We start from the raw sequence: 122,231 nt of genomic DNA, 5'->3' as shown, positions 1-122,231 counted from the left end.
CTATCAGTTTAAAATATTGATATTACGGTTTATATTTTATAAAATATATTTGTTCAAATAAGATGTGATAAGTATCTTCCCCATGTAATTTTTATCATAGTCCGGGGCCTGCACTAACTTTTCACCAAACCTGATGCATACCTATAACTTAACTAGATACTCGAATTATAAATTATCAAATAAATGTATTTACATATAAACTTACATAATAAATAAATTTTATATTTATTTAAATTTAAACAAATAAGAAAAAAAAATGTTTTTAGCTTTTCCCTCCAGTACACCATAAAAATAGATGGACTAAAATGAAAAACATGTTCTCCCCATCTTCATACAAGAAGAAGGACCGGATATAAGCATATACACAGACTCATTTTTTATTTAAATAAATATAGACATAATATATAGCTATATTAATTATTTTATGTTTAATAATACATCCGAAACATTATGTTGTTTCACTATCGCTTCATTGCACTTCATTAAAAATTATTCTTAATAATCCTAGATTTTCATAACTATCTGATAACTGGTTTAAGTCTGTATAAAAACTCTCTAATTAAAAAAAAATGTGAAATATGTGTAACTTTACAATTACTAATAAAGATATGGATATTAAGCACGATGCCAGGAGTTTTTTTCTCAGTTTTTTGTCTTTTTGAGACTTTCGTCTACCATAAAGATTTTATCCTTGATGATAGATGATTCAGTGCAATTTTATATGTTGTACATTTATTGTAATTAACCATAATCATCATCATAAAAACTCACCAGGAACTCGCTATGTCTCTACGTACACTAGTTCTTCAACTGAAGATTGGAGATCAGCTTTTCAGGTAGTGCGTATGACCAACAAGAATCTTCATGACACATAATAGCAGTTTTAAGAGAGCGGTGCCAACGTTCAACAAGACCGTTTGATTGTAGGTGATAACTAGTTTATCACTTTTTTCGGTTAAAAGATCAAATAACGAAATAAACAATATATTTTATAAAAGAAATGATTTTAAAATAAAAGGTAAATTACAACATTCAATTTCAAAATTTGTTTATATGTTATATTTTTGAAAAATTTAAATTATAATAAAATATTAATTGATATAGTTAATAAAAAATAATTAAAATAATAAATAATTTCGAAAGTTAAATAATTTTGTTTTGTCATAAATAAACCTGTGACAGCTAATGCTATTGGGTGTCTACAGTGTTAAGACTTATGGTTTTTTTAAATTTTTTATTTAACCAAAATGCACTTAAAATAATTCGGTATATTAAAATGATGATTATATTTCGTCATTAAAAAACAATTTTGTGAAATTTTCAATTAAATTAGTCCTTCTTGCCTTTTAAAGTAAAGTAACGTAAACCACATGATCTAAGGTAATACCAAAATTGGGAATTGCCAGCTTCAATGTGGAGGCGCGCTTTTTTTGTGTCTGTACACAACTTTTTTAATACTGGACTAATTCTTTCGAGTAGCAACTCTATAAATCACAAATGTTATCTTGTTGGTACGTTTTGGAGGTAGAAGTTTGGAAAAACAAAAAAAAACATACGAATTTTAAAGTTTTAACCTTTATTGGCTTTTATTCCAAAGAAAGGGGTCGCATCGAGTTGAAATTTTTAAAGAATATTTATTTAGTGTGTTTCAAATGTCTCCACTTTAAATGTTTCAAATTTAAACTATAGTAATTTTCCACCCCCAGGGGGTGTGCAAGTCTTTTTGGTTTTTTAGCCGTAAGTTTAGGACCTTCAATTTGAAAATTTGTCAGGAGTCAGAACACTTATGTATCCATAACATGTAAGAAACGAAAAAATGATTATTTTTTCTTGTTGGATTTATCGTCCACCTGAACGCCACGTGAAATTGATACAATTGGTGGTTTTTATATAGTAGTTTTTATCCTGGTTGTATTACAGAGTAAAATCATTGATTATACATACTATAGAAAATAAGCTGCACGACCTTTTACGGTCGGTAAATTTCGGTATCAGAATAAAAATTAATTAAAATGTGTTCTACTATTACTTTATTTTTATCTTTCCACAACGTCATCGACGAGCGATAACTGAAAGCAACAGGAGTTGTGTGAAATAAACCGGGTTTCTGTCAAAATTTAAAGGAAGCAATATTTAGCTGATAATGAATAACGAATGATCAACTTTCAATTTTCCTCGGACATTTAAAAACAAATAGTAGACTAAAAAAGGTATTATACAATTGATAATATTTCAAATGTTTAATACACTTTTATATTATGAATGTTTATGACTTTTTACCAATAAAAAAGTCAGTACAGTGGGGTTGGGGTACAGAATTTTGGTTAATACAAGCATAATCCGTGTAGGTACAATGATTTTAATATATTTTCTTACAATAGCTGATGATAAAACTACGGTAGATTACGGTTTTCAAAATATATTCTACAAGATTACAAGTGTGATATATTTGTACATTATTTAATCTCGCCCTATGTATCTCTAATCATTGGTTTCTGTACACTTTATACTCATATGTATGTTTTCAAACAATCGCCTATGGTGTACCAGATAGGAAAAACAAAAAGCCAGTGTCAGTTAGGACCTTTGTCCTATTGTCAATGAACCATATTACAATATCGTGTTTTATTATTTATCATTTATTTACATAGCTACAGTCCTTGTGAAAAACAGCTTGTACTCAATAATAATCCATATTAAAGCTATACTAAATGTTTTTGTAAAATATGGTGGGTTTTATAACATTATTATATTATGATATTCACAACAACATATATGTACAGCTGGGATCTCGTACAGCATTTTCGTAGTAAGATGGTTAGGTTTGGTACAACAAATATTGTTGTCTGGTTTTACTTCATAGGTACACGTTATTTCATTTTAGTCCACTTTTAAATTGAAGTTAAAGTCATTAAACACTATTTTTAGGTTGAAATCATTTTTAACACTTTTTCAAAACTTTTGAATAATTTAAAAATGTTTATTTTGCATGCAAAACAATTTTTTGCGTTATGTTCAATAATTTGTTTTTTAAAACAAACATTTTCTACACTCACAGATTATGAACTGGTAATCAATTTTAAAGTTATTTTTTTTTTAAATATAATATAGAAATGCATATTAAATACAGTAAACGCAATTACACAATTACTGCATTTTAATTGAAAACATTTGTAATTAGAAAAAAATGTACATGTTAAAAGTTAAAATGGATTTTAAACAAGTTTTAATTTTATGTTTTATACTTTGTTTTAAAGACACTGATTCAAGAAATATTATTGGAAGAGGTAATTACAATTTAATATTTTATCTTAAACGCATGTAAAAGTAGCGCTTATTTGGGTTTAGGAATTAAAAATGTTGTATAAGGACTATTATATGAGTACTTAATAATTATATTACAAAATTTAAAACAAAATCAATCACTTTTTTTTAAAAATAAATTATGAATATGAAAACAGAGGTTCTAATATCAAAATAATTTCACAAATTGTGAAAATATGAAGCAATATCCTATTCTACTGAAGTGTTTATTTTTTAGAAACATGTATCTTTTTGTTGTTTTACCAAAAACATTGTCTTTAGCGTCATACTTTTATACAACTGTTTCTACATGGCCAAAATAACACTTGCTAAAAAACGTACATTGTACGTTATCGGTTATTTTTGCTTTAGTCATAAGTTTTAATATAAGATAATATAAAAAATAATTCTTTAGTAAACTGTGTACATTGTGATTGATTTTTTCGAATAAAAAAATTATTCGAATAAAATTATCTATACTGTCACGAAAATATTTGTCCTCGTACACATCAAATAACTTTTTAACAAACATTTTTTATATTCTAACCTAATAAATATTTTTTTTATAATTTACTCGATTATATTGAATACATTTGTTTTGCCAAATTCCTAGATAGTAATTTTAATTTCAATACGTACTCTCGTATAATATTAAAATAAACGCTTCTATGCGAATCAGTAGTTAGTATGTTCATACCAGTACAGTCCAAACCATGCTAAGTATAAACCAGCATACTAAAAAGTTTTAAAGTGAGATGTAGTGTTTATAAATTAGCATCAAAGCGTTTATTTGAAAATGATAATATTACTTTTATTTATAATAATTTCTGTAAACCTGTGACTTCTTCGTCCCCCCTATGCTTCAATTTCATTAATTTATTCATAAACTCTGCGCCACACATTAATACTTTCTTACTGTGCGGAACTTACACTATGCTTGGTTTAGACTGTACTTGTTTGAACATACTAACTTCTGGTTCATACTAACTACATTTTTAAAAAAACAATTTTCTACATACTAATGGAATTAAAAACATGTTCCAATTTAAAAAAAAAGATCCATATTATACTACATTAAAGGAACGAAAGTAAAATTGTTCAACGTATTGAAAAATATAGTGAATTATGTACCTATTAATATAGGGAAAAATTGTTTTTCAATAAATTCTTAATTTCTGAGAAAATGAGTATCTTACATCAGATGGATCACCCTGCATACTACGTTTTAGTTAAAATGACCAAACCATTATCATCCGAGTTAGAATAGACCTCACACATTCATTGCTATTAAACAGGGAACTCGTCTGCCAAACTTGTAATGTCAACCTGAGAATTAATCATATAATAATCATCTGTCAGAAATCAACATGATATCCCAAATACAATAAAATATGCTCTTTAAGAAATTAATGTACATTAAATAATAAAATTGTTGTTCCATTTCCACAGTGTATCTTACACATAGGCTAATAAACTATATGTTGAAGCCTGATTAATACAAGTTCAATAAAAAAAAATAAATAGTTTATTAAGTTAAAAATTAAAATGGATTTTTAAAAATTGTTAATTTTGTATTTAATGCTATGATTTAAGGGAGATGCTGTGGCGAACCAGGTTAACCAGGTTAGATTCATAACTATTTACACTAGTTGACCTTTAAGTTATTAACAAGTATTATTATGTAAATGTGTATACGTTTTGAAACATAAAAATATACTAATAAGAAAAATTATTTTATTTAAACATTTTAGTATAATATTTTAGGGAGAGATTCTATTGCGAATTCTCAATCGCGAAGTAGCTAACGGACAAGAGACTGACGTCAATGGTAATTTATAAGTTGCGTTTAAAAATAAAAATAAAACAGTTTATTATACCATATTTGTAGTGATTTGTGGTACCTAATACAATTGAAACTATCGAAATGATACCACACTTGTACGCTTATCGAATGGTGCACGATTTTGTTGTATTAATTGTATTTCGGAACTAATTAAAAATTTTTACTGATCGCTTGATTGTCTCAATTACCGCAAAAGATAATCCGAAGCAAATTGCCGAGGATAAAGCGTACCTGAACAAGGTAATTTATGTTTAGTAGTTTATCCTTAACTGATGTAAAAGTAGAGCAATAAAGTAATGTTTTAAACCAGGAATGCAAATCGATGCACATTTTTGGCTTTTAGTTATGGTTCTTGAAATAGATTTTGAAATTTTTACTGTTAAATTAATCAATTTTAAAGACCTTTTATTTATTTAAGGCGGACAATAATAGTTCTTAAAGCCAGTTTCCCATTAAAAAAAAATTGTAACACTTAAACTTTTCACTAAACCTCTAACATAACTAACATTTGGATGCCCTAATTATTGCTAAAAATAGCAATTTACTTAAACTGATATAATAAATACAACTTTATGTTAGTATAAAATATATTTAAAAAAATGTTTTTAGCTCGTTGCCGCAAGGAAAAAAAAACTAAATGAACTAAAGAAACAACCAAAACATCAAGTCTTTCCGTTATACTGACATTGATCACACAAGTGATCAGATACAAGCATACACAAACTTATCTTTTCAATTAAATAAAATGTATACATATATAGATTTATTATTTTTTATAATCTGTAATAGCTGCATAAAAAAACTCCTTGATTAAAATAAAAAATGTATACTGTTTTAACTTTTTTAATTACCAATAAAGATATGGTTATTAAACGATTAATTAATTGTCTTAAAATAGAAATAAAAGTTACCCGTTTGTGTTAAGCAATATTTTGGATTGTATTTTATTAAATTGTATTTGCTTTATATTATTGTTATTATATAATAACTTAAATATTATTTCTTGATTTCGGGACATAAATTAGTCTGTCATTAGGATGTCCGGGTGGACACTATCTTGAGAAATACAAAGTGAAGGACAAAAATGATTGACACCTGGAAAGTAAAAGTCCTTAGTACGTTTGGAAAAATTCGAAAATCTAATACTGGAAATTAAAGGACAGAGTATTGACATTCTTAGTGAGTGAAATAAGATGGTATAAATGCGGTGATTTTTATAGCGACGAATATAGATTTGTTCAAACAGGTTATAGATACACAGGAGTAGGCTTCCTAATTAACAAATAATATAGTACACATCTTATGAGCTACTGATCCCATGCACGGACATAATCATAACGATAAACTTAAATTCCTACCCAATAGGCTCAATGACTATTCAAGTAAATATATAGTAGGAAATTAGGGACTATGAAAAATAAATGAAAAAGTGAGAGACTCATACAATTTTTTTCAAAACTATTTATTTTACTGTACTGGTTTTGAACATAGGTTCACATCGAAACTTTTAAATTCTCTTTTAGGTTGCACCCAAATTTGGTAATTTATTACTATGTTGGAGGATACTTGGTATTATTTAGACTACATTTGGTTTTTTTGTATATTTATTTCTATATGCATATGTGTGTGTGTGTTTAACGGTTCGTGCACCAAAGTGCGTACACGACGATTTGTTTTTTATTATGTACAGCGCATATGTTCACGTAAGATATTATAGGTATATATCTATATGGTATACAAATAACAAAGTCATATAAACCAGGTTACAAAAACATAATTTAAAATCGTACGCACTTTTTGTGTAAACAACGATGGTATTTGTATGAAAATAAATCGAGTCGCACTAGTACGTTGGAAATCACATCTACAAGTTCGAGTAAGTAAAATCTACGCATTGGTCTTTTAACGATGATAGTCAAAATGTTTAATACTAATGCCTTTAATTATTTCACAGATTAAGCTACTGTAAGAAGCGACAAAATGGTAGTATTGAAATCGTGGTACGTAACGTTGTTATTTTTTATAACGCAATTTCTCTATCAGTCGTACGGTGACATAACAAAAAAATACCTTCAACGCTCTGCATCGAATCTAAAAGTCGATTATATAGGCAAATTATTATGCTTGAAGTCTTTGACTACCGGTTACATTCACAAACCTAACAACCCCGAGCGTCAAAAACTGGGAAAGGAGTCGCCCTCTAAACTGTATAGAAGAATAAACCACTTATTTGACGAACTGGAGTGCGGTTATTTTTACAACGCTCAGTCTCATTTTAAAATGACGGGCGATGCAATTTTCGGCAACGACAAGAACGTTCTCACATCGGAGACAGTTGAGGATTTTTCGTTCGTAAAAGAAGCGAACATTATGGTCAATTCGTTGTTGGTACCGCGAGAAAATTGGATAGATGATATATGGTTACTATACATACGCGCTCGTCAAATAAGTAATTTCTTTGGGCAGATTGTCAATGGCGGTAAGTCAAAGTCCGAAATTTTAAAAGAAATTAAATTGTTGCACGATTACGTGCTGTCCGTAATACAGGGACACCTCAAACGGTGTGAATCGAAGAACTGTTTCAATATGAAATCCAATGAACACTGGTCAATTGCAGACGACCCACATAAAACGTCCCTTTTTATTTCATGGAATAAATGCTCAAACTTTTGGTGGAAACATTGACGGCGTGACGAATGCAATAAGAAGGAACAAACAATTACTGTATGAAAACTTCAATGCAAACCGGGATCAGAAACAATTGGAGTTCTCGATGAAAGAATTTATTTCGTACGAGTTGTTGCTATTTGAAAACGAAAAATCTTGCAAATTGTTTTTTGACGAGTTTTTGATGGCCGATTCCGAACCTGTCGACTTTTGGTTTTCAAACGAATTGACGGGAATCAGATTACTTGGAGAGTACCAGAATAGGGTAATCAGCACATTGAAAATAATAATGTTGCATATTATATTTCCATATACCGTTTTGATTACCGATGTACAATACTCTAAACTCAATATATTCAAAAATTAAATATTAGCTAAATTTTTAGACTCTATAGACAAGTTCAAAGACTTATTGGCGTTGAATAACAACTGGGAATTTACAGACAACTTTAGAAACCCTAAGAGTTATGAAGCAAAAAGTTTTTTTGAACCTTCCTTAGAACACATAAATTGGTTAATTCTGAAAATCTCATTAAAAAATAAATTACCCAAAATTAAATCGACAGTGACCAAAAGCGACCAATCTGAACCCTTAAAACACATTCTTGAAGTAGGCACAAGATTTGTAGAGAAAATTGAAAAGGAGATTGGAAAACGTTCAATCAGGTTGGTGCAATCATTTTTACAAATGATTGACCAAAAATTTCCACCACAGCCCGATGTTTTATATTAAAGATAATACATGTCTATGATAAGATGTACATTATATGACTTTGATTGTCCCTTATATTCTATATTATATAATCATAAAAACAATTGTTCGTATTGCAATTAAGGCACATTTTATTTATAATGCACCTAAAGGTATTTTTTTATTTGGTCGTAGGAATATAAAAATAAATACAAATAAATATCTATTCAATAATATATAGCGTACTATTTAATATACCCATATCCGACAGGGAAACTTGTAGGTTAAGCGTCACAAAATAAAACATTTGTTACTCTCAATATTTTTTTTGCCAAATAACTAACAAATAAGATAACACAAAAATAATTTCGCGATTTATCGATTATTTATACATTACGAGGTATAATTTTTTCCGCCAAAAAAAACCAAATGCGTTATTATGATTCCCATTTGGAATGTAAAAAACCCAGTACAATGGGGTCGGGAAATAGTGGGGGCATCGTAATTTATCAATACAAGGAGTTTACCGATCCATTCCAGTATGACCAATACCACCAATAGAGCCTGCTTTAACATACTACCCCATTATACCCACATTTCCCATGCACTTTACCTGTATATACTAACGCTACTTGTTAGTTTGAAAAATAACAAATGTAAGATTATTTAATGTGGTCATCATCTGTCATTGATTAACTTTTATTATACAGGGTTTGTACATAGGTTCGCATCGAAACATTTAATATCTCTTTTAGGTCGTACACTACTTTGGTAATTAATTACTGTGTTGGATGATACTGGGTATTGTTTGGACTGTGCTTCGATTTGTTGTATATTTTATTTCTATACAGGGTGATTCACTTATCGTGAACCATACAATATCTCATAGGGTTTAATAAGAAATTACAGTTGTTTTTGTCATACTGTTGTTTTACAACGTGATCTCAATGTTTCACGGTTTTTTTTTTGTTTTTACCCCTCTTCCAACTTATACAATTAAATAGTAACGTACATAATTCATTAGCTTTTTAAATTGAGAATAATTTACTTAAAATGTTGACTGGTTGATAACTAGTTTTAGATAACTATTTTTGAAGTTATTAAACGTTCATGAAATATATTCAACAGGGTGGCTAACTGACTATTTGTAACAGTCTTAGTCGATAATCCCCGTTCTTTTCTACCACTACGGGTTACGAAAAATATTTCAAGTGGTCTCAAAGCCTACGCTGAACGAGACATAAAAATGTATCCCGTGGTGTTGCGGACTCGCACGCAAGCTGTTATAATATAATATGTAATACCTATGTGAAAATCTTTATTAGAGCCTTATTTTTGTGTTATCTTATTTGTTAGTTGTTTTGGCAAGAAAACTTTTAAGAGCAACGGGTGTTTTTTTCGTGACGCTTAACCTACAAAATTCCCTTGTGGAGTTTTGTTAAATAGTACGCTTTATTTTATTTCTATATAATATATGTATGTATGTTTTCCTTGTTTATATCGTTATTATATTGTGGTTTTCGATAGCAAAACTTTGGAGATAAAAAATAATAATATCAATAAATTGTGAGCAATCATATGGCCTATTGTTTAAAAAAGAGCATTGGGTAAGCAACGAAGGTATTTTGATAGAAGATATAGATATATCGATTTATACGATTTACAAATAACAAAGTCATGCAAACCAAACACCTTGTAAATACCAGGTTCCAAAAACATCATTTGTAACTGTACGCGAGACTTTTTGTGTAAACAACAACGGCATTTGTATGGAAAAAAATCGATACGTTGCACAAGTATGTTGGAAGTCATATCTACAAGTTCGAGTAAGTAAAATCTACGCAATTGACTTTTATCGACGATAGAAAATATTTAATACTATTGTCTTTTATTATTTCACAAACTAAGCTACTGTAAGAGCCGACAAAATGACAGCATTAAAATCACGGTACGTAATTTTGTTATTTTTTATAACGCAATTTCTCTACCAGTCGTACGGTGAAACGACGGATAAAATCCGTTATTTAGACAAACTATTAAGCTTGCAGTCTTTGGCTACCGGTTACATTCAAAACCCTAACCATTACGAGCGTCAAAAATTAGAAAAGGAGTGGTCCTCAGAATTGTATAAAAAAATAGTCCACTTATACGACGAACTGGAGTGCGGTTATTTTTACAACGCTCAGTTTCATTTTAGATTGACGGGCGATGCAATTTTCGGCAACGACGAAAACGTTCTCACGTCGGAGACAATTGAGGATTTTTCGTTCGTTAAAGAAGCGAACATAATGATCAACTCGTTGTTGGATCTGCGAGAAAATTGGATGGACGATCTATGGTTACTATACATATGCGCTCGTCAAATACGTGATTTCTTCGGGCAGATTGTCAATGGCGGTAAGTCAAAGTCCGAAATTTTAAAAGAAATAAAATTGTTGCGCGATTACGTGCTGTCCGTAATAAAGGGACACCTCAAACGGTGTAATTCGAAGAACTGTTTCAATATGAAATCCAATGAACACTGGTCGATGGCAGACGACCCACATAAAAAAAAAAGTCTCTCTTTATTTCATGGAATAAATGCTCAAACTTTCGGTGAAAACAGTGACGGCGTGATGAGTGCAATTAAAAGAAATAAACAATTACTGTATGAAAACTTCAATGCAAACCGTAATAAGAAACTATTGGAGTTCTCGATGACAGAATTGATTTCGAACGAGTTGGTGCTATTTGAAAACGAAAAATCTTGCAATTTGTTTTTTGACGAATTTCTGGCCGCCAATTCCGAACCTGTCAATTTTCAGTTTCCAAGCAAGTTGACTGGAATCAGATCACTAGGAGAGTACCAGAATAGGGTAATCGGCACACTGAAAATAATAATGTTGCAAATACTGTTGTCATATACCGTTTTGATTAGGGATCTAGAAGACGCTAATCCCAAATTGATATACTTTATAGACAAGTTCATTGACTTAATGGCGTTGAACACTGACTGGACATTTATATCTAACTTTAGAAACCCTAAGAGTTATGAAGCAAAGTATGCTCTTAATCCTTTATATAAAAGTTGGTCACCTATTGAAAAATACATTAAATGGCTAATCAGGCAAATCTCAATAAAACATAATTTACCCGAAATTAAGTCGATAGTGACCGAAAGTGACCAGTCTGAACCCTTAAAACACATTCTTGAAGTAGGCACAATATTTGTCGAGAAAATTGAAAAGCAGATTGGAAAACGTTCAATCAGGTTGGTGCAATCGTTTTTGAAAATGATCAACAAAACATTTCTACCACAGCCCAAAGATGATTATTTTAATGATGAATTGTATTAAAGATGATACATGTTATTATATGACTGTGATTGTCTCTTATAATATATATTGTATAATCATAAAAACAATAATTGTTCGTATTCTAATTAAGGCACATTTTATTATGGTGTTGGAAATATAAAAATTATTACATAAAAATGTATATTCAATAAAATATTGCAAACTATTAAATAAAACTCTGACATTTGTAGTAGTTCACAGAATCTCAGAGTGGCAAAAGAATTACAGCTACCATGCCATATAGTTGTTGATTAGTCAAAAATGGTGCAAATTGTAATTAGTTAATGGTTGATTTTCCGATTTTGAATTCAAATTATTTACATGAAACCAGTCTTACGGTTTAAATGCAAATAACTGAGTACAGTCGTTGCCAGATAAGTTGGCACAGCGGTGGCGGCGTTTATCAGCAAGTGTATTACTATTATTACTATTATTATTATTATTATACATTTTTTTCGACAAGGCATAATAGACAAAAAAAAATAACATTCAATACAGAGAATCCAAGGCAGCCAGTGTATAACTATTATTATTATTATATATTTTATACAAATAAACTTGCATTTTCGCGCTGCCGCAGTTGTGCCAATATTAGTTAAAAGCGGTGCAAATGAATATCAGTTTATGGTTGTTTTTCTGAATTTGAATTCATATTGTTTGCATGAAACGTGTCTAACAGTTTAAATGTAAATATCTGTGTAATATCTCTGCTTTGATGGTTCACTATTTATTTGTTATAAAAAACATCGCCAAACACGATATCATCATCAACGTTAACACATAAAATAAAATATTGCATGTTATATAGAACTTGGCATATGGTTCTTAAACCGGCTAAAATGTATAGTACTAGTTTTGCTCATGATAAATAAATATATATTTAACAACAAAATGTTTACCAAAACATATTATTAACGGTAAAAAAACAAATTTTGTAGTTTTGACTTAGGTTTTTAGTATCATTATCCTTTTACTTATTTTGCGTGGGGGGATGGTCAGTTAATTACTTTATAAGTTCAAAACATAACTAATCAAAATACCGTATTAACTTAAACCCGCACCTATTAAGAGTTAAAATTAAAATTGGATTCAACATTTGTGCATAAAACAATGTAAAACTTTATTGCCGCTCTACAGTTTGAGTTGAACCTTTGATGTATTTATTATATCTTTAAGTCTGTTGCACACATACACTTGCATCCAATTCACTCCCCTGAAATTCCACTCACTGACTCCGAAGACATTGGTTTCGATATCTAATAATCTAACATTAATCAAATTAATCGAATTAATCATAATTAGAAAAAAATTACGTTAGGTTCTATCATTGAATGATACCTTCCTCCTCTGTATATCACGATTTTATTTTTTCTGTATACATATCAATGTAACCATCGTATGACTTGTAATCTAGTTTATAATTTTATATTATTGTGTTTATATATGCTATTTTTTTTTAATATTATTAACAACCAAATGGAATGCAATACTAAGACGTAATAACTGTTTACATTAGGACAATTTTATAGAATGATGTCCCGACCCGGCGTTACCCGTGTATTAGAATAGACACACAATCGGCTGATCGGATCACTGTATCTCAGTGGTATGGAAAACCATAGAGATGTATTGATAACTATTGATACTATTGATAATCATAATTAATCATATTTTATTAATTAAAAATTAAAAACTTGTTCTTAGGGGTATGAAAAATAGTTTACGTCCTATTCTCAGACCTACTGAATATACACACAAAATTTTATAAGAATCGGTCAAGCCGTTTCGGAGGAGTTTTGTTACAAACACTGTGACACGAGAATTTTATATATATATATATATATATATATATAGAGAGAGATATTATATTTAAACGTAAAAAACAATTGTTCGCTTTAATTTTTGGAGCATCAGGATTTACGGCTATGCAAGAAAATATTTCCTATATTAGAATAGATACTTAAATATAAACAACAAAACAAAGTACGGTAAAACAACAACGGTTTTTGATAAACAAGAAACCGTAAAATATTATATTATATTGTTTGAACATTTTCCTAGGACGCACCATGTAAGTTTTAATCACAAATAATGCAAAAACATATATTATGGCGCGAGATTCTGGATATTGTTAAAATTAACCGTAATAGTATATCTATACAAAATAAAAATAGACTATATATTTTTATATTTTAAATGGAATATTTATTTCAAAATCTTGCATCTTTAAAGATACGTTGCCAAGTAAGTGGTTCAATTTCAATACTGCTAAATAAATAATAAAAATATATTTTACATTGATTTAGTAATGTAAAAGAGTTGTATATATTGTGAATTTTTCCTATTAAATAGATTGTAAAATAGTTTGCGTTAAAACGCATCGCATATGCGATGAACCACAATAATCTAAACACCTTATATCTTATTGTGTAACCAACGATAATTACATTTGTATAAATTATTAATTATTATACAAAATAAGAGGGCAGTGCATTAAGCACCTACAAGCCGATAGTGGGGAAATAACATTATTGGAATCGATACAATGCTGAATTTCCACCGTATACTATAGATATATAATCCTAATATTGTGTAGGGTATTATAGGATGTAATGATGAGTTGCTCTAATGAGGGAGAAATACAAATTAAATATTATGTTAAGTAAAAAATCACAATGAAACGCTCAGGGTGATTGCTTGTTTATTTATGGATAAATAGTTATGCATGAAGATTATAAAATAAAGCGCTAGACATAATGATCATGAAGGGGTAGTTGGGTAAATAATGGTTTTTAAAGATTTCATTATGTTATTCATAGGTTTTAGTAAATTTTAAAAAAATTGTTGTAATAGTGTAGATATTTGAAATATACACGCAAACTAGGAAAACTTTTTAGAACAACATCTAAGTACAACTGTGACCATATTTGATTAAACTTCTTGACGCATTTACGTAGCAAAACTGTTAAGTTTCGTAAAACACATTTTGTTTATTTAGGTTTCCTTCACTTGTTTTATACACGTTAATTCTTCTCAACGCATAAACGTGCATTGAGAGTAAAAAAAAATATATACTATATTTGAATTAAAACATTTTGAAGACTCTTTAAAAACTATTGAATAATTAAAAAATAACAATTATGCATACAAAACAAGTTTTTGCGTTGTCTTTAATAATTTGTTTTTCAAAACTAACAGTTTCTACACTCACAAGGGAGATGATGGTAAGCGATATTGGAGTTATTTTTTTAAAACTTGTATTAAAACACTGTTATCGCAATTACAATTTTATACATAAAAATGTTGCATAACCTAAAAAGGATTTAACTCACATGTTAATTTTATGTTTAATACTTTGTTTTTAAGGTAGCATTAGAAGATGTGTTCACGGATGAGGTAATTCATTTTATCTTAAACAGATGTAAAAGTATCGCTATTTTGGGTTTAGGTAATTAAAGTGTTTTATGAGAACTATCATGTAAATACTAAAAACCTAAATATAATTAAAGACACAATACATCTTTTCTTTTTTAAAAAATCTGATTAAGACAACAAAAGCTCTAATATAGAAATAAAATCACAATAAATTGTACTAATATGAAAATAACATCCAATTTACAAAACATTTTGAAAAACATGTATAGTTTTGTTTTTTTACAAATAACATTGTCTTTTGCGTCATACTTAGTAAACACTAATCATGTTGTTGGATATTTCTGAATAAAAACATTATTTGAATAAAATGAACTACAGGTGATTTTTTTTTATCGTAGCCCCCGCAATATCTCACTTGGTTTAATAAATAATTTCATTTTAATTTAAGGGTAACCGCATACCGGGTGATTGGTTAACTATGGACCACTCAATATCTTAGAAGATATTAGACTTTTTTAATTATTTTTTTTTTGTACTATTATAGTTATTAGGTGGGACAAATTTAATGTATTTTTCAAAATTTTAACACCATCCCTTATGCGTTAAAACCATATCAACTTTAGATTTTTAAATGGTAACCCCCAATTTTTTTTTGATGATCGTGTTTATTTTTTTTAAATTTAATTTTAGGCGTAAAAACTAGCTAAATCAGACAAGTACTTTTAAAGTTATAGCTTAGTACTACAATATTATAATATTAGCTTATATGAGATGCTTTTATAAGTTTTACAGCTAAAGAAAAAAATCGTTTATCGCCGGATCTCACGTTTCACAAAATAAGATTGATTAACGATACGGTTGTAGATTAAAGTTAATAGTTGACGGTCGTCGGTCACAATGCAAACGAACTAATAATCAATCTATAACAATATTATATGGGTAATGTCTTCTTATCTGTTTTTTCTGTAGTGTTCCTAGCGGTGCGGTGTACCTGTACGTATTGAATATTAGGCATTAGCTGCTGTTAACAAACAATATTATGAGCCCTAGTAAATAGTTTTTTTTTCAATTTCAACCATAGGTTACCGTGGTCTAATCACGGTCTTATATAGAGTATATACCGTGGTTCTACCAAAACGATTCGTTACTAGTGTAGATTAATATCAACACAGAACAAATTATTATAAAAATACGACTACTTGAAAACTAATAAAAAAGTTCATTATTCTAATTTTTCAATTATTATGGTTATTTAGCGTCTTGGTTTTTACTTTAAATATTTAGCGTCTTGGTCTTAATAAGTGTTACTTGTACTGGTGTCTTAACTAGTCAAATTATTAATTCTGTTAGTGAAAATATTTTTAAAAAAACTTTAATAAATAACATTCAATTTTTTGTTTTTTTTAGTATTATGTTGTATTACATACAGTTAATAGATAATATGTACAGAATATATACAGAAATAAACAAAAACTAAACTTAATATGTACAGAATATATACAGAAATAAACAAAAACTAAACTTAATATGTACAGAAACTATTTTAGCATTTGTCTGAACTGGTTATGATAGGTACTTAAGATGTCAAACAACATCTTTATAAGGCATCTAGTGTGTTTCTTAAAATGTTTAGATAACAAAGGATTCCATAAGAAATACGTTCATCCAATACTTGTGCACTAAAATAAATTTTCATTTTTATAATTTAAAGTTGTAACGCGTCAATTTTAACTATTTCTAGTTCAGTATTTTTAATTATTAAAAGCTGTATTTATTTATTAACTCTTTATTATATTACACTACTATACTATACTAGTATATTATACTGTATATATTTCATAGTATTGACTATTCTTACTTATTTTAATGTGTTCATAATATGAACAGTAAAAGTATGTTTTTTATTTAATAAATGATTGTTTTTTTCGTTGTACGAGGTATAAACAAAAATAAAGAGTGACAATGAAAAAGTACAATTTTTTTTGTTTTTGTATGGCTTTTTTAACAGTCATAAGCTTAAAATTCAATAATAATATTACTAACAAACATTTAAATACTATATTATGCTATGTTTATTATGATAATAGTAAAATAAAAAAACAAGTAACAAGATAAATAATACGCTTATAAGATACGAATAAACATTGTTATTTGCTAAATCATATTGAAAAACTAAGACTAAATAAAATTAACATATCTATAATTAACTTGTAAATAATAGAGGTACAACATATTGCTGTATATAGTGATGTATTTATAGGAAGTTACCTTGGACGGTAAAGTTTGTTTGATGATTTCCCACTAGAAGAAATCCATCTCCATTTACATATTCAAGTTAAAAAATATTTATAAGTATATTCATTCAATTTACTTTTTTACACTTAATCCAATAGTTGACATTTTTTTTTTTTTTATTTTGTGTTTTATAATTTTATTTACTTTATTACTTATAAAAACTTAATCGTAAACCACTAGAAAATTGTCAATAAATTCTGTAATAGCTAATGCCAAAACTATGCCATCATGAAAATAATTTCAAGATTTGGATTAAGACAATAACATATTTTAGAAATATTAACATTCTCAGCAGCATTTTAGATTAAATTAATATTAAATAAAGAATTCATCATTAATAATTAATAAATAATGTATAATAATTATAGATATGTTAAGTATATGTGTGTTTAAATACTTAGAGTTTAAAAACTTTATGTCACTTTTAAAATGATAAAGTACTTTTAAATTATTTTATTGAATTACATTTTTAGCTGAATAATTAAATATATATAGTTGTCTAATATTTGATTTGAACTTGTGAATCCATCTTATTCTTCTTACTGACTTAATGGAAAACCGTTATCTGCAATAGTGTGCCACAGTAACTAAAAAATAATAATAATAAAAATAAATTGTTAGAGATGAATTCACAGAAATTAACTAAATTATTGCAAACTGATGATCTTATATATTTTACCTTAAAATAAAACACCTATAAATTTACTGAAAATTGAATACCACAACATTCGACAATGTATTGATGGAATTAGATTAGACTGATTGACTACAATAATATAATACACCAAATTTGACGTTGGTAGTAGTGTAGTTGTAGACAATAACAAATATCAATTTAAGTTGAGATAGTCCATATTAATATTGAACATACTGAAACATATAATTAAAAAAATTAAATAAGTTCCTTAGATACTTAAATAATTATATGGTTAAGCAACAAATATCAGTATACACATATATTTTTTATAATTATATAAGTATGATAATTTTTAAGTTAAACGTTAATTTTTAAGTAACGCTATTTAATTAAACATATTAAGTATGATAAACATAAGTAATCCAAAAAAACTTATTATGTAAAAACATTTTATATGTTCATGAATAATAAAAAACGATTAATTATATTTTTCTAATAAAAAAATGTACTTATACAATACACCTATATTAATAAATACATTATCTTACCTATTATTGATTCAGTAAATGATGATTGAAGATTCAATTTTTTCATAAAAAATTTTATATTTTTTCTTTGAATTCAGATACCAATATGTTAAAACACAAAACTACACATTTATAAGTTTCTCAGAACAAAGACATAATACTGTAAGAATAAAAGTTTTAATTAAAATATCATCAAGCATAATTCAAATTACTCTATTTATTTTAAATAACATATTATTATTATAAGTACCTTTAATTTTGATATTTGATGTGCATACATTTTATAAGTAAGGTTATAGGTTTTATAGACTTGTCACTTGAGCAAAACTCCATCTTGGTATTCACATTGATTATGGATATTTAATATCAATGTTATTATTTAAAACACAATAAATGTTGACAAGTTCATAGATCTAGTAAGTTATGATACTATATTATTATAATATACTATGAAATTAAGACGTACAAATCGCATGACTAATCAAAATGTGTCAAATTAACCAAAACATATAATTGCTAAATGCTGGAAAAATATACACAGGGTATTGATAACAAATTAAACATACTTACTATTTTATAAAATAAATGTAGAAGTGTGTAGTGGTGGTATATTTGTCAGTCGATATAGCGGTTATCATTATTATTTACTATCGGTGAATTATTTACCTAAAGTAAATAGTGTTTGGTACGGTTATGATTTTTAAACGCTACTATAGCTATTGTCAAAGTTAATTGTCAATAAATAATAACAGAGAGCAGTCACCTTAATATGTTAGCGTCTCCAAGATATTTAATTTATTTTTTACACTCCCTTTAATTTTAAAACTGTGTAGCTCGTTAACTACTCAATCGATTTACCTAGTTTTTACGCCTAAAATTAAATTTAAAAAAAATAAACACGATCATCAAAAAAAAATTGGGGGTTACCATTTAAAAATCCAAAGTTGATATGGTTTTAACGCATAAGGGATGGTGTTAAAATTTTGAAAAATACATTAAATTTGTCCCACCTAATAACTATAATAATACAAAAAAAAAATTATTAAAAAAGTCTAATATCTTCTAAGATATTGAGTGGTCCATAGTTAACCAATCACCCGGTACATTGCATAAACTTTTAATTTGAGAATAATGTACTAAACATTTGACTGGTCAATAACCAGTTTTGGATAACCGATTTTGAAGTTATTTTTAAGTTTCAAGTTCAGGACAGGAGAAAAGGGGGAGTGTAGTATTATTTTTTACACATTTTAATAACTTTTGAATAATTTATAAATAATTATGCACACAAAACCAGTTATTGTTTAATGTATAATAGATTATTTTTTTAAAAAAAACACTTTCTATACTAACAGAGAAGCACGAGGTAATGGATACTTAAGTTAATTTTGAAAATGAACTATACAAACCCATATGAAAAAAGTAATCGCAACTACATGCCTACTACTTTTTAGTTGAAAACATTTTTAATAATTTAAAAAAAAAGGATTTGTTAAAAGTTATTATAAATTTAAAGAAGTGTTAAATACTTTTTTTTTAAGACGGAGGACATTCTGCGACTGCATAAGGTAATCTATACTAATATTCTTATTTTAAACAGATGAAAAAATGACGCAAATAAAAAAAACTACATTTTATTTGAAAATACTTTTTTAAATTAAAAAATAAAGTATATGTTTTAAGTATAAATTGTTTAAAACAAATTTTAATTTTGTGTTTAATATATTTTTTTTTTTTTTTAAGGAAAATAATGATGCGTCCCGCCAAATGGTAATCCAAATTTAGTATTTAATCTTAAACGGGTTGCTTACATGTTATAAACTGGTATTATTATATAAAAGTGTATAATTCTTGAAACTTAAAACTATACTAAAATAAGTATTACAATTTTTCAAAAAAAACATCATGTTAATATCATTTTAGGTAAAGGAAATATTGAACAGGAAATTTCGAATCTACAAAATAGTATCAGGTGAAGAACCAACGACTGATTACGACGGTAAGGATAAAGTTTTATCATTAATTAAAAAAAATATATATACATTCCATTATTATTTTGATATTGAAAAAATCCAAATGAAAATCCGCACTTATACTCAAAGAATTGTACTCGACATTATTGTAATCATCAAATTTTAACTGTACTTCGGAACTAATTCAAAGCTTTATTTAGGTGTTCCGATTGTCCCAGTCTCACCAGAAGAGCATGCGAGGATAATTAACGAAGATAATGCGTACCTGAATGACGTAAATAATATATTTTAGTACTTAATATTAAACACATGTAAAAGTATCGCAACTCACATAATAAAGTTTTGATTTAACCCAGGACTACATATAAATGCACATTTTTGGCTTTTGGTATATACAATTACGGATGATAGTAATGTGTTATATAAGCCGGTTACCTACAACAACAAATTCTAACACTAACCTTTCACCAAAACTATAACCTAACTAATATTTGGACACTCAAATTATTAATAAAAATAACAATTAACTTAAATTTAAACTGATAATCGATTTTTAAAAAAGGGGCATTAATATTTTAAATTTTGAAAAAAAATATTTAGTAAAGTCAAGAAACCTAAGGTTATTTTGAGCAATAGAATTTGAGTTTTAATAAAATTATTTTTTGAAATTGAAAATACATACTTTGCAATTTTAAAGTTTCTACAAATTTGTATAAATTAAAAATATATTTAATGCGCTTAGTCAATGTATTTAGCCTCGATTTTTAGTAGATTAATAACACTATTGGTTGACTTTTATGTTATTAACTAGCATTATTAGATTATAGTTTATAATTCTTGAAATATAAAATCAACTAGTAATAAAAGATGTCATAGGAAAAATGTTTTTATTTAAACAATTCTAAATATTTTAATATAATTTCAGATAGCGGAAAAGGCCAATGTGCTATGGCGTACCCGCTATCCCCAATTAGTAAATAATTTCCTAGGTAAGTTACGTTTAAAGACAAATTTCGAACAAACGTTTTTTTTTACTTTATTTCTTTTTATTTGTGGTATCTTACACAATTTAAAGTATCATAATGACAAATGTATCAAATGGTAGACGATTTTGTTGAATTTATTAAAACTGTTTTAACTGTATTTCGAAACTAATTCAAAACTTTTTACAGAAGGTCCGATTTACCTAGTCTCACCATTGCCGCAGATGATGGAAATTGAATAAGGTAATCGATATTTGGTATTTTATCTTAAAAACATGTATATTAGCGAAACCATACATAATAATGTATGGTTTTAACCCAGGCATGTAACTCGATGCACAACTTTGGCTTTTGGTTATGGTTTTTTAAATAAATTTTGAAATATTTTCTGTTTTATTAAACAATTTTAAACACCTTATATTAACTTAGGGTTGACTGTAACTATTGTTATTTAAGTCGGTTTCTTACAAACAAAATGGTATCACTAACTTTTAACCAAACCTTAGCTGACCCGTAAACTAACTAATATTTAGATGCTCGATTTATTGTTAAAAATAAAAATGGACTTTAAACTGATATAATAAATTCAATTTTATATTTATTTAAGGTTCGGTGACACAAGGATGACTACATTACTACAGAAAAAAATACATCACTATGAAATCGAATATATAACTTTTTCTTTTAAGCAATGCTTTGGATTGTAACATATATTTCGTTTGCTTAATACTATTGTTATTATATAAATATTAAAATATTATATTTCTTGATCCTTTACACATTTGTCTTTCATGTTTACACTGGTTTTCAATAGTTAGATTATGCATGTTTACTATTATTGCCTGTTTATTATTGTTGTAGTTCTTTATAATTTTTCATTAGAAACTCTCGCCTATCAATATAAAGATTTTGTCCTTAGTGATACACGATGTAGTGTAAAATTATAAGTTTTAATATTGTTGTAATTAATCATACACTAGACACAAATAAAAAAATGACACGAAAATTTGAAAACATATTTTTTTTTTCACTAATAGAATTAATTTTTTTAAATGAACAGTTTCATAATTAGAGCTTGTATCTTTAAAGATACACTGATACGTGACTTTAATTTGATATTTGTAAATGAAAAGATACACTACAACAATTTAGCTAATTTGCAGTTTGTATATTTAAAGATGCAATTCTTAATAGACCTATTAAACCTAGAAACGGCAGAAGCGGCTCTTTTCAATGCGCGCCTTTTGCCAGCATGTTCTTGCGACTACCAGGGAGGTGTCAGCCAGTTGCGCACCTATGTCGGTATTGAGGCGGTCTTAGCTGCCCTGAACAGTATGCCGTCGAGGCATTTAGACTTCACGTTTAGTTGTCCATACGAGAGGATCTGCTCGGACTCTGTAAGTAAATTGACCAAGTTGACCATAAAGCGCTCCCAATTCACTTCAGTGGAGTAGATCCTGTCTGGGTTTGCGACCGTGGCCACCAAATCTGCGCCCAGTACAAAACATATAACTCTATGATCACTTGAGGTCTTACAGACCAATTGCTGCCTATGCCTTGCAGGTTGTTGGAAACAATAGTGGCATCGACGTTAGAGGCACCAGTGGGGCCAGAGTACGTGGTGTAGTTTGACAGGTGGTTAGCCAATATAAGTCCGTTCTGCACAATAAATAATACTTCAATTACTTCACCTATATCTTCAGTTTGGCGCCTAAGCCACCGACGCGAGTAGGCGTTGAAGTCCGCGGCGATGAGATAGTCCCCTTCAATATTATCGAGTAGCTGTTGTAGGGCGTGTATGTGTACAATAGTAGGTATTTGGTATCTCCTTGAGACGCCATAATTCTGGTTACTGCTATGTTGATGTACTAATTGTCACTATTTGAAACATTATTTAAAATTGTATACAGTGTTATAAAAGGGCGGCTCAAATGTGTTGCCTCGGCGCGTGAATTGTCTAAATACAGCACTGCAGGAAGTTATGATTAAGCCATGAAAATTGGAGGGCCTCTAGATGTCGTCTAAACAAAGGCGCGTGGCGAGTTTGACGGGCCTGGGTCCAAAATTGTGGCCAGGACCCTTAAGTCCCTGAAAAGGGATTTTAGGTCCCCGGAGTGTGGCGGGTCTCGTAGACTATGTTAAAACAAAATATTCAACGCTTACACGGTCCCGATCGGACGCGTTGCCACGTAGTTATTGACTCTCAAAAATTCAAAAAAGGAGGGGGGGTGGGTGTAATTTATAATATGTAATGGGCCTTGGCGGGTCAAGGCAGGAACCGTTGACCCGGGGTTCGAAAAACAATTGGTTCGTCCGTAATGGCGGTTTGAAGTTAGCGGGGGGTGGGGTAAAATTAAAAAAATTGAATTTTAGGTACCCGGGCGTCCCGGTACACTCTGTACATTAGCACTGGTGTCACTCAGTATTCGAATTTAAAAAAAATTGTAAATGTTTGCAATGAACTTTAGGGACACCCTGTATACAGAAGGGTGTCACCTTGTATAAGATTTAAATAATATAAAAATGGCCGCGGCGGCCGAGAGAAAAAACGGCAAACGCCGTTTGCCGTTTAGTACAACAAGAATAGTATAGAAAAAAACACGTTTTCTAACCTCAAATAGTGAGTACAGAAATTCGAAATATTGCCGTAGGTCGTAGAGTTTTAATGGGATCGATTCAATAACGACACCTTTTCTCCGTCTGTAAATAAATAAATATCTATAATAGTTATAATAGTGTAGATATTTGAAGTATAACACAACACACGTACACATTTTAGAACAACAGCTAAGTACAACTGTGACCTCATTTGATATACCTACTCGTCGCATTTACAAAGCAAAACTGTTAGGTTTGTCTTAAGTATATTTTGTAGACTCTGGTTTTACTTCATATTATATACACGTTTTTTCTTCTCAAAAGTTTAACAAATTAGTCTTTATATACTACACTATAGTATTGTAGTAATTATTTTTAAGAATTTTGAAAAACTACTGCAATAATAATTATGCATGCAAAACAAGTTGTTGCGTTATGTTTGTTAATTTGTTTTTTAAAACAAACATATTCAGTCACACCGAAGGAAATGGTAAGCGTTATTAGAGTTAATTTTAAAAATATATTATTAAAAAAGTAACCGTAATTGCAATTTTAATCATAGAAATTATGTATATGTTAAAAACCTAAATGTATTTAACAGAAGGATTAATTTTATGTTTAAAACTGGTTTTAAAGAATGCAGTAAATGCTGTGCTCAGGGAAGAGGTAATTCATATTTAATATTTTATCTTATGCAAATGTAAAAATATGGCTATGTTTGGTTCAGGTAATTAAAATGTTGTATAAGGACTATTATATAAGTACTATATTATACCTATACAAAATTAAAAACATAATAATTATTTTCTTTTTTTATAAATTATGGTTATGACAACAAAAGCTGTAATATTGAAATAAAATCACAATGAATTTTAAGAATATGAAATTAAGTTTCACTTTACATGAGTGTTTTATTTTTAAAAACATGTATCGTTTGTTATTTTACAAATATCATTGTGTTTTGAGTCATATTTTAAAAACTTTATTTTCATAGTCTAAAGAACACTTGCTAAAAAACGTACATTGTACGTTTAGTATCATCTGTAATACTTCCCAACCGCACTTCACCTCCCGTCTAAACATGTAAACTCTTATAATATTAAAAATAGTGGTTCAAAATTGGCTATAAGCTAGTTAACATTTTTAGTAAAATATTCTTAATTTAAAAATTTAGTAAAATATATATGTTACCATTTAAGTTTCAAAGGTAACTTTCAAAAAAATGTATTTGGGGGGGGGGAAGCAGTAGGAAAATACAAATTTTTGGCTGATTCAGCAATTTTAGACTGTGCTGGTTTTGTTAATGCTTGGTTTAGACTTCTTCCTCTGGCACTTAATACTCTCTAAGAGTTTTGACCGCCACCACAATATCCCTCCACTTCTCTTGATCCTGAACTAATTTTCTCCATTCCTGTACTCCCAATTTTTCAAGGTCTTCTTCCACAACATCCAGCCATCTTTTCCTGGGCCTCTTTCGAGGTCTTTTTCCCATTTGTTTCCAATTTAGGACTGCTCTACTTATATCATCATCGCTTCTCTGTATCACGTGTCCTAGCCATTGAATCCTTTGCCCTCTTATGAAGCTGATGACTGATGCAATTCTCAATTCGTTTTGCGGTTCTTCATTAAATTTTCTTCTCCAAGCTGCATTTTCGTTATCATTAATTGGTCCACAAATTGTCCTCCAAATTATGTTTTCAAAAGTCCTAAACCTTCTTTCAGTTGTACTGGTGGTAGTCCATGCTTCGCAGCCATAGGTGAGCGTAGGCCTTATTATTGCCGTATATAGTCTAACTTTGGTTTGCTTTGAGAACAATTTTGATTTTAAGAACTTACTTAAGGCGAATGACGCTCTTTCAGCCTTTGTTATCCTGACTCCTATTTCCCTTGATCAATCATATTTAGTACTCAATACCGAAATTCATAAACTTTTTCGAAAGTTAGGGACCCCGTATCAGGGTTGTCTCCGTTACCTAGCAACTCCATTATTTTGGTTTTTTCGGCATAGATTTTCAACCCTATCTTGCTGGCTGCTTGCTCGAGGGCTTGGGCTGCTTTTTCCGTATCCTCCATGGAGTTTCCTAATATATTTAAGTCATCTGCAAAACCCAGTACTTGTATATGTTGTTGACCGATCGCTACTCCAGTGGTTTCTATTTGCATTTTCCTTATAGCTCTCTTATAGCTTTTTCCAATGCTATATTAAATAAAGTAGGGGATAATGAATCTCTCTGCTTTAAGTATGTTCGACCCTTATTTGATACTGTGTGTCTTCCATGAACATTTTTGTCAAGGCCACTAATTTTTGTGGGATTCCGAACTCTACCATTATATTGTATAGGCTTTGTCGATGTATGCTATCATAGGCCTTTTAAAAATCAGCAAATAGCTGCCAGATGTTTTGGCGGAATTCATATTTTTTTTCTGTTATTCGCCCTATTCTATTGTTGATAGAGCTGTTCTATTGTTGATCTCACTTTTCGAAATCCACACTGGTATTCGCCTAAATTTTCTTCTATGAATGGTGTTCGCCGTTTTAATAGTATTTTCGCAAACACTTTATAAGCTGAGTTAAGCTGTGAAATGCCTCTATAATTTTCACAATTTGATTCATCGCCTTTTTTATGAATCGGTATGCCTGTGGTGGGATTTTTTTAAATTTTAGTTTAGGCTCGTCAAGTTTCCAACATACAAGATCTATAGTGGCCTCATTGGTCTACAACGACGGGCCGTTGTAATAAATAAGACAAATTTTAAATTAAGGTTTTATTAATTTTTTTATTTACGTTTATTAGGATATTTCCAATCACTACTATTCTATGTACAATAAGTAAATTTGCTGGAGGAACAATAAAATGACAGGGCGGCGAGGAGGAGGGTCACATTTGAGCCACCTGTACATAAGAATTTAAATTAAGTTAACATGCATTGAGTAGGTCTGTTTGGATTGCCCGGAAGTGTTTTTGAGTGCAGCTGGGTGACAAGTTGGTTTGAATGGCAATGCATTTCGTAGTGTAGTCTTAGATAGAATATAGATGCGGTCATTTTGACTATAGCGATTTCGAGGTCTTCATGAGGCTCCACATTGGTAAAAGGAGAGATTTGTATAAAAGTAAGCGGTTAGAAATATTCGGATTGGACTGAACGAGTGGTCTTATTAAATGTAGGCGAGTGTTTAACTGTTTCCGTTTGCTTTTAAGATGGGGTCCCCAAGTGAGTCTCCTATCGAATAACAAACCCTGGTATTTTGCTTCCCTTGAATGTGGAATTACGGTGTTGTTATAGGTTATTTCAGGACTGTCATTTTGACGAATGGTGAAAGTGATGTGGGTGGATTTCATTTCATTTATTTTAATTTTCCAAGTATAACACCACTTAGATAGCATGTTGAGGTGAGTTTGCAGAAGTTGACTGCAGATTAGTGGATCTGGATCAGCAGCTAATGTAGCTGTGTCGTCTGCGTAGGTTCCGATGAAGGTGTTTACGGTATAATGAATGAGTTTTCTAATTGGCTAGGACTTTTTAGGATTTTGGAACACTACTCTCGATATTCAATCGTTACAAACCATAAAAAACAACAATTCATTTTAACACACCTTCGACTAAAATAAAAGTTGTATTAGTTGTAAAAATGTTAAATAATTTTTTTAAAAAATGTATATGTTAAAAATAATTATACATTGAATGAAGTTTTAATTTTATGTTTAATACTTTGTTTTTAAGATGGACAAAATTAAGCACCTTGATCAGGTAATTCATACTTTTAAATTTATCTTATAGAGATGAAAAGAGTGCAACTAACATTCCACCACATTTTATAAGAATACAATTTTTAATATTAACAAAAATGTGTATGTTAAATATTAAAATAGATGTACAACAAGAGTTAATTTTATATAACATAGTTGTTTTTAAGAGATCTTCAGAACATAATAGGCTGAAAAAAGAGTAATTAATATATAATATTTAATCTTAAACGTTACACTATTTCGGGTTTAAAAACTCAAAATGTTATATAAGGACTATTATATAAATCCTACATAATGCATTGCAAATTAAAAAAAAATGAATTATTTTTTTAAAAACGTATTATTTTAATGACAACAAAAATTCTAATATTGAAATAAAATCATAATAAATTGTGAAAAAGTGAAGCAAGGATTTGGTTGTTTTAGAAATAACATCTTGAGTATAATAGTATGAATAAAAATTAAACTGGATTTATAACAAATGTTACTTTGATGTTTAATACTTTTTTTTTAGAAAACTTATGAAACGGAGCATATGAAGGTAATCTAAATTTAGTATTTTATTTTAAACTAATGTAAAAGTAGCGCAGTCATATAATAATGTGTTTATTTAACACAGAACTACAAATCTATGCGCAATTTTAGCTTTTGCTAATAGTTCTTGAAAGGGATTTTAAAATACTCTTTGTTTTACTAACCAAATATAAAGAGCTATATTAAGTTACTGCTGACAGTTATGATTTTTTGTGCCGGATTCCTACAAAAAGAAAATTTTATATTAAATTTTCAAAAATCCTATAATCTAAATAACATTTGGATACTCAACATTTTGTAAACATAATAATCTTCTTATAAATAAACTGATATAATAAATTATATTTTATAATTATAAAAAAAAAATGTTTTTTAAATATTAAAGTCGAAAATCCAAAGGTTATCATAAATAATGAAAAAATCTGCTTTGATAAAAAAAAATTTGAAATTGGTTATTACTAGTTTGTTATTTTAAACAAATTAATATAAATTTAAAATGTATTTAATACGCTCAGTCAATTTGTGTTTTAAAACTTTTAGACTAGACTTTTATTAAAAACTGGCAACACTAAATGTACATTAATAAATATATACACTATTAATTGGCTTATAAGTTATTAACTAGCATTATTATCTAATATAGTATACAGTTTGAAACTCAAAACTATACTCATAAAGATATTAAAATATTTCATAAGAATTATGTTAATTTCAATATAGTTGATTAAAAGGAAATTTCGAATCATCCAACGCCTACAAGGTGACCAACCAAATATTAATGTCAGTAGTAAGTAATAAGTTTAAACACAAAATTCTAAAAAACTGTTTTTTATACCATAACTATATTGATTTGTGGTACCTACCAAATAAAAATAAAAAACACATTTTTTGTACAACGAATGGTACAAGATTTTATTGTATTCATTAAAATTGTTTCAGCTGAAGATATTACGAAGATAAATGCCGAAGACGAAGCGTTCATGATTGAGGTGATTCATACTTAGATTTTTATCTTAAACAAATGTAAAAGTAGCGCAACTTATATAATTATGTATTATTTAAACACAGGCATCTTATTTGATACACATTTTTTGTTATTAGTAATAGTTCTTGGAACATATTCGGAAATGTTTTCTGTTTTATTAACGAATTTTAAAGACCTTTTATTAATTTAGGATAGACAATAAAAGTGATTTATACCGGTTTCCTACAAATAAAAATTGTTACACTAACTTCTAACTAAACTTAAACTTGTCTATAACCTAACTAATATAAAGATGCTCGAATTGTTGTCAAAAACAAAAATTCACTTAAATTTGAACTGATATAATAAATACAAAAACATTAATTTAAAAATACTATTTTTAGGTCAATGCCAAATTAGAAGAGGATCGTCCTGGCAAATGCTCTTTAAAAAGGATTGAGGAGATAGTTGCCGAAGATATTGCGTACCGGTATGATGTACTTGATCAGGTAATTATTTAGTATTTTATGTTATACATAATATGTAAATACACCGCAACTAAAGTATTGTTATAACCTAGGACTACAAATACATGCACATTTTTAGCTTTTGGTTATAGTTTTTGAAGCCGATTTGTAAATATTTTCTGTTTTATTAACCAACTCTAAAGAATTTTTATAAAATTAGGGCTGACAGTAATATTTATATAAGCCGGTTTCCTGTAGTAAAAAATTGTAACACCAACTTTTCACCTTAACCATAACGTAACTAGTATTTGGATGCTGCGATTATTGTTAAAAATAACAATCATGATAATTGATTAACAGTATGAGTATTTCTAAAATAAACTTAGCAATCTATTTTGGATGCTCGAATTATTATAAAAAATAAAATCGTTCTTATATTAACATAAATAATGTATTAAACTTTATACTTAGATACCTTATTAGATGGTTGTCACAAGTCAAGAGTAAAAGGTCATCCAAAAAGCTACCTAATGAAAAAACATTGAAAAATTGTAATTACTAATTAAGATATTGTTAATAAACATTTATTAAAAGTATTAAAATAAAATAAAAGATATTCTTTTCTTTTAAGTAATATATTGGATTGTATAAAATATTTCGTTTGCTAAATATTTTTGTTATTATATCAATATTTAAATATTATTTTTTGATCCTTTAGACATTTATCTTTTAACTGTTTAAACGAGTTCTGAATAGTTAGATTATGTATGTTTACTAGTATCGCCTGTTTAATGTGAGTTCTGAATGATTAAATTATGTATTATTATATAATTTCCTGTATAGTATTTTTAAAGTTACTTTAAACATTTTTTTCTTTTGCTATTATTCTCTAACGACTCTCTTCTATCAATACAAGGATTTCATCCTTAGTGATAGATAATGCAATGTAAATTAGTAAATTAGCTGGTTGCCGCTAGGAATAAACAACTCCATGCATTAGAGAAAAAAATAGATTCTTTTCTTTTTTAAGACAATTTCATTTCCACAATAAGAAGTGACCAGATGCAAGCATACACAATCTAATTTTTTTATTAAATAAATATATACATATATTAATAGTTATTTAAGTTTTGTATGTGAATTAATATACCTGGGCCATGATGGTATTTCATCATCGTTTCATTACGCTTTACTGTACATTATTTATCATATACCTAGATTTTTTTCAAGTAAACAATTATAAAATTAACCGTAAAAAAATTATACACCATAACATATATCTGATAACTGGTTTAAAATTGTATAAAAACCTCCTTAATCGCCAAAATTTTTTTTTTTTAATTTGTAAGTTTTAATTTATTACTAATTAATAAATGTGAATAAAATATGAATACTATACAATAATATTCATGTATTAAAATAAAAAAAAATATATATATATTTATCATTTTCTTTTAAGCAATGGTTTGGATTGTAACATATTTTTTGTTTGCTTAATACTATTGTTATTATTTAAATATTTAAATATTATATTTCTTAATCCTTTACCCATTTGTCTTTTATGATTACATGGGTTCTGAATAGTTGAATTATGTATGTTTACTATTATTGTCTGTTAATAGTTATATTGTAGTTACTTTAAACATATTTCTATTTAGAGACTCTCGTCTATACATACAAGGATTTTGTCTTTAGTGATAGATGATATATTGTAAAATCATAAGATTTAATATTATTGTAATTAATTATACACTTGGCATAAATAAAAAACTGACACAAAAATTCCAAACCATATTTTATTTTACTTATTATGTCATATCCCGCATAATTTTTTGTTATGATCTGTTTTTTAGTTAATGCGAGTATCTTGTCATCGAGATACAATGTCACGTGATGCTAATTTGATATTTGTATCTGCAAAGATACACTACCCCATTATAGCTACATTGCAGTTTCTATCTTTAAAAATACACTTCTTCGTCGAAATTTTGAGTTAAAAAAAAAAAAAATTTAATTAGCACTAAAAGATTTACATAGAATAAATAAATACTATTTTTTGAACTATGTATATAATATGTTTATTTATATTAATTAGGAAACACTTTTTTTAAGAAACTTTTCTAAAAAAATGCACCTACATGTTAAAATAAGAGTTTTACTTACCATAAGAAAATAATAAGTACCTTAAGAGCCAATAGTTCATGATTATCTCTTATCTTCATCACCTGACGAAAGATTTTAATATTAACCTTGGAATAGTAACGTCGTATTTTTACTTTTCATGAAGTTCTTTACAACATGGCTGCATCAAACGGTGGGACATATTTCAACCCGTTTACGTGTTCCACATATTAAGTTTAGAGGCTTTAGCTGTATATATAAATATTTACCCAATTTACGGAAAATTATTGGTTTTAAAGTTTTTCTAGTAAGAGGCCTTCTCGCATTTTCCTGATTGGTCAAGTTTTTATATATCCAAAATCTACAAATAACTGTGTTGATAACAAATAGTAATAATAAATAAATAAATATGACATTCGTGATACATAACTTCATTAAATTTTAAAGAATTATTGAACCATTTTTATTTTTTTGTACAACCCGGGGTATGCAGTTAACTCAATACGAGTTATATTATACATTTAGATTGTTATAATGCAGCACATTTAAATAAATAATTACCATATTATTAAATTATAAAAGCAAGTTTTACTACAATGTAAATCTATTGGAATGCTTTATTTTGTATTATATAATATTATATAAATAGTATTGTAATTATCAAATATGAGGAAATGTCAATCAAAGTTAATTGTTCTAAATGTCGAGGTATTAGTTTATAATACATGCTCACAGGTGTTCCTTGGCTTTTTCCAGTTTATACTCAAATAGAATTTTAAGCAATCGCCTGTGTTATAGTAGATAGGCAAAACAAAAAACTTGTATTAGTTAGCACCTTAGACTTGTTGACAATTAACCATATACCTAACATCTTATTTTATTATTAACTATAAATTTTGTGTGCACTTGCCATATTAACTATAATCATAAACAATTATCAATTAGGGCTATTATAACAACGCATGTAAAATATGTTCTTACAAAAGTTAAAACTAAAATGTTTGTAATATTATAACGCCTGAAGTTGTTTGTAATTTATTTACATTGCAACAGTCATTGTGAAAAACAATTTGTAGGTACTTTATAAAACACCATACTAAAACTATTTTAAATGTTTTTGTCAATTATAACGGTTTTTAAAATATTAAAATTTAAGTATACTATAACGTTTATATTTTACTTAAATAACAACATAATTTTGATTGGCTTTATTTTAATATTATAATTTTTTAGATGTACATAATAACTAGATTCCAACCGCTGAAATGAATATATGTTATTTTTAAACTGTAAATACAATTTGTTGAAAATCGTAATCTAAACACACTTACAACTTATTGTGTAACCAATGATGCTTACAATTCCATAAAACATCAATTATTATACATAACATAAGGGCAATAATAATAATATAAGGGTTAACATACGGTCTATAAGCCGTTAGTGGGGAAATACCATATCTGAAATTAACACAATGCTAAAATACCACCGTATACTAAAAATATTTAATCCTAATATTGTGTTGGGTATTATAAGATGTAATGATGGGTTGCTCTAATGTGATAGAATAAAATTTAAATATTGTGTTTAATAAAAAAACAATGAAACACTCAGCATGATTGCTTATTTATTTATGGATAGATACATACATGGAAGTCTGATAAATTATAACTAAGTGCTAGACTTGTTGAATAAAGATCATGAAGGGGTGGTTAGAATAATAATGGTTTTGAAAGGTTTAGGTTTAACGGTGTAGTTATTTAAAATATATATACAACATAGGTACTCATTTTAAAACAACATTTAAGTACAACTGTGACCACAATTGGAACCTACTCGACGCATATTTTACAAAGCAAAACTGTTAGGTTTGTCTTATGTATATTTTGTAGACTCAGGTTTTACTTCATATATACACGTTATTTCTTCTCGAATGTTACAAAACAAGTTAGTCTTTTTTTACTACATTTTAGTTAAATCTTGTCTTAAAGACTTCTTAAAAACTATTGCAATAGTTATGCATGCAAAACAAGTTTTTGCATTATGTTTAATAATTTGTTTTTTAAAACAAACAGATTCAATCACACCGAAGCAGAAGGTGAGCGTTATTTAAGTTAATTTTAAAAATATATTATTAAAACACGTATTTAAAAGGTAACCATATATTTCAATTTTAATTATAGAAATGATTTATATGTTAAAACCTTTAATGGATTTTACACAAGTATTAATTTTAAGTTTAAAACTTGTTTTTTAAGGAAGCAGTAAATGCTGTGCTCAGGGAAGAGGTAATTCATATTTAAAATTTTATCTTATGCAAATTTAAAAGTATGGCTATTTATGGGTCAGGTAATTAAAATATTGTATGAGGGCTATTATATAAGTACTATATTATACCTATACAAAATTAAAAACATTATAATTCTTTTTTTTTTTTATAAATTATGGTTATGACAACAAAAGCTGTAATATTGAAATAAAATCACAATGAATTATTAAGAATATGAAATTAAGTTCTACTTTACATGAGTGTTTTATTTTTAAAAAAACGTATTTCGTTTTGTTGTTAAAAAATATCATTGTGTTTTGCGTCATATTTTAATAAAACTGTTTCTACAAAGCCTTAACAACACTTGCTAAAAAACGTACATTGTACGGGATCGGTTATTTTTGCTTTTGTTATAAGTTTTAATATAAGATAAAAATATAAACTCCTAGTAAACGGTATACATGTAGTTTGATGTTCCCGAATACAAATATTATTTGAATAAAATGATGTTTTGATAACTATTTTTGTTATCACTTCCCAACCGCACTTCACCTCCCGTCCTAACATTTAAACTCTTTTAATACTGAAATGGTGTTTCATAATTGGCTATGAACCAGTTTAAATTTGTAGTAAAGTACTCTTAACATAAAAAGTTAGTAAAATATATATGTTACCATTTAAGTATAAAGCTTATATAAATATTTTTTATGTATGCCGTGAAATTGCGTAACCAGAATTAACTACGTTATACTCACTGTCTTATTAGTAACATACTACAGGCATCGAATCTGGAGACTTTTAGTATGTTTTTGGGAGATAGGGGTAAGATATAGGAGATAAGAGATAAGAGATATGTTGTACGTTCAACCTTCAAATAAGAACTAAATAATAAATTCAAAACAGTTTAAGGGCCCAAATTCTCTATAAATTGTTGTAAGCCAGATAATAAACACTACAATTTTAGACTGAAACTTGACGTTTTAATACACCAGCTTGTTCCAGCTTGTTTATATACTATATCATTATCTATAATTCCACCACTACTCTAAATTTATTCGGTACTTCAACGAGACATGAAAATGCTCTTTCGTGGTTGCAGACTCGGCTGAAAAACTATTTCTTATTGGCCTGGACTATTTATGATTTTGATAACACTGTTCTTGGTATTCAATCGTTACAAACCATAAAGTACAAAAATGTGTTTTAACACACTTTCGACTTAATTAAAGTTGTATTAGTTGGAAAAATGTTAAATAATTTAAAATATATATATATATGTTAAAAATAATTATACATTAAATGAAGTTTTAATTTTATGTTTAATACTTTGTTTTTAAGATGGACAAAATAAGGCACCTTGATCCGGTAATCTATACTTTTAATTTTATCATATAGAGATGAAAAGAGTGCAACTTACACTCCACAACATATTATAAGAAAACACTATTTAACATTAAAAAAAATGTATATGTTAAATATTAAAATACATGTACAACAAGAGTTAATTTTATGTGAAATAGTTGTTTTTAAGAGAGCGTTAGAACATAATGAGCTGAAGATAGAGTAATTATTATTTAATATTTTATCTTAAACGTTACACTATTTCGCGTTTAGAAACTTAAAATGTTGTATAAGGACTTTTATATAAATACTACAACATTTTATTACAAAATTAAAATAACATCGAATCATTTTTTGAAAACTAATTAATACTATGACAAAAAAATTCTAATATCGAAATAAAATCATAATAAATTGTGAAAAAATGAAACAATGATTTTGTTGTTTTAGAAATAACATTATCTTGAATATATTAGTATAGGTTAAAAAATAAACTGGATTTAAAACAAATGTTACTTTGGTGTTTAATACTTTTTTTTTTTAGAACAATTTTGAAGCGAACCAAATGAAGGTAATCTAAGTTTAGTATTTTATTTTAAACAAATGTAAAAGTAGCGCAAGTCATATAGTAATGTGTTAATTTAACACAGAACTACAAATCGATTCACAATTTTAGCTTTTGCTTATGGTTCTTGAAAGAGATTTTTAAATACTCTTTGTTTTACTAATTAATTTTAAAGAACTATATTAATTTACTGCTGACAGTTATGGTTTTTTGTGTCGGTTACCTATAAAAAGAAAATTGAACACAAACTATTCAAAAAATTCTATAATCTAAGTAGGTAATATTTGGAGGCTCGAAATGTTAAACATAAAACTCTACTTATATATAAACTGATATAAAAAATAATATTTTTTAATTATTACAAAAAAATTAAAAATAATATTAAAGTCAAGAATTTAATGGTTATTATGAATAATGAAAAAATCTGTTTTGATAAAAAAAAATTTGAAATTGGTTATTACTAGTTTGTTATTTTAAACAAATTAATATACATTTAAAATGTATTTAATGCGCTAGGTCAATTTGTGTTTTAAAACTTTTAGACTAGACTTTTATTAAAAACTGGCAACACTGGCTGTATATTATTAACTATATACACTATTAACTGGCTTATAAGTTATTAATTAGCATTATTGTGTAAAATAGTATAATTTTTGAAAATTAAAACTATACTCATAAAGATATAAAAATATTTCATAAGAAGTATGTTAATTTCATTATAGTTGCTTGAAAGAAAATGGCGAATCATCCAACGCCTACAAGGTATCGAACCAGAAATTAATGCCGGTAATAAGAAATGTTAAAACACAAATTTATAAAAAACTGTTTTTATACCATATTATATTAATTTCTGGTACCTAACTAATAGAATTAAAAAGTGCATTTTTACGCAACGAATGGTACAAGATTTTATTGTATTCATTAAATTGGTTTCAGCTGAAGATATTACGAAGATAAATGCCGAAGACGAAGCGTTCAGGATTAGGGTGATTCATAATTAGTATTTTATCTTAAATAGATGTAAAAGTAGCGGAACTCACATAATTGTGTAGTATTTAAGCACAGGGTTCAAGTTTGTTTATTAGTAATAGTTCTTGGAACATATTCGGAAATATTTTCTGTTTTATTAACGAATTTTAAAGACCTTTTATTAATTTAGGGCTGACAGTAAAAGTTATTTTTACCGGTTTTTTACAAATCAAAATTGTAACACTAACTTCTAACTAAACTTAAACTTGCCTATAACCTAACTTATATAAAGATGCTCGAATTGTTGTCAAAAACATAAATCTAATAAATTTGAACTGATATAATAAATACATTATTATCTAAATTGTATATTTATGAAAACAAAAACATGAATTTAAAAATACTATTTTTAGGTCGATGCCAAATTACAAGAACCGGAGACTAGTTATGATCTTCCTATCCCATGCTCAGCAGAAAGGATTGCGGAAATAGTTGCCGAAGATAGCGCGTACCAAGATGATGTATTTGATGAGGTAAATATTTAGTATTTTATGTTAAACATATATAAAAGTGCCGCAATTAAAGTATTGTTACAACCCAGGACTACAAATAGATGCACATTTTTAGCTTTGGTTATGGTTTTTGAATCATATTTGAAAATAATTTCTGTTTAATTAACGAATTTTAAAGACCTTTTATTAATTTAGGGCTGACAGTAAAAGTTATTTATACCAGTTTTCTACAAATCAAAATTGTAACACTAACTTTTAACTAAACTTTAACTTGCCTATAACCTAACTAATATGATAATGCTCGAATTGTTGTCAAAAACATAAATCTACTTAAATTTGAACTTATAATAATATTTACATTATTATCTAAATTGTATATTTATGTAAACAAAAGCATTAATTTAAAAATTCTATTGTTAGGTCGATGCCAAATTACAAGAACCGGGGACTAATATACATCGTCCTGTCCCATGCTCAACAGAAAGGTTTGCGGAGATAGTTGCCGAAGATAGTGCGTACCGGTACGATGTAATTGATGAGGTAATTATTTAGTGTTTTATGTTATACATATGTAAAAGTACCGCAACTAAAGTATTGTTATAACCCAGGACTACAAATAGTTCGACGGCTTCAACGAAAAGGGCAGTAACTGATTTTTTACCATTTTTCAGGAGACTAAAACCAAACTTTAAATCTGATTTCTTATTCTGTTTTTAATTTTTTTTGCATTGTGTTTTTTTATTAAAATTGATGTAAGGTGTTAAAAAAAATTAATAATGCTAATTATGATTCTGATATAAAGCGGACGTAACTAATGATACTACTTTTTACGTCGGAAATCGCTATTTTGGGAGTTTTTAAAAATTGGTTTTATGATGTCTTTGGGCTCGTTGAGATACTGCCGTTTTCCAGGGAAATAAATAAAATATACACTATCAGATTTTATCAAAACCTGAAAAATTATAAAAAGTGAGTTACTGCCCTTTCGTTGGGGCCGCCGAGTTGCACATTATTGGCTTTTGGTTATGGTTTTTAAAACAGATTAGGAAATATTGTCTGCCGGTTTCCTATAACAAAGAATTCTAACACCAACTTTTCACCAAAATTATAACCTAACTTATATTTGGATGCTGCGATTATTGTTAAAAATAACAATTATTATAATTGATATTATTTCTGAAATAAACTTACTAATATATATTTTGGATGCTCGAATTATTGTAAAAGATAAAAATGTACTTATATTTAAACTGATATAATGAATTAACCTTTATATTTTTTTAAACAAATAATTAAAAAAAATAGTATTAGATCGTTGTCACAAGTCATGAGTAAAAGGCCATCCAAAAAGCTACCTAATGGAAAAACTTGAATTACTTATTAAGGTGTTGTTAATAAACATTTATTAAAAGTATTAAAATAAAAATAAAAGATATTTTTTTCTTTTAAGTAATATTTTGGATTGTATAAAATATTTCGTTTGCTAAATATTTTTATTTGTATAAATATTTAAATATTATTTTTAGATCCTTTAGTTCTGAATAGTTAGATTATGTATGTTTACTAGTATCGTCTGTTTAGTGTGAGTTCTGAATGATTAAATTATGTATTTTTATATAATTCCCTGTATAGTATTGGTAAAGTTACTTTTAACATTTCTTTTCTTTTGCTTTTATTCTTTAAAGACTCTCTTCTATCAATACAAGGATTTTATCCTTAGTGATAGATAATGCAGGGTAAATTAGTAAATTAGCTGGTTGCCGCTAGGAATAAACAACTCCATGCATTAGAAAAAAAAAAGATACTTTTTGTTTTTAAGGCGATTTCATTTCCACAATAAGAAGTGACCAGATGCAAGCATACACAATCTAATTTTTTTATTAAATAAATATATACATGTATTAATAGCTATTTAAATGTTGTATGTGAATTAATATACCTGGGACATGATGGTATTTCATCATCGTTTCATTACGATTTACTGTACATTATTTATCATATACCTAGATTTTTTCAAGTAAACAATTATAATATTAACCGTAAAAAAATTATACACTATAACATATATCTGATAACTGGCTTAAAATTGTATGAAAATCTCATTAATCGCCAAAATTTTTATTTTTTTATTTGTAAGTTTTAATTTATTAATAATTAATAAATATGAATACTAAACAATAGTATTCATGTATTAAAATAAAAATAAAAAAATATGTATATATATATATATCATTTTCTTTTAAGCAATATTTTGGATTGTAACATATTTTTCGTTTGCTTGATAATATTGTTATTATATAAATATTAAAGTGTTATATTTCTTGATCCTTTACACATTTGTCTTTCATGTTTACACTGGTTTTCAATAGTTAGATTATGCATGTTTACTATTATTGCCTGTTTATTATTATTGTAGTTCTTTATAATTTTTCTTTAAAAACTCTCGCCTATCAATATAAAGATTTTATCCTTAGTGATACGCGATGTAGTGTAAAATTATAAGTTTTAATATTATTGTAATTAATCATATTCTAGACAAAAATAAAAAAATGACACGAAAATTTGAAAACATATTTTTTTTTTCACTAATAGAATTCATTTTTTGAGATTTTTTTTATGAACAGTTTTATAATTAGAGTTTGTGTCTTTAAAGATACGCTGATACGTGACTTTAATTTGATATTTGTAAATGAAAAGATACACTACAACAATTTAGCTAATTTGCAGTTTGCATATTTAAAGATGCAATTCTTAATAGACCTATTAAACCTAGAAACGGCAGAATTCAATAACTTCACCTCTATTTTCAGTTTGGCGCATAAGTCTCCGACGCGAATAGGTGTTGAGGTCCGCGGCGATGAGATAGTTCTCATCAATATTATCAATTAGCTGTTAAAGGGCGTGTATGTGTACAATATTAGGTATTTGGTATCTCCTTGAGACGCCATAATTCTAGTTATTGATATGTTGAAGTAATAATTGTCACTATTTAAAACATTATTTAAAATGTTATAACTTGGCGGAAAGACTCAGGCCCGTACTTGGGGGGGGGGAGCAAGTGTCCCTTGTTGCCCCGGGTGGAACATTTTTTTAGTTATAAGGGGGGAGGCAAATTTGTCTCGACATATTAGTATTATGGCGCATTAGGTATACCTACAAAAAAAATGTATACATTTATAATATTTATATATTTTCAATTTGAGAGAAAAAATAGTTTGAAAACTTATTATTATTATGATATTACATTGTATCTATAAATAGATCAGGTTTTCAGTTTTTAAAAGCAAGATAACGATAAACAACGGCTGTAACTGTACGGCTGGCGTGAACAAGTAAAACCAGTTTTTCTCCGTATGTGATGTTATTTACTAAATAGATCAACTAATAATAAATTGTCACTAATCATTTTAAACTGATAAAATATGATTATCGTTGAAACATTTGTTACGCTTTTCTGTGGTTTTCTTTTAAAAATTTGAAGTTTTTTACATAGATTATTTATTGCTTATTACGTTATGGATCGTAAAAGACTAAATGGAGCTGGTTATCGTTCGAAAGCCAAAGAAAAAGCTAAAAAATTGGCGGATGTCTTAGTAAAAACAAAAAATATACAAAATTGTTTTGCTGTTTCAACTACAGATTCTGGAACAAGTCTCCCGACTCGAGTAAGTAATTAATAACAGTAATAATAGTTTCTATGCTCTTTGTTTTATGTTGTCAAGTACCTATTATTGAGTAGACTAAGACATGTGATGAATACTTTTTATTTTATATTGTATTAACAAAATATCAAAAAGGTAATATATATATATTAAAACATTTTTATGTCACAGTCCATGCTAGGTCTAAGTAATTAAGTTAAACGGTAAATAATATATGTTTATAGTTTGTTATATATTGTTTTTTTATTTTATTACTTTATTTTATGACTATAACTAATAATTACAATTAACAGCTATGTTGTAATGTTTTATTCCTATACAATATGTTATTAGTTGTAGTACTATATGATCCCACTTAGATATATTGAAATTTTTTTTACAATTATATATAATACAGGTGGGTACTTACTTTTTTAATTCTAATCGTATAATAAATATAATAAATGTCTAAATACAGCACTGCAGGAAGTTATGATTAAGCCATGAAAACTGGAGGGCCTCTAGATTTCGTCTAAACAAAGGCGCGTGGCGAGTTTGAAGGGGGGCCTGGGTCCAAAATTATGGCCTGGACTCATAGGTCCCTGAAAAGAGATTTTAGGTCCCCGGAGTGTGGCGGGTCTCGTAGACTGTGTTAAAACAAAATATTCAACGCTTACACGGTCCCGATCGGACGCGTTGCCGCGGAGTTATTGACTCTCAAAAATTCCAAAAAACAGGGGGGGAGTGGGGGTAATTTTTAATATGTAATGGGCCTTGTCGGGTCAAGGCTGGAACCGTTGACCCGGGGATCGAAAAACGATTGGTTCGTCCGTAATGGCGGTTTGAAGTTAGCGGGGGGTGGGGTAAAATTAAAAAAATTGAATTTTGGGTACCTGGGCGTCCCGGTACACCCTGTACATTAGCACTGGTGTCACTCGGTATTCGAATTTAAAAAAAAATTTTAATGTTTGCAATGAACTTTAGGGACACCCTGTATACACAAAGGTGTCACCTTGTATAAGATTTAAATAATATAAATGGCCGCGGCGGCCGAGAGAAAAAACAGCAAACGGCCGTTTGCCGTCAGTACATAAAAAATTGAACAGAAAAAAGCACGTTTTCTAACCTCAAGTAGTGAGTACAGAAATTTAATGGGGTCGATTCGAAAGCGACACCTTTTTACCGTCGGTAAATAAAAAAAAATTTTACAATAGTGTAGATATTTCAAGTATAACACAACTGCGAACTCCTATGATATACCTTCTCGACGCATTTACCTAGCAAAACTGTTAGCAACGCATTTCGTATTGGTTTTTTTAAGTATATGTATTAGACTCTGGTTTTACTTATACTACGCTTTAGATAAATCATTTTTAAGACTTTTTAAAAATTACCGCAATAATTATGCATGCAAAACAAGTTGTTGCATTATGTTTAATAATTTGTTTTTTAAAACAAACATATTCAACAATCACAAGTAGGCAAATGGTGAGCGTTGTTAAAGTTAATTTTAAAAATATACTATTAAAAATGTAACCGTAATTGCAATTTTAATTATTGAAATGATGTATATGTTAAAAACTTAAATGAATTTAACACAAGTGTTAATTTTATGTTTAATACTTGTTTTTAAGGCAGCATTAAAGTATGTGTTCAAGGAAGAGGTAATTCATATTAGATATTTTATCTTAAGCACATGTAAAAGTATCTCTATTTTTTACGCTATTTTGGGTTTAAAATCGTATTAAAATTGTAGTTTAGTCCTGGCAAAAAAACTTTATACTTACTCTCTTATAAGTAACATACTAGCAGGCATCCAATCTTAGGTTACTTTTAGTATGTTTCTAAGTATTCTTCACTTAAAGTGTTAACAAAATTCTGCTTCCCAGTTTTTTTCAATTGGCCTGGACTATTTACAATTTTGAAAACACTGTTCTTGATATTCGTTACAAACCATAAATTACAAAAATGTATTTTAACACACCTTCGACTTAATAAAAGTTGTATTAGTTAAAAAAAAAGGTTTTATAATAAAAACAATGTATATGTTAAAAATGATTATGCATGTTTCATTTTATGTTTAATACTTTGTTTTAAGATGGACAAAATTAAGCACCTTGATCAGGTAATTTATACTTTTAAGTTTATCTTATAGAGATGAAAAAAAATGCAACTTACATTCCACAACGTTTTATTAGAAAACACTTATTTACATTAAAAAATGTGTATGTTGAATATTAAAATACATATACAACAATAGTTAATTTTATGTTAAAAAGTTTTTTTAAAGAGATCATTAGAACATAATGAGCTGAAGATAGAGAAATTATTATTTAATATTTATCTTACACGTTACACTATTTCGCGTTTAGAAACATAAAAGGTTGTATAAGGACTTTTATATAAATACTACATAGTAATATTACAAAATAAAAAAATTAAATCATATTTTTAAAACTAATTATTATTATGACAAAAAAAATTCTAATGTCGAAATAAAACCATAATAAATTGTGAAATGTAATAATTTTGTTGTTTTAGAAATAACATTATCTTGAATATAATAGTACATGTTAAAAATTAAAATGGATTTAAATCAAATGATGTTTAATTCTTTTTTTTTCAGAATGATTTTGAAACGAACAAGTTTAAGGTAATCCAAGTTTAGTATTTTATTTATTTTAAACAAATGTAAAAGTAGCGCAGTCATATAATAATGTGTTATTTTACACAGAACTACAAATCAGTGCAAAATTTTAGCGTTTTGTAATGGTTCTTAAAAGAGATTTTCAAATACTCCTTGTTTTACTTACCAATTTTAAAGAACTATATTAATTTACTGCTGACAGTTATGGTTTTTTATGTCGGTTTCCTATAAAAAGAAAATTTAACACAAACTTTTCAAAAATACTTTAACCTAAGTAATATTTGGAGGCTCGAAATGTTGTAAAACATGAAACTCTTCATATATATAAACTGATATAATAAATAATATTTTATAATTATTAAAAAAAATATTAAAGTCAAGAATTTAATAGTTATTATAAATAATGAAAAAATCTGTTTTGATACAAAAAAATTTGAAGTTGGTTATTACTAGTTTGTTATTTTAAACAACTTAATATACATTTAAAATGTATTTAATACGCTATGTCAATTTGTGTTTTAAAACTTTTAGACTAGACTTTTATTCAAAATCGGCAACACTGAATGTACATTAATAAATATATACACCATTAATTGTCTTATAAGTTATTAACTAGCATTATTGTGTAAAATAGTAAACAATTTTGAAACTTAAAACTATACTCATAAAGATATAAAAATATTTCATAAGAAGTATGTTAATTTTATTTCAGTTGCTTGAAAGAAAATGGCGAATCATCCAACGCCTTCAAGGTGAAGAACCAAATATTAATGACGGTGGTAAGTAATAAGTTTAAACACAAATTTTTAAAATACTGTTTTTTTACCACAATTATAGTAATTTGTTATATCTAATACAATTAAAAAATGAAGAAGTACATTTTTACGCAACGAATGGTACACGATTTTATTGTATTCATTAAAATTGTTTTAGCGAAGATAAATGCCGAAGATGAAGCGTTCTGGATTAGGGTGATTCATTTTTAGTATTTTATCTTAAACGGATGTAAAAGTAGCGCAACTCACATAATTATGTAGTATTTAAACACAGGGATCCAGTTTGTTGCACAGTGTTGAAAAACAAATATCTATTTAAATTTGAACTGATATAATAAATTCATTATTATTTAAATTGTATATTTATGTAAACAAAAACATTAATTTAAAAAATACTGTTTTAGGTCAATGCCAAATTACAAGAACCGGCGACTGATTACCTCGGTAAGCTACACGTTTTATTATTAATTTATAAACAAAAAATTTTTTTTTCTTCCATATTTATTATAAAATGTGCTACCTGATACAATTAAAAAAATGAAAATGATAATCCGCACTTGTAAGCAAAGAATAGTACACGACTTTGTTGTATTCATCAAAATTATTTTAATTGTACTTCGGAACTAAATAAAAACTTTAAACAGGTCGTCCAATTGGCCCAATCACATCAAAAGAGCTTGCTAATATGATTGCCGAAGATAAGGCGTGGGGTATGAATGAGGTAATTTATATTTAGTTTCTTATGTTAAACAGATATAAAAGTATCATAACTAAGGTATTGTTATAACTCAAGACTACAAATAAATGCACCTTGTTGGCTTTTGGTTATGGTTTAAGAAAGAGTTTTAGCAATATTTTCTGTTTTATTAACCAACTTTAAAACTTTTAACCTTAAACTTTTATAAAATTAGTTCTGACAGTAATGTTTATATAAGCCGGTTACCTATTGCAAAGATTTCTAACACATACTTTTCACCAAAACTATAACCTAACTAATATTTGGATCCTACAATTATTGTTAAAAATAACACAAAAACCACTTAATTAATAATAAAGATATTGTTAATAAATAATTATTAAAATGTATTAGAATAAAAAAAAAATTTTTTTTCTTTTAAGTAATATTTTGGTTTGTATAAAATATTTCGTTTGCTAAAGTATTTTGTTATTATATAATTATTTAAATATTATTATTTAAAAGATTTTTCCACTTATCTAATAACTAGTTAAAAAATGTATGAAATGCTCCCTATTAAAATAAAAAACTTTTAAATTTTTGATAATTATATGGTTATTTAACATTGAATAAAAAATATTTTATAATGAAAAAAAAGATATTTTTCTCTTACAGTAGAAGAATTTGTTTGCGTAATATTATTTTTATTATATAAATACTTCAATTTTATGTCCTGATTCATTACACATTAATTTTTTATGTGTGCACGAGTTCTGAATAGTTATATTATGTATGTTTACTATTATTACCTGTATAATATTGTTGTAGTGACTTTAAAATTATTTTTGAAACAAACAAAGTACAGTTACAACAATTTCAATAAATACGACAAAATTGTGTACCATTTGTCCCGTACAAGTGCATTTTTTCGTTTTGATATTATTAATTGTATTACGTACCACACATCAACATAAATATGGTATAAAATCAGTTTTTGCGAAATTTGTGTTTAAACGTAACTTATTACTACCATGAAAATCAGTCATTGGTTTGTTACCAACAAGTGAGTACTGATTCGGAATTGTCTAGCAGATATTTGATCTCAAACAATTTCCGTAGCGGTAAAACCATCCTTCTTTACAAAGGCAAAGGATTAGAAAGTAAAAAAAAAAACTAGAGACCTATAAAAATAATTAGTTTACTGAGGCGTATCATTGAAAGATGCCTAGATCAAGAGCTGCGCAAATTGGTAAAGTTTAACTACCATTAGAGATAAATAAAAAATATTACGATACCCACTGTATGTTAAATAATATATAAAATATTAATGCTTAGTTATAATAATTGCATGTTGCAGCTATAAGCATTTAGTGGGGAAATACCATTAGCTATAAGAATTGCAAAAGTAGCTAATATAACTTGATATTACAACAATGTGAATGGGGATTCCTCATATTATACTTAAAATATTTAATCCTAATATTATGATAGGTATAATGAATTGTAAATTATATAAATAATATTGTAACTATCAATTACAGGAAAATTTAATCAAAGATAATTGTTCTGAATGTCGAGGTATTAGCTTATAATACATGCTCACAGGTGTTCCTTGGCTTTTTACAGTTTATATTCAAATTTAATTTTAAGCAATCGCCTGTATTACAGTAGATAGGCAAAACAAAAAACTTGTATTAGTTAGCACCTTAGACCTGTTGACAATGAACCATATACCTAAAATCTTATTTTATTATTAACTATAAATTTTTTGTGCACTTGCCATATTAACTATAATCATAAACAATTATCAATTAGGGCTATTATAACAACGCATGTAAAATATGTTCTTACAAAAGTTAAAACTAAAATGTTTGTAATATTATAACGCCTGAAGTTGTTTGTAATTTATTTACATTGCAACAGTCATTCTGAAAAACAATTTGTAGGTACTCTATAAAAGACCATACTAAAACTATTCTAAATGTTTTTGTTAATTATAACGGTTTAAAATTAGGTGTTAAAAATTAAGAGTATACCATAACGTTGGTATCAAAGTTGGATATTCTTTAGAAAAGTATGGAAAAGGATTACAGAGGACTATGGAGGAATATTAGGGATTTTTGAAGGAGAATGGAGGAATATCATGGAGGTGAATTAATAAAGATAGTGGAATGGGATAAACGATTGAAGATAAGATATTAGAAATGAAGTGTGGATACTGTACACTTTTTATATTTTACTTAAATTACTAGATAAATTTGATTAGCTATATTTTAATATTAAAATTATTTAGACGTACATAATTAGATTCCAACATCTGAATTGATATATTTTATTTTGCAACTGTAAATAAAATGTGTTGAAAATCTATTTAAAAAAAATGATATGTTAGCTGATAACACGGATTAGAAACGATGTAAAAAAACATATATTATGGCGCGAGATTCTGGAAATTGTTAAAATTAACCGTAATAGTATATCTATACAAAATAAAAATAGACTATATATTTTTATATTTTAAATGGAATATTTATTTCAAAATCTTGCATCTTTAAAGATACGTTGCCAAGTAAGTGGTTAAATTTCAGTACTGCTAAATAAATAATAAAAATATATTTTACATTGAATTAGTAATGTAAAAGAGTTGTATATATTGTGAATTTTTCCTAATAAATAGATTGTAAAATAGTTTGCGTTAAAACGCATCGCATATGCAATGGACCACAATAATCTAAGCACACTTATAACTTATTGTGTAACCAATGATGCTTACATTTCCATAAAACATTAATTATTATACATATTATAACGGCACTGCATTAAACGTCTACAAGTCGTTAGTGGAGAAATAACATTATTGAAATTAATACACTGTTGAAATAACACCGTAGGTATACTAAATATATGTAATCCTAATGGTGTGTTGGGTATTATAGGATGTATTGATGGACTGCTCTAATGAGATAGAATAAAATTTAAATATTGTGTTTAAGAAAATAAAAAATGAAACACACAGAATGATTGATTGTTCATTTATGGATAGATAGTTACATACATGAAGATAAAGCGCTAGACATAATGATCATTAAGGGGTAGTTGGGTAAATAATGGTTTTTAAAGGTTTCACTATGTTATTCTAGGTTTTTAGTAAATGTTAAAAAATATTTATAATAGTGTTGTTATTGGAAATATATACAGAACATAAGTACTCATTTTAAAACAACATTTAAGTACAACTGTGACCACAATTGGAATACCTACTCGACGCATAAGTTACAAAGCAAATCTGTTAGGTTTGTCTTATGTATATTTTGTAGACTCTGGTTTTACTTCATATATACACGTTATTTCTTCTCAAATGTTAAACAAGTTAGTCTTTTTATACTACATTTTAGTTAAATCAATTTTAATTCTTCTTAAAAACTATTGCAATAATTATGAATGCAAAAGAAGTTGTTGCGTTATGTTTAATAATCTGTTTTTTAAAACAAACAGATTCAATCACAAGGAAGCAGATGGTGAGCGTTATTTAAGTTAATTTTTAAAAATGTATTATTAAAACACGTATTAAAAATGTAACCATATTTACAGTTTTAATTATAAAAATGTTGTTTATGTTAAAAACTAAAATGAATTTAACACAAGTGTTAATTTTATGTTTAATACTTGTTTTTAAGGAAGCAGTAAATTTTGTGCTCGGGGAAGAGGTAATTCATAATTAATATTTTATCTTACAAAAATGTAAAAGTATGGCTATTTATGAGTCAGGTAATTAAAATAATGTATGAGGACTGTTATATAAGTACTATATTATATCTATACAAAATTTAAAAAATTACAATTATTTTTTTTAAAATTATGGTGATGACAACAAAAGCTGTAATATCGAAATATAATCACAATGAATTGTATGAATATGAAATTACGTTCCACTTTACATGAGTATTTTATTTTTTCAAAACGTATGAAGTTTTGTTGTTTTACAAATATCATGGTTTTTGCGTCATATTTTAATAAAACTGTTTCTACAGAGCCTTAATAACACTTGCTAAAAAACGTACATTGTACGGGATCGGTTATTTATGCTTTTGTTATATGTTCTAATATAAGATAAAAATATAAACTCCTAGTAAACGGTACACATGTTGTTTGATGTTCCCGAATAAAAATATTATTCGAATAAAATGATGTTTTGATATCCATTTTTGAAGCTATTTTTAAGTTTCAAGTTTAGGGCAGGAGTGTGAGGGAGTAAAGTATTATTTGTATCTGCTCACACTTCCCAACCGCACTTCACCACCCGTCCTAACATTTAAACTCTTATAATATTAAAAAAAGGGTTTCGAAATTGCTTATGAACCAGTTTAAATTTGTAGTAAAGTACTCTTAATTTAAAAAGTTGGTAAAATATATATGTTACCATTTAAGTATAAAGCTTAAATAAATAGTTTTTATATATGTCGTGAAATTGCGTAACCAGAATTAATAACGTTATACTCACTCTCTTATTAGTAACGTAATAGCAGGCATCCAATCTTAGGGGACTTTTAGTATGTTTCTAAGTACCCTTCTTTTAAGGTATTACCAAAATTCTGCTTTCCAGTTTTTTTCTAATTGGCCTGGACTATTTATGATTTTGAAACATGATATTCAATCGTTACAAACCATAAAAAACAACAATTTATTTTAACACACCTTTGATTTAATAAAAGTTGTATTAGTTGGAAAAATGTTAAAAAAAAATATATTTGTTTAACATGATTATGCATTTAATGAAGTATTCATTTTATGTTTAATACTTTGTTTTTAAGATGGACAAAATTAAGCGCCTTGATCAGGTAATTTATGCTATTAATTCTATCTTATAGAGTTAAAAAAATAGTATTACTTACATTCCACAACGTTTTATAAGAAAACACTTATTAACATTAAAAAAATGTGTATGTTAAATATTAAAATACATATACATCAATAGTTAATTTTATCTTAAATATTTTTTTTTAAGAGACCATTAGAGCATAATGAGCTAAAGATAGAGTAATTATTATTTAATATTTATCTTACACGTTACACTATTTCGCGTTTAGAAACATAAAATGTTGTATAAGGACTTTTATATAAATACTACATAGTAATATTACAAAATAAAAAAAAATTAAATCATATTTTTAAAACTAATTATTATTATGACAAAAAAAATTCTAATATCGAAATAAAATCATAATAAATTGTGAAAAATGAAGCAATGATTTTGTTGTTTTAGAAATAACATTATCTTGAGTATATTAGTATAGGTTAAAAAATAAACTGGATTTAAAACAATTGTTACTTTGATATTTAACACTTTTTTTTAGAATGATTTTCAAACGAACCATATGAAGGTAATCTAAATTTAGTATTTTATTTTAAACAAATGTAAAAGTAGTGCAGTCATATAATAATGTGTTATTTTACACAGAACTACAAATCGATTCACAATTTTACCTTTTGCTTATGGTTCTTGAAAGAGATTTTAAAATACTCCTAGTTTTACTAACCAATTTTAAAGAGCTATATTAATTTACTGCTAACAGTTATGGTTTTTTATGTCGGTTTCCTATAAAAAGAAAATTTAACACAAACTTTTCAATAATACTATACCTAAGTAATATTTGGAGGCTCGAAATGTTGTAAAACATGAAACTCTTCATATATATAAACTGATATAATAAATAACATTTTATAATTATTAAAAAAAATAATTAAGTCATGAATTTTATGGTTATTATAAATAATGAAAAAATCTGTTTTGATACAAAAAAATTTGAAGTTGGTTATTACTAGTTTGTTATTTTAAACAAATTAATATACATTTAAAATGTATTTAATAAGCTATGTCAATTTGTGTTTTAAAACTTTTAGACTAGACTTTTATTCAAAATCAGCAACACTGAATGTACATTAATAAATATATACACCATTAATTGTCTTATAAGTTATTAACTAGCATTATTATGTAAAATAGTAAAAAAATTTGAAACTTAAAACTATACTCATAAAGATATAAAAATATTTCATAAGAAGTATGTTAATTTCATTATAGATGCTTGAAAGAAAATGGCGAATCATCCAACGCCTACAAGGTGAAAAACCAAATATTAATGCCGGTGGTAAGTAATAAGTTTAAACACGAATTTCTTAAATACTGTTTTTTATACCACAATTATATTAATTTGTTATACCTAATACAATTAAAAAAGTGAAAAGTACATTTTTACGCAACGAATGGTACACGATTTTATTGTAATCATTAAAATTGTTTCAGCCGAAGATATTGCAAAGATAAATGCCGAAGATGAAGCGTTCTGGACTAGGGTTATTCATAAATCAGAAGAACCGGCGACTGATTACCTCGGTAAGCAATACGTTTTATTATTAATTAATAAAAAATAACCTTTTTTCTTCCATATTTTTTTTAAAATGTGCTTTGTAATACAATTGAAAAAAATGAAAATGATAATCTGCAATTGTACTCGAAGAATAGTACACGACTTTGTTGTATTCGTCAAAATTGCTTTAACTGTAATTCGGAAGTAATTAAAAACTTTATACAGGTCGTCCACTTGGCCTAATCTCAGCAGAAGAGCTTGCGAATATGATTGCGGAAGATAAGGCGTGGGGTATGAATAAGGTAATTTATATTTATTGTCTTATGTTAAACAGATATAAGTACCGCAGCTAAGGTATTGTTATAACCCAGGACTACAAATAAATGCACCTTGTTGGCTTTTGGTTATGGTTAAAGAAAGAGTTTTGGAAATATTTTCTGTTTTATTAACCAACTTTAATAACTTTTATAAAATTAGTTCTGACAGTAATGTTTATATAAGCCGGTTACCTATAGCAAAGATTTTTAACACCTACTTTTCACCAAAACTAATATCAACTAATATTTGGATCCTACAATTATTGTTAAAAATAACACAAAAACCACACAACATTTTTTATAGTTTTAAACCGTATTTATGATTTTTGATACCTTACAATACAATTGTTTTAACAGTATTTCTGAAATAAACTTACTAATATATTTTGGATGCTCGAATTATTGTAAAAAAATGTACTTATATAAAAACTGATAGTAAAAAAAAATGTTTTTAGGTCGTTGGCACAAGTCATGATTAAAAAGGCGTCTAAAATGCTACCTAATCGCAGAACTCTGAAAAATTTAAATTACTATTAAAGATATTGTTAATAAATAATAATTAAAAATATGTATATGAATAAAAAAAAATTTTTTTTCTTTTAAGTAATATTTTGGAATGTATAAAATATTTCGTTTGCTAAAGTATTTTGTTATTATATAATTATTCATATATTATTTTTTGATCATTTACACATTCATCTTTTATATTTAATTGGGTTCTGAATAGTTAGATTATGAATGTTTAGTGTAAGTTTTGAATGATTAAATTATGTATTTTTATATAATTTCCTGTATAGTATTGTTAAAGTTACTCTAAATTTTTTTATCTTTGCTTTTTTTCTCCGAAGACTCTCTATTAAAACAAATATCCAAACTATTATTGATAGATAATGCAGTGTAAATTAGCTGGTTGCCATCAGAGAAAAAAAAGATTCTTTTCGTTTTTAATGCAATCTCATTTCCACAATAAGAAGTGATCAGATACAAGCACTTACAAACTAATTATTTTATTTAAATAAATAAATAAATTTAAACCTATGTAATTCTTTAGTGTTTTTTATTTTTAATTTCATATTTCTAGATTTTTCCACTTATATGATAATTGATAACTAGTTTAAGAATGTATGAAATGCTCCCTATTTAAATAAAAATGTTAAAAATTTGTAGCTTTTACATTTTTAATAATTATATGGTTATTTAACATTAAATAAAAAATATTTTAAAATAAAAAAAGTTATATTTTTTTTACAATAGAAGAATTCGTTGGCTTAATATTGTTTAAATAAATTTAGCTTATAAATAATATTTCAATAAATACGACAAAATTGTGTACCATTCGTCGCGTACAAGTGCACTTTTACGCGTTTTGATATTTTTAATTGTATTACGTACCACACATCAATATAAATATGGTATAAAAATCAGTTTTTGAGAAATTTGTGTTTAAACATTACTTATTACTAACATGAAAATCAGTCATTGGTTTGTTACCAATAAGAGATTACTGATTCGGAATTATCTAGCAGATATTTGATCTCAAACAATTTCCGTAGCGGTAAAACCATCCTTCTTTACAAAGGCAAAGGATTAGAAAGTAAAATAAAAAACTAGATGCCTATAACAATATTTAGTTTACTGAGGCGTATCATTGAAAGATGCCTAGATCGAGAGCTGCGCAAGTTGGTTAAGTTTAACTGCCACTAGAGATAAATAAAATATATTACAATACCCAATGTATATTAAATGATGTATAAAATATTAATGCTTAGACATAATAATTGCATGTTGCAGCTATAGGCATTTAGTGGGGAAATACCATTAGCTATAAGAATTGCAAAAGTAGCTAATATAACTTATGATATTACAACGCTGTAATATTGCCATTCCCCATATTATACTAAAACTATATTTTAATCCTAATATTATGATAGGTATTATGGATTGTAATGACAAGTTGACTGAGTGAGGTAGAAATGCATATTGAATATTGCATGCTTAAAAACTTGATATATTGCACATTATCGGTCAATCTTGAAGTATGGATCTATTGTATGGTCTCCATGTGTGGTATGTGGTATTAATAAGATTGAATCATTTAACTTTATTATTTTAAAAGATAATAATAAAATTGCACATGATAAATTGCTTAATAATCCAAAAATGCATTCTCTTTTATGCAGAAGAAAAGGTCTGGATGTATAATTTAAACATTAAATATTAATAGCTTTGATGCGGAACTGAGAGCTTAATGGTTTTAGAATGACACAAGTAAATATAAACTATACCAGTATGTAATTCATAATACCAGAAATTAAATATGTCCGCACTTTCCGGCCTAAAATGCCTTAACCATTTTCATACTCTTCAATGCTATAGCTTTTTGACAAAAAGTCAAACTAGTTGCAAGTGTTTTTGGTATACAAATAAACCGTAAAACGTATATTAATGATACAATGTCTAAAGAATATTCCATAAAAAAAAAAATCAAATTAAAAATATTTTATATTATTAGAATATGAAAACTATATTGTTTTCAGTGTATTTTTTGTATTCATGTGTTTGTGCAATACTTTTGTCTTGAAATTTTATAAAAGTAATAAAAAGACAAAGTATGTTATATTTGTATGCATTTTTTATTGCAAACATCAATGTACGTACTAACATGTAACTGTTTGAAAAAGAATACAAAACATCATACGAAGACGTGTTTGTTTGTAAGGGGATTCCATGCGGTCTGTTATTTTTTTTTTTTTTGACGTTTACCAAAAATCCAGACAAATATTTGACTACTTAGAACTAACTTTTGCATCTTATATTTTGCTAAATTTTATGAGTTAAAATATGTTTTTTGTTATATATATATTTGTAACTGTATGTTTCACTGTTTGAATAAGTATTGAATACATCATATCAAAACGTAGCTTTTTCTTGTTTCAATAAATAATTCTAAAAAAAAACAAGAAAAATAAATTGCACAACTTACAACGTGATTTTCATACGTTTCCGTGTAAAAAACATAATATGCTGTTACTTACGAAAACAATATCACATGTAGTATTGCTTAAAGGTTTTAAATGAATATATAACACAAGACCGTACTTTGAGGTCAAGGTATAGTGAAAACGGAGCGTTTATATATAGCTAAAAGTGTTAAGATCACTTTAAAAAAAAAAAACGCTTCAAAACGAATCATGCCTAATAAATGTGTACATTATTTAATCTCGCCCTACAAAACACCAATCATTGGTTTCTATACAATTTATAATCAAATGTGTGTTCAAACAATCGCCTATGGTGTACCAGATAGGTAAAACAAAAACCCAATGTCACCTAGCACCTTTTTCATATTGACAATAAACCATATAATATTGTATTTTATTGTTTATCATTTATTTACATTGCAACAATCATTGTGAAAAACTACCTGTACTCGATAATATTCCATACAAAACAATAACATTAAAACTATAGAGTGTATCATCGATTTTCGTTATGGTTATTGTACCTAATAATATGAGGGCACTGCATGAAGCACCTACAGGGCTTTAGTGGGGAAATAACATTATTAGAACAATTGAAATACCACTAATAACACACAAGATGATTGCTTGTTTATTTATGGATAGTCAGTGTTATAAATGGCAGTGCTGGACTTGTCGGATAAAGATCATGAAGAGTAGTTCGATTAAAGATGAGATTTGAAGGTTTCATTGTGTTATTGATAGGTTTTAGTAACTGTTTTTTTTTTATTATTAAACTTTTGTGATTACACTTTATAGCACAAAAAAAACAACTTTTGATAATTGAATTTTATACACAACATATTTTAGAACAACTTCTATGCACAACTGTGACCTCGTTTTGATATCTGTACTAGTTTAATATAATACATTATAGTACAAACATTTTGGTAACACGTTTTGTTTTCGTTTGTCTACAAGCATATTTTGTAGATTCTGGTTGTACTTCATAGATATACATTATTTCTTTTTAATCCACTTTTAAATTAAAGTGAAAAAGTCTTTATATATTATAGCATTTTAATTGAAAACACTATTAAGACTTTTTAACACTTTTAAATAATGAAAAAATGTTTATTATGCACGCAAAACAAGTTATTGCGTTGTGTTTAATAATTTGTTTTTTAAAACAAACCGTTTCTACACCAACAGAGAGGCAGAAAGTAAGCGCTATTTAAGTTATTTTTTTAAATGTATTATTAAAACACATATTAAAAAACGTAACCGTAACTATAATTTTAATAACAAAAATTTGTACTTGTTAAATAATTAATGGATTTAACACGAGTGTTAATTTTTTGTTTAATACTGTGTTTAAGGCGATACAAGCGATACAAGATGTGTTCATAGAAGAGGTAATTCATATTTAATAATTTATCTTAAGCAGATGTAAAATTATCGGTATTTTGTACGCTATTTTAGGTTTTCTAACTAACTTAAGATGTTGTACATGGAATTTCATATGAGTATTCCATAATTATAAAATTATTTAAATTAATTATTAATTGTAAGAATATGAACATATTCTATGTTAATAATATTCCTATGAAAATATGAATATTAGGATTAAGTTCCAATTTACATGAGTGTTTTTTTTTAAACATGTATTGTTTTGTTGAGTCCACTTATCTCCAGATAACGTTGAGTTAATTTATTTCAACGATAACGCATACATTGCATTAACTTTTTTTATTTGAGAACAATGTACTCAACATTTTGACCCATCGATAACCCGTTTTGGATAACTATTTTTGAAGTTAATTTTAATTTTCAAGTTTATGACCAGAGGAGAGGGGGAGTGTATTATTATTTGTGCTCACACTTCACCACCCGTCCTAATATTTAAACTCTTATAACTAGCATTATTTACTTTAATAAAAATGTTTATACAAAGCCTAAATAACCTTTGCTTAAAAACGTACATTGTACGTGATCGGTTACTTTTGCTTTAGTTGTAAGTTTAATTACATGTTGATTGATTTTTTCGAATAAAACAGTTATTCAAATAAAATTATCTGTAATGATAATATTTGTCCTCGTACACGTCGATTTCTTGAACAAAAATGTTTTATTTTCGACCGTATTAAATCATTTTTTTATATTTCATTCGGATATATTGAATACATTTAATATGCCTATTTCCTAGAAAGTAATTTAAATTTCAAAAAGCAGATTTTGTCTGCATTTAGCTGATTAATTTACTTGATCAGCAAGTCAATCAATCAGTAATAATTATGTCTAGTTTGCGCCTTGTGGAAGATGTAAAATTTGTTAAAGTAAATAGAGACCAGCCCCCCAATTAAGAAGGACTGCAATTTTTTCATATTTCAATTCAATTATATTTATGTGCTACAAATTCATGAACATTTTTGTGATCGAGGTTCTAGTTAAAACAAATATAGGTATATACACAGGTATAGCTTATATACATATTTTGAATGTATGCCGTGAATAATTTGCGTAACCAAAATTTAAGAACAATATGCTTACACTCCATCGATGAGGGGATTTAATTTTTTTCGGAAAACACATTTCATTACTTAAGCAAATGTTGGTATTACATAATTATATTAATAAAAGATGTTGCATTCAACTAAGATGAACAGTGGTCAACTTAATAATTAACCTAAGTTAATTCAAGCCATTTCTTTTTATCAGAATTTAAAATATAAGTCTTTGATAATATTATTTGGATTCTGTTTTTTCTACATACATTCACTTTTTTTTTACATTAGATGGATCACCCAGTATATTTTAGTTATATATATTTTTATATTTTAGTTGAAAGCATTTTTAACACTTTTTAAAAACTATTGAATAATTTAAAAATGATTATGCATACAAAACCAGTTTTTTTATAATATTCAAAAGTTGTTTTTTTTTTTTAAACGGTTCCTACACTCACAGAGAAGGAGCAGGTAATGGATTTTAAAGTAATTTTTTTTAATGTACCATAAAAACCAATATGAAAAAAGGTGACCGTAACTACATGAATACTACATTTTAGTTGAAAACATTTTTAATTATTTAATAAAAATTATGTTTGTTAAAATTTAAAATGGATTTAAAACAATCGTTAATAAAAATTAATGTTTAATACTTTTTTTTAAAGATGAGCGCCATTGAGCACCTGAAAACGGTTATCTATAATTTAGAAATTTTTCTTGAACATATGAAAAAATGATGCAACTCACATAAAACTACATTTTATTTGAAAACATCCTTTAAGTTATTAAAAACAATTTATGTTTAAAATTTAAATGGATTTAATGCAAATAAATATATTTTTTCTAAGGAAAATATTGCTGATTACAAAAGTCAGGTAATTCATATTTACTATTTTATCTTAAACAGATGTAAAATTAGCGCAACTCATGTAATAATGTTTTGTTTTAACATGTCATAACATAGAACTACAAGTCGATCCACATTTATTAATTTAAAAATATTTTCTGTTTTATTAACGAACTTGAAATACATTTTATTAATTTAAGGATGCCAGTAATGAGACATTTGAGAGTAGACCAGTAAAGTGATTAGCGATAAAAACTGGCACCGCTGACTGTAGATTAATAAGTTTATACACTTTTCATTGGTCATTAGTCATTAACTGTAATACAAAAAAATTGTTAAAACTATACTAAAATAGGTATTAAACATTTTTATTAGAAAAATGTTTTTATGTAAATAATTTTAAATATGTTAATAATATTATAGAGAATTAAAATATTTAAAAAAACAATTGCGAAGTCTTCAAAGCCTTAAAGGTGGAAAACCAAAAATTAATCCTTATGGTAAGTAATAAGTTTAAATACAAATTTCGATAAAACTGTTTCCTATATTGACCATATTTATATTGATTTGTGGTACCTAATACAATTGAAAAATATCAAAATAAAAAAGTGCACTTGTACACAATGATTGGTACACGATTTTGTATTGTATTCTTTTAATTGTTTTAGAATAAGATTATGCGAAGATAACAGCTATCTGATAACTGGATTAGGATTGTACGAAAAGCTCTCTAATTAAATAAAGAAATGTGAAAATATTGTTTTTTGTGAAAATAACTCTTTTTAATAATTTTTTCTTACTCCACTATAATATAATCATATTTTATGTTTACATGGGTTCTAAGTTACATTATGTATGTTTACAAAAATAAATAATTTAACAAAAAATGTTCGAACCAAATTTTTTTTTTTTAATTATGACACTTGTGATCCCTTTTCGGCGGTTTTTTTAGTGAACAACACTAAAACGTTTATTTTTTTTTATTAATACTAATTTTGTATAATAGTTAAATTGATATCATATTTTTATAATAGTTTTTGTTTTTTAGCCAAATTTAATATAATTCAGGTATTAATAAACCAACCGGCGAATAGTAATCCAAATAACGAGTAACAGTAAACATGTATATAAACCAAATAGTTATTGAAATTTAATAATTGATATATATAACATCGTCAACTAATGACTAGTTACACTATAGAACGTAATAAATTCATTGTATCAATCCAATTTTAGCTTCGATGCGGAGTTGGGAAAGTATTGTTTTTACATTGATGTGTTTTTATTTTTTATTATTTATTTTTGTGTCTGGACCCACGATATCTCATAAACGCTGAACCGATTTCTTTGTATAGCAACTCTATAGATCAGAAATCATACCTGAAAGGTACATTATCGGGCAAAAAATTAAAAAATTCACCCATTCCCTATCAAAGTCGAGAAAAACATCTAAACAATATATCTTCTAAACCGCTATAACTGATTTGAACATACTATCCACAGATTCGCATCGAAGCGTTTATTTAAAAGTGATATCACTTTCAGTTATAATAAAATCTGTAGACCTGTGACCTCTCCGTCCCCCACTATGACCCGGCCCCACTGTACTGGCTTTTTTTTAAATCAAATTTATCTGGATGTTAGGAAATAAAAGAACATTTTATTTAAAAAAAAAATCAATTATTATACATAATATGAGGGCACTTCATTAAACGCCTACAAGCCGTTAATGGAGAAATAACGTTATTGGAACTGATACAATGCAGAAATACCACTATATACTAAAGATATTTAATCCTAATATTGTGTTGGGTATTATAGGATGTAATGATGGGTTGCTCTAATGAGGTAGAATAACATTTAGATATTGTATTTAATACAAAAAACAATGAAACACTCAGGATGATTGATTGTTCATTTATGGATAGATAGTTGAATAGGTAGTTAAGAAGACATGAAGACTGAAAGATTATAAAATAATACGGTACGCTTGTCGAATAATGATCAAGAAGGGGTACTTAGAATAATAATGGTTTTTAAAGGTTTCATCGTGTTATTCATAGGTTTTAGTAAATGTTAACGAATATTTGTGTGATATGTGTAGATATTTGAAATATATACACAACATAAGTAAACATTTTAAAACAACATTTAAGTACAACTGTGACCACAATTGGAATACCTCCTACTCAACGCGTTTAAAAAAAAAAAAAAAAACTGTTAGGATTGTCTTAAGTATATTTTGACTCTGGTTTTACTTCATATATAGACGTTATTTCTTCTCAAAAGTTTAAAAAAATTAGTCGTTGTATACTACATTTTAGTTAAATCATTTTTAAGACTTTTTAAAAATTACTGCAATAATTATGCATGCCAAACAAGTTTTCGCGTTGTGTTTAATAATTTGTTTTTTAAAACAAACCGTTTCTACACAAACGGAGAAACAAAAGGTAAGCTATATTTTATAATATTACATAATCAATAGTTTTATTAATTTTTAAAAGTAGGTATTTTTAAAAATGTAACCATAATTACAATTTGATTTATACATATTTTGTATACTATGTTAAAAACTAAAACGGACTTAAGACCATTGTTAATTTTATGTTTCATACTTTGTTTCTAAGGCGATAGAAGATAAATATAGAAAAGAGGTAATTCATATTTAATAATTTATCTTAAGCAGATGTAAAATTATCGGTATTTTGTACGCTATTTTAGGATTTTTAAACTAATTTAAGATGATGTACAAGGAATTTCATATGAGTAATCTATAATTATAAAATTATTTAAATTAATTGTTAACTGTAAGAATATGAACATATTCTATGTTAATAATATTCCTATGAACATATGCATATTATGATTAAGTTCCAATTTACATGAGTGCTTTATTTTTTAAAAACATGTATCGTTTTGTTGGTTTACAAATAGCATTGTTTTTTTGCGTCATACGTACTACAACTGTTACTACAAAGTCCGAATAACACTTGCTTAAAAACGTACATTGTACGTGTCCGTTATTTTTGCTTTAGTCAAAAGTTTTAATATAAAAAGATAAAAGATATTTGTTTAGTAATCTATGTACATTTTGTTTATCGTTTTCGAATAAAAACATTATTCAAATAAAATTATCTACAGTGTGTTTTTTTATCGCGGACTCCTCAATATCTCACTTGGCTTATTTAACATACATTGCATTGACTTTTTTATTGGGAATAATGTACTAAACATTTTGATTGGTCGATAACCAGTTTTTGATAACAATTTTTTTAGTTTCAATTTTAAGGCAGGAGAAAAGGGGTGGTGTAGTATTTTTTTTTATGTGCTCACCTTATTTCACCACCCATCCTAATATTTAAACTTCATAACTTTAAAAATAAGCGTTCAAAACTGGTTATCAACCAGTTAATATTTCAATGGCTTAGTGCACACTTGTTGTAAGTCCACTTTTTTCCAAAATATACTTTTTGATATTAACGGATAGAAATTTGAATACTCCTAATTTTTCATTTTGAGGCAAAGTCTCATAACCTATATTTATTGTGATATTTAATGTTTTCACCTATCATGTATGGCAATTAGCTATTTTGTTTTTTGCTCAAATGTAATTAGTCCACTACTTAAGATGTTAAGTCCTTGACTTTTTATACAAGTTTAGTTAATGGACAGCACATATATCATAAGTCCGGACTTAAAATACATTTGATTTGTATTATTAAATTATTAACTGCACACTTCTTAAAGGTCCGGACTTCTCATATGTGTGCAATTAAAATATGTTTATCAACGGACTTATAATATAAAAGCATACTTCTTAAATATGATAAAATATCATAAATACATAAAAAAATATTTTTTACGATTGTCACTAGAGTTAATATTTTATTAAAGAAATGTTTTTTATTACTTTTGTATTTTTGTATTTTGTTTTTTTTACTATTTTAAAATATAATGTCATAATATGTCAAGGTAACATATTTGTTAAGTCTAATATGAAGACTTAAAAAGTAATTTGATTATTTTATGTTTTTATGGAAATAAAATAATATAGTAAACTGTTAAAAAAGTAATAAGTCCACTTAATCATTACAAGGCCATTCCTAGCCAAATTAATTTTGTTACTTAATTATAAGTCCACATCATTTTACAAAAAAATGAAAAATTATTTAATAAATAAAAATGCTACATAAATTCAACTTACATGAAATAAAACTACAAATATTTTATTTTTAGATAAAAATTTGATTAAATATTACTATGCGAATTCAAAAAAAGTGAAACTTCTTTTCGCTCTCGTGAACAATTTTAATTTTGTGACTTATACCAAGTCGGCACTAAGCCATCAATTTTTAGTAAAATATTCTTAAATTAAAAAGTTAAATACTAAAACATTTTAGTTCAATAATTCATGTTTAATAATTTTAACAAACAATTTATTTGTTAATTAATAATACATTTGCAAAACAAATGTTAATATTATTTAATGTTAAATTCTTTATTTTATAGATGGACGCCATTGATCACCTGAGAACGGTAATCTATACTTAAATCTATATGTTATTGTAGATGTTGTTATTTATATCTATATGTTTTTTTCTTAAACATATTATGTAAAAATTATGCAGCTTACATAAGACTATATTTTATTTGAAAACACTTTTGAAAAATATAAAAAAAAACATTTATGTTTAAAATTAAAATAGATTTAAACCAAATGTATATTTTACGTTTAACATTTTTTTTTTTTTAAGGAAAAGAGTGCTATGTACCAAAATAAGGTAATCTATGTTTAGTACTTTATCTTAAACAGATGTAAAACTAGCGCAACTTCTATGATAATATTTTGTTTTGACACTGGGATGCATTTTGGTGCACATTTTTAGCTATTGGTTATACATTTTCTGTTTTAATTACCAACTTTTAAGATCTTTTATTTTTTTAGGGCTGACAGTAAAGTTGATTTAATTCGGTTTCCTATAAATTAAATTTTTTATACTAGCTTTTTACCAAACTTAAATTAACCTATAACCTATCTACAAGTCGATGCGAATTTTTGGCTTTTGGTTATAATTTTTAAAAGAGATTTTTAAATATTTTCTCTTTTATTAACAAACTTTTAGTACCTTTAATTAATTTAAGGATGACAGTAAAGGTTATTTTAGCCAGTGTTCCAACTAAAAATAAACATTTTGTTAAATTAAAACTGATAAGAATTACAATTTTATATACAAATATTGTAATTAATTAATTTAAACAAAATTGTTTTTAGATAATTTAAATTATTAAATTTAAAATATGCTACACAAATTTAAAGTTAAATAAAATTATTATTTAAGTCGATAATCACAAGGTTATTTTAAAAAAAATAGTTTTTGAAATAGGAAATAAGTAGAGATTATTTTTTTAAACAAATTGCGCTTTAATGTCAATATTAAAGTTTTAATACTTTTAGGCTATCGGAGACATTTTAGAGTAGATCAATATTATGTGATTAGCGATAAAAACTGGCAAACGCTAACTGAGGATTAATAATTTTATATACAATTCATTGGCGTATAAGTCATTCAATAGCATTATTATCTAATATACAAAAATTGTTAAAACTATACTAAAAATGGTATTATGGTATTATGGTATGGTTATTTATATCTTTATGTTTTTTTCTTAAACATATTATGAAAAAATGATGCAACTTACATAAGACTAAATTTTATTTAAAAACACTTTTAAAAAATATAAAAAAACAATTTATGTTTAAAATTAAAATAGATTTAAACCAAATGTATAAATTTTTTTTTTAAGGAAAAAAACCCTGAGTACTACAGTAAGGTAATCCATGTTTAGTATTTTGTATTAAAGAGATGTAAAACTAGCGCAACTCATATGATAATATTTTGTTTTAACACAGGGATGCATTTTGATGCACATTTTTGGCTAATGGTTATATATTTTCTGTTTGATTAACAAACTTTAATGATCTTCTTATTAATTTAGGGCTGACAGTAAAGTTGATTTAATTCGGTTTCCTATAAATCAAAATTTTAATACTAGTTATTTTACTAAACTTAAACTTACCTATTACCAATCTACAAGTCGATGCGAATTTTTGGCTTTTGGTTATAATTTTTAAAAGAGATTTTTAAATACTTTCTGTTTTATTAACGAACTTTTATTAACTTTTATTAATTTAAGGATGAGAGTAATGACTATTTTAGCCGGATTTCTAACTAAATATTAACATGTTCATAAATTAAAACTGATAAGAATTACAATTTTATAAATATGTTTATTAATTATTTAATTTAAACAAAATTGTTTTTAGATAGTTTAAATTATTAAACATAAAATATGCCATAATAATTTTAATTTGAAACACAAGGTTATTTTAAAAAAAAAAGTTTTTGAAATAGGAAATAAATGGAGATTATTTTTTTAAACAAATTGCGCTTTAATGTCAATATTAAAGTTTTAATACTTTTAGGCTATCGGAGACATTTTAGAGTAGATCAATATTATGTGATTAGCGATAAAAACTGGCAAACGCTAACTGAGGATTAATAATTTTATATACAATTCATTGGCGTATAAGTCATTCAATAGCATTATTATCTAATATACAAAAATTGTTAAAACTATACTAAAAATGGTATCAAAAAAATGTCATTGTTTTTATTTTAATAATTATTAATATGTTTATAATATTATAGGGAATGGCAATACTTGAAAAGAAAGTGGAAAGCCTTCAACGGCTAAAAGGTAAAGAACCAAAATCTTATAACATATTTATATTGATTTAGTACCTAATATAATTGAAAAATACCAAAATAAAAAAGCTCACATGTGCGCAACGATTGGTACACGATTTTATTGAATTCATTAAAATTTTTTTAGTACAAGATGCCAAAGATGATGATAACCAAAATAAGGTATTTCATATTTAGTTTTATACCATAAATAGATTTAAAGTTAGTGTAAATTACACAATTTGGGTAGGCAATACGTTTTAGTGTATATCTTTTTTCAATAATAAGCGATAAAAAGGGGCTACGCTGACTGTAAACCAATAACTTATACACTATTATTAGGCATACAAGTTATTACTTAGTATTATTATCTTATAGTGTATAATCATTGAAACTTAAATTATACTTATATAGGTATAAAATATGTCAGAAAATAACATTAGTACTTAAATTCTACTTTATATATTAATATCATTTTAGAAAGGCAAAAATGTTATGCGCCTAGATCACGAACCCGTAACAGATAATCACCCACAGTCTGAAGACTCGTCCCAAGAAGAAAAACAAGAAGGTTGTATGATAACGTAAGTGACCGGATACAAGCATACAAATACTATCTTTTGTATTTAAATATAAATATATATGTATTAAAACCTATTTAGTTAGTGTATTTATATTAACATGGTGGTATTTCATCATCGTTTCATTAAACTACACTTATATTCTATTTTAATATTAACAGTAAAAATAAATATGCTATAAAAAAACTTGTGTTATTTGTCACTAAAACTTATCACAACCAGCTATCTATAATTATAACACAAGGTCTGAAAATCTAATATTTCCAAAGTTATATCGTAAAATACTGTAACAACTATCTGATAACTGGAACAGGATTGTATGAAAAGCTCCCTAATCAAATAAAGAAATGTGAAAATATTGTTTTTTGTAAAATTAACTCTTTATAATCATTTTTTTTCTTTTAAGAAATATTTTGGATTTTATCATATATTTAATTTGCTTAATATTATTGTTATTATAAAATTATTTAAATTTTATTTCTTACTCCACTATTATATATTTATATTTTATGTTTACATGGGTTCTGAGTTACATTATGTATGTTTACTATTACATATTATATATGCATTATTATTAAATTTGCAAAAATAAATGATTTAACAAATAATTTCAAACAGTGGTTTTTTTTCTAATAATGACAATTGTAATCCCTTTTTGAAAATGTTAATAAACAGCTTTTTTAGTTAAAGCATGTATTTGTTTTATCTGGATGAAAAACATTATTCAGCTAAAAACTCAAATAACGAAATCTATGTTCATGTTGTTTATCGTTTTCGAATAAACACATTATTCGAATAAAATTATCCACAGGGTGTTTTATTATCGTGTGCCCCGCAATATATCACTTGGTTTAATTAACATACATTTGCATTCATTACACTGACTTTTTAAATTGGGAATAATGTACTAAAACATTTTGACTGGTCGTTAACCAGTTATTGAAGTTTCAAGTTTAGGGCCGTAGGAAAGGGGCAGTGTAGTATTATTTTTATCTGCTTACACTTTCCAACCGCACTTCACCTCCCATCCTAACATTTAAACTCTTATAACATTAAAAATAATGGTTCAAAATTGGCTATGAACCAGTTTAAATTTGTAGTAAAATATTCTTAATTTAAAAAGTTCATAAAATATATGTTACCATTTAAATATCAAAAGTAACTATCAAAAAAACTAATGTGAAAACAAATTTTTTTGGGCCAATGTGGAATGAGTGTGTTTTATAAATTTCAAGTGGTTTTTTAAACATTATCATCGTAGCGTTGTTTTAGTTAAAACAAATATAGGTATGTACAGGCATATAAAATGTACTATGAAGAGCTTATATGCATATTTTAAATGTATGCCGTGATTTTGCGTAACCAGAATTATAATTAAACGTTATTAGTCCTGGTTACGCAAATTCATTACTTACAATCAAATGAGGGAATTATATTTTTTTTCTAAATACACACTTCATCACTTAAGCACGTTTTGGTATTACACTCACAATTAGTATTAGCTATCATTTTCAAAACACAACATTTTATTTTAACCCGACTTCGACTTATTAAAAGATTTAGTATACAACTGAGATCAACAATGTTTAACTTATTAATTAACCTAAGTTAAGCCAAGCCATTTTATTATCTGAAATCAAAATATAAATCTTTTATTATAATATATGGATTCAGTTTTTTCCACAAAGATACGATTTTTTTTTAATGCACATTATAATTGGCTTCTAAAAAACCTTCTTCATACAGGATGACTTATCTAGTGTATGACACTCATCATGTATACATGAGAGAAGTATGGACTTTGTTTTTTAAAATAAGTGCATATGTTTTAAAACCATAAATACGTAGACAAACAATTTTAATAATTGTTTGTGTATACATATGTGGTTTTTCACCAATCACTTTGTTTGCTATGACCATAGATTAAATACATATGCATTGCCTTGACGTTGTAAAAGTTTGATTATAAGATTGAAACAGATTTCCGTTAAAAAAATATCATAGAACCCCTCATCTTTAACACTGTCGTTGTTTCTCTGTTTAAATAGATAGATAAGGACCGCCTGTTTATCATTATCTCGATACATTTTATTGTTTTTGGTTATAAGTGTATATAATATATTTGCAAAGACACAGCAAACCAACAGATTGATGAAAATTAAAAATTATATTGCTCACATTTTTTAAAAAATGTTATCTGCATGTGTATGCATTATAAACATGTTTTTCCATTTACAAAATAAACAAAATCCGTATTTGTCTTATGACTTCATCCCTTATAAATAACTGTATAATATTTTACAAGTTAAAAAACATAAAATATGAATCAACAATTATGGAAGAATGATGATTTTCAGAAATTTATTTTTTTTGTGTAGATATTTGAAATATATACACAAAATAAATAAACAGTTTAATACAACATTTAAGTACAACTGTAACCACAATTGGAATACCTACTCGACGCATAAGTTACAAAGCAAATCTGTTAGGTTTGTCTTATGTATATTTTGTAGATTTTGGTTTTACTTCATATATACACGTTATTTCTTCTCTAAAGTTAAAAAAAAATTAGTCTTTATATACTACGTTTTGTTAAATCATTTTTAATTCTTCTTAAAAACTATTGCAATAATTATGCATACAAAACAAGTTGTTGCGTTATGTTTAATAATTTGTTTTTTAAAACAAACAGATTCAACAACCACAAGGAAGCAGATGGTGAGCGTTATTTAAGTTAATTTTTAAAAATGTATTATTAAAACACGTATTAAAAATGTAACCGTATTTACAGTTTTAATTATAAAAATATTGTTTATGTTAAAAGCTAAAATGAATTTAACACAAGTGTTAATTTTATGTTTAATACTTGTTTTTAAGGCAGCAGTAAATTATATGCTCAAGGGAGAGGTAATTCATATTTAAAATTTGATCTTATACAAATGTAAAAGTATGGCTATTTATGGGTCAGGTAATTAAAATATTGTATGAGGACTATTATATAAGTACTATACAAAATTAAAAACATAATTCTTTTTTTTAAATTATGGTTATGACAACAAAAGCTGTAATATCGAAATAAAATCACAGTGAATTGTATGAATACAAAAAAACGTTCGACTTTAGGTTAAGTTAAACAAATTAATCTTTTTAACTACATTTTAGTTATATCATTTTTAAGAGTTTTTAAAAACTACTGCAATAATTATACATGCCAAACAAGTTTTCGCGTTGTGTTTAATAATTTGTTTTTTCAAACAAACCGTTTCTACACTAACGGAGAAGCAAAAGGTAAGCGATATTTTATAATATTACATAATCAATAGTTTTATTAATATTTAAGAGTAGGTATTTTTAAAAAATGTAACCATAATTACAAATATTTTGTATATTATGTTAAAAACTAAAATGGACTTAACTCAAGTGTAAATTTTATGTTTCATACTTCGTTTCTAAGGCGATAGAAGATGAATTCAGAAAAGAGGTAATTCATATTTAATAATTTATCTTAAGCAGATGTAAAATTATCGGTATTTTGTACGCTATTTTTGGTTTAAACTAACTTAAGATGTTATACAAAGAATTTTTTAGAGTATTCTGTAATTATAAGATTATTTAAATTAATTATTAATTGCAAGAATATGAACATATTCTATGTTAATAATATTTATATGAACATATGCATATTATGATTAAGTTTCAATTTACATGAGTGCTTTATTTTTTAAAAACATGTATCGTTATGTTGGTTTTACAAATAGCATTGTTTTTTTGCGTCATACAGTAATACAACTGTTACTACAAAGTCCGAATAACACTTGCTTAAAAACGTACATTGAACGTGATCGGTTATTTTTGCTATGGTCATAAGTTTTAAATATAAGATAAAAAAATATTTGTTTAGTAATCAATTATTATTAATTATTCGAATAACATTATCTACAGTGTGTTTTTTTATCGCGGACTCCTCAATATCTCACTTGGCTTATTTAACATACATTGCAATGACTTTTTTATTGGGAATAATGTACTAAACATTTTGATTGGTCGATAACCAGTTTTTGATAACAATTTTTGAATTTTCAGTTTTAAGGCAGGAGAAAAGGGGTGGTGTAGTATTTTTTTTTATGTGCTCACCTTACTTCACCACCCATCCTAATATTTAAACTTCATAACTTTAAAAATAGGAGTTCAAAACTGGTTATTAACCAGTTAATATTTCAATGGCTTAGTGCACACTTGTTGTAAGTTCACTTTTTTCCAAATTACACTTTTTGATATTAACGGATAGAAATTTGAATACTCCTAATTTTTTATTTTGAGGCAAAGTCTCATTACCTATATTTATTGTGATATTTAATGTTTTCACTTATCATGAATGGCATTTAGCTATTATGGTTTTTGCTCAAATGTAATAAGTCCACCACTTAAAATGTTAAGTCCTTGATTTTTTATACAAGTTTAATTATTGGACTGCACATATATCATAATATTTGTATACTTAAATTATTAACTGCACACTTATTATAAGTCCGGACTTCTCATATGTGTGCAATTAAAATATGTTTATCAACGGACTTATAATATATAAGCATACTTATTAAATATGATAAAATATCATAAATACATAAAAAAATATTTTTTACGATTGTCACTAGAGTTAATATTTTATTAAAGAAATGTTTTTTTATTACTTTTGTATTATTGTATTTTGTTATTTTTACTATTTTAAAATATAATGTCATAATATGTCAAGGTAACATATTTGTTAAGTCTAATATGAAGACTTAAAAAGTAATTTGATTATTTTATGTTTTTATGGAAATAAAATAATATAGTAAACTGTTAAAAAAGTAATAAGTCCACTTAATCATTACAAGGCCATTCCTAGCCAAATTAATTTTGTTACTTTATTATAAGCCCACATCATTTTACAAAAAAATGACAAATCATTTAATAAATAAAAATGCTACATAAATTCAACTTACATGAAATAAAACCACAAATATTTTATTTTTAGATAATAATTTGATTAAATATTACTTAAGTTATGCGAATTCAAAAAAAGTGTAACTTCTTTTCGCTCTCCTGAACAATTTTAATTTTGTGACTTATAACAAGTCTGCACTAAGCCATCAACTTTTAGTAAAATATTTATTAAATTAAAAATGAATTAAAAAGTTAATTACTACTAGATTTTGGTTGAATAATTAATGTTTAATAATTTTAACAAACAATGTATTTGTTAATTAATAATACATTTGCAAAACAAATGTTAATATTATTTAATGTTAAATTCTATATTTTATAGATGGACGCCATTGATCACCTGAGAACGGTAATCTATAATAAAATCTATATGTTATTGTAAATGTTGTTATTTATATCTTTATGTTTTTTTCTTAAACATATTATGAAAAAATGATGCAACTTACATAAGACTAAATTTGATTTAAAAACACTTTTAAAAAATATAAAAAAACAATTTATGTTTAAAATTAAAATAGATTTAAACCAAATGTATACATTTTTTTTTAAGGAAAAAAACCCTGAGTACTACAGTAAGGTAATCCATGTTTAGTATTTTGTATTAAAGAGATGTAAAACTAGCGCAACTCATATGATAATATTTTGTTTTAACACAAGGATGCATTTTGATGCACATTTTTGGCTAATGGTTATATATTTTCTGTTTGATTAACGAACTTTAATGATCTTTTATTAATTTAGGGCTGACAGTAAAGTTGATTTAATTCGGTTTCCTATAAATCAAAATTTTAATACTAGTTATTTTACTAAACTTAAACTTACCTGTTACCAATCTACAAGTCGATGCGAATTTTTGGCTTTTGGTTATAATTTTTAAATACTTTCTGTTTTATTAACGAACTTTTATTAACTTTTATTAATTTAAGGATGAGAGTAATGACTATTTTAGCCGGATTTCTAACTAAATATTAACATGTTCATAAATTAAAACTGATAAGAATTACAATTTTATAAATATGTTTATTAATTAATTAATTTAAACAAAATTGTTTTTAGATAGTTTAAATTATTAAACATAAAATATGCCATAATAATTTTAATTTGAAACACAGGGTTATTTTAAAAAAAATAGTTTTTGAAATAGGAAATAAATGGAGATTATTTTTTTAAACAAATTGCGCTTTAATGTCAATATTAAAGTTTTAATACTTTCAGACTATCGGAGACATTTAATAGTAGATTAATATTATGTGATTAGCGAAAAAAACTGGCAACGCTAACTGAGGATTAATATCTTTATATAGTATTCATTGGCTTATAAGTTATTCACTAGCATTATTATTTAATATACTGTAACGATCATATTTCGCTTGACCGTTACTTCGCGTCCCAAACCAACTGACACAGCACCCCCGACTATAGGTAGGGGAACGGTCGCACACACAGGACAATGCACGTCGCGTATCATCTAATTAACCAGTTGACTTTACCATCACGGACCGCCAATATCCTCGACCTTGCGCTCTATATTTTTGCCGTTTTACTACAAGCCGCCCATCCGACTATCTTTTGTGTGCGTCCGTTTCAACTCCGCTTTGACCAACCATTTCATCGTCCAACCCAGGTCAGAGTGTATATATATATATATTGTATAATTTTGTATTTTATTTAGAAACCCTAATTTAGAATAAAACATCTTGTAGCCTGCAGCTGAGAGTTAGATCTTTTAACAGTGTGACCGCCCGTTCTAGCTCCTCGGGCGATATATTAAGTTAATAAGGGAGACTTTAAGGCCAATTAGACGTAGACAACGGCCTAGCCAACCGTTTTCCCGTGGGGATCCGTCTATTTTAGCTTTATCGACGGCCACTTTGCCTAGTCTAGCCAGCTAGACAAGTAGGTCCGTTACAATACAAAAATTGTTAAAACAATACTAATAAAGGTATTAAAAAAATGTCATTGTTATTATTTAAAAAATTATAAATATGTTTATAATATTATAGGGAATTGCAATACTTGAAAAGAAATTGCAAAGTCTTCGGCGCTTAGTAAGTGAAGAACCAAAACTTAATCTCCGTGGTAAGTAATAAGTTTCAATATAAATTTCGATAAAACTGTTTCTTATACCTTATTTATATTGATTTAGTACCTAATACCATTGAGAATGATATCACAATAAAAAAGCGCAAACGTACGCAACGATTGGTTGATAAGGAGATTAAAGAAGCTAAAGTTGAAGATACCAAAGATGATGACTACCAGAATAAGGTAATTCATATTTAGTATTATACCACAAACAGATGTGAAGGTAGTTCAAATCACACAATTTGGGTAGGCAATTAGTTTTGGAGTATATCATTTTTAAATATTAAGCGCCGAAAAGTGGCTACGTTGACTGTAAACCAATAACTGTATACACTATTATTTTACTATAGGCATAAAATATGTCAGAAAAAAATATTTGTACTTAAATACTTCTTAATATATTAATAATATTTTAGAAAGGCAAGAATTTAATGAGCCCAGACCACGAACTCGTAACAGATAATCCCCCACAGTCTGATAGCGATGGTAAGTAAGAAATATCAAGAAAATTAATTTAAAAAATTTCGTTTTAGAACAAAGAGTTTTTTATAGAACGTTTGCAGCATGGCTCGCCGGAAGAAGAAAAGCAAGGCGGTTGTGTGATAATGTAAGTGACCGGATACAAGCATCCAAATACTATTTTTTGTATTTAAATAAAAATATACATGTATTTATACCCATTTAATTTGTGTATGTATATTATGTATTATTATACATGATGGTATTTCACCATCGTTTCAATAAACTTCACTTATATTCTATTTTAATATTAACTGTAAAAATAATTATGCTATATAAAACATTGTATTAGTAGTCATGAAGCCACAACCAGCTATCCATAACTTTAACACAAGGTCTGAAAATCTAATACTTCCAAAGTTATACCGTAAAATACTGTAGCAGCTATCTGATAACTGGAATAGGATAGTATGAAAAGCTCCCTAATTAAATAAAGAAATGTGAAAACAAATCTTTATAATAATTTTTTTTTTTAAGCAATATTTTGGGTTTTATCATATATTTCATTTGCTTAATATTATTGTTATTATATAATTATTTAAATATTATTTCTTACTCCTCTACATATTTATCTTTTATGTTTATATGGGTTCTGAGTTACATTATGTATGTTTACTATTACATATTATTTATGCATTATTATTAAATTTGCAAAAATAAATGATTAAACAAATAAATTCAAACAGTGGTTTATTTTCTAATAATGACAATTGTAAACCCTTTTTGAAAATTTTAATAAACAGCTTTTTTAGTTCAAGCATGAATTTGTTTTATCTGGATGAAAAACATTATTCAGCTAAAAGCTCAAATAATGAAATAAACTTTAATTGAAATAAAATATGATTTTAAATAAAAGATAAATTACAATATTCAAATAATTAAAATAAAAAATGTATAATTTGAAATTATACTAAAATATTAAATGATACATTGAGTAAAAATTAATTAATGTAATAAATAATGTATTTTAAATAATTCGGAATACTATAATGATAATTATATTTTATTATTAAAAAAAAAAGTTTTAAATAACATTTTTAGTGGACAATTAAACTGATTGTTTTGATATTTAATAAAATTGGAGCAGAGCATTTTTAAACGATAAACAATAAAAGTTACACTAGAAGAGAGAACTAAATGAGAGAACTAGAAAGAGTAATAACGAATATTTTGATATTTAATTAAACGATAACAGAGTTACGTTATGTAAATATACAATTAAATTAGTCCTTCCTGTCCTTAATATGAAAACAAGTTAATATTCGAACAATACTCGTGCACAATATTTTTCTGATTACTCAGACAAAGGTACCTCTGTCTCTTGGAATTTTCAATCTCAATTCACCCCTTACGACGAACTTGAATTATTTAATAGATTTAAATTCCTGCCTAGTCTTTTTATATAATAAAATTTAATTGTATTGTTAATCGTAAACTTCTTCAGTACCGCAGGCGTACTGTGAATCATTGTGCCAAATCTTATGATTAATTTTGATGACAAGAGAGTGAGTTTATAAATTCTCCCCTCTTTAAGCAACTCAATGTTAAGAGCTCAATTTTTGACAGTGCCCCAAACCACATAAGCTTAATTTATGTTTCCAATTTCAAAAACCCATCTTAAGAGGAAACAGAGATATGTGGATTAGAAAAACCGGGTGAATTGGTCGTGTAAAGACCAATACAAGACCATACAATTACGGTGGATTTTATGTTTTCGAAATATATTCTACAACAATACAAGCATAATATAAGTGTATATTATTTAATCTCATCCTATGTATCACAAATTATTGGATTCTAAACAATTTATACTAAAATGTATGCTCATACAACAGCACCTTTGACCTACTAACCCTTCGGTAGTCACCTAATTGATTTTAACAATTTTAGTCACCCGGGGTAATCTAATACCCCACCGTATAAAATGTATTACCAAACTATAAAACAATTATAGTCACATGGGGTAAAATATTTCCAGACCCCACTTTGAATGGCTGTTTATCATTTGGTTCTACACTGCTAATGATAAAAATCACACTATCATATTTATACTCTTATCACTTAGGATACCACAGCGTTTGAGGTACAAATGTTTTAACCTCAAAAAAATATAACGTATTTTATTTGTCTGGGGTATTAAAATACCCCATGGTTACTACCGAAGGGTTAACAATAAACCGTATAGTATTGTATTTTATTACAACATTGCAACAATCATCGTGAAAAACTACCTGTACTCGATAATAGTCCATAAAAAAGATATACTAAATATTTTGTAAAATATGGTGGGTCTTATATTATTTAAACAAAAGATTGTATCATAGATTTTTGTTATAATATATATAACATTAATGATTGTACAAAACATGAGGTCACTGCATGAAGCGCCTACAGGCCTTTAGCGAGGAAATAAAATTATTAGAATTGCAATAGCAGCTAATATAACTAATAACACTCGGGGCGATTACTTGTTCATTTATAGATATATAATTATACCTAAATACTGAAGTATTACAAATATAAGTGCTGGACTTGTCGAATACAGATCATTATAGGTAGTTAGATTAAAGATAAGATTTCAAGCTCTCATTATGTAATTGATAGGTTTTAGTAAATGTTACTCAATTGCAAAATAAACATTTATGAACTATTTTTTTTTTATAGATTTTAAGATTACACATTATAGCGCAAAATAAAAAAAAACTTTTAAACTTTGGATTTTATACACAAAATATTTTAGAACAACTTCTGTGCATAGCTGTGACCTCATTTTGATATCTGTACAATATGATCATATACTACGATACATTATAATACAAACATTTTGGTAACAAATTTTTTTTTGGTTTGGTTTCAATCTTATTTTGTAAATTCGGGTTGTACTTCATAGATATACATTATTTCATTTTAAACCACCTCTAAATTTGAGTTAAAAGAAGCAATATTTAAACATAACATTTTAACTGAAATCATTTTCTAGACATTTTAAAAACTATTGAATAATTTTAAAATATTTATTATGCACGTAAAACAAGTTTTTGTGATTTGTTTAATAATTTGTTTTTTAAAACAAACTGTTTCTACACCCACAGAGAAGCAGAAGGTAAGCGATATTTTAGTTATTTTTTTTAATGTATTATTAAAAAATTTAACCGTTATTAAAATTTGAATTATAAACATTTTGTGTATTATGTTAAAAACTAAAAGGAACTAAACACAAGAGTTAATATTTTATTTCATACTTTGTGTTTAAGGCGATACAAGCTATACAAGCTGTGTGCAAAGAAGAGGTAATTCATATTTAATATTTTATCTTAAACATATGTAAAATTATCGCTATTTTAGGTTAAAACAAACTTAAGTTGTTGTATAAGGAATTTCATATGAGTACTCTATAATTATAAAATTATATAAATTGTAAGAATATGAACATATTCTATGTTGATAATATTCATATGAACAGATGAATATTATGATTAAGTTCCAATTTAAATCAGTGTTTTATTTTTTAAAAACATGTATTGATTTGTTGTTTTACAAATAACATTGTCTTTTGCGTCATACATTAATACAACTGGTTCTACATAGTCCATATAACACTTGCTTAAAAACGACCATTGTACGTGATCGGTTATTTTTGCTTTAGTCATAAGTTTTAATAAAATATAAAAAAATATTTGTTTAGTAATCTATGTATATGTTGTTTATCGTTTTCGAATAAAAACATTATTTGAATAAAATTATCCACAGGGTGTTTTATTATCGTATGCCCCGCAATATATCACTTGGTTTAAGTAACATACATTTGCATTCATTACACTGACTTTTTAAATTGGGAATAATGTACTAAAACATTTTGACTGGTCGTTAACCAGTTATTGAAGTTTCAAGTTTAGGGCCGTAGGAAAGGGGCAGTGTAGTATTATTTTTATCTGCTTACACTTTCCAACCGCACTTCACCTCCCATCCTAACATTTAAACTCTTATAACATTAAAAATAGTGGTTCAAAATTGGCTATGAACCAGTTTAAATTTGTAGTAAAATATTCTTAATTTAAAAAGTTCATAAAATATATGTTACCATTTAAATATCAAAAGTAACTATCAAAAAAACTAATGTGAAAACAAATTTTTTTGGGCCAATGTGGAATGAGTGTGTTTTATAAATTTCAAGTGGTTTTTTAAACATTATCATCGTAGCGTTGTTTTAGTTAAAACAAATATAGGTATGTACAGGTATATAGAATGTACTATGTAGAGCTTATATGCATATTTTGAATGTATGCCGTGAATTTGCGTAACCTGAATTATTAATAAACGTTATTAATCCCGCAAATTCAATACTTACACAAGATTGATGAGGGGATTATATTTTTTTCTGGAAACACACTTCATTACTTAAGCAAATTTTAGTATTACATTCACAATTAGTTTTAGTTATCATTTTCAAAACACAACTCTCGAAATTTAATCGATACAAATCATAAATTACAACATTTTATTTTAACCCAACTTCGACTTATTAAAAGATTTAGTATACAGCTGAGATCAACAATGTTCAACTTATTAATTAACCTAAGTTAAACCAAGCCATTTTATTATCTGAAATCAAAATATAAATCGTTTATTATAATATATGGATTCAATTTTTGCCACAAAGATACGATTTTTTTTTTAATGCACATTATAATTGGCTTCTAAAAAACATTCTTCATACAGGATGACTTATCTAGTGTATGACACTCATCATGTATACATGAGAGCAGTATGGACTTTGTTTTTTAAAATAAGAGCATATGTTTTGAACACCATAATCACGTAGACAAACAATTTTAATAATTGTTTGAGTATACATATGTGGTTTTTCACCAATCACTTCGTTTGCTATGACCATTTTAAATACATATGCATTGCCTTGACGTTGTAAAACTTTTATTATAAGATTAAAACAGTTTTCCGTTAAAAAAATATAATAGAACCCCTGTCTTTAACAATGTCGTTGTTTCTCTGTTTAAAGAGATAGCTAAAGACCGCCTGTTTATCATTATCTTGATACATTTTATTGTTTTTAGTTATAATTGTATATAATATAATTGCAAAGGCACAGCAAACCAACAGATTGATGAAAATTTAAAATTATAACGCTCACATTTTTTAAAAATTTTATCTGCATGTGTATGCATTAAAAACATGTTTTTCCATTTACAAAATAAACAAAATCCGTATTTGTCTTATGACTTCATCCCTTATAAATAACTATAAAATGTTTAACAAATTAAAAAACATATTAATATGGATCTACAATTATGAAAGAATGATGATTTTCAGAAATTTATTTTTTTCAGAGAAATTTAGTGTCTTACACCAGATGGATAACCTTGTATATTATTATTTTAATTGGAAAGCATTTTCATCAATTGTTAAAAACTATTGAATAATTTTAAAATAATTATGCATGCAAAACATTTTTTTTTGTAATGTTCAATAGTTTGTTTTTTTTAAACAAATCGTTCCTACACTCACAGAGAAGCAGGAGGTAATGAATATTTAAGTTAAATGAAAAAGTGTAACCGTAAATTCATGACTTCTACATTTTAATTGAAAAACATTTTTTAATAATTTAAAAAAATAATGTGTGTTACAAATTAAAATGAATTTAAAACAAATGATAATATAATTTAATGTTTTTCACTTTATTTTAAAGATGAACGCCATTAAGCAACTGAGAACGGTAATCTATATTTAGATTTTTTTCTTAACATATGAATAAATGATGCAACTCACATAATACTACATTCTATTTGAAAACCTATTTTAAAAATATAAAAAACAAAATATGTTTAAAATTAAAATGGATTTAAAACAAATGTATATTTTATATTTAATATTTTTTTTTTTTAGGAAAATAATGCTGAGTATTACAGTAAGGTAATCCATATTTAGTATTTTATCTTTAACAGAAGTTAAACTAGCGCAACTCATGTGATAATGTTTTGTTTAACACTCGGATGCATTTTAATGCACATTTTTGGCTATTAGTTATGATTTTTTAAAGTGATTTTCAATTTTTTTTTTGTTTTATTGATGAATTTTAAGTTTCTTTCATTAATTTAAGGATGACAAATAGTGAGACATTTTAGAGTAGATCAATTTTAAGTGATTAGCGATAAAAACTGGCAACTCTGACTGTAGATAGTGAGTGTATAAACTTATTAGTTTATACACTATTCATTGGCAGATAAGTTATTTAATAGCATTATTATAAAATATATAAAAATTGTTAAAACTATACTAGAATAGGTGTTAAAATATTTCATTGGAAAAATGTTTTTATTTAAATAATTATAAATATGTTAATAACATTATAGATAAGTGAAATATTTAAAAAGAAAACTAAAAGTTTTCAAAGCCTAGAAGGTGAAGAAACAAAAATTAATACCCATGGTATGTAATAAGTTTAAATACTAATTTCAAAAAAAATTATTTCTTATACCATTTGAAGGGCTGCGGCGAAAAATGATAAATGTCAATTTTTTAACATACTTAGAAAATCATGTTTTTAATTTCAAAACGTTTTACATTTTGCCGGCAGTCATTAATCTCGACTAATCCGTTTTTTCCCCTGGTTCGGGCGCATAAAAGATACAATACATCAATACAAACAATTTGATATCAAAATCTCATTTTCATAAAAAATTGACATTGATCTTTTTTCTCCGCAGTCCTTCATATTTATATTGATTTAGTACCTAATACAATTAAAAAATACCAAAATATAAAAGCGCACCTGTACGCAACGATTGGTACACGATTTTGTTTAATTCATTAAAAAATTTTTAGGAGAAGCTAAAGTTGAAGATGCCAAAAATGATGACTACCAGATTGAAGTAATTCATATTTAGTTTTATACCATAAACAGATGTAAAGGTAGTGCAAATCTCACAATTTGGGTAGGCAATTAATTTTAGAGTATATAATTTTTAAATATTAAGTGATAAAATGGGGCTACGCTGACTGAAAACCAATAACTATATACACTATTATTTGGCAAATAAGTTATTACCTAGTAATATTATCTTATAGTGTATAATTCTGGAAACTTAAAATATGTCAGAAAATAATATTTGTACTTAAATACTTCTTAATATATTAAAATTATTTTAGAAAGGCAAAAATGTAATGAGCCCAGACCACGAACCCGTAACAGATAATCCCCCACAGTCGGATAGCGATGGTAAGTAAGAAATATCAAGAAAATGAATTAAAAAAATATTGTTTTAGAACAAATAGTTTTTTATAGAACGTTTGCAGCATGGCTCGCCGAAAGAAGAAAAACAAGGTGGTTGTGTGATAATGTAAGTGACCGGATACAAGCATACAAATACTCATTTGTGTATATAAATAAATATATACATTTATTAATACCTATTAAATTTGTGTATGTATATTAACATAACTGGGATATGATGGTATTTCACCATCGTTTCTTACTAGTCATGAAAAAACCAAACACAACCAGCTATTCATAATTATAATTTATAACACAAGGCCTAAAAATATTTTCAAAGTCTTACCGTAAAATACTGTATCAGTTATCTGATAACTGCACTAGGGTTGTATGAAAAGCTCTCTAATTAAATAAAGAAATGTGAAAATATTGTAACTCTTATATTACTAATAAAGATTAGGTTATTAGACAATGATAAAATGTATTAGAATAAAAAAAACATATTTGTTTCTTTTAAGCAATATTTTGGATTTTATCATATATTTAATTTGCTTAATATTGTTGTTTTTATATAATTATTTAAACATTATTTGTTATTCCTCTACATAATCATCTATTATGTTTATATTAGTGCACTATAATTAAATTTTCAAAAATAAAAAGTTTAACAAATAAATTTAAACAATGATTTTTTTTCTAGTTATGACACTTGTAATCCCTTTTTGTCTTTTTTTTTTTTAATGTACAGCTTTTTTAATTAAAGCGTGTATTTGTTTTCATTCATTTTAATCATTTTATATAATAGTTTTATTGATATCATATTTTCATAATAATTTTTGTTTTTTAGCCAAATCTAATAAAATTCAGGTATTTCGTATATTTTAATAAAAACACTGAAAATCTTAAACAAGTTTTATCATATCATTACAAAAATTGTATGTAGATCTATTATATTGACAATATGAAAGTGTATAAGTTGACTTTAAATTAAAATATTTCTATCAAATGTTGATCACATATAATTACTAATCTAACAGTTATGAGTCCTGGAGTGGTATAACATTAATATGTCATAATAATATCTTTATAGATCTATAATGAGAAAATTATTATGTAAATTATGTTTTTATAACGTTAATATTCAAAATCTTATGATACCTATAAGATTATATTTACATTGCATGTTACGTGACATTTAGAACCCACCACTGTGAGAAACAATATTTTTCGATTTATAAAAATATTAAAATAATACCCACTATAAAAAAAAACCATATTAAACGTAATAAAAGTATTGCTGGCCTATGCGGTTTTAACTATAGTTCAAAATGCATGTTGAATAATATATTATAAAACATTAATTATTATTATACATAATATGAGGGAACAGCATTAAACGCCTATACACTGTTAATGGGAAAATAACATTATTTGAATTGATACAATGCTGAAAAACCACCGTTTACTTATGATATTTAATTCTAATATTGTGTTGGATATTATAGGAATTACATCAAGACTGAAGAATTATAAAAAAAAGCGCTAGACTCGTTCAAAATAGATCATAGAGGAGTAATTAGATTAATAATGGGATTTAAAGGTTTTATTATGTTAGTCATAGGTTTTAGTAAATATTAACAAATATTTATAATAGTGTAGATATTTGAAATATGTAAACAACATATGTAAACATTTTAGAACAATATCTATAATACCCACTCGGCGCATTTACGTAGCAAAACTGTAAATTTTGGTAAAACACATTTTGTTTTGCTTTGTTTAAAGCATATTTTGTAGACTCTGGTTTTACTTTATAGATACACGTTATTACTTTTCATTGTCTTTGAAGTACAAGTCTTTGTATACTATAAAATCATTTTTAACACTTTTTAATAAGTTTTGAATAATTAAAAAATGTTTATTATGCGTGCAAAACAAGTTTTGGCGTTGTGTTTAATAGTTTGTTTTTTTAAACAAATAGTTTCTACACTCACAGAGAAACAGAAGGTAAGCGATATTTTATAATATTTTATAATTAATAGTATTATTAAAACATGTAACCATAATTACAATTTTAATTATAAACATTTTGTATTTTATGTTAAAAACTAAAATGAACTTAACACAAGTATTAATTTTATATTTCATACTTTGTGTTTAAGGCGATACAAGCGATAGAAGATGTATTCATAGAAGAGGTAATTCATACATTATAATTTATATTAAGCAGATGTAAAATTATCGTCATTTTGTACGCTATTTTAGGTTTAAACTAACTTAAGATGTTGTTTGAAGAATTTCCTATGAGTATTCTATAATTATAAAATTATTTAAATTAATTATATAATTTGTAAGAAAATGAACATACTCTATGTTTATAGTATTCATATGAACTTATGAACATATGCATATAATGATTAGGTTCCAATTTACATGTATTGTTTTGTTGATTTACAAATAACATTGTCTTTTGCGTCATACTTTAATACAACTGTTTCTACAAAGTCCGAATAACACTTGCTTAAAAAAGTACATTGTAGGTGTTCGTTATTTTTGCTTTAGTCATAAGTTTTAATATAAGATAAAAAAATATTTGTTTAGTAATCTATGTACATGTAGTTAATCGTTTTCGAATATAATTTTCTACAGGGTGTTTATTTATTGTGGGCCCCTCAATATCTCATTTGGTTTAATTAACATACCTTGCATTGACTTTTGAAGGGGAATAATGTACTAAACATTTCAACTGGTCGATAACCAGTTTTTGATAACAATTTTTGAAGTTTCAAGTTTAGGTCTGGTAGAAAGGGGCAGTGTAGTATCTGTTTTATCTGCTCACACTTCTCAACTTCCCGTCCTTATAATTAAACTTTCATAACTTTAAAAATAGGGGTTCAAAACTGGTTATCAACCAGTTAATATTTCGATAGCTTAGTTCACAATTGTTATAAGTAGACTTTTTTCCAAAATACACTTTTCGATATTAAAGGATAGAAATTGTAATTCTATATAAAATATTAATTATATACGAGGCAAAGTCCTATAACCTATATTTATTGTGATATTTAATGTTTTCACTTATCTTGAAAGAATTTAATAAGAGTATTTTATAACTATAAAATTATATAAACTTATTATATAATTTGTAAGAAAATGAACACATTCATGTTAATAAAAATCCTATGAACATATGAATATTATGAATAAGTTCCAATTTACCAGAGTATTTTTTTTTAAACATGTATCGTTTTGTTCTTTTACAAAAAAACATTGTCTTTTGCGTCATACTTTAATACAACTGTTTCTACATAGTCCGTATAACACTTGCTTAAAAACGTATATTGTACGTGATCAGTTTATTTTGCTTGTGTCTGAAATTTTAAAATAAGATTAAAATTTTTGGTAAACGATATACATATTGTTTGATGTATTAAAATAAAATGTCCTACAGGATGTTTTTTTATCGTGAGCCCCTCCAATTCTCACTTGGTTTAATTAATAATTTATCGGTTATTTTTGCTTTAGTCATAAGTCTTAATACAAGATAAAAAAATAATACTTTGGTATTGTAAAATTATCTGTACTGCAATGATAATATTTGTACTCGAACCTACCGAATAATCAATTAACAAAAATGTTTTATATTAAAACGTATTAAATATTTTTTTTATAGTTCATTCGATTATGTTTAATACATTTGATATGCCTATTTCCTACAAAGTAATTTAAATTTCAGTGCAAAGCAGATATATTTTTTTTTGTCTGTGTTTAACTTTAAAGCCACCGATTTATTTAACAGTCATAACTATGTCTAGTTTGCGTATTGGGGGAGATGTAAAATTTGGAAAAATAAATAGAGACCAACTTCCCAATTAATAAGGACCACAATTTTTCATATTTCTAAGTTATGTGCTATAAGTCTATGAAAAATGTTCTGATCGAGAGGACATTTTAATCAAAAATATATTAGGCGTGTCACTTTTTAAAACTATTTTCAGACATAATATTATCCCCCTTGTTTACTAGAAGTTTGTTTAGACCGTGTTGGTTTTGATAGTGATTGGCTTACACTGGGGTTTTATTTTTTATTTTAGTTTTGGCTCGTCAGGTTTTGCACACACGAGCCCTATAGTGTATGTCTCATTGGTCTACGACGAAGCTGTCGTAGCTTTTTAACTTAGCGGTGTTTAAGTTAAAACAAATACAGGTATATACACAGGTATACAGGTATATGATATGTAATACGAATGTATAGATTATATAAATATTTTGAATGTATGCCGTAAACTAAAAACGTTATACTTACCCTCGTTTCAACGAAGGGATTATATTTTTTCTGAAAACACACTCATTACTTTAGCAAATGTTGGTATAACATAGACAAAAAGTTTTAGTTATAACTTTGAAAACATTACTCTCAAAATTCAACTTCTAAAAAATACATTCTTTATACAGGATGATTTACCTAATTTAAGGCAATCATCTTACCTTTCTCACATATACATAAGAGAAGTATGGACTTTATATAGTAAAATTAATTTAAACAAATAATGTATGTTAAATATTATAATGGAATTATAACAAATGTTAATATAATTTAACGTTAAATTCTTTATTTTAAAGATGAACGCCATTGAGCACCAGAAATCGGTAATCTATAATTAAATTATTTTTCTTAAACATATGAAAAAATGTTGTAACTCACATAATACTACATTTTATTTGAAAACACTTTTTAAAAATATAAAAAAAAACATTATATGTTTAAAATTAAAATGATTTTAAAACAAATGTATATTTTATGTTTAATACATTTTTTTTTTCAGGAAAATAACACTGAGTACTACAGTAAGGTAATACAACGAGAAGTATTGACATCATGTAGTCAAAAAGGAAGATATGTTTTAAATTTTGTAAATACGAACTCCGTTTTTACAACAGCAGCACAATGATTTCCCGTTAAATGTTATCATACAACATATCGATAACAATGTTGTCGTTTCTCAGTTTGAATAGGTGGATAAGGTCCTTTTGTATATCATTATCACAAAACATTTAATTGTATATGGTTAACAGTATGTATAATATCTCTGCAAAGAAATAGCAAACCAACAGATTGACAAACATTTTTAAAAAATACCCTCATATTTTTTATATTTTTTTACTAGATATTTGTGGATTTAAAAACATGTTTTTCTATTTACAAAAAAACAAATCCGTACTTGTTTTATGTCTTTATCCCTTATAAATAACTATTCAACGAATTGAAAAATATATTAAAATATGTACCTACAAGTATAAAAGAATGATGATTTTCAGAATATTATTTTTTTTTTGAAATCATGAGTGTCTTATATCAGATAGATAACCCTGTATATATTTTAGTTAGAAAGCATTTTTAATACTTTTTAAAAACTATTTTATAATTTTAAAATGATTATGCATGCAAAACAAGTTTTTTTGTTATGTTACATAGTTTGTTTTGTTTTTAACAAATCGTTCCTACACTCATAGAAAAGCAGGAGGTAATGGATATTTAAGTAATTTTTGAAAATGTTCTATAAATTCCATATAAAAAAGTGTAATCGTAACTAGATAACTACTACAATTTGGTTAAAAAATTGTTTAGTAATTTAAACAAATAATGAATGTTAAATATTATAATGGACTTAAAACAAATGTTAATAAAATTTAATGTTTTATTCTTTATTTTAAAGATGAACGCCATTGAGCATCAGAGATTGGTAATCTATAATTCAATTTTTTTCCTAAACATATGAAACAATTTTGCAACTCGCATGTTACTACATTTTATTTGAAAACACATTTTAAAAATAAAAAAAAAACAAAATATCTTTAAAATTAAAATTAATTTAAAACAAATGTATATTTTATGCGTAATACATTTTTTTCAGGAAAATAATGCTGAGTACTACTATAAGGTAATCCATATATTTAGTATTTTATAATAAACAGACTTTTTAATTTAGGGCTGGTAGTAAAGTTTAATTATTCCGGTTTCCTATAAATCAAAATTGTAATACTAACTTTTTACCAAACTTAAAGTTACCTATAAACGAACTACGAGTGGATGCACATTTTTTGTATTTGGTTATTATTTTTTAAAAATATTTAAAAATATTTTCTGTTTTATTAACGAACTTTTAGTACCTTTTATTAATTTAAGGATGAGAGTAATGGTTATTTTAGCCGGTTTTCTAACTAAATATTAACATGTTCAAAAATAAACACTGATAAGAATTACAATTTTATATATATATGTATTTAAATTAATTTTTTTATTTATACAAAATTGTTCTTAGATCATTTAAATTATTAAAAAATGACATACTAATTTAAATTCTGAATAAAATAAACATTAAAGTCGAGAACCCCAAGGCTATTTTAAATAATAAAAAAATGCGTTTTAATAAAATTGTTTTTAAAATAGGAATTAAAAATAGTTAATGTTTTTTAACAATTGTATACACATTTAAAATGTATTCAATGCGCTATGTCAATATTCAAGTATCAAAACTTTCAGACTAAGAGATATTCTAGAGTAGATCAATTTTAAGTGATTAGCTATAAAAACTGGCAACTCTGACATCAGATGGAAAACCCTGTATAAATGTTAGTTGAAAAGCATTTTTAAATTATTTTAAAAAGTATTGAATAATTTTAAAACGATTATGCATGCAAAAAAGTTTTTTTGTAATATTTAATAGTTTTTAACAAACCGTTCCTTCACTCATAGAGCAGCAGGAGGTAATAGATATTTAATTAATTTTTTTATAATGTACTATAAAAACCCATATGAAAAAGTGTAATCGTAACTTGATGACTACTACATTTTAGTTGAAAAATTGTCTAATATTTTAAACAAATAGTGTTTAAATATTATAATGGAATTAAAACAAAAGTTTATATAATTTAATGTTTAATTCTTATTTTAAAGATGATGGCCGTTGAGCACCAGAGATCGGTAATCTATACTTAAATGTTTTTCCTAAGCATATGAAAAAATGATGCAACTCACATATTACTACATTTTATTTGAAAACACTTTTTAGAAATATAAAAAAATAATAAATGTTTAAAATTAAAATGAATTAAAAACAAATGTGTATTTTATGTTTAGTACATTTTTTTTTCAGGAAAATAATGCTGAGTACTACAGTAAGGTAATCCATATATTTAGTATTTTATATTAAACAGACTTTTTTATTTAGGGCTTTACCAAACTTAAACTTACCTATAAACTAACTACAAGTGGATGCATATTCTTGGACTTTGGTTATTATTTTTTAGAGTCTTTTAAAATATTTTCTGTTTAATTAACGAACTTTTAGTACCTATCATTAGTTAAAGGATGACACTAATGGTAATTTAAGTCAGTTTCCTAACTAAAAATTAACATGTACTTAAATAAAAACTGATAAGAATTACAATTGTTTTATACGTGTTTAAATTAATTAATTATTGTAATTAATTTATACAACATTTTTTTTAAATCTTTTAAATAATTAAATTTGAAAAATACCATACTAATTTAAATTTTAAATTAAATAAACATTAAAGTCGTGAATCCCAAGGTTATTTTAAATGATAAAAAATGTGTTTGAATAAAATAGTTTTTAAAAAAGAAATAAAAAATAGTTAATGTTTTTAAACAAGTATATATATACATTTAAAATTTATTCAATGCGCTATGTCCATATTCAAGTTTCAAAACTTGAATATTTTAGAGTAAATCAATTTTAAGTGATTAGTGATAAAAAGTGGCAACTCTGACTGTAGATTAATAACTATATACACTATTCATTGGCTTATAAGTCGTTCACTAGCATTATTATCTAATATACAAAAATTGTTAAGACTATACCAAAGCTATGTGCTATAAATTCATGAATAATGCTCTGATCGAGTGGACATTTTAATAAAAAATATATTAGGCGTACCATTTTTTAAAACTATTTTCAGACATAATATTATCCCCCTTGTTCACTAGAAGTTTGTGTAGACTGTGCTGGAATTGATAGTGCTTGGCTTAGACTGTGGTGGTTTTATTTTTTATTTTAGTTTAGGATTGTCAGGTTCTGCACACACGAGCCCAATAGTGTATGTCATCATTGGTCTACGACGCAGCTGTCGTAGCTTTTTAACTTAGCGGTGTTTTAGTTAAAACAAATACAGGTATACACAGGTATACAGGTATATGATATGTAATACGTAAGTATTACATATCACTCATAATACACTCATTACTTTAGCAAACGTTGGTATAACATAGACAAAAAGTTTTAGTTATAACTTTGAAAACATTACTCTCAAAATTCAACTTCTAAAAAATACATTCTTTATACAGGATGATTTACCTAATTTAAGGCAATCATCTTACCTTTCTCACATATACATAAGAGAAGTATGGACTTTATATAGTAAAATTAATTTAAACAAATAATGTATGTTAAATATTATAATGGAATTATAACAAATGTTAATATAATTTAACGTTAAATTCTTTATTTTAAAGATGAACGCCATTGAGCACCAGAAATCGGTAATCTATAATTAAATTATTTTTCTTAAACATATGAAAAAATGTTGTAACTCACATAATACTACATTTTATTTGAAAACACTTTTTAAAAATATAAAAAAAAACATTATATGTTTAAAATTAAAATGATTTTAAAACAAATGTATATTTTATGTTTAATACATTTTTTTTTTCAGGAAAATAACACTGAGTACTACAGTAAGGTAATACAACGAGAAGTATTGACATCATGTAGTCAAAAAGGAAGATATGTTTTAAATTTTGTAAATACGAACTCCGTTTTTACAACAGCAGCACAATGATTTCCCGTTAAATGTTATCATACAACATATCGATAACAATGTTGTCATTTCTCAGTTTGAATAGGTGGATAAGGTCCTTTTGTATATCATTATCACAAAACATTTAATTGTATATGGTTAACAGTATGTATAATATCTCTGCAAAGAAATAGCAAACCAACAGATTGACAAACATTTTTAAAAAATACCCTCATATTTTTTATATTTTTTTACTAGATATTTTTGGATTTAAAAACATGTTTTTCTATTTACAAAAAAACAAATCCGTACTTGTTTTATGTCTTTATCCCTTATAAATAACTATTCAACGAATTGAAAAATATATTAAAATATGTACCTACAAGTATAAAAGAATGATGATTTTCAGAATATTATTTTTTTTTTGAAATCATGAGTGTCTTATATCAGATAGATAACCCTGTATATATTTTAGTTAGAAAGCATTTTTAATACTTTTTAAAAACTATTTTATAATTTTAAAATGATTATGCATGCAAAACAAGTTTTTTTGTTATGTTACATAGTTGGTTTTGTTTTTAACAAATCGTTCCTACACTCATAGAAAAGCAGGAGGTAATGGATATTTAAGTAATTTTTGAAAATGTTCTATAAATTCCATATAAAAAAGTGTAATCGTAATTAGATAACTACTACAATTTGGTTAAAAAATTGTTTAGTAATTTAAACAAATAATGAATGTTAAATATTATAATGGACTTAAAACAAATGTTAATAAAATTTAATGTTTTATTCTTTATTTTAAAGATGAACGTCATTGAGCACCAGAGATCGGTAATCTATAATTCAATTTTTTTCCTAAACGTATGAAAAAATGATACAACTCACATATTACTACATTTTATTTGAAAACAGTTTTTAAAAATTTAAAAAAACAATATATATTTAAAATTAAAATGAATTTAAAGAATATTTTATGTTTAATGCATTTTTTGCAGGAAAATAATGCTGAGTACTACAGTAAGGTAATCCGTATATTTAGTATTTTATATTAAACAGATTTTTTAATTTAGGGCTGACTGTAAAGTTTATTTATACTAGTTTCCTATAAATCAAAATTTTTTAAAATTGTTTTAACTTTAAATTTAGGGATTTAAAAACGTGTTTTTCTATTTACAAAAAAAACAAATCCGTAATTGTTTTATGTCTTTAACCTATATAAATAACTATTAAACGAATTGAAAAATATGTACCTATAAGTATAAAAGAATGATGATTTTTCAGAATATTATATTTTTTGAGTGTCTCACATCAGATGGATAACCCTGTATATATTTTAGTTAGAAAGCATTTTTAAAACTTTTTAAAAACTATTAAATAGTTATAAAATGATTATGCATGCAAAACAAGTTTTTTTTTAATGTTAAAGAGTTTCTTTTGTTTTTAACAAACCGCTCCTACACTTATAGATAAGCAGGAGGTAAAGGTTATTTAAGTTATTTTTTAAAATGTACTATAAAAACCCAAATGAAAAAGTGTAATTGTAACTACATGACTACCACATTTTAGTTGAAAAATAGTTTAATAATTTAAACAAATATTATATGTTTAATATTATAATGGAATTAAAACAAATGTTACTATAATTTAATGTTTAATTCTTTATTTTAAAGATGAACGCCGTTAAGCACCTGAGAAAGGTGAGAAACTTTTTTTCCTAAACATATGAAAAAATGATGCAACTCACGTATTACTACATTTCATTTTAAAAATATAAAAAAGCAGTATATGTTTAAAATTAAAATGAATATAAAACAAATGTATATTTTATGTTTAATGCATTTTTTTCAGGAAAACAATGCTGAGTACCACAGTAAGGTAATCCATATATTTAATATTTTTTATTAAACAGACTTTTTAATTTAGGGCTGACAGTAAAATTTATTTAATTCGGTTTTCTATAAATCAAAATTGTAAAAAAATATAAATTAAAAACTTTTTATCAAAATTAAACTTACCTACAAACTAACTACAAGTAAATACACATTCTTGGATTTTGGTTATTATTATTTAAACTATTTAAAAATATTTTCTGTTTTATTAACGATCTTTTGGTGCCTTTCATTAATTTAAGGATGCCATTAATGGTTATTTAAGTCGGTTTCCTCACTAAAAATTTTAATGTACTTAAATAAAAACTGATATGAATTACAATTTTCATAAAAAATGTCTTTGTTTTTATTTAAATAATTACCTATACATATGTTAATAACATTATAGGGAACGTCAATACTTCAAAAGAAATTGCAAAGTCTTCGACGCCTAGAAGGTGAAGAACCACAAATTAATCTCCATGGTAAGTAATAAGTTTAAATACAAATTTCGATAAAAGAGTTTCTCCTACCATTTTATATTTATTTGGTACTCTATACGATAGAAAAATAAAAAGCGCACAAGTAGGCAAAGATTAGTACACGATTTTGTTGAATTTTTTATTTTTTTTTAGCAGAAGATAATGTTGAAAATTCCAAAGGTGATGACTCCCAGAATGAGGTAATTCATATTTAGTTTTATAACATAAACAGATTTAAAGGTAGTGCAAATCACACAATTTAGGTAGGCATTTTATTTTAGAGTATATCATTTTTAAATATTAAGCGACGAAAAGTGGCTACGCTGACTGTAAACCAATAACTACACACACTATAAGCTGTCATACAAGTTATTATCTAGTATTATTATCTTATAGTGTATAATTATTAAAACTTAAATTATGTCAGAAAATAATATTTGAACTTAAATACTTTATATATTAATATCATTTTAGAAAGGCAAAAATGTTATGAGCCTAGACCACGAAGCCGTAACAGATAATCACCCACCGACTGATAGCGTTGGTAAGTATTTAATTGAGTTTTAACATAAATTTCCAAAAAACAATTATTCATACCATATTTATATTGATTTGTGATACTTCGTAAAAAGTGCACTTTTACGCACGATTGGTACACCATTTTGTCGAATTCATTACATTTTTTTTTTGCAGAAGATAAGGTTGAAGATGCCAAAGATGATGATCACCAGAATGAGGTAATTCATATTTAGTTTTAAAACATAAACAGATGTAAAGGTAGTACAAATCACACAATTGGGGTAGAAAAATAATTTTAGAGTACATAATTTTTAAATATTAAGCGCCGAAAAGTGGCTACGCTGACTGTAAACCAATAATGTAAACACTATTATTTGGCATACAAGTTACTACCTAGTATTATTATCTTATAGTGTATAATAATTGAAACTTAAATTATGCCAGAAAATAATATTTGTACTTAAATACTTCTTAATATATTATTATCATTTTAGGAAGGCAAGAATGTTATGAGCCTAGACCAAGAACCCGTAACACATAATCTCCCACCGACTGATAGCGTTGGTAAGTATTTTATTAAGTTTTAACATAAATTTCGAAAAAAATCTTATTTTTACCATATTTATAATGATTTGTGATACATATTAAAAATTGAATTTCTACGCAACGATTGGTTCACGATTTTGTTAAATTCATTACATTTTTTTTAGCAGAAGATAAGGTTGAAGATGCCACAGATGATGATCACCAGAATGAAGTAATTCATAATTAGTTTTATAACATATACAGATGTAAAATTAGTACAAATCACACCATTTGAGTAGGATATTAATTTTAGAGTACATCATTTTTAAATATTAAGCGCCGAAAAGTGGCTACGCTGACTGTAAACCAATAATGTAAACACTATTATTTGGCATACAAGTTATTACTTAGTAATATTATCTTATAGCGTATAATTCTTGAAACTTAAATTATGTCAGAAAATAGTATTTGTACTTAAATACTTCTTAATATTATAATATTGTTTTAGAAAGGCAAAAATGTTATGAGCCCAGACCACCAACCCGAAACAGATAATCACCCACCGACTGATAGCGTTGGTAAGTATTTAATTGAGTTTTAACATACATTTCGAAAAAAATCTTATTTTACCATATTTATAATGATTTGTGATACATATTAAAAATTGCATTTCTACGCAACGATTGGTACACGATTTTGTTAAATTCATTACATTTTTTTTAGCAGAAGATAAGGCTAAAGATGCCAAAGATGATGATCACCAGAATGAGGTAATTCATATTTAGTTTTATAACATAAACAGATGTAAAGGTAGTACAAATCACACCATTTGGGTAGAAAATTAATTTTAGAGTACATCATTTTTAAATATTAAGCGCTAAAATGTGGCTACGCTGACTGTAAACCAATAACTATACACACAATTATTTGGCATATAAGTTATTATCTAGTATTATTATCTTATAGTGTATAATTCTTGAAACTTAAAATATGTCAGAAAATAATATTTGTATTGAAATACCTCTTAATATACTAAAATTATTTTAGAAAGGCAAAAATGTTATGAGCCCAGACCACCAACCCGAAACAGATAATCACCCACCGACTAGAGGCGTTGGTAAGTATCAAGAAAATTAATTTAAAAATACAGTTTTAGAATAAAGAGTTTTTTATAGAACGTTTGCGGCATAGATTGCCGAAAGAAGAAAAAAGAGACGTTTGTATTTTATCGTAAGTGACCGGATACAAGCATACAAATACTAATTTTTGTATTTAAATAAAAATATACATATACTAATACCTATTTAATTTGTGTATGTATATTAACATAACTGGGACATGATGGCATTTCACCATCGTTTCTTTACATTTCACTTATATTCTATTTTATTATTAACCGTAAAAATAATTATATTATAAAAAAAATTGTATTTCTTGTCGTGAAAAAAATAACACAACCAGCCTTACATAATTATAACACAAGGTCTGAAAATCTAATATTTTCAAAGTTACACCGTAAAATACTGTATCAGCTACCTATCTGTTAATTGGATTAGGTTTGTATGAAAAACTCCCCAATTAAATTAAGAAATATCAAAAAAATAGTAACTCATAAATTACTAATAAATTTAAGGTTATTAAACAATAATTAAAATGTATTAGAATAAAAAAAACATATTTTTTTCTTTTAAGCAATATTTTGGATTTTATAATATATTTAATTTGCTTAATATTATTGTTATAATATGATTATTTAAATATCATTTTATAATACTCTACATATTTATCTTTTATGTTTACATGGGTGCACTATTATTAAATTTGCAAAAATAAAAAGTTTAACAAATAAATTCAAACAATGGTTTTTATTTCTAGTAATGACACTTGTAATCCCTTTTTTGTGGTTTTATTTAATGAACAGCTTTTTCAATTGAAGCGTGTATTTGTTTTGATTAATTTAAATTTAATTTTATATTTTTATTGATATCGTATTTTTATAATAATTTTTGTTCTTTAGTCAAATGTAATATAGTTCATGTATTAATTAACGAACCATCGAATAGTTTAAGTCATCTAATTAACGAGTAACAATAAACATGTATGCAAACCAAATAATTATTGAAATATAGATTATTAAAATGTATAATATCGTCAACTAGTCACACTATAGAGCGTAATAAATTCATTGTATCAATGATAATTTAAATACAAAATTTATCTGGATGAAAAACATTATTCAGCTAAATGCTCAAATAACGAAATAAACTATAATTAAAATAAGAAATGATTTTAAATAAAAGGTAAATTACAACATTTAAATAATTCAAAAATGAATTTAAATGTCATATTTATTTAAAATTTGTATTTATACTAAAATATTAAATGATACAGTGATTAAAAATGAATTAATATAATAAATAATGTACTTAAAACAATTCGGTATATAAGAATGTTTTTATATTTTGTCATTAAAAAAAAAATTGTTGGATAAATTTTTTTAGTGGAAAATTCAATTGTTTTGATATTTAATAAAATTGGAGCAGAGCATTTTTAAACGATAATCAATACGACTGACACGACTGTAAAATAGTTTGCGATGTGGTAAAAAAATATTACTAGTATTACCTGTATAATATACATCCAAATTAGTATTACATTTAATTATCAAATAGGTAACTAAGTTAGAAATAGTAATAAAGAATATTTTGATATTAAATTAAACAAAAACAGCGTAACGATTTGTAAATAATATTCAATTAATTAGCCGTTCCTGTCCTTTATATGCAAACAAGTTTATATTAGATCAATACACGTGCACAATGTTTTTTTTTGTTTATGTATTACATCTCAGATTTACCTCTGTCTCTTGGAATATTCAATCTAAATTCGTCCCTTATGCCAAACTTGAACTTTTTAATAGATTTCTATTCCTGACTAGACTTTTTAACACTTTAAGTGGCATGTGCACTTCATTGTATACACAACTCCTCAATTCTAGCGTGTCACTTAAAGCCGTTAGTAGGGAAATAATATTATTTGAATTGATACAATGCTAAAATACCACCGTATACTAATGATATTTAATCCTAATATTGTAATGGGTATTATAGGAATTACACCAAGACTTGAATAATTATAAAGTAAGCGCTAGACTTGTCCAATAAAGATCATGGAGAAGTAATTAGATTAATAATGGGATTTAAAGGTTTTATTATGTTAATCATAGGTTCTAGTAAATGTTAAAAAATATTTATTATAATGTAGATATTTGAAATGTATACACAACATATATAAACATTTTAGAACAATATAAAACTGTGTGTAAATACAACTGTGGCCTCACTGATATATACCCACTCGACACATTTACGTAGCAAAACTTTAAGGTTTGGTAAAACACATTTTGTTTTGGTTTGTTTAAAGCATATTTTGTAGACTCTGGTTTTACTTTATAGATACACGTTATTTCTTTTCGTTGTCTTTATATACTACATTTCAGTTAAAAACATTTTTAAGAATTTTTAAAAAGTATTGAATAATTAAAAATGTTTATTATGCATGCAAAACAAGTTTTTGCGTTGTGTTTAATAATTTGTTTTTTAAAACAAACCGATTCTACACTAACAGAGAAACAGAAGGTGAGCGATATTTTATAATATTATATAATTAATAGTTTTATTAAAAAAAACCAGTACAGTGGGGACGGGGCATAGTGGGGACGGGGAGGTCACATGTTTACAGGAATTTTTAAATCTGAAAGTGATAAAATCACTTTCGAAAAAACTCTTCGATGCAAATCGGTAGTTAGTATTTTCAAGCCAGTACAGTCCAAACCAAGCACAGTATAAACCAGCAAAGTTAAAAAGTTTTAATGAAGGTTCTGTACTTAAAAATGAGCATCAAAGCGTTAATTTGAAAGTGATTTTATCCGAGAGGACTAGTACAGTAGAGTATAGCCATAATGTATTCAAAGCAATGAGGAAATGGAGAGGTCACAGGTCTACAGGAATTATTATAAATAAAAGTGATAAAATTGAATAAAATCACTTTCAAATAAATGCTTTGATGCTCATTTGTAAATACAGAACCTTAATTTAAAACTTTCTAACTTTGCTGGTTTATACTGTGCTTGGTTTGGACTGTACTGGCTTGAAAATACTAACTACCTATTTGCATCGAAGCGCTTTTTCGAAAGTGATTTTATCACTTTCAGATTTAAAAATTCCTGTAAACCTCCAAAGCAGAAATTTACCAAGGGCGCAGTACTGTACTGCGCCCGTACTGGCGTAACTCCCAAATGATAACGCTATTCTGTATTGACAGCCAGCACTGGCCCAATACTGATAATCGGTACAGATTTTATGCTGGTATAATAATTGCGCAGTACTGGCGCAATACTGGCGCAGTAATGGCACAGTACTGGCATTATAAATAACTTTATACTGGCAGAATAATAGCGCAGTACTTGCGCAATGTTTTTCTAATATATATTAATAAATTGAATAACTGAAGCACATTTTATATTAGAACACTTTTTTTAAAAATATTCAAAGTATGTCGTAGGACACAATGAGACCGCTTAAAATAAATATTTTCAAAGCAGGTTGTACTTGATATTTGAATTAAGTACCTCTTTTAATAAAAACAATTTTAATGATAATAAAGATTAAAGTATTTATAAATTTAACAAATTAATACAAATAAAAATAAATATTTTTATAAAAGTATTTAATACAACAGTTAGGTACCTCATTAGTATTTTTTTCTTCAATAGTATTTAAACATTTTAATTTTAATACAATTAATAATTAAAACTAATTAGAAAACTAGATAATTTTTAAGTATCACACTTTGTTTTCTACTTTACAGTCTTTAGATAGGTTAGATTCTAAGATTTGCATTTAATTAAACACATTAAAACACATTTTATCACTTCATGTTTTTCTAACCAGACCTAGGTCTTCGGAGTCTTAGGTATAGTAAATATTATCTATATCTAAAAAAACTTAAATATATGTTATCTTGTACTGCGCCAATACTCAGCCAACGCTTGGCACAAGTCTGCCGAACCCGGGCTAGCCAGTACTGTAGTTTTTGTAATGCCAGTAATGGCGTAAAGTTGGCAGCCAGCACTGGCCAACCAGTACTGGGTCAGTACTAAGACAACGCTTAGGCCAGTACTACGTCAGTACGGGCCAGCCAACTGTGGGCAGCCAGTACTGCGCCTGTCGTTAACACTGGCATAGTACAGAAATTTTTGCTTGGGCTGTGACCTCCCCGTCCCCACTATGCACCTACCCCACTGTACTGTTTTTTTTTTTGCAAAAACGTAGTGGCCCAAATAACACATACACAATGTCTTGTTAAATTTTGTTGCAATGGTCGACGATTCATGTTTCAATCGTTTGTACTCCATAGTTTAAATTATAATCGCGTATTCTCAATAGAATTAATATTTATGTATTATATACTTCCATCAGAGCAATCTCACACAAACTATTTATACTTCATAGATTATATTATTTCAAAGCTATATTATACTTCTATTTTACTAGATTGACAATGTGCAAAATAAAATGCAACTAAAAAAACCTTTTCATAGATCATTAAAATGTAAAGGGTGGGATAGTGAAACGGGTTTTCCCATTTAAATACATTAGAAAATCGCCGTTTTACTGTCCCACTCTGTATATTAATTTCTTGTTATTTTCTAAAGAAAAATTGATTTTCTTACATTTGAATTAAAATAAATCGTATACTGGTACTGTGATTGAGAAAACAATGAAACAATGAATTTTACCTACATATATTACTTATTAGTTAAATATTACTAACGTGTATAGCCACTAGCGGTCGGCTGTTGCCTGTTATTTAACAATAACCTTTTATGGAGATTTTAAAAATTGTGTTTTTTCAATAATAGTATAGGAGCAGTATCATGATGTTAAATGTTCACGAGATTTGATCTAGTCAAAAAAAAAATTATTATCATTCATGTCTTAATTATTATTAAAATATATCTTAATTTGAACATAGTAATAAAATAATAAAATATTTTATACAAAATTAGAGCTACAAGTTGATAAACTAAAAAATTAAAAATAGCACGAAGCAAATTATCTAATATTAGACAATTTAAACAATCAAGCAACATTCAATCTTTAAATGAATAACAGTATAACAATATGCAAATATCAATTCTCAATTTTAATCAGCCAGAAAGAACTTAAGTAAAAAAAAAAAAAAATTGAATTTGTGTAAACTTAAAATCAAAAGTGGTACTTGAGCACAAAACTTAATAGTATCATTCTGCATAGATATACATAAAATTGTTTTAATGATTTGATAAATTTGTTTTAAAGATTTTAGGTGGTTTTGTTAAAACATACGCAATCTGCAAAAACACAGTTTTCCGGCAATTAAAAAAAACTGTAGTGCCGAATTTTTTTTCCGTTTAATATGTTATGGATACATATGAGTTCCAACTACTGGCAAATTTTCAACCCAAAAGTCTTAAAATTACGGCAAAAAAACTTGTACCCCCCCCCTAGGGCGGTTGGAAATGGGTATAGTTTAAATTTGATACAACTGACATGTGCGGGCATACCAATTAAATATCCCAAATAAATTTCAACTTGATCCAACTTTTTCTCTCGAAATTATAGCCAGTAAAAGTTCTAACTTAAAAACTCGTACGGTTTTTTTTTGTTTTTTAAAATTTCGTCTGTGAAGAAGTAAACTTTTTCAACTTTTACCCTCTTCAAAGTACCAACTAGATAAAATTTGTGATTTATAGAGTTGCTATTCGAAGGAATTGGTCCAGTATAAAAAAAGTTACAGTGTATACAGATAAAAAAAAAGTCCACATCAAAGTAAAACCAATACCTTCTCGCTTTGCATCGAAGCTAAAATGTAACCATAATTACAATTTGAATTATAAACATTTGGTATATTATGTTAAAAACTAAAATGGACTTAATACAAGTGATAATTTTATATTTCATACTTTGTGTTTAAGGTGATACAAGCGATAGAAGATGTGTGCAACGAAGAGGTAATTCATATTTAATATTTTATCTTAAACATATATAAAATTATTGTTATTTTAGGTTTAAACTAACTTAAGATGTTAAATAAGGAATTTCATATGAGTACTCTACAATTATAAAATAATATAAATAATATAAATAGTAAGAATATGAACATATTCTATGTTGATAATATTCATATGAACATATGAATATTATGATTAAGTTCCAATTTACATGAGTGTTTTATTTTTTAAAAACTTGTATCGTTTTAATGTTTTACAAATAACATTATCTTTTGCGTCATACTTTAATACAACTGTTTCTACATAGTCCGTATAACACTTGGTTTAAAACGTATATTGTACGTGATCATTTTTTGTTGCTTGTGTCTAAAATTTTAATATGAGATAAAAAAAAAAATCATGGTAAACGATATACATATTGTTTGATGTTTTCGAATAAGTACATTATTCGAATAAAATTTCCTACAGGGTGTTTTTTTATCGTGGGCTCTCAATATCTCACTTGGTTTAATTAATAATTTATCGGTTATTTTTCTTTAGTCATAAGTCTTAATACAAGATAAAAAAATAATACTTTGGTATTGTAAGATTATCTGTACTTTAATGATAATATTTGTCCTCGAACCTACCGAATAATCCTTTAACAAAAATGTTTTGATTGGAACGTAATAAATATTTTTTTTTATATTTCATTCGATTATGTTGAATACATTTGATATGCTTATTTTCTACATAGTAATTTAAATTTCAGTGCAAAGCATATCAATTTTTTTTTTTGTCTGTATTTAACTTCAAAGCCACCGATTTATTTTCTTGATCAGTAATTATTGTTTCTAGTTTGCGTATTGGGGGAGGTGTAAAATTTGGAAAAGTAAATAGAGACCAACTTTCCAATTAATAGGACTGCATTTTTTCATATTTCAAAGGTATGTGCTATAAATTCATAAAAAATGCTCTGAACATTTTAATCAAAAATATATTAGGCGTGCCAATTTTAAAACTATTTTTAGACATAATATAATCCCTCTTGTTCTTTAGAAGTTTGTTTAGACTGTGCTGGATTTGATAGTGCTTGGCTTAGACTGTGGTGGTTTAATTTTTTATTTTAGTTTAGGCTAATATTCTTTATACAGGATGATATACCTAATTTAAGACAATCATCTTACCTTCCTCACGTATCTCATTCTTCTGGGCTTTTACAGTCCTTTAAGGCCCGTTGCCGCAACAACATATTGTCTCCAGCTCTCTCTATCGTTTGCATATTCTTCTGCGTTCCTTACGTTCAGAAGTTTCAAGTATTTTTGTACTCTATCCATCCATCTCTGTCTAGGGCATCCTCTAGGTCTCTTAGTGTCGGGTTTCCATTTAGTTATTCATCCAATCATTCCCTCTGATCTCCATACGTACCCCGCCCAACTTATCCTTGTGCTCTTCAGGGACCCAATAATGGTAGGTTCGTTATAGAGATTATCCATTTCTTCGTTGTTTCTTATTTCATACTCTCCATCGTTATTTCTCTTTAGACCGAAAATTTTCCCTAATATCTTTCTTTTAAACACTCCTAACTTTCCTTCGTCCGATTTTGTCGTGGCCCATGTACCACATGCATATAGAGCAATTGGTTCAATTATGACTTTATATAACGTTATTTTAGACTTAATTGATAGTAATCTTGATTTGAATAGTGACATTAGACTATTATAGCATCTACTTGCTGCCATAAGTCGTTTTTTAACTTCTTCATGGCTATTAACATTTTCATTGATCTCTGCCCCTAGATACTTGAAGCTCTGAACTCATTTATCTTCAGACCAATTTCTTTACCTTCACTTAGTAGGATGCTAGTTGTATTTCTCAGTTCATTTTCTGTTTCGGCTATAAGGGCTATATCGTCAGCGAAAGCTTCTACGGCTAATTCATTATTGTTGTCCATTTTTATTCCTTTTGCTTGGATTAATACCTTTCGCATTACTGATTCTAATGCGATATTAAACAGAGCTGCCGATAGCGCGTCTCCCTGTCTGATTCCTGTCATTACTGGGAACTCATCTGATACCTCTCCTCCAAAACTTACTTTACTTTTGGATTCATATGTACATGCTTTTATCATTTTGACTAATTTTGCTGGTATTCCCATTTGGCTCATGACATTCCATAGTTTTTCTCTATTAATCGAATCGTATGCTGCTTTGTAATCGATGAACATACGGTGTACATCTTTATTGAACTCGTGACTTTTCTCAGCTAATTGTTTAACTATATGAATTTGATCAACTGTTGATCTCCCAATCATGAATCCAGCTTGATATTCTCCTATTATTTCTTTAATAAATGGATTGATTCTGATCAGAAGTATATTAGACAGAATCTTTTAAGTTGTGTTGAGTAGAGAGATTCCTCTATAATTCCCACAGTCCGTGACATCTCCCCTTTTAAAAACAGGACATATGACAGAGACTCGCCACGATTCGGGTATTTCCTCTTGTTCCCAGATTATGTTTATTAATTTATGAAGCTGGTTCAGTAAGCATGGACCACCCTTTTTTAAACATTCCGATGCTATTTCATCTTCACCTGGTGCTTTACTATTCTTAAGCATATTTAATCTCGTTTCTACTTCACTTTTTGATGGTTTTTCGAGTAGTTATTCTACTGTCGTTAGCTCGTTTACAGTAATATTAATTCTTGACTAGTTTAAAAGCTTTGCAAAAATATTTTTGAATTCGCATGCGATTTTTTTATTGCCTGTTAGAAGCGTTCCTTTACTTTTTCTCATAACCGTTGGTCTGGATTTGTTACCATGTCTTACTTCATTTGCTTTCCCAAAAAAATATTTTCGAATGGCTATTTCTATCATTTTCTATAGTTTGTATGCGTTTTTTTTCCCACAGTCTCTTATTCAATCTAATCACCTTTTTTGCGTCTCTTTGTATAAGTGCTAACAATCTTTTGTTATCTTCCTTGGGTTCATGTAGCACTTTCATGCGAGCTCTATCTTTTTCATGTAGAGCCCTTTTACATTCTTCATTAAACCACATTTTCCTTGTTTTTCCTGGTATGTACCCAAATACTTCTTCAGCTATGGTTTTTACTATTTGTTCTACTTCTTTCCATGTTTCACTTATATTTGGTCTTTCTTGTATATTCTGTAATTTCAACATTATCTTTTCTTGATATACTTTAGCTATTGGTGTTTTCAGTGCATCCCTATTTACTTTCTCTTTGTATTTCTGTTTTTTTCGCCGTTTTGTTGATATTCTGATAGCCATTTTTGCTCTTACGAGGAAATGATCCGATATAGCGCTACTCCCTCTCATGCTTCTTACATCCCTTACACAAGACTTAATTCGTGAATCAACTATTATGTGGTCTATTTGGTTTCTTACATATCCACATGGTGAAATCCATGTTTGTTTATGAATATTCTTGTGAGGGAACATGTGGTACTTACAGTCATATTCCTAGCAGCTGCAAATGAGATCAACTTATTTCCATTGTCATTAGATTCTTCATGTAAGCTTTCAGATCAAATTGTTGGTTTATACATCGTTTCTTTTCCAAATTTTGCATTAAAATCTCCGATTATTATTTCGGTTTATCAGCTGATAGAGAATCGTACAGCATGTCTAAACTATCATAGAACTCATTTTTTATTTCCTCATTTTTGTCTTCAGTGGGGGGAAACAGTTAATTAGAATCATATTGTGCCACTTACATTTAAGCTCTATGTAACATAGACGATCATTTATAATAATGAAATTTGTAATTCGTGGTAGTACATTTTCTTTTACTACAAATCCTACACCTTGTTCGTGTTTGTCCCCACCGCTGTAAAATAGAGTCATTCTTTGAGACTTCAAGCTCCCTAAACTTGTCCATCTCACTTCTTGAATAGCAGTAATATCCATCTCATATCGCTCAAGACACGATAGAGATGTCGTCAAAGCTCCAGCCCTAAACAACGATCGCACGTTCCAAACTCCGATTTGTAAATCCGTTATCACTTTCATCCGATGCTTAAAATGCTGATGTTTCCTAATATTTACTTTTTTTATGTAGTAAGGTTGTCGGCCCTACGCACAACCCCCAACCTGGCAGACTAGTCCACACTAACTAATTAAAGTCAGTGTGAGGCTCGGGGCCCCGGGCTCGCCAAATCCGTAGTACTAATTACTTAGTACCCCCCGAGGGTACTATAAAAACCCATATGAAAAAGTGTTATCGTAACTACATGACTACTATATTAAAGCTGAAAAATTGTTTAATAATTTAAACAAATAATGTATGTTAAATATAATAATGGACTTAAAACAAATGTTAATATAATTTAATGTTTAATTCTTTATTTTAAAGATGAACGCTGTTAAGGACCTGGAAAAGGTGAGAAACTTTTTTTCCTAAACATATGAAAAAATGATGCAACTCACATATTACTACATTTCATTTTTAAACATTTTAAAAAACAATATATGTTTAAAATTAAAATGAATATAAAACAAATGTATATTTTATGTTTAATGCATTTTTTTCAGGAAAACAATGCTGAGTACCACAGTAAGGTAATCCATATACTTAATATTTTATATTAAACAGACTTTTTAATTTAGGGCTGACAGTAAAATTTATTTAATTCGGTTTTCTATAAATCAAATTTGTAAAAAAATATAAATAAAAAACTTTTTACCAAACTTAAACTTACCTATAAACTAACTACAAGAGGATGCAAATTTTTGGCTTTTGGTTATATTTTTTTAAGAGATTTGAAAATATTTTCTGTTTTATTAACGAATTTTTAGTGCCTTTTATTAATTTAAGGATGACACTAATGGTTATTTAATCCAGTTTTTAATTAAAAATTACCATGTTCATAAATAAAAACTGATAAGAATTACAATTTTATATATATGTATTTAAATTAGTTAATTAACTTATACAAAATTGTTCTTAGATCATTTAAATTATTGAATTTGAAAAATGCCATACTAATTTAAATTTTAAATAAAATAAACATTAAAGTCGAGAATCCTAAGGTTATTTTAAATAATAAAAAAATGTGTTTTAATAAAATAGTTTTTGAAATAGGAATTAAAAATCGTTAATTTTTTTAAACAAATGTATGTTTAAAATGTATTCAATGCGCTATGTCAATATTAAAATTTCAAAATTTTCAGAGTAAGAGATATTTTAGAGTAGATCAATTTTAAATGATTAGCGATAAAAAGTGGCTACTCTGACTGTAGATTAATAACTACATACACTATTCATTGGCTGATAGGTCATTCACTAGCATTATTACTAATATACAAAAGTTGGTAAAAATATACTAAAATAGGTATTAAAATATTTCATTGGAAACATTTTTTTATTTAAATAATTATAAATATAATAATAACATTATAGGTAGCTGAAATATATGAAAAAAAAAATCAAAGTCTTCAACGCCTAAAAAGTGAAGAACCAAAAATAAATCAAAACGGTAAGTAATAATGTTAAGTACAAATTTCGATAAAGCTGTCTGTTATACCGTTTTATATTTATTTGGTACTTAATACAATTGAAAAGTATAAAAATAAAAAAGCGCACATGTATGCAACGATTGGTACAAGATTTTGTTGAATTCGTTAAAACATTTTTAGCGGAAGATAAGGTTGATGATGCCAAAGATGATGACTACCAGAATGAGGTAATTCATATTTATTTTTATATCATAAACAGATGTAAAGGCAGTGTAAATCACACGATTTTGGTAGGCAATTAATTTTAGAGTACATAATTTTTAAATATTAAGCGATGAAAAGTGGCTACGCTGACTGTAAACCATTAACTATATACACTATTATTTGGCATATAAGTTATTATCTAGTATTGTTATCTTATAGTGTATAATTCTTGGAACTTAAAATATGTCAGAAAAAAATATTTGTACTTAAATACTTCTTTATATATTAATATAAATTTAGAAAGGCAAGAATATTATGAGCCTGGACCACGAACCCGTAACAGATAATCACCCACAGACTGATAGCGTTGGTTAGTATTTAATTGAGTTTTAACATAAATTTCGAAAAAAATATTATTTTTACCATATTTATAATGATTTGTGATACTCAATAAAAAACGCACTTCTACTCAACGATTGATATACCTATGATTTTGTTGTATTTATTTTTTAGCAGAAGATAAGGCGAAGAAACAAGCCGAATATGATGCGTTCATTCGTGAGGTACTTCAACACAGTATTATATCTTAAAAATTTATAAAAGTAGAGCAGCCCTGGGATGTATTCGATGCACATTTTCGGTTTTTGGTCATAGTTCTTAAAACATATTTGAATTAATTTCTGTTCTATTAAACAATGATATTATAATATTAGTTTAGGGTTGACGGTAATTGTTATTTAAACCGGCTTTCTACTATTATAAATGTAACACTAGATTTTCTAAAACTAAGCTTACCTAAAAACTACTAATATTTGAGTGCTCGATATATTGTAAAAAAAAAATAATGGACTTAAATCTGATATAATAAATACAATTTAATATTTACTTAAATAAATATCAAGAAAATTAATTTAAAAAATATTGTTTTAGAACAAAGAGTTTTTTATAGAACGTTTGCGGTATGGCTCGCCGAAAAAAGAAAAACAAGGCGATTGTATTTTATCGTAAGTGACCGGATACAAGCATTCAAATACTCGTTTTTGTATTTAAATAAAAATATACATGTATTAATATCTATTTAAATTTTTTATGTTTAACAACATATCTGGGACGTGATGGTATTTTACCATCGGTTCTTTACACTTCACTTATATTCTATTATATTATTAACCGTAAAAATAATTATACTATACTAAAAATTGTATTTCTTGTCGTGACAAAACACAACCAACCTTACATAATTATAAGACAAGGTCTGAAAATCTAATATTTCCAAAGTTATACCGTAAAATACTGCAACAGTTGTCTGATAACTGGTTTACGATTGTATGAAAATATTGTAACTCATAAATTACTAAAAAAGTTAAGGTTATTAAGCAATGATTAAAATGTATTAGAATAAAAAACACATATTATTTTTCGTTTAAGCAATATTTTGGATTTTATCATTTATTTGATTTGTTTAATAGTATTGTTATCATATAATTATTTAAATATTATTTCATACTCCTCTACATATGTATCTTTTATGTTTACATGGGTGCATTATTATTAAATTTGCAAAAATAAATAATTTAACAAATAAATACCAACAAGATTTTTTTTTCTAATTATGACACTTGTAATTCCTTTTTGTTATTTTTTTTTAATGGACAGCTTTTTTAATTAAAGCGTGTATTTATTTTGGTTAGTTTTAATTTTATATAATAGTTTAAGTAATCCAATTAACGAGTCACAATAAACATGCGTATAAACCAAATAATTATTGAAATATAATTTATTAAGATGTATAATATCGTCAACTAGTCACACTATAGAATATACTAAATTCATTGTATTAATGATAATTTTAATATAAAATTTATCTAGATGAAAATAATAATTCAGCTAAATGCTCAAATAACAAAATAAATTATAATTAAAATAAAAAATGATTTTAAATAAAAGGTAAATTACAACATTCAAATAATTCAAAAATGTATTTAAATGTCATATTTTTTTAAACTTTTAATTATACTAAAATATTAAATGATGCAGTGAATAAAAATTAAATAATATAATAAATAATGTACTTAAAACAATTCGGTATATAAGAATGTTTTTTATATTTTGTCATTAAAAAAAAAATTGTTGGATACATTTTTTTAGTGGAAAATTCAATTGTTTTGATATTTAATAAAATTGGACCAGAGCATTTTTAAACAATATACAATAAGGCTGACACAACTGTAAAGCGAATGTGTTGTTACGACTAAGGTACAGTGGGCACGTCAATAAATTATAACTACATTTTAAGTTAAATTATAAGTGATTAATAGTTGTCTATGTGTGGGTGTTTAAACTATGATACCCTTATGACAGGTTTTTTGCGATGTTGTATAAAAAAATTAGCTAGTATTATAATATACATAACGTGCAAAATTAACAACACATTAAATTATCAAGTAACTAAAAAGAACTAACTAAGAGTTACTAAGAGTAATAACGAATATTTTAAATATTTTGATATTTAATTAAACAATACAGCGTATTTTGTACATATTCAATTAAATTAGCCTTCCCTGGGCCTTAATATGAAAACAAGTTGATATTTGAACAATACTCGTGCAAAATATTTTTCTGATTATATACTACAACTTAGATTTACTTAGACTGTGAGACCTTTGTATCTTGGGATTTTCAATCTCAATTCAACCCTTACGCAGAACTTGAATTATTTAATGTATATTTCTATTCCTGAATAGTCTTTTTTACACTTTAAGAGGTGTGTGTATTTCATTGTATAAACAACTATTCAATACACTACAGTCAGGAACAGCTTATACTTTTTTAAACTGTTTTTTTGATTTCTATACCTACGCACAATGTACCTACATGTATGTGATAATAAAGATCTATATACCGGCACAGGATTTCGAGCAGAAACCATAATAATTATTTTAGGTACTCTTATGTCAAGAGTCTACGGAAACCGCTGGGATTTTTTTCACATTAATAAAAACATTTTAGTGTTTTATAGGTTTATGATAATAGTTTATTGAGTAAATCGTTACATGATTAAAACGCACACGCAAAAAAATAATAATATAACTTGATTGTATTAATCATCGTAATACTGTGAACCGTATGTGTTATAGTCTCCGGTCTGTTGAGGATAATATGGTTGACGAGTGCCGTAAGCAAAGCCACTATTGTCACGATGGTATGAATTCTCCTGGGTATAGTCATATCCATGGTTATAATCTGGCGTGGCCTGTAAAAATATAATAAACAAAACAATTATTCGAAATGTTTAGACGTCCAAAGAAATATACTGTTGTCCAAATAGTCCCGTGACACTCGAAACGATTCAAATTGAGGAGTAACTATTATTTTGTCAATAAGAGATTGTAATTTAATTACATTTTTTAGGTTTTTTACAAAAAAAAAAAAAAACTTATTTGTTCAGATTGTATTTTGGTCCGGTTATAAGATAGTGGTGCAGAATGACCGTTGAAAAAACATACATTTAGTCGTTTTATATATTTTTTATTCTTAAATCATACTTTTATTATTCGAATTTTTTTAGCAAAATCAACCAAGTAGTATACGTACAATGTCTACTGGCAGGTCGGCAGTAATCGGAGGACGTTTCGTTCTGGGGTCTTCCTAGTTTGTAAACAAAACAAAATTTAATTAATATTTCGTATTTGTATGTAGGTACACTATGTTTGTTGTAAATCATCTCATGATCGCAGTTAGCGCCTTCGAGGCCCGTTAAGCTACATGTTTTAAAATAAGTAGGTATTGTACAAAGTGGCAAAATACGAACTATGATGTGTTTAGGTTGTGGTTCCGTTATTAAACTATAATTTCTAATATGGATGTTAATATTTAAAAAGTAATTTTTCTGATTTGTGGAAAAATAAAAAAATTGATTTGATGTCTAAAAATGTTATTATAAATGGTATTCATAAAAAATAAACGTTTGGACTAAATTCAATTTACTAGTATCGTGGGAAAAACATAACGGTACTAAAAAAAATTTAGAATTTTACTATCAACTACAAAATAATGTATTGCACAAAAAGCTTAAAAAATAAATTGGCACCTTAACCGATTTATGCCCTCCTATCACATATACAAAAAAAAGTAAAAGTATATTGTTTATGCTGAAATATTTTACTGAAAAATATACACATGTATAATATGTATATGATTTTTAATTACACAACAATCCCATTTTTAGTCTACATTTAATAAAAATAAGTCTCTGAGCTAAAGTTTAATTTGATTTAAGGGTATGAGCTAATGTTTACTTGATCTTCACAAATAATTATACCACCAAAAATTAGCTAATATTTTTATTTATGAACAATTTGATTGGTTATAAGAAATAAAACCATTTTCGGTTAAGACATGTACTTCATTAACGTCTGAATAAGACGATTTCCATACTTCTATTTATTTATGTTTTGCTTTTTATCAATTGTTAAACTCATTTATATATATATTCTTAAAAATAATACTTATTGTTTTTATAAAAAAAAAAATCATTTTAATTAAACTTTACCTGTGGATTGTCATCGTCATCACCGCAGTTTATACTGCCAATCAATGCCTGTAAAAAACAATTTCAAGAAAAATTAATTATAGATAAATTTTAAATAACAATACTTTTTTTTTTTTGCAAAGTTATTAAGTTTTATACGTAACGAATAATATCAATAGGGTCGCCAAGAACATGTTGAACAAACGGGTCGACATGATAGAATACTATATGTATGAACTGAGATTTCGGGTTGGTCAAAATTCAAACACTCGCTGTGCCCAAAGTAAAAGACTAGTATGGATTAGGTGTTCAACTGGGGTTACTTATATACCCAAACAACTCAATTCGGTACGACGTTAAATGCAACCAAAACAAGTTTGTTTGTTTGTTAAGTCTTACATAAATAATTAATGATTTTTCACAAAAAACAAATATTTTTTTTATTTTACGGGTTTTCGGTGTATTTGCACAAATGTTCAACTTTACTTGTGACGCAGTAATGAAAATAATGCTTCGGACAGTATGCAGGTCCACATTATTGTGACCTACTTTCTAAAATTATTTACACCCACATGAATTTCTTTTTTCCAACTGGCAGAGGTACTCTATTGGGTGAAATAATTGATCAAATATTATTCATTATGTGTTATATGGTGTTTATAATAAACATACGCAGTAGGGCAAGAATGGCGGATTGAAAAATATAATGCAAAAAACAACAACATCAGTGTAAATAACAGTACACAAAAACAGTATATTTTCTAAGTGTATAGCCCTTAGAGTGGACGAATGCCGGGGTGTAGTGTCGATTCTGACTCGACCGAACTTTTCCTTCTGTCCTAAAAGTTTGCTGGAAAAACTAACGAATCTAATGAAAAAGTATCCACCTCACTTGGAGGGGAGGGTTTATGATCATTTTTCGCTTGTCAACCTTTATCGGTAGTTCTATGTTCGAATGGGGGCCTTTTTTCATTTTTGGTCCGATTAAACCCCCCTTAGAGAGTATTTTGTGATCTATAGGCTTGCTACATAAAAAAAACAAGTTTAGTGGTTCAGTAAACATTTTGTGTCTAGAAACATAACATAAATAATGGCAGATCAATGCGTTTCAATACCTTACCGGCGGAAATGGTCATAACAGTAGGTGGAAGTGACCGGCGGTGTAAAGTTTTAAAAAAACAATGATGTTTATAGAAAACTACCCTCTGAGAACCGAAATTGAGGCTTAAAGTGTGATTTTTTTCTTCAATAAAAAGAAGTTTGGCTACAGACTCTAAAGAAAATTGCTGTAAACTTTTTGAATGGGAAGATGTGAACTTTTTTTAATTCTTTATTTTACTATTTCGTACGAATTTCGAGTATCAAAGATCTATACGAAATCCGTTTCAAATGTGTTTTTGTATTAAGCTTCTATTTTTTTATTTACTCTTAAAGTGTGTCGACTATGAGATATTGGACAATTTCTTCAAGACCCATGTATGACGCAAAACTTTTAACTTAAAACAAAATATCAAATATTTGTTTTGCAACGTTATGTGTGTCAACCGACTGAATAAACTATAACCAATTTCCTGTTGTTCGATTTCATTGATAATTCATAACATAACTATTATTGCGTATATTGCAATAGTGTATTTTCAAAAGCATTTATTTGGTAAACAACTACTGTCTTACAAGCGACGAATACTCTTAGTCATATATTTAACTATTTCATTTCCTAGTTGCATTACAGTAAACATTTTTTAGGGATTTGGATTTTTGTTATGACAAAAAAACCTTATCTCGATCATAGTTTGAATTCACCCCTTCCCCCTTTTTGTACACCAATTATAAACAATATATGAATATATATATATATATATATATATATATATATATATATATATATATATTATATATATATATAATTAATAAAATGTGCTTTAAGGTTTTTTGTCCTCAAATAAACTATAGTATAATATTTAGCTAAAATAGCTTGTGGTTTTTCTGCTTTATTCTGGAATACCTTATTCAATCGACATATTATAACAAGGCTCCACAGTCTAAAACTATAAATAATTTAAAGTGCTCCCAGTTAAATCTTTGTACAAACAATTGCTTATATTACATGAGTCTGTATAGTTTGACATAAGTCCTTGGTATACAGAAAATAATTTCGGTCAACATTTTTTAGACTAAATGTAACATGTTTGTTGGTGTTGGACAGCAAATAAAGTATTTCCCCTCATAGGTCTACCTTAAAATGTTTTCCTGCATTTATAATGTGTATTATTAATTATTGAATGATTGAATGATTTACCAGTTTGTATGACCCGATTAAAAGGATTTTTTTATTAAAAAAAAAACAAAAAGTCAATGTTGGCAATGTTAAGGTAGGTGGAATGTTGAACGATTTCTAGACTATTGGCAGGAGCAGCCATGTGGTTAAGAAGAAAATAAATATAAAAAAAAGCACAGATATTTTTTGAGTAGGCCTTTTTGGGTTCTTTTGTGCATCTCAAACGAATTGGGGTTGAAGTTTGAAATATGGTAGGTACATTTATGGGTCAGTTGTGATGGTATAACTCAAACATAGTTTCTTTATAAAAAATCGGTTTTGTTACTCATTCAAGAGGTATTTATTTTATTTATGGGAACCGGCTTCCTAAAGATATTTTTCTTGGTGGTTTAAAATGTCTATATCAGACCCTGCGGCCTTCCTATTCAAAATCGAGCGAAAATGCTAAAAAAATAAAAAATATGTTTTAACTGAATAATTAGCATTTATTCATTTTTTATAACTTTTTTTTTAACATAGTTTTGGGACTCAAAGTGTGAAAATTAGATTGAAAATATATTTTGAGTGGGAAAAAGTTATAAAGTTATAAAGAAAAACCCTTAAATTTTTCACGATTATTTTGTTTCTATCATCTCGAATATAAATAATAACTAAAATAAAATGTGTATAAAAAATATATACATACTATATTGTGTAAGCTAATAAAAAAATAAAATGTGCTTATACGATTATTGCCACAAGACGTATGAACTACTTAAAGTTTGTAAAAAAAAAAACACAAATAATATCTTTCTTGCAACATCTTAACAAATACAATAATGTTCGCATTCGTATTTCCTGTTTACTTATTCGCTTGTTGTTTGTACATGTACTTGAACCATGAAAGTACATACCTAATTCGGTTATTTTACAATATTATAAAATTTCCAAATCCTCGGGTCAAAACTTAATGATATACGTAGGTTAAAATGTAGGTCCGATAGAAGTCATAAGACTCTAACAGATACCAAAAAAAATTAAAAAAATACAACAACATTGTAATTAGAGTTGAGTATACTGGCCAAGTATTAAGTTTAGCAAATCACATAGACAATGTATATGAGAAAATAGTATTACTGATGTTGCATACATAGACCTCAGTGTGTTTTGGTGTTGAATAAAATTAGTGCCCATAAAAAATATATTTAGGTATTTTTTTCTAGAGGAAAGGGAATCTTAGTCTAAGCAACTTTGAACGTCGCTCAACAGAGATTAGGAGATGGCGACAAAATATTGGACTGAAAATAAACTCCTGAACTACTAACAATAGTTTTTCTAACAAACCCGTTTATTAGAAATTAAGTAATCAAAGACCATTAACTGAAATGAAAACAGGAGTCAATGTCCACTAAAATTATTGAGAGATAAATATGACCATTACCTTGTAAACTTGTCAGGATCTATCATGGAGATAGGAACTGATCCAAGACAGTAGAACATCTGATTTCAAAAGTAGGTACAACACCCAACTTTGAAACCTGATTAAATATTTAAAAAAACAGTAACAACCAAAGAATACTTGCACGAGTTTAACGCAATATTAGATAAGACGTCTGGGCCAGTACGCGCCAAAATAATCACTTAGGGTAACGGGATAAGTCCACTTGTAGTTTTAAACAGATGATAATTTTTTATATTGCAATTTAGAAAACGTGAAAACATATTATAGATAACTTATTACTTAATTAAGTTTCGTTATTAGCTAGATAAAATCACAACTCATGCTGACAATTAAATGAATAACAATTGTTGATAGTTATTTGTCCAATTGATTTCCTTTTGTACGGCTCCAAAGTTATACAGCAAAGAAAACAAAACATATCACATAATAAATTATTTTGAAATTCCGAAATGAGATTTATATTATATTTTATTAAGAAAAGAAGAAAGGTCTTTCGTTATTTTTCAGGTACAATTTTAGGACCTAGTCGAAATCAATGTCCAACAATACATATATTGTTTAGTTGTTTTTTTTTTGAAAATTTACCCCAAAAAACGTTTTCTACAATATTATCGATATCGTTAAAAAAGAAAAGTCTAAGCTCGTAGTATGTAAACAAAGATCGAACCCAACAAAATCAACAACACAATTCTGTTTTGTCTATTCCCTTATTTGCCAGCGACTTGTAATTTTTAAAGGCCGCGCATATGTTGTTTTGATCATTTTTTTTTGTTTTTAGTCAAAACAACTACCTTAGCTTTTCAATAGTAAACAATAAATAAAAAAAAACAAATAATGTACCAGCTATTTGTAATAACACAATATAATCCGGATACAAATAATAAAAAACAAAACCTAGTCCATAGTTGCCCAAACAGGGCAGTGTTATTGTTTTTGTAGTGTCATTTAAATTTAACGTTAGTGCTTTTCGTTTACTATAGTAAACAGAATATACACACTTACTCGTGTAAACTATACAGGCATATTCAAACAGATATATATTTTTTCAATATTAATCTCTGACACACACTTGACTGCACCGTGTAGCATTTGCAATAAGTCAAATTGAGTACACACAAATCTTTTGTGCAGCTTATATACAAATTCGATTATTACTCAATATTACAACTGTCCACTGAGTAAAACAACACTCGCCAAAAGCAACACACAACTATTCAAAAACTACTAATGTTAATGAGATTTGTCTTTGTTTCATACCCAATTTTATAAAGAAATTAAATAATTCCAACTGTTTCTGATTCGGAAAAGGAGGCATATTCCAGTCTCAAACTGTATTTTAAACTAAAAATGTCATGTTTGCCAAGACTACACTTAGTTATGACCACCCACTCAAGATGAAATCGAATTGCTTAAATTTTAATGGTAGTCAGTGAATCTGCATTACTTTTTTTTCTGACTAACTTCAACAGCCTGCGACCCAACTGCCGCGCCGTTAGTTAAATGGGAGTGGCGGAATGTTAATAATAAAAAAATTAATTGTCAAAAAAAAGAATACAGAATAGAGAATATTGACAAATGACAATGCCAAATAAAAATGATATAAAACAACATATTTTCGGTTAAAATGTAAATTTAAAGGTTTTCTATATTATTATTTTTAATAGGAAATTTTAAAAATCTTATAATACGGATTCGTCTATACTTGTAGAATCGAAAATAACAAAAACAACTATAACCCATCGACAACAATAATAATTATTGTTAAAATTGTCTTCTGTGACATTCAGATAAGACACCAAAAATACCACGGTTGAAAAAAAAACAATTTTCAAGTTTTCAAAATGTCACACTAATACGAACAGCCTTTTAATTCGAAATATTGTAGAAACAATTTTTTTTTTTCCAAAGCAATTCTATAAGAAAATAAATTATAACGAAACTCGAAGTTTAAGAGCTTTATTTAAAAGCGTTTCTAATATGTATTAAACTTTCTCAATCAGTTTAGTCTTTTTAATAACTCTTTCGTGGAAATATATTTTTTTAATTAAAATGCATATACACAAGTTGTATTTATCACTGGAATAATTTTGTATTGTAAGAGTTTAAATTTTCTTGGTAAGTATACTTGTCGAATAGTTTAAATAAATTGTCTATGGATTAAAAAACAAAATCTTTTAATCACCAAAACGATGAACTGGTCTAAATTAATTCTGCGACTTGCGAACCTCTTTTAGGCCATACCATTTTTTTTTCACAGTATTAACGTATTATAGTGTAGTTTTTATATATAGTTATTATAGTAAAGTACAAAAGAAATAGTATCACATTAAGAGATATTATTATTATTATTATACGAACAATCCTCAACATTACCCCTCCGGGATCTGCGGACTTCCGAGTTGGCTTAATGCCTTCTTTTTGGTCAAACACAAATAAGACCTGAACATTTCGACTTGATAACTTGAGTAAACTATTAATGTGTGTTAGTATAATACTGTGTTAAAATTACTAGGCATGACGACCGATATAGTTTCCGGGATTTTTATACACCGAAACGGGCGGAAACGTTAAAGAAACATCTTATTCTTAAAGCGGATATCGTTAATTTTATTTCTGGAACTAATAACAACATCAATATACTTCAAAGCTGTTTTACCGGCGGAGTGTTGGATCTTATAATTTACTCCACTAGGCTAAATATTTCTATAATATTATGTTCAATACAAATAATTAACCAAAGTAGTAATCGAACGTGACCATATTTAATAGTTGCGATACCACTAATATTTAGCAAATAATATAAAAGTGAAAACGAGTGGAATCGAGTATTTGAATAAACGACACAACGCGAATAAATTAAACGATTAAACACACTAATATTATCAAACACATGTAGTAATTACAATGATAGTTTATAATTTTACATAGAATATAATGAACAATACAATATCCTGTAATCATATTGGGACTCGGACATCCAGGTCGCCCTACAGAGGGTTAGTTGTAGGGGTCATTTCACTAAAATTTCATTTTTTCCCAAATCTTCCCAAATTAATTTAGTAATCTATTCAGCAATTATTAAATACCTTTAATAGGACTAAAAAGTAATAAAATAAAATAAATAAATAAAAAAAACTTTTTTAAAAACATGCTTCTCTAGAAAAAAAAATTAGTAAAAAGTGAACTAAAAAGTAAAAAAATAATTTTATTACAAGAACAATTTGCCAATCAATTGTAGCATATTTTATTTAAAATATCAATTACTTTGAAAACAACCGAAAATTAACTACAATTTTAAATAATGTTAAACATCTTTAATTTTTGACTAAAATGAAAAGCGTGGGCCCTATTCAACAAAGTCCAAATTCATTGAGTTAAGTATTATAAAATGTCACACACAAATATTAAACTAATTTAAATTACAAAAGAACTTAAGATATAAAACATTATTTGATAAATTTATTAGGGACTTTGTTGAATAGGGCTCACGCTTTTCTCTTTAGTCAAAAATTAAAGATGTTTAAAATTGTAGTTAATTTTCGGTTGTTTTCAAAGTAATCGACATTTAAAATAAAATATGTTACAGTTAATTGGCAAATTGTTCTTGTAATAAAATATTTTTTTTACTTTTTAGTTCACTTTTCACTAATTTTTTTTCTAGAAAAACATGTTTTTGAAAAAGTTTTTTTAAAATTTATATTACAAATAAAGATTAAAACGCGGAGTCACTTTCCGAAGTGTCTACCGAACGGATTTTAATAATTTTTTTTTGCGTTTTATAAATTTACACCTTTTCTATGGAGGCTGAAAGGCCGATTTTTTATTTTTGTTTTCAAAAAATATAAATGAGCATTTTAATTTTTACTTTTTTATAGTTTTTTCTAGTACATTTAACTACTTTTTTAATCGCTAAATTAAAAATTGGCCTTTTAGCCCCAGTAGAAAAAACAGTAAGATTGGCATAGAAAAAAAAAAACTTGAAAACCGTCCAATAGATACGCCAGAAAATGACGTCTACGAAAGTCATATTTCATCAAACTTTCGTCATAACTCGGAGAAAAATAACTTTAATACTAAAAGTATTATAGTTAGAAAATTGTAATATGCGTTCACCTTGAAATTAGTAGGCATATGAAAAATGGCTAACAGATAAACTTTTGTCAAATGTTGCCTATCCATTGCCCCTTAATAAATAGCGCTTTCTGTTCCGCACATAAAAAACGTATCGGTGACTTGATAACCGAGTGAGCAATAGGCCTGTAAAGATACATTTGTCGACTACCCGTAGACCGTGTTTACAAAACAATCTTGTTTTTCAATAACGTTGTCCTGAGTTTCTAACTAAGTATTTTTATTATAAGGATAAACAACAAATTTATATTGTGACATACTTCCAAGTATAAAAAATATTAATTATTATTTCAACACTAGCATGGTCTATGATAGTAAACCAGGATAACACCATCTATCAAATCTTAACAAGCCCAATGACAACTTTAGGGATCATGTATTTTTTGCGGTATTTTAGTGATAGGTGGCTTAGTATTTATGAAAAATCAGTTTACCCAACACTGAAATACGCAAAATTGAATTTCCCACAAAAATTATGTTTATTGATTTTTAGTAGTATCGATAGTTTAGCTTCTAACGCCGATTAAGAGGGCGCCGCACCACCCATTTATAAAACATATTTATAGAAAATAAGTTACATTTTTTTATGTAGCCTTTGAGCTACTTGGGAGGGTATTCAAGAGATGGGTTCTCCCTCCTTTTAATTACACCTATGGATTTGTATGGAAAAAATCTCCGATAATTTCACAGTAATAGTTTTCAAAACCGATTATGAGTCGATTGAACAATTTACCAACACCACGTTAACCGCTTTAAAGTGTGCATGTATACAAACAGCTATACAATGTATTATACCTACGCTAGGAAATGTGTCAATATTTTTGTAATCGTCAGTATAGCCTTTGCATAGTATAGTTCTTTTTCGAATAATTCCAGCAAGTATATTAATAATTTCAACCATTGCATCAACCCCTAACCTAACCTAGCCGGTTGTTTTTTAAATTATTCTCAATTGGCAATGTAAAATATAAACAGATATTTTATCGAGCCTTTCAATTGCAAATCTATTAATTTGCTGTTAAAACGAAATTGTGTTGTCTGCTGTTGTCGTTGTAACTGTTCTTATTTGTACAAATGTGTCATATGCGAAAATATTTCACTGAAAAACCACATATTTTTTTTGTGTTCCATATAGGTCGGTACTATTAGTTTTTGTAACTTTATGCGAATTGTTGTTTTCAATATTCCACAGTATTTTTTCATCCTACATATTATTTTTCGGTTTGAATACATAACATAAAAGCAATTTTCATAGATCAAATAGATTTACAAAAAAAAAAACTAAAACATTCTCATGTGTGCAAAAGTGCCGAAATTGTATGTTTTTCGAAAATATTTTCGATTTATTATAACCTTAGCATTTTTAGTATAAAAAGTTTTACCAACAAAATTACACACGGAAAACCCCAAAATTTCAACAACCTCCCTCCTCCTGGAAAAAAGGCTGAATGTTTTTAAAACTTGTTTGGCGCAATTTTAAGATTTAACACTAAGAAGTCAAATTAATTTCAAATTTGGGTGGAATTTAAAGAGTTTCCAATAGAAAAGATAGAATTTTTTTCTTTATTTCACTTTTTGAAGCAAAGTTTTAGGGATTTAGGTTGAGAAAATTAGACCGAAGGTATATTATCTAGATTGGAACTATAACATATACAATTTTCTCAAAAAAGTCTGTGATCTAACTTATTTTTTATTAAGGAAAACCCCTTAAAAAAGTGGAAAATTACACTTTTACCGTAGTCAATTTCCAGGTTGCTATGTCTGAGTGAGTAAAAAGACAATGAAAATATTTCATTATATTGTTGACAAAGATATATGGGTTATTATAACAATACATTTATATAGAGAGAACCAATTTTATATTTGTGACCAATTTATAAAGATAACATAATGTTTAAACTCTGCTTTTTTTTTTACTTATGTTTAACTCCTTGTGGAAGCAAGTACTTTAAAGTGTAAAGCCTCGAGTGTAATTGTCATTTAAATGTATTGTAGTATGTTAAGTATGTAATCAGTGAATGTACAGATAACAAACTGAGAGCATTCATTTTTTTTTTCGTTGAAATTTTGTTGTTGTAATATTTCTGGCTGACTCCTTCACAAACATTAGCTTATATGAGTCAGTAGATTGATGGAGAAAGAAATTTTGAGAAAAAAAAACAAGCAAACAGAAATAAACGAACTATCATCATACATCACGTATTTCGAGTTGAGGCTTTAACAACATCACATATAAAAAAAATTGTATAATTTGTTTGTGTGCATTATAAATTCATTATATATCATAAGTTTTAAAACAATTACCAAGGCCTAACCCAATTAAATTTGTTTTGTAGTATACATACATTAAGAATTGTACAGATACCTAATTGTTATTGCCTATTTTCCAATTTGTAATTAAGGTTTTTATAAAAACAAATATTTTCCCAAGTTTTATACATAAAAAATAAATCGTTTCTTTTAAACACAAAATACAATTACATTATCATTATTATTTTTGACCATGATCAGGCTGACACTATTTAGCTACTACAACGGATACCTGTAATATAGATTCTATTTTTTACGGTAAGATAAAAAATAATAGAGATTGTTATAAAGCTAAGAAGTGCTTATCCCTCCTAAATCGACAAAACCTTAAGAAGACGTTTACCCCTTATTTTAGATGCATTCCGCATAGGTAGTCAGTTTTTACACTTGGCTAAGCGGAAATCCAATTTATATACAAGATAATGACATATTATCCTTATTGCAATATAGTGTCTTATTTAAGTTACAAATATTAAAAAAAAAAAAGGTTTTCCATATGTTAAAGTGTAAGATAAATATTTAGTGTAAACATTTCTTTCTGAAAGTTTATCATGCATCCACTTTTTCCAATCGCCATTTTTTCTACAAGAAAAATAATTACTGGAAAAAGTGGTTGTTGGTAAAAGTTGTAGCAACCCAATTTAGTTGATATTAGATGATAAGATATGAACACCGAAAATTAGGTATCATATTTACATTACTGTCAGTGTGAAAAACTTGTTCAATGATACAACAGCGTGTATGACTACACTATTTCAAAACGAAAGCTTTGGTGTACACTTGTATGAAACAGTGTACACTTTTCGTAGGAAAAGAAACGAACAAACCTATAATATATCTGTGGTTATACATCATGTTCAACTGTGACCTTATTTTGATATTAGTTAAAATTTAATAAGATACCTTACAATACAAACTTTCCCGTATCCATGAAGTAAAAACAGAATCTAAAAAATATGCTTTAAGACAAACAAAAACCACATGCGTTTTACCAAACCTAACCGTTTCGCTACGAAAATTTCATACGTTATATTTTCTTATGCACTTTTAAGTTGGTGTTATAAAAATCAGTCTTTGTATATTAGTATATTACATTTAATTGAAATAATTTTTAAAGCTTTTTAATAAATTAAAAATAATTACAATGCATGCAAAACCAGTTTTTGTGTTATATTTAGTAATTTGTTTTTTAAAACTAACAGTTTCTGATATTATGTCAAAGTTCAATCAGGTAATTTAAATTTAAGTGATTTTTTAAAATTTACTAAAAGACTCGTATTAAAAAGTGTATCGGTAAATAAATACCTAACACACTTTAGTTGTAGTAGAAGATATGTTTGATAATTAAAATAAAAATGTATATGGCTTTAAAATGTAATACGTTTAATACTTTCTTTTTAAGGAAGCGTTAGCAAAAGTATTCGCGGAAGAGGTAATCCATACTTAGTATTTTTGCTTAATCAAATGTAAAAGTAGCGCAACTCATATGATAGTGTATTGTTTTAACCCTAAACTACAAATTGATGCATATTTTAGCTTTTAAATTGGTTGTTGAATATATTCTGTTTTTATTAATTAAGGGTTATTCGTAACCCTGGCAACAATGGTTATTTGAATGATGTTCAAACTTTTAAACAGTATTTACAAGTTTATAAAAATTAAAATTTGTTTAATGCTTAAAAATTTTGAAATAATAAGCAATAAATGAATAAAAACATTTTTCAGCCGAGTCTGCCACTACGAAAGAGCTTTTTCATGTCTCGTTGAAGTGCCGAATAAACTTAGAGTAGTGGTGGAGTTATAGTTATTAAATAGTGTATTAACAAGTAGTAACAAGCTAGTATCTAAGGTGGCTAATAAACATATCAAGTTTCTGGATAATATTTTAGTGTTTACATAATATCTGGCCTAAAACAATTCATATGGAATGAATATGAACTGTTCAATTATTGAATTTATTTTTCAGTTATAGTTTGACCGTTGTAAATACAACACATAATT

The 122,231-nt window shown here is 26.7% G+C and overlaps 7 protein-coding genes and 2 long non-coding RNA genes across 36 annotated transcripts; 6 read left to right on the top strand and 3 right to left on the bottom strand.

The window, feature by feature from the left end:
• Positions 1 to 17,888: 17,888 nt before the first annotated feature.
• On the bottom strand, positions 17,889 to 19,133 carry LOC126836882 (uncharacterized). Its single transcript, XR_007685410.1, has 4 exons — positions 18,924 to 19,133; positions 18,695 to 18,833; positions 18,189 to 18,379; positions 17,889 to 18,096 (listed from the first exon to the last, which is right to left on the bottom strand). It is a non-coding gene; the product is annotated as an uncharacterized LOC126836882 (long non-coding RNA).
• Positions 19,134 to 48,919: 29,786 nt separating this feature from the next.
• Positions 48,920 to 52,660, top strand: LOC126836709 (uncharacterized). The gene is made up of 8 exons (XM_050570319.1): positions 48,920 to 48,976; positions 49,136 to 49,165; positions 50,270 to 50,296; positions 50,813 to 50,839; positions 51,541 to 51,607; positions 51,763 to 51,852; positions 52,052 to 52,128; positions 52,599 to 52,660. The coding sequence occupies exons 1-8, from the start codon at positions 48,974 to 48,976 to the stop codon at positions 52,620 to 52,622; spliced, it is 345 nt and encodes a 114-aa protein (XP_050426276.1). The 5' UTR covers positions 48,920 to 48,973; the 3' UTR covers positions 52,623 to 52,660.
• Positions 52,661 to 60,723: 8,063 nt separating this feature from the next.
• Positions 60,724 to 66,132, top strand: LOC126836707 (uncharacterized). Of its 2 annotated transcripts, none has more exons than XM_050570317.1 (7): positions 60,724 to 60,907; positions 61,085 to 61,111; positions 62,967 to 62,993; positions 64,263 to 64,289; positions 65,168 to 65,216; positions 65,352 to 65,386; positions 65,684 to 66,132. In XM_050570317.1, the coding sequence occupies exons 1-7, from the start codon at positions 60,824 to 60,826 to the stop codon at positions 65,789 to 65,791; spliced, it is 357 nt and encodes a 118-aa protein (XP_050426274.1). In that variant the 5' UTR covers positions 60,724 to 60,823; the 3' UTR covers positions 65,792 to 66,132. The 2 variants fall into 2 exon arrangements, with proteins under 2 accessions (XP_050426274.1, XP_050426275.1); XM_050570318.1 differs by lacking the exon at positions 64,263 to 64,289 and adding an exon at positions 63,212 to 63,238.
• A 2,212-nt stretch (positions 66,133 to 68,344) lies between these two features.
• Positions 68,345 to 71,355, top strand: LOC126836710 (uncharacterized). Its single transcript, XR_007685371.1, has 5 exons — positions 68,345 to 68,505; positions 68,665 to 68,694; positions 69,242 to 69,268; positions 71,096 to 71,122; positions 71,324 to 71,355. It is a non-coding gene; the product is annotated as an uncharacterized LOC126836710 (long non-coding RNA).
• Positions 71,356 to 71,700: 345 nt separating this feature from the next.
• On the top strand, positions 71,701 to 73,794 carry LOC126836937 (uncharacterized). Its single transcript, XM_050570656.1, has 5 exons — positions 71,701 to 71,706; positions 72,777 to 72,852; positions 72,920 to 73,041; positions 73,275 to 73,344; positions 73,411 to 73,794. Exons 1-5 carry the CDS (start codon positions 71,701 to 71,703, stop codon positions 73,467 to 73,469), a joined length of 333 nt encoding a protein of 110 aa, XP_050426613.1. The 3' UTR covers positions 73,470 to 73,794.
• Positions 73,795 to 82,468: 8,674 nt separating this feature from the next.
• LOC126836887 (protein IWS1 homolog) lies at positions 82,469 to 94,414 on the top strand. 26 transcript variants are annotated; one of them, XM_050570570.1, is made up of 24 exons: positions 82,469 to 82,612; positions 82,768 to 82,803; positions 85,229 to 85,255; positions 85,432 to 85,458; positions 86,323 to 86,349; positions 86,521 to 86,547; positions 87,564 to 87,590; positions 87,763 to 87,789; positions 89,142 to 89,168; positions 89,345 to 89,371; positions 90,236 to 90,262; positions 90,427 to 90,453; positions 91,102 to 91,128; positions 91,280 to 91,306; positions 91,709 to 91,784; positions 91,938 to 91,981; positions 92,256 to 92,325; positions 92,475 to 92,518; positions 92,795 to 92,864; positions 93,011 to 93,057; positions 93,334 to 93,403; positions 93,549 to 93,595; positions 93,873 to 93,942; positions 94,001 to 94,414. In XM_050570570.1, exons 1-24 carry the CDS (start codon positions 82,520 to 82,522, stop codon positions 94,057 to 94,059), a joined length of 1,050 nt encoding a protein of 349 aa, XP_050426527.1. In that variant the 5' UTR covers positions 82,469 to 82,519; the 3' UTR covers positions 94,060 to 94,414. The 26 variants fall into 26 exon arrangements, with proteins under 26 accessions (XP_050426527.1, XP_050426528.1, XP_050426529.1 ...); XM_050570571.1 differs by having other exon boundaries at positions 91,935 to 91,981; positions 93,014 to 93,057; XM_050570572.1 differs by having other exon boundaries at positions 91,935 to 91,981; positions 93,552 to 93,595.
• An 8,275-nt stretch (positions 94,415 to 102,689) lies between these two features.
• LOC126836936 (craniofacial development protein 2-like) lies at positions 102,690 to 103,319 on the bottom strand. Its single transcript, XM_050570655.1, has one exon. It carries the CDS (start codon positions 103,317 to 103,319, stop codon positions 102,690 to 102,692), a length of 630 nt encoding a protein of 209 aa, XP_050426612.1.
• Positions 103,320 to 104,232: 913 nt separating this feature from the next.
• On the top strand, positions 104,233 to 106,761 carry LOC126836934 (uncharacterized). Its single transcript, XM_050570654.1, has 7 exons — positions 104,233 to 104,259; positions 104,412 to 104,438; positions 105,280 to 105,355; positions 105,516 to 105,562; positions 105,840 to 105,909; positions 106,053 to 106,102; positions 106,470 to 106,761. Exons 1-7 carry the CDS (start codon positions 104,233 to 104,235, stop codon positions 106,545 to 106,547), a joined length of 375 nt encoding a protein of 124 aa, XP_050426611.1. The 3' UTR covers positions 106,548 to 106,761.
• A 1,804-nt stretch (positions 106,762 to 108,565) lies between these two features.
• Positions 108,566 to 110,352, bottom strand: LOC126836892 (uncharacterized). 2 transcript variants are annotated; one of them, XM_050570602.1, is made up of 4 exons: positions 110,235 to 110,352; positions 110,092 to 110,139; positions 109,134 to 109,187; positions 108,566 to 108,792 (listed from the first exon to the last, which is right to left on the bottom strand). In XM_050570602.1, the coding sequence occupies exons 1-4, from the start codon at positions 110,283 to 110,285 to the stop codon at positions 108,640 to 108,642; spliced, it is 306 nt and encodes a 101-aa protein (XP_050426559.1). In that variant the 5' UTR covers positions 110,286 to 110,352; the 3' UTR covers positions 108,566 to 108,639. The 2 variants fall into 2 exon arrangements, with proteins under 2 accessions (XP_050426559.1, XP_050426560.1); XM_050570603.1 differs by lacking the exon at positions 109,134 to 109,187.
• Positions 110,353 to 122,231: the final 11,879 nt, after the last annotated feature.

Source organism: Adelges cooleyi, unplaced genomic scaffold, assembly GCF_023614345.1.
Source record: "Adelges cooleyi isolate 19-005CV unplaced genomic scaffold, UGA_ACOO_1.1 ACOO_flye_CR_arks_rails_tigmint_CR_PRNA_247, whole genome shotgun sequence".
In the NCBI taxonomy this organism is placed as follows: Eukaryota; Metazoa; Arthropoda; class Insecta; order Hemiptera; family Adelgidae; genus Adelges; species Adelges cooleyi.
The sequence above is the reverse complement of the archived record's forward strand: the minus strand, read 5'-3'. Positions and strand labels throughout refer to the sequence as shown.

Bases quoted from the DNA above. Each gene is read 5' to 3' on its own strand.
- LOC126836709 (XM_050570319.1), top strand. The intron at 50,840-51,540 runs GTAATCTAAATT...ATTTCATTATAG, and splicing joins TTCAAACGAACCATATGAAG to ATGCTTGAAAGAAAATGGCG. The intron at 51,853-52,051 runs GTAAGCAATACG...AACTTTATACAG, and splicing joins ACCGGCGACTGATTACCTCG to GTCGTCCACTTGGCCTAATC.
- LOC126836707 (XM_050570317.1), top strand. From the start codon at position 60,824: ATGCATGCCAAACAAGTTTTCGCGTTGTGTTTAATAATTTGTTTTTTA. The intron at 60,908-61,084 runs GTAAGCTATATT...TTTGTTTCTAAG, and splicing joins CACAAACGGAGAAACAAAAG to GCGATAGAAGATAAATATAG. The intron at 65,387-65,683 runs GTATTTCATATT...ATATCATTTTAG, and splicing joins ATGATGATAACCAAAATAAG to AAAGGCAAAAATGTTATGCG.
- LOC126836937 (XM_050570656.1), top strand. The intron at 72,853-72,919 runs GTAAGTAATAAG...ATATTGATTTAG, and splicing joins ACCAAAACTTAATCTCCGTG to TACCTAATACCATTGAGAAT. The intron at 73,345-73,410 runs GTAAGTAAGAAA...AGTTTTTTATAG, and splicing joins CCCACAGTCTGATAGCGATG to AACGTTTGCAGCATGGCTCG.
- LOC126836887 (XM_050570569.1), top strand. From the start codon at position 82,520: ATGTTTATTATGCGTGCAAAACAAGTTTTGGCGTTGTGTTTAATAGTT. The intron at 91,307-91,708 runs GTAATCCATATA...ATAACATTATAG, and splicing joins ATGCTGAGTACCACAGTAAG to GGAACGTCAATACTTCAAAA. The intron at 91,785-91,934 runs GTAAGTAATAAG...ATTTTTTTTTAG, and splicing joins ACCACAAATTAATCTCCATG to CAGAAGATAATGTTGAAAAT.
- LOC126836936 (XM_050570655.1), bottom strand. From the start codon at position 103,319: ATGTTCCCTCACAAGAATATTCATAAACAAACATGGATTTCACCATGT.
- LOC126836934 (XM_050570654.1), top strand. From the start codon at position 104,233: ATGAACGCTGTTAAGGACCTGGAAAAG. The intron at 104,439-105,279 runs GTAATCCATATA...ATAACATTATAG, and splicing joins ATGCTGAGTACCACAGTAAG to GTAGCTGAAATATATGAAAA. The intron at 105,356-105,515 runs GTAAGTAATAAT...AAACATTTTTAG, and splicing joins ACCAAAAATAAATCAAAACG to CGGAAGATAAGGTTGATGAT.
- LOC126836892 (XM_050570602.1), bottom strand. From the start codon at position 110,285: ATGTCGACCCGTTTGTTCAACATGTTCTTGGCGACCCTATTGATATTA. The intron at 110,140-110,234 runs GTTACGTATAAA...TGTTTTTTACAG, and splicing joins CGACCCTATTGATATTATTC to GCATTGATTGGCAGTATAAA. The intron at 108,793-109,133 runs GTACGTATACTA...ATATTTTTACAG, and splicing joins CCGACCTGCCAGTAGACATT to GCCACGCCAGATTATAACCA.